The sequence below is a fragment of the Ranitomeya variabilis genome, chromosome 1, assembly GCF_051348905.1.
Source record: "Ranitomeya variabilis isolate aRanVar5 chromosome 1, aRanVar5.hap1, whole genome shotgun sequence".
Classification (NCBI taxonomy): Eukaryota; Metazoa; Chordata; class Amphibia; order Anura; family Dendrobatidae; genus Ranitomeya; species Ranitomeya variabilis.
In genome coordinates, this window is record NC_135232.1 from 790,841,178 (window position 1) to 790,985,356 (window position 144,179).

Genomic DNA, 144,179 nt, shown 5'->3' on the forward strand with positions numbered 1-144,179 from the left:
TCTCGAAATCCTGATGTGATAGCCAAAAACGGAGTTCATATTTGTAATCGGCAGCCAAAATGGACTTAAAATATGTTTTAAAACCTTTTGCCAGAAAAATTGCGTTGACCAGTGTAATAGACCGTACTACAGCTTGTAAGCAGTGCTCTGAAGCTGGCTCGCTAATATTGTGCTCCAGTGATACTGGCCAGCTTCAGAGCACTGCTTACAAGCACCGCCAGGAAGAGCTAGTAAGATCTGCAGATGTATGGCCACCACTGCACTACTCATACTGCAGCGGGCAAAGCAGCCTCTGCCGACAGCATCAGCGTTCAGCAAGTGGCACAAAAATGCGGATGTCAATGAAGCAGGAGCGCACTGCTCCCCAGTAACCAGAAATCTAAGAAGTGATGCACTCCTGGGGAAAATGATGAGACAAACACAAGTGGCAAAAAATATGAAAAAAATTGATTCAGTTTTTTCATTTGGCAAAACAGAAGGTATTATTTTACAATATACAGGTCAAACAAAAATGACAGAGGCAAATTACTTACTGAGAATATACACTGTTAAACCACCATTTAAAATTTCAGGAGACATACATAAATTATACATCACATCAGTAAATATTTTTCAGGAAATGTGGAGTTTACTCTTCGTGAGCAAAATCTTAAATAAGGTGATCAAAGTCAGGTATTTCCTGGCAGTTGGATCTAACCAATATGGTAGTATATTGTAATCTCGCTTAAGGAGAGAATGTTCTTTTATTTCAGTGTCCTTTGCAGAATACAACTCAACTGACTTCGTTTCTGCTTTAACAGGGTAGCCTGTGTGATATCAAAGGATCTGTTCAGAAGCAGATGAAGAAATATCTAAAAGCCTCCAGGCTGCATAAGGGTTAAGTTCATCTTGATCTCGACAAAGAGCCCACACGTAAAGCATTCGTAAAACTTTATCCTATATTAGAAAAAAAGACAAAAACATAAATTTTATGTAAAATTCAAACAAACTTCCTTACAATGTTTGCTCTATTAATAATAGTACCAAAGGTCAGGGTCAAGGCTATTGTAAGGCTTCTGTTACTTTTGTTGGCACTCTTTACTGCTCAAAACAGGGTGGTTGTTTTTTGATTTTTAAAGAAAAATCAGTCAATGGCAGAGATGGTGTTCTTACAGATGCTCTTGCACTTGTTAGTGCAACGTTCCTAAAAATTAAAAAGGTACCGGATTCAAATCAAGTACGGAAACTTGGGGCATCCTTGGCGGGAGCAAAATATAAATATATATATATATATATATATATATATATATATATATATATATATATATATATATATATATATATATATATATATATGTATATATATATATATATATATATATATATATATATATATATATATATATATATATATATATATATGTGCTTGGCTTGTACTTGGCATGAATTCTGTGGCTACAGACACTTTTTAAACAGTATTCCCAAAACATTTGGTAAAATGAAGACGAAAAGACTAACCTCTTTAATGCCCGATTTAAAAATGGCAGCCATCAACAATGTCAACACAGTAATGTATCTGAATCAATACAAAAGTGGAATTTCTTTACACTGGTTTTAAAGAGTTATTCTCAATAGAGGAATAACAAACCATCTGTTAGATAGTTCTCAGTATTCATGACCTCTATATAACCACGCCCCTCCACTGATTGGCACCTTTCTAGGTTTACTGTGCATAGGCAAAAAGCTACCAATCAGTGGTGTGAGCGCGGTTATACAGAGCTCAGTATTCAGAGAACTGGTAGATCAGCAGATGATAAAACAGTGATTTTATCTAAACTCCAGTGACAAATTGCTGGAATCAGGGTATTTGCTCATGTATCATGCTGCTCTCAGATCGGGTAGCAAAAACCTGGGGACAGACTCCCTTTTAGGGCTTGTTCACATGTTTTTTATTTTTCTCCACACTTATTTTTGTGCAGAAAAAAAGCGACATTTTACACTCAGTAAAATTAATGAGATTTCTAAAATCTCATTCAAGTGGTGCATTTTTTTTCCTTTCACTTTTTGACCCGAGTTTGTATTTTCATGCAAACCAAAAGCATTAAAACAGCCATGTGTAAACAGGGCCCTAAAAGATCAGTTTGGATAGCACTGTGTATGTTCACAGAATGGGGGACCCCCAAAGAGGGCTTCCTTTAGTCCGATAATCTAGGCAAAAGGTCAACTTAAGGTGTGTAAACTTTTTAACAAGACTACTTGTTTGTTGTCTGATCATTCATGATTTACTAAAATGGCTTGAGTTTCACAAACTTATAATTTTTATTTTTAATATAGCCATCATGTTCTGCAGCACTTTACAATTTTAGAGGGGACTTTTACAGATAATAAAGACATTACAGAATAAACATAACTCAGATATGAGTGAGGGCCCTGCTAGCAAGCTTACAGCCTATGAGGAAATAGGGGGACACGAAAGGTGAATTGTAAAATGTGCTCATATTGTATGGTACAGCCATAATAAACTAAATACGGAATGCACATTAACACTGCATGAACCAGTCACCAGCTAGTATATATACAGAACAGACACAAAGGGCTATTAAGTGAATGGAGGATGTGAACGGATGCAATGGGAAATATGATTTTGAAGAAAAGTTTGTATGGGAAAAATGAGGATAGTTAGATATATGAGGTGGGGCGATAGGCGAGTCTATAGAAATGTGGATTTTGGGCAATGCTTAAAACTGTGGGTATTGGAAAATAAATTGTCCTGGGTACGGCATTCCAAAGAATTGGCGCAGGACACGCGAAGTCTTGGAGATGGGAATGGAAGATTTGGATTATTAAGGATTTTAGTTTTAAATCATTGGCAGAACGGAGGGCAAGATGGTAGACAGAAGAGGGAGGAGATGTAGTGGTGCTAAACCGTGGAGCGCTTTGTGGGTGAGTGATAACTTTATATTGAACTCTGTATTGGATGGGTATAACCAGTGCAATGACTGGCACAGGGAAGAGGCATCGGTTTAGCCGTTGTAAAGGAATATGATCCTGGCTGTAGCATTCAGGACAGATTGGAGAGGGGAGAGTTTGGCAAGAGGAAGACAGACTAGTAGAGAGTTACAATAGTCCAGAGGAGAATGAATAAGAGCTACAGTAAAGAGTCAAAGGTAAGAACAGATCAAATTCTAGAGAAGATTTTGAGGTGCAGATGACATGAGTGAGCCAGTTATCGGATGTGGGGAGTGAAGGAAAGATCTGAATCAAATAGGATACCAAAACAGCAGGCATGTTGCTGGGGAGTAATGGTAGAACCACACACAGAAATGGCAATATCGGGCATAGGTAGGTCAGTAGAGGGAGGAAACACAAGGAGTTCAGTTTTGGACAGATTCAGTTTTAGATAGGGAGGAAATAATGTTCGAGACAGCGGTAAGACAATCACCGCTATTTTGTAGTAATGCAGCATAGATATCAGGAGACTGTGTATAATTGGGTGTCATCAGTATAAAGATGGTACTGAAAACAAAATCTACTGTTTGCCCAATAGAGGCGGTGGACAAGGAGAAAAAGATGGGGCCTAGGACAGAACCTTGAGAAACCCCGAGAGTAAGGGAAAGGGGAGAGGAAGAGGAGCAAGCAAAAGATACAGGAGCAGTCAGAGAGGTAGGAGGAGAACAGTGTCCTTCAGCACGATAGAGCAGAGCACAGTGAGGAGGAGGTGGTGGTCCACAGTGTCAAATGCTGCAGGGGGATCCAGGAGAATCAGCAGGGAGTAGGGACCATTAGATTTAGCTGTTATTAGCAAAACTGAATGGTGCTTACAAAGGTAAGCTTCAACAAAACTTACATGACGAAACTAAAACCATTATATAACCAAGTATATACTTGCCTGATCTCCTTCGACAACCTCCCCTTTTTGATTTTTAAGAACCATAACTATCTGAGCCTGAAAGGTTATGATAAGTACAGGACCTTGTTCCATCATTTTTCCCATGGCAAGCTGGGACAAAAATGAATAGAATTATTAAAAAAAATATAATGAAATTAACACCATGGTAGTTTTTCAATTACTGTCAATATATGCATAACAAGGAATAATGAAATTGTATAAGCTTACATAAGAAATATGAAAAGAAACACTATATAAAACATTGAAACTATGAGGCCAGAATTCTAATCTCTTGGTAACTTGATTTTGAAATTGTTCTGCATGTTAAACAAAATTAAATGTAAAAGAGAAGCTCCATAGGCTCTCGCTGGGGGCTGAAAGCACAGAACAGACTGTAGCTTAGAGGTTCCTTTCGGAACTACCGTTTAACACAATACAAGTTAAATTGAACACACAAAAAAACAAATGCATGTATTTGGGGCTACAAATCAATATTGCCATGGGGTTTCATTAAAAATGCTGCAACCATTTGTCTTCTATAGCTGGTGTTTGACTTGTTTATGGCTAGCTGCAGAATGAGTTATAGGTGTTGTCCGGCCTTAGCATACAAGTCTGCAGTAACTCTGAGAATGCAGACTTGTGAATCCTTACAGGGTGCAAAGTGCATGATGTTGTGATTCTCCAGTGCCAGGAGTGGGTGAACGCGTGACCACAAGTATACGATTTGCATATTCTCGGCCAGATTCCAACTAGACGTATCAGGCCTCACTCAATTCACTTGCATTGAGAAAGGCTGTGCACGTCTAGGTGGCACGTGACATACATGCAAATCGCATACTTGTGGTCATGCGCCCACCTGCTCCAGGAGAATCCTGACAATTCATAAACCTGCAGTCGCAGAGTGACTGCAGACTAGTCACCTAAGGCTGGACAACCCCTTTAATTGAGAATCTGTCAATTAGTTTGTGTAATGGACAGACAAGAGTTTGTAACACTTTTCTCAGCTCCTCTCAGATAATTTAAGACCACATAAAAGTTGAATGTGCAGAGGATACAGCCTATAAAAACCAAAAAGTGCAATATAGTTAATGAGATCCAAATGCGAAAATTATTTTTAGCTCCATTTTTTGCTGTTAATAAACAGGTCTGTAACATGCCGCATATACTGTAGGTTATATACTTACATCAATATTGTCAATGTCCAGAACCCTTGAATGAAACCGAAGCCCCATTGCTTTGGCTTGCTGAATGGGGTGAGCTAGCTGACTATATGTCTAAAAAAAAAAAAAAAAAAAGTATAATAAATTGTAACAGAACAGTGTGCAGCTGGATTGATGTAATTCTTCTATTTTCAATGAATATTTCTTAAGGCTGTCATGAATATCATATCAACAAGGATCCGACACTCGACAATCCCATCCTCCCAGCTGTTATTTGCTCTTACAGTAATAGATGTAAACTATATACAGTTGTGACCAAAAGTATTGAGACTGACAAATGTTTTTGTTTTGTTTTTTTAACAAGATTTGCTGCTTGTGTTTTTAAAGTAGAAAGCCGGAGTAAGTGGACTTCAAGTGAGCTGCTGATTCAAGAACAAAATCATAAAACAAAAAACGGTAGTTGAAAGTGGGTTATTTGTCAACACGTTTCAGACAGAGTCAAAGCAGACTTCTTTCTCAGGATAACCACACGTCCTGAGGAAGGAGACAGATTAGACTCAAACATGACAAACCACCTTCAATTAATTTGTTTTATGATTCGTTTGTGAATCAGCAGGGCACACTTAAAGTCCACTTACTCTGGCTTTCAATTATATACAATTCTGTGGATGCTGAAGCGGCTGACAACTAATCTAGTGGTTGTGTCACACACAATCCTTACAGATGAGCAGCTTTCAACTAAATCTCTAACCTTAATAACCAGAAGAGACCCTATTGCGCTTGTATCTTTTTTTCAGTTTTTAAAGTGTCAGTTTGGATTAACTCTAGGCTGCTATGAAGTGTGGTCAGATGAATGGCAAAAAACTGCGAAGTCCCATGAAAATTAATTTAACCACAAAATCTCCATTTCCACTGAAGTTCAGCCCTGACACAAAATAGATTTTTTATTTTTTCACCTCAGGAGAAAGCATTAAAGAGGAGTTGGCAGCTGATATAACTCGGGATTATGTTGATTGAATTATAAGGGCAGATTAGTAGCTTTAAAAGGGGTCTTGAAATCAATGTCTTCTGTTAACCATGGTTAAATCAAAGGAAACATGTGCAGTCATCATTGCTTTGCATCAAATGGGTTTTACAGGCAAGGACATTGCTGTGCTGTTCTCCAGATATAATTGCTATTCAGCCGTTCAGTTTCTAAGTTTTGCATTGCTTCATCAGTTAAGTGTATTGCTATTGTTAGACATATTGCTATGTGCCATCTGCTGGCCAATATTCTTTACTCGTGATGTCATTCATTCTAATTTAGTATTCATATGGATGTGTCTTCACTGCAGTTCATGGGTCATTTCCTTTCAGCAGCCATTTTCTTTTCATCATGCTCTGAGAAAAGTCAGTCATTTCCTGGGCTTGTGAAAGCATCAATTTCTGACCAACAGCACACTATAACAACAACAGCAAACTGCAACCTGCACCAGCGACTTCAGAGAAAGCTTCTGCACTGTACCCACAAGTATTGTGCTGTATCCAGGTTGTAAATAAACCCAGATTTGAATTGTACCAACGCTGTGGTTCTACATTCAGGCCTGCGGACACTGAATATGAAATGGTCCTTGTCTGATCCTCATCTAGGTATACGGAGGTAAGAATTCTTGCACGCTCATATCAATCAGCAAAACCTCCATTCGCCTTATGTGGAGACAGAACAATTGCTGCTTGGAAGATTGCCCCTAAATCAAACATTTATTGGATCATCAAAAAAATTCAAAGATAGATTCAATTGCTGTGAAGAAGGCTTCAGTGAATCCACTAAAGTCTAGCAAGTGCCAGGATCTAGTCCTAAGGAGGATTCAACTATGGGATTTCTTCAACACCAGTGCAGACCTTGCTCAGAAATGGCCACAGGCTGGTGTCAGCATCTGCATGCCATAGCCACATCTCTCCAAGAAAAAACATCAAGGACAGACTGACATTCTGCAGGAATCTGGAAGAAGGATTGTCCAGAGAAGAAAAGATTAGAGCTACCATGAGTCCTGCAACATGTAACCAATAAAGCATCCTGAAACCATTCATTTACATTTTGGATACATGGTCAAGAAAACTCCCCAAATTTCAATTGAAAAAGATCACAGAAATTGAGACAAACTTCAAAAACTGATATGTAACATGCAAGAGTGAAGTACAGAAGTCTTGCAAAATAAGGGACAACACTAACGATATTGAGTCTTTGCAAAAACTTGATGCATTTGTCAATAAAAGTGTAAACTTGATTATAACTTGACTTCAGTAACCATAGAAACATCTGAGAAAAAAAAAAAACTAAAAACACTCAAGAAGCCAACTTTTGAAAACCAAAATTAGTGCAATTCTCTAAACTTTTGGCCACAATTGTACAAAGCCGTAAGACCACGGGCTCCGTAGACTATTCGCCGCTCTTGGGTATTGATGAGCAGCTCCTGCGTATTTGAACAGGAAAAGCATATAAGCCCAAAAATGATACATGGCAGAGCGCACGTTCGCTCTGTCGGCACCATTATAGTCTATGGCCACGTGAGTACATCAGAATCTCATTTTGCAAGGGAGCTCAGACATAAGCCCCGACGGAGCCAATGAATGGGTGCTGGAAAGCAACGTGAAAGCACCCTATTTTTCTTTTATTTGACCTCCCCCACCTTAAAAGCTAAAATATTGTCAGACCCCTGTTAAAGGGATAAGTTTTACTTCCCCCTCCGGAACCCTCCAAATTTATTTGTGTTTAAAATCCCATACAGAAGGAGAGGTGATAACCTCACACATGCTCCCTTTTGTATTTGTTCCCCTGTGGATTCTCACCTGTCATTTCTGATCACTTGTTAGCCATCTTAATCCACCCCCCCCCCCAGTCTGACCAGTCATATCAATCCTCAAATAAAAAAAAAATAGTATGATGTCAGCTTTCTGGCATAGATTATGGTAAATTTGTTGGGCAGAGACTGGCCTCTTGTCTTCTCTCTGTGGCTCTGGCGCAGGCGTACTTTATCTGCTCTGTTGATGGCAAAGTACTGCAGTGCGCAGGCCCTGGGCCTCTCTGACCTTTCCCGGTGCCTGCGCACTGCAGTACTTTGCTCTGCCCTCAACAAAACAGACAAAGTACGCCTGCGCCGGAGCGTGAAGACAAGAAGATGGGAGGCCCCGGACCGTGACGCCCATCAGACCGGACCGCAGCGGGACCGCCCCTGGGTGAGTATAATATAACCTCTTTTTCTCATCTTTCAGGATACATCGGGGGCTTATCTACAGCATTACAGAATGCTAAAGTTAAGCCCCTGATGGTGGTGGGCTTAGCTCACTTTCGATTTTGGGGGTGACAGGTTCCCTTTAACATTGCAGGGACGTAATAATCATGTACACACAGGTCTGCAGGGTAGTTGTGGGAACAGGAAAAGGATATTTTTAACCACTAATACTAGATGTGTTTTGGGCCTTAGGAGCCAAACAATTTTCTTAGTCTTTTCATTATCTCTTTCCAAAAGACTTTTTCTTCTAAATTAAAGTTTGCTGGAGCCGCCGTCTACCGTAGTTATCGGCAGCCTAAGGATCTGCGTTGGCACTGCGGGGCGGAAGTAAGCCCTTCCTGGTGCCAACCATCATCAATGCTGCAGTTGCCATCTAGATTGGCATCCGTTAAGGAAAGTAGAAATTAATTTTATTGTACCTCATCAGTGTCCTAATATCAATGTTCTGAAACATCACTATAAAAAAGCGGAAAGTCATAAGAAACATGTTTGCAAGGGGTGTCCTGCACAATGCAGACTAATGCAGGAACGGATTTATGGAACAGAGATCCTCTGGCATGTATACATGCAATTAGGCCAGTATTCACACATTATACATATACACACGGAAAAATAGAGCAAATCTGTGCCAAAAATACTATAATAATGGTAAAAAGCTTTTTGGATATTTACCCTTTTATTCCAATATAATATAGATAGAAAAATAAGCAGCACTCCTAATGAAGTCAAAGACTTATTAGCCCATGTGGCAACATTTCGGTTCCAGCTTTCTCAAAAGAGAGGTTCTGTTATGGAACCGAAACACTGCCACATGGGCTAATAAATCATAATAATGTATGTATCTGCTTTATAAATCTATTACTTATGTAATGCACTGACTAATGCCAGACAACCACACCACAGTAAGTTAGGGAACCTTCTAGAAAACATGAATTGTATGGGAAGTTTACTAAAGAAATGCAAACTCACCGCTTCGTAGCACCAGTCCTTGAGAACATCAAGGTCGCCTCTTACAATTGCCTTGAAAAGAAAAAGTAAATTGATTTACACCCTTAGAACTCGTTTACGCAACCAAATTATCAGTCCGACAAAACATCGGATCGCACTCATTAGTCTATGGGGACTTGTACATGTCTGATTTTTTTCTTTTGACAGACTGTCTGAGGAAAGAATTGCAGCAAGCCTGAGTTTCATCCGATATTCGGATTGAACTTGGCCATTCAAATTAAAGGGAAGCCGTCACCTCATTTTTCACATATAAGCTAAGGCCACCGCCATTAGGCGCTTCTCTACAGCATTCTGTAATGCTGTATATAAGCCCCCGATGTATCCTGAAAGATGAGAAAAAGACGTTAGATTATACTCACCCAGGGGCGGTCCCGGTGCGGTCTAGCACGATGGGTATCACGGTCCGGGTCCAGCGCCTCCCATCTTCATACGAGGACGTCCTCTTCCTTGCTTCTGCCGCGGCTCCGGCGCAGGCGTACCGATTTGCCCTGTTGAGGGCAGCGTAAAGTACTGCAGTGCGCAGGTGCTGGGCCTCTCTGACCTTTCCCGGCGCCTGCGCACTGCAGTACTTTGCTCAGTCCTCAACAAGACAGAGAATTACATCTGCGCAGGAGCCGAGGCAGATGCAAAGAAGAGGACGTCATTGCATGAAGAATGCTGTAGATAAGCCCCTAATGGCGGTGGCCGCAGCTTATATGCGAAAAATTAGGTGACAGATTCCCTTTAATGAGTAGGTGGAAAACATCAGACTGCACTCGGATGACATCTGAGAGTAGTCAGATTTTCAAAGATTGAGAGAATGGAGAAGATGGAGAAATTTTTCTACCATCTTCTCCACATCTGAGAAAACCGAATCCCACTCTGATCAAACAGGAGATGAACTCAAGAGTGCTGAGAAATGAGTAGAGAATAAAGTGAACTGTTACTTACATGCCATGTATGTATACACGTATCTCTTATTACGCCAAGTTTCATTGAAGCCTTTCCCCCAGAAAAGTATATTAATCTGATCAGCTCTTCCTGCTCTATCGCAACCTGCCTGCGTATCAGATACCATTTTCAACCTGACAGACTCTCTAAGATTGGGGTTGGTGAATGTGATAGAGCATGTGCTTTGGGGTTGGGACACGTGTATTAGGGCTATAGCCAGGGCAGCTGCCATAGGCTAGTGAAAAAGGATTAGGTTTGGGGCTTAGACTTCATAATTAGGGTCAGATAATGTGCATAACTGTTGGTAAACATTCAAATTAGAGTTCTTTTGGACAAGGTACATTACAGTTAAGACTGGGAAGAGTGGATAAGAAAAAGGGTTGGAACATGTGTATTAAGGTTTGGGTAAAAATTTCAAAAAACTGACCGTCACATCCAAACATAGACTAAGTGTGAACAAGTGCTAAACCTAGAGTCACCAACTCGTATACAGTCAAATAAATAAGGCAGCACACTGCGGCGCTAACACATGCAAACATGAAAATTGAAAACTGAACTGCATTACTGCACTGGAAATATGAAAAAATTAGAGCATTTAGCGCATAAATTGGCCAATTCATGTGTACCTGATAGCCACATTAAGGCATCTCTCGTATACCAGGTTTCACAGGTACCCATTCAGATGATGACTTTTATTCTCAGCGAGGAAAGGAAAGTTTGGGACCTGGTATACGAGAGATGCCTTAATGTGGCTACCAGGTACACATGAATTGGCCAATTTATGCGCTAAACGCTCTAATTTTTTTCATATTTCTAGTACAGTAATGCAGTTCAATTTTCATGTTTGCATGTTTAAGGCTAAGTGCACACGTTGCAGAATTGCCGCGGAAATTTCCGTGGCAATTCTGCAACTCCTGCCGCGGGTATATCGCATGCGGAATTGGCATGCATATTCCCGCAGAAAACTAGCGTTTTGCAAGCATAATTAGCTTGCAGAATGCTAGCGTTTTCCAAGCGATCTGTAGCATCGCTTGGAAAACTGATTGACTGGTTGGTCACACAGTGTTTGACAAGTGTGACCAACTTTTTACTATTAATGCTGCCTATGCCGCATCAATAGTAAAAGATAGAATGCTAAAAATAATAAAAAAAATTAAAAAAAATGGTTATACTCACCTTCTGCAAACAGCCGATCTCCTCAGCGGCTTCCGTTCCTATAGATGGTGTATGTGCAGGACCTTCGATGACGTCGCGGTCACGTGATCGCGACGTCATCGCGGTCATGTGACCGCGACGTCATCGCAGGTCCTTCACACACACCATCTATAGCAACGAAAGCGGCCGTGTGCACCGCTGAGAGGCGGGAGGACTCCGGGGGCCATCGAAGGTGAGTATATCATGATTTTTTATTTTAATAATTTTTTTTTTTTTTTTTTTAACAATTATATGGTGCCCAGTCCATGGAGGAGAATCTGCGAGAAATCTGCTACGTGTGCACACAGCCTTACCGCCGCAGTGTGATGCCTTATTTATTTGACTGTATACGAGTTGGTGACTCTAGGTTCAGCACCTGTTCACACTTAGTCTATGTTTGGATGTGATGGTCGGTTTTTTGAAATTTGTATTCATTAGCCTTCTGACTGAGCACTCCTCCGCCTCTTAGCCACAGGTGTTTTAATCGCAGCATTACCCCTCCACAGAGATAGAGAAATTTAGTCTAAGAAGAGGATTCACAGGTTCCCATTCAGATGAAGACGTTCATTCTCAGCGAGGAAAGGAAACTTTAGGACCTGGTATACGAGAGATGCCCTAAAGTGGCTACCAGGTACACATGAATTGGCCAATTTATGCGCTAAACGCTCTCATTTTTCATATTTCTAGTGTAGTAATGCAGTTCAATTTTCACGTTTGCATGTTTTAGCGCCGCAGTGTGCTGCCTTATTTATTTGAAGGTTTGGGTAAAGACACGCGCATTATGCATAAGACATGCACTTAGACGAGTACGTGTGCCATACAGTTAGGGTCGTGAACATGCCTTTGGGTTACAAAATCAGTTTTAGTGTTAGGGTTGGGAAATGTCCATTAGGGTTATGTCATAAGCATTAGGGTTAGGTTTGGAAACAGTGGGCTAATGTTGGGAAATATTCAAATTAGTGTTTGGACATGTGAAGTAAGGTTAGACTTGGGAAAAATATATTAATAGAATATTAATGTTTGGTTTACAGTATGTGCCTTAGGGTTACGACTGCATTACAGTTATGGGTGAGAAACGTACGTGGGTACGGAAAGTATTCAGACCCCTTTACATTTTTTCACTCTTTCATTGAAGCCATGTGGTAAATTCAAAAAAGTTCATTTTTTCTCATTAATGTACACTCTGCACCCCATCTTTACTGAACAAAAACAGAAATGTAGACATTTTTGAAAATGTATTAAAAAATAAAAAATAAATATCGCATGGTCATAAGTATTCAGACCCTTTGCTCAGTATTGAGTAGAAGCACCCCTTTGAGCTAGTACAGCCATGAGTCTTCTTGGGAATGATGCAACAAGTTTTTCACACCTGGATTGGGGATCCTCTGCCATTCTTCCTTGCAGATCCTCTCCAGTTCTGTCAGGTTGGATGGTGAACGTTGGTGGACAGCCATTTTCAGGTCTCTCCAGAGATGCTGAATTGGGTTTAAGTCAGGGCTCTGGCTGGGCCAGTCAAGAATGGTCACAGTTCTGAAGCCACTGATTTGTTATTTTAGATGTGTGCTTAGGGTCATTATCTTGTTGGAAGGTGAACCTTCGGCCAAGTCTGAGGTCCAGAGCACTCTGGAAGAGGTTTTCATCCAAGATATTTCTGTACTTAGCCGCATTCATGTTTCCTTCAATGATAACCAGTTGTCCTGTCCCTGCAGCTGAAAACCAGCCCCATAGAATGATGCTGCCACCACCATGTTTCACTTTTGGCATTGTATTGGGCACGTGATCAGCAGTGCCTGGTTTTCTCCACACATACCGCTTAGAATTATCACCAAAAAGGTCTATCTTCTTTCATCAGACCAGAGAATTGTATTTCTCAAAGTCTGGGAGTCCTTCATGTGTTTTTCAGCAAGCTCTATGCAGGCTTTCATATGTCTTGCACTGAGGAGAGGCTTCCGTCGGGCCACTCTGCCATAAAGGCCGGTGGTGGACGGCAGTGATAGTTGACTTTGTGGAACTTTCTCCATCTCCCTACTGCATCTCTGGAGCTCAGCCACAGTGATCTTGGGGTTCTTCTTTACTAGTGATGAGCGAGTATACTCGTAGCTCGGGTGATCTCCGAGTATTTGTTAGTGCTTGTTTGTTTTCCTGGCCTCTGCTGCATGATTTACGGTTGCTGGACAGCCTGAAGTCATGTGGGAATTCCCTAACAAACAGGCATTCCTCACATGTATTCAGCCTGTCTATCAGCCATAAATCATGCAGCTGCGGCAACGAAAACTAAATCTCCGAGCACTAACAAATACTCGGAGATCACCCGAGCAACAAGTATACTCGCTCATCACTATTCTTTACCTCTCTCACCAAGGCTCTTCTCCCACGATTGCTCAGTTTGGCTGGACATCCAGGTCTAGGAAGACTTCTGATGGTCCCAAACTTCTTGCATTTAAGGATTATGGAGGCCACTGTGATCTTAGGAACCTTGAGTACTGCAGAAATTCTGTTGCAGCCTTGCCACAATCCTGTCTCTGAGCTCCTTGGCCAGTTCCTTTGACCTCATGATTCTCATTTGGTCTCACATGCACTGTGAGGTCTTATATAGACAGGTGTGTGCCTTTCCAAATCAAGTCCTATTAGTTTATTTAAACACAGCTGGACTCCAATGAAGGAGTAGAACCATCTCAAGGAGGATCATAAGGAAATGGACAGCATGTGACCTTAAATATGATTGTCTGGGCAAAGGGTCTGAATACTTATGACCATGCAATATTTCAGTTTTTTATTAAATTTGCAAAAATTTCTACATTTCTGTTTTTTTTTTCAAGATGGGGTGCAGAGTGCACATTAATGTGAAAAAATGAACTTTTTTTTAATTTACCAAATGGCTGCAATGAAACAGAGTGAAAAAATGAAAGGGGTCTAAATACTTTCCGTACCCACTGTATATTAGAATTAGAGTTGGGACATGTGTATTATGGTTAGTGTATTACATTTGAGATGTACATTTGAGAACCCGAAATCATCTTGTTAATAGCATGTTTTCATCTCATCTCATGTAATCCAAGAAAAATAAAGTGAGAATGATGTTACCTTATTTTATACTTTGGCTATAATATCCTAGGCTTTCAGCAAAATGCCTAGATTTCACACTTGACCTATAATATGTACAAGAGCTGTCATTTATGATCATGGGCTCTGGCAACATTTACACCACTTTTTGCATGAAAATGACTCAAATCGTACCGAGCTGCTTCTACACATCTGTGCTCTGTAGCACTCAGACAGGGTAGCACAGAACACCTGGCAAAGCTACCTTAAAAGGAACCTATTAGCACAGAATTACTGCTCAAACCAAATACAGGCGCTCGGTGAACCATTGCATAGCCATACCCAGCTACCTGTTCATCTATCACTCGACTTCTGAGGCTCTATAAAGCCAATGCTGTCAATCTAAGAACACAGGATCCAGTACTCATGATCGATAATGTGACAGCTACCTCTCTCTTCGCAATGAACATTACACACGCTCATTACAAGCTTTAGAACAAAAAATGGGGTGTGAGTCAGTCTATTGCTGCTAATGTACATGTTCAGTTTCTGAAACAGGAATAGCCTCAATTGCCAGTAGGAATATTGCAGGAGAATTGCCAAAAATGAAGAAAAAAAAAATACATTTAACACAAAAACCTGATAAGTCATCTTCTGATGACAGATTCCCTGCCTATCCTTGGGGCTGCCCGCTGATTGCCGAAAACACTGCTCTGAAGTGCGTCACATTTGTAAGCCTATGGGTCCGTATACCATTCTCACCAGTGTACAGATCCATAGACTTACTGCGCCTGTCTGCACAATGCTTACAAGAGCAGAGCAGTTTTTTTTAACAAACTGTCAGGGAACCCATACCGCACCAATCGGCAGCCTTTCGCAGCGCCCATTACATGCAGCATAAAAGAGTCTTGTACACCACTAAATCAACTCCTCTTACCTCTAGGATGTTTGGGATTATATCCTTCTCACACATTTTCAGAAAAGCATCCTTATCAAAACTTGGATCAACCTTTACAATTTCTGTTAAAACCTCTGACATTTCAGTTTTGGAAAACATTCCCCCTAAAAAATGGATAATAGAATAAGTATTAAATTATTTTACACTGAATACAAAAAAAATACTTATATATGCCTACATATAATATAGACATTACTAATAGCTATACACAGAGAGATATACAGTGTCACTAAAATCTGATTAGGTCTATCAATGCAAGAAATGGGGACTCATAGTTAGGGCACCTTTTGTACATCTAAGGTTATATTCACATTTTCCAGTGGTCAAAAAGTCTGTTTTCAAGCAGACACTTCAGGAATTGCTACTTTCTCTGGAATTTTGGAAACCTGAAGCTTCTTTTGCAAGTGTCTTTTTGGTACTTTCCAAAGCGCTTATTTCGCCGCATTCTTCTCGATGATTTTTTTTTTTTTTTTTACATCCATGCAGAAATATCAAAGATCGGTAAAAAAAAAAAAAAAGGTCTTAAACCATGTCAAAACTTTTAACGCCTTAGACACAGCCTTTCTTGCATCTACGTATGCAGCAATTTATCTATTCATTTTTTATTTATTTTTGCTGACAAAGCCATACAAGGATGGTTTTATTTACAGGATACCATATTTTGCAGACCATAAGACGCACCCCAAATTTTCAGAAGGAAAATGGCGAAAAAAAAAATGTGTCATATGGGGGGTCCATCTTATAGTCTGAAGCCAGCTTACTGGGGGAGGACGGCGGGGGAATCGGCAACGCTGGTGGAAAATGGTCACAGGGGGTGTTCGGTGGTCAGACGATATGACTCACATGCCAGGCTGGTGCGGCAGGTTCGGTGGTGCTCTGTAGTGAGGGGTCTCCGCCGGCATTTTTTAAAAGCCCGGAAGCCCCCGCACATCCATTGCTGCAATGCGGTGGCCTCCGGGAAAATGGCCACCAGGGGCGGCACATGCTCAGATTGAGATCATCGCCCTGCAGCGTCGGACCGGAACCGCCGCAGAATCAGCCAACTCCTGCTGCCGCCACACTACTTGTAAAAAATTTTGGGGGAATAAAGTGCGTCTTATAGTCCGAAAAAAACGGGAAGTTGTATTTTTCATTGCACGGTTTTAGGATACATCAGTACAAATACAGAAATATTTCTATTGAGCAAGGAAAGCCTTTTGTGGCAACACAGAGTAAAACCAAGAACTGGTTATTTTTTTATATGAGGGCTTGCTTTTGTTCGGTGCTTTTTTTTCCTGGCTGCCTGGTAGAATTTATTGGCACTTTCTGCTTTTTGAGGTGTAGGTTAAACAAAAATAATTCTTGGCCCTTTTAGACATTCTTCTTAATCCCACTATCTGACTGGCTCACGTGATTACTTCCATAATGCACTGCAGTTACTTTTTTTATTGCAATTCATTATTACTGCCATGTGAATTCATTGATGTCCTGCAATCATACTACAGGAGTGTCAATGGGGTAACAGAGGGCGACTACTAGATATTGTAGTTCCTGCAACATCGGAAGAATGTCAGGATAAGAATTATGGTTCGATTTGGCAATTACGGCGGATGTCTGCTCTTGATGGCACAGGCCTAGCTAATACCTGTAATATCCCTGTGCTGTGAAAAGCACTACAAGTTACGGTCCACCCAGCAAAGCCTTACCTTGATGAAATTTCTCAATGTATTGCTACCGGGCCATTCCCCCATACAAACAATATGCCTCACCAATTACATCCATGTAGCAAATTTGGACCGAACAATGATCAGGCGACCATTCACCTATGACACTTGCCATATTAGCAAATGCTTAAAGCCAATTAAAATAAGTCATAGGGTACCGTTACACTAAACGATTTACCAACGATCACGACCAGCGATACGACCTGGCCGTGATCGTTGGTAAGTCGTTGTGTGGTCGCTGGAGAGCTGTCACACAGACCGCTCTCCAGCGACCAACGATGCCGAAGTCCCCGGGTAACCAGGGTAAACATCGGGTTACTAAGCGCAGGGCCACGCTTAGTAACCCGATGTTTACCCTGGTTACCATTGTAAATGTGAAAAAAAAAAACCACTACATACTTACATTCCGCTGTCTGTCACCGTCCCTCGCCGTCAGCTTCCCGCACTGACTGTGAGCGCCGGCTGTAAAGTAAAAGCAGAGCACAGCGGTGACGTCACCGCTGTGCTGTGCTTTACGGCCGGCGCTCACAGTCAGTGCGGGAAGCTGACGGCGAGGGGCGGTGACAGACAGCGGAATGTAAGTATGTAGTGTTTTGGGTTTTTTTTACATTTACAATGGTAACCAGGGTAAACATCGGGTTACTAAGCGTGGCCCTGCGCTTAGTAACCCGATGTTTACCCTGGTTACCAGTGAAGACATCGCTGCATCGGCGTCACACACGCCGATGCAGCGATGACAGCGGGTGATCCAGCGACCAAAAAAAGGTCCTGATCATTCGCAGCGACCAACGATCTCCCAGCAGGGGCCTGATCGTTGGTCGCTGTCACGCATAACGATTTCGTTAACGATTTCGTTGCTACGTCACAAAAAAGCAACGATATCGTTAACGAAATCGTTATGTGTGACGGTACCTATAGGGAAGAGGAGATAACGCTTCTGCTCAACTTTACTCTGCCTACCTTTATGTATTCTGGCCCAACTTTCCCAATGGCAGGAGGGAATTTCTACAGACACTCATCCAGCCAAGTATGATAGTTCCTTCACCTCCTGCTTTAGATGGGCCCTTAAGGGGCCCTCAAAGCCAACATCCATTTCTTCAAGTGCTGTATTCGTGAACCTCATACCATCTGGGTGTGGTGCAGCATCACCCACGCACCACACAGTCACGGAGGAGGGTAGTTGCCTTAGCAACTCATCAAAATCCTGCGATTAAGTCACGGAGGTGGGATTATGCACATAAAAGAGAACCTGTCACCAGGTTTGACTGACACCACCTTTCAGGGCTGATATACATCATTCTATAACGCTGTATATCTGCCCCCAATCCAGACTGCAAGACAAGAAAAACAGGGATTTTTGTGTACTCACCGCAAAATCCTTTTTTTCGAGCCATTCATTGGGGGACACAGGACATGGGTGTTATGCTGCTGCCACTAGTAGGCTGACACTAAGATACAAAAAGATTAGCTCCTGCTCTGCAGTATACTGTACACACACACATTGGCTCCAGGTGAACCACTTCAGTGACAAAGTAGTAGAAGATCATGATCATCATATGAGGGTATAAAATGTCAAACCAAAGAACATACTCAAGCCGTCAGGCTAACAGGATGTGTGCTGTGTCCCCCAATGAATGGCTCAGAGAAAAGGATTTTACAGTGAGTACACAAAAATCCCTGTTTCTCCGTCGCCTCATTGGGGGACAAAGGACCATGGGACGTCCTAAAGCAATACCTGGTGGGGAAAAAACATAACAGAACAAACCCCATGTGCCAGCTGCCTAGCGATGTGCTACCGCCGCCTGCAAGATCCTTCTTCCCAGGCCTGCATCTGCGGAGGCCTAAGTGTGAATGTTGTAATGCTTTGAGAAGGTGTGCAGACTGGACCAGGTTGCAGCCTTGCAAACCTGTTCTGCCGAAGCCAGGTACCGAATGGCCCAGGAGGCACCCACCGACCTAGTGGAGTGTGCCTTTATCCCTGCAGGATAGGCTTGCCTCTGAGACGGTAGGACTCCTGAATAGCCGAGCGTATCCACCTAGCTATTGTGGACTTTGAAGCGGCCAATCCCTTCCTATGACCCTCAAGAACAACGAATAAGGCATCCGTCTTGTGGAAGGACGCCGTCCGGGAGATGTAGCTTCTAAGAGCCCTCACTAGATCCAGAGTGTGGAGAGCCCTTTCAAAATGCAGTATTGGTGCAGGGCAAAACGAGAACCACCTTGTCCTAGTGAAAGATTAGAAAAGGAGCTCGACAGGAAAGAGCGGCTAGCTCCGATACCTGCTTGATCGATGTCACCGCAACCAGGAAGGTGACCTTCCATGAAAGGTGAGCAAGAGAGACGTCCTACAGCAGCTCAAACTGATCCTCCTGTAAGACACCCAGGACCAAGTTAAGGTCCCAGGCATCCAATGGCCTTCTATGGGGGGTACCACATGGGAGACCCCCCGAATTAAAGTTTTCACCTGCAGCTTAGAAGCAATCTGGCGCTGGAACAAAACTGATAAAGCAGAAATCTGGCCTTTGAGGGAACTAAACGCTAGGCCTGAGTCCAGACCGGTCTGAAGGAACTCCAATATAGTCGGGATGGACAAGGGAAGAGGAGAACAACCACATTTCCTGCACCATGAGATAAAAGATATCCAGGTGCGGTGATAAATGCGTACCGATGCAGGCTTCTGGGCGCTAATCATAGTGGAAACCACTTCTTGGGAGAACCCAGCTTGTGTTAGGACCCAGAATTCAACAGCCAGGAAGTTAAACACAAGGCCCCTGAGTTCTGGTGGGAAATCAAGCCCTGGGAGAGTAAATCTGGCTAATCCGGTAGTCGCCAGGGAACGTCAATGACTAGCTGAACCAACTCCGGGTGCCATGCCCTGCAAGGCCAGTCCAGTGCAACTTGGATAACCGGGATCCCTCCCGTCTTGATCTTCCTGATAATCCTTGGAAGTACTGGAAGTGGGGGGGGGGACATGTAAGGAAGATGAAATTGACGCCACGGAAGGACCAGTGCATCCGCCCCAATGGCCTCTGGATCCCGGGACCGGGCTATGAACTGAGGCACCTTGGCGTTTAGCCTTGATGCCATCAGGTCCACATGGAGTCCCCCAGCGATGGCAAATCTGTTGGAAGACCTCCGGATGAAGTGACCACTCCCCCGAGGTGAGACCCTGACGGCTGAGGAAGTCTGCCACCCAGTTTTCCATGCCCGGGACCCACGCACTGGACCAACTGAAATTGCTTCAAAAAGGACTGGAAACACGTCTCTTGACAACGAAAAGGTCTCCTAGTCTTCTGCTTACCTGTGGCGTCCGAGGTAAGCTGATCCAGCTTCTCTCCAAATAAATGACCATTCTGGTAAAGCAGAGACGTCAGGGACTTTTTGAACGCAAAGTCCACTCGCCATTCCCTGAGCCACAGTGCCCGTCAGATGGTGATGGTGTTTGAGACTGCAAGCGCAGCACAGTAAGCCATGTCTAGGGACGCGTGCAACAAATATTCCCCGGTCATGGAGATCTGATAGGCCAGGTCTGCTGCTTTCGGGGGGGAGGTCACTGTCCTTAATGGTCCGGCTCAGGGTATCTGCCCAAGAGACCATAGCTTTAGCTACCCCACACCGAGACAAAAGAGGGAGAGAGTGCCGAGCCCGAGGCTTCGAAAACCGAACGGGCAAGGTTCTCCATCTAACGGTCCGTGAGATCTTTAATTAAGGAACCATCTGGTAAGGACAGGAGGGTATGGGTATCTCGCCTCAATAGGCTTCTGACCTGCAAAGCGTTTGTCTGGTCGCTCTCTGTTGTCAAACGATGTAATGTAACTCGGGGAGGTTGGAGAAAACCCTAATAGGGCAGTTGGTCCTCTTAAAAGGACACCGCTTGAGGCGGGACAGAATTAGGGTCCTAGTCAACTTTTAAAGTCTGGTTGATGGCCTCAATGAGACTGTCCACCATCGTCTGTGAATCCAGTGAGTCTAGGTCCAGGGGCATCTCAAAATCAGACGCAGAGTCCTGGCCACTACAAGCCCCAGGTGAGGGGGAACGGGAGACTGAGCCCACGGATGCCGAGGCACGAGAGGGCCCAGGTGACGGAGTGCTATTGGCCCTTTTTCTAGGTGCCTGTGGAGTTTTTGTCTGAGAATGGCCCCTGCTGGCCAAGTGTTCCCGTGAGGTAGAGGAACTCTCAGAGACAGGCTGGCGAAGACCTTGACCGGTAGAGGATGGATCTTGGAGGGACTTTATTGCTTTGGCCAGTGACCGTGACGAAGCCCACTCAGGGGGACTAGGTACACTGGTTTCGGTAGCGGCGGAGGGCTCCTGAGCGCATTCGGGGTCACAAGCTTTGCAGAGTGGCGTACCATGACTCCATGGTAACTAAGTTTGGCAGCTAGTACATAAGGTGAAATACACCGTATGTGCCTTGTTAACCTTCTTGGATGTCTTAGGGAGTGACATGATGTACCACAGTATGTTTCTGATTCCGCCAATATACTCCAATAGGGAGTGCAGTGCCTTGTAAGCCCCAGTGAATACTGCAGGGAAGGGCCAATGTGGTGATTGTGTCTGCTGGAGGGTCAGAGGTCTTACTCAGGTCCTGTGCCCAGTAAGTTCAGTCCTCCAGGTCCACTGTGCCCCTCTAAAGTGCAGCTGGATTCCGCTGAACGCTGTGCCAGCAGGTGGAAAGAGTTAGCTGGGTGGAGTAAAGATGGCCCTGGGAATTGCTGAGGGGGCGAATATAGTGTGAGAATCACGCTGGAAGTCTCGCAGTGTGCGAGAAGTGCCAGTTCAGGGAACTCAAGTGGGCAGAGCTACGGCTGCGACGTCATCAAGTGGGCGGAGCCTTGAAATTGCACCCATAAATAGGCACAAGCCGAGAATTAAATTTCTGCGGCCGGCAGGAGTGGCACCCGGGGGAGGGGGGACACCACGGGGAATAGCGCTCAAGGGCCTTTCTGCGGGAGCCCTCCACCGTGACTCAGACTCACACTCAGCCCATCTTACCAGCGGTGTGAGTCCCGGCATGGAGCCGCCGCAGATGATCGAGGAAGCACAAAACCAAGGGTGACGCTGCTTCCAGGCCAGCGGCTTCAGAGTGGATGGTGCAGGAACCCCCCATCCACACACTCCGTGGTCAGAGAGGGGCAGTCCTCCTTCCTTCCATCGCCGCTGTTCGTCAGGGGTGATGCAGTGGGGGGCACACAGATGCAGTAAACGCCTCTGGACATCCAAGGGGTTTACTCCCAGAGGATGGGACAGGGCTGTTGGTTCGGCACACAAAAAGGCTGGATGAGCATGTTTGCAGAGGGGGGTACGTGGAAGCGACACTTCACGTTCCCATCTGTTGCCGGTGTGGGGAAAGCGGTGCCCTGAAGGGACTCGTTGCTCCTGGACAATATCACAGGCATACAAGTAAAAAACAATGCAGGAGGGGGTACGGGGAGGCGAGAATCCACATTCCCGCCTGTTGTAGGTTTGGGGAGAGCGGTGCCCTTAAGGGATCCGTAGCCCCTCTGTAATCCTTTGAGAAAACAAAAAAATCTAAAATAAAAAACAGATTAAGCTATAGATGTGGTCTGAAAATCAGAGCACATGTGCCTCCTTCGGACACCAAGCTTCAACTGTTTTGGCTGGAGCCAGTGTGTGGATGTATACAGCAGACGAGCGGCTAATCTTTTTGAATCTACTTAGTGTCAGCCTCCTACTGGCAGCAGCGTAACACCCATGGTCCTGTGTACCCCAATGAGACGATGGAGAAATACCTTTTATTATACTCACGTGTGGGGTGGTCGGGTCTGTACGCCTGTGCAGGAACGCGATGCCAAGGAGATTGTGTGGGTGATGCAGGCACGTGTCATCAACATGAAGCAAGCAGGAGGACCGCCCCGCAGGTGAGTATAATAAAAGTTATTATTCTTGTCTTACAGGTCAGGTTGGGGGCCAATACACAGCATTATTGAATGCTATATAACAGCCCTGGAAGGTGGTGGCCTTACTTCATATCAGCCAAAACTGGTGACAGGTTCCCTTTAAATGCTGCCATTAGTGATTGACAGCAGCAATTAATGGGTTATCAACAGCAATCAGAGCCATGTACAACAAAGCAGCATATTTCCATCATGGGGCATGAAGAGATTAAAGTAGCAATCATGCAAATTTTTGAAGTTACACTGCTCACACCCCAGCAATATTGTAGCAGTGTAATTTCAACTTAGTTGCGTCCGTTTGTTTAGACCTTCTATTATGGGCACTCACGTTATATTATTTGAACACTAGTTTAGAACATGCATTCATTTTAGACAGCAGCTCAGTCTCCAACTTGCTGTTATGTGTACTGAAAATCCTGTGCATTTCTAGAAGATCCAGCTTTAGATTGCTCCCCCTGCCTCCTGCATGAAAAAAAAACTGACAGAGTAACCTATCACAAGCAGAAGGTAGAGGAGATAGGCTGACGCTGTATCATACAAAATACTGAGACTCAGATGAGTCAAGGGACAGTAGTTTTGTCACTTAATTATCACTTGCTCACCTTTAGATAATATTTACAGAAAAGCAAGTGTAAAATGATGAAACTCTACCCCTTCTGCATAGCCAGAGGGATCATGAGAAATGTTATTTGTATTAGGGGAACCATATCAAAAGCAGAAAAAGGATTGAACACAGCAGACAACTCACAATAGCCTTTATATAGTTCCATAATTTTAGCCTATGTTGGCCTTTACAGACAAAAAATGCTGCCGATTTACAGGGAATCAAGTTATAAATGGCCACAAATGAGAGTTTTCTGCCTAAGAACCTACATGAGTAGTAATTGCAGCTAAAGCCTAAACAAGTGATGATGCATATCACTAACAGAAACTTATACAAAAGGTGGAACAAATTAATTTATCTTACCAAAAAGGTCACTGATTTTGTCTGTGAGGGTACGAGATGCTCTGATAAGTGCGTTATCGCTTTCATCGTATTTCATCTTCATTTCAAAAAATCCTATTTAGAAAAAACATAGGATTAGTTTATACTAACCATAATTTCCTAACAAGGTTTTTTCTTCGCTTCTGCTGATACAGTGTGACATACTCTGCCTCTCCCGTTTGTCATTTGGTAACAAGGGCGCAGTGATGAATGGCCTTAGTGGTCATGAGCTGTATACTGCAGTTGGCAGGAGAGGAAAGGTTATGCAACATATATGGGACATTACTGCTGCAGCCAAGCAAACAAAAAAAAAAGGCGAGCAAACCAGAGATGTAGCTCTGAAGCAAGAAACTAAATGATTAACCTTTTGGTATTTCATCATTATTCTAGGCATAATTCGGAAAACTGCTTTTAAGCCATCTGATTACTTCCTCAGATTTTGGAACAGCTTTTTTTTCTGCCCAGAAGTTCCAAAGTTATGCTTTCTGGTAATAAAGATGCATGTTTGCCCCTTGAACCTGCCCTTTTGTGGGGGTATATCATAGAAGTTCCATAGAGGAGAAGAAGTGTATTGCCACAAGGAAGTTCTGTGGTATGCGCCCATTTGGTTGAAGAGAAAATGTTCATCTTTATTACCAGGGGAAATAACTTTGGCATGGAAGGGCAAAAAAAAGGAAAGGAAACAATCTGTTCCAGAGTCAATAGAGCAAAAGATAAAAAATTTAGGTCCTGTTCAACACAAAGTTATTCTGTACAGTTGGATGGCAGCATGGACCTCACCTATACATTATTTGAGGAGGAAAATCTAGACCATAAAGGCATACTGCAATTACACGCCACCAATAGTTGGGTCTGAATTTCTGCTACATAACTGACTCATTGCTATGACCTCTTCAAAGTTTTGTCCTCCACATTGGTGCCACCAGCTGAGAAGGGAACCAAATCACAGTAGTAATAGTTTGGAAAACAGGATTTTTGGTTGCTTACTGTAAAATCTGTTTCTCGAAGCCTTCCTTGGGGGACACAGGAACCATGGGTGTATGCTGCTGCCGCTAGGAGTTTGACACTATGCATAAAAAAAGTTAGCTCCTCCTCTGCAGTGTACACCCCACCAACTGGCATTATGAACCTCAGTGAGAAAGCAGTAGGAAAAGAAAAAACAATAAGGTTGAAATAACCTCATGTTTACAGCTCTCATGTTTGTGAACAGTCATAGAACACAAAACAACAGAAACTGAATAATATGGGAGGGTGCTGTATCCCCCAATGAAGGCTCCGAGAAACAGATTTTACAGTAAGCAACCAAAAATCCGGTTTTCTCTATCGCCTCATTGGGGGACACAGGAACCATGGGACGTACCAAAGCAGTCCCTGGGGCGGGAAAAACAGACTTCCATCAGGTCAGAGGACTCACCACTGCCGCATGCAAGATCCTTCTTCCTAGGCTGGCGGCCGCCGAAGCGTAGGTATGGACCTTGTAAAATTTGGTGAACGTGTGGATAGAAGACAGGGTTGACGCCTTGCAAAGCTGTAGGGCGGAAGCCCTGTGGTGCACCGCCCAGGAGGCGCTGACTACCCGGGTAGAGTGAGCCTTAATCCCAGGAGGGGGCACTCTGTTCCTGACCCGGTAATCCTGCGACCAATAGTCGCCTTGGAAGCCGGCAGGCCTCTGCGCGTGCCATCAGGAATGACGAAAAGAGTCCATCTTCCGGAAAGAGGCCGTTCTAGCCAGGTGGATCCTCACCGCCCTGACGAGGTCCAGCTTGTTCAACAATTGCTCCAGAGGATGAGTCGGAGCTGGACAAAAGGAGGGTAGGACAATGTCCTCATTGAGGTGGAAGGTGGAAACCACCTTAGGAAGGAAAGAAGGCGGAGGCCTCAAGACCACCTTGTCCTGGTGGATAACCAGGAAAGGAGGTCGGCAAAAAAGGGCCGCCAACTCAGAAACGTGCCGGATAGAGGTGATGGCCACAAGAAAGGCCACCTTCCAAGACAAGACTGACAGTGAAACCTCCCTGAGAGGCTCAAAGGGGGAACCCCTCAGCACCTCCAGCACAAGATTGAGATCCCATGAATCCACAGGCGCCCTGTATGGAGGGACAAAATGGGCTACTCCCTGAAGGAAAGTCTTGACCTGTGGCTGAGAAGATAACGTCTTCTGGAAGAGGATGGAGAGCGCACAAACCTGGCCCTTTAGGGAACTAAGGGCAAGGCCCGCATCCAGTCCTGCCTGAAGGAAGGCCAAAATGGAAGGAAGGGAAAAGGACATAGGTGAAACGTGATTGGACTCGCACCAACGGAAATAAGCCTTCCAGGTACGATAGTAGATCCTGGAAGACAAAGGCTTCCTAGCCTGGATCATAGTATGAATCACCCGATCCGAAAGGCCTGACGCCCTTAGAACTGCGGCCGCAACAGCCACACCGTTAAACTGAGCGACCGAGAATTCCGGTGGCAGATCGGACCCTGAGACAGCAGATCGGGTCTGTCTGGAAGCCGCCAGGGGCGTTTGCGAGAAGATTGACGATCTCTGCGAACCAAGATCTCCTGGACCAATCCAGGGCGATCAGAATGACCAGCACCCCTTCCGCTGTGATCATTTTTAAACAGCTTGGGAAGCAAGGGCAGGGGTGGAAACAGATAGGGGAGCACGAACTGCGACCAAGGAATGGCCAGAGCGTCGACACCCACTGCGAGAGGATAGCGGGACCTGGAGACGAACCGAGGGACCTTCCTGTTGATTCGGAAAGCCGCAGGGTCCACATCCGGATCAAATATGATGAAAGGACCATTCCCCTGCCGCGAGGCCCTCGCGGCTGAGGAAATCGGCAGCCCAATTGTCCACGCCGGGAATATGCACCGCAGATATCACCGGGACCGTTGCCTCTGCCCAAAGGAGGATCTTGGATACCTCGGCCAAGGCCAGAGAACTCCAAGTCCCCCCCTGATGGTTGACATATGCCACTAATGTGGCATTGTCCGTCTGGATTCGAATTGGCAGGCCCCTGAGGATCCTTTCCCAGTGAAGAAGGGACAGAAAGATGGCCCGAATCTCGAGGACATTGATCGGCAGGGATGACTCCTGTGCCGACCAACGACCCTGAACCATCAGGTGACGAACCACCGCACCCCAGCCGAGAATGCTGGCGTCCGTCGTCACCACCTGCCAGTGAACTGGAAGAAAGGACCTGCCCTGGGAGATGAGAGGTGACGTCATCCACCAGTTGAGGGACTGTTTGACCTGGGGCGAAAGCCAAATCGGGCGATCCAGGGAAAGGATAGACCTGTCCCACTGTGAGAGAATCGCCTGCTGAAGAGGTCTAAAGTGAAATTGGGCGAAGGGAATCGCTTCCAATGTTGCAACCATCCTCCCCAGAACCTTCATGGCCGATCGGAAGGAGGGAAGCCGAGGACCCTGGAGAAAGCGAACTTCCCGGTGAAGGATCGTTCTCTTCTCTTCGGGAAGGAAGACAATGGACTGACGGGTGTCGAAGAGCATGCCCAGAAATAAGAAGCGCTGAGAGGGAACAAGGCAGTACTTCTTCCGGTTGATGAGCCACCCGAAATGGGATAGGGTGTCGAGGACGATGGACAGACTTTCGTGAGCCTGAGAAAAGGACGGGGCCTTGATGAGTATGTCGTCGAGGTACGGAAAGAGCACCAGGCCTCTGATCCTCAAGATGGCTATCAGTGCTGCCATGATCTTTGTGAAAACCTTGGGAGCGGTTGCGAGACCGAACGCCAGGGCGACAAACTGGAAATGCTCCTGATGTACTGCAAAACGAAGAAATTTGTTATGTCCCGGAAATATAGAGACATGGAGGTAGGCGTCCTGGATGTCTATAGAGCACAGAAATTCCTGAGCCTCCATAGAAGCGATTACCAAACGAAGGGATTCTATCATGAAGTGTCTTAGACGAACCCTCTTGTTCAGCAATTTGAGATCCAGAATGGGCCGAACCTTGCCGTCCCCTTTTGGTACCGCAAACAGGTTTTAATAGAAACCTGTGAACCGTTCTTTTTCTGGAACGGGAACGATTACCCCGGATTTGAGGAGGGAAGCGATGGCTGCAAAGAAACCCGGAACTAGAGTGGGGTCTCTTGGAGGGCGGGATTCGAAGAAAAGATCCAGGGGCCGTGAAATTAACTCTATTTTGTATCCTAAGGATACCACTTCCCTGACCCATGCGTCCTCCACTGAGGTGATCCAGACGTCCCTAAAGAAGAGGAGACGGCCGCCCAGCTTGGGAGGTGCGCTAGGGTCTTGCCGTGAGTCAGGCCGAGGTGGATCTTCCAGTCCTAGACCTGGAAGATCTACCTTGGGAGTAGCGGGAACACCAGGAAGGAGTGGGTCTAAAGGATGCCGTCTTCTTCTCTTGATGTGCCTGTGGCCTCTGTTGCTGCTGGGAAAAGGAGTTTGACGCCGCAAAGCGACGAAAAAGCTGAAAGGGTCGAAATTGCCGCTTAGGAGGAGGCCGGCGAGGTTTGGACTGGGGAAGAAGGGAGCTTCTGCCCACGGTAGCGTCCATAATAATTTGGTCCAGCTTGGAATCGAAGAGACGAGATCCCTTAAAAGGCAGACTTGTAAGGGACTTTTTTGATGACATATCTGCCTGCCAAATGGTAAGACGGATGGCAACAACATTACTAGACGCCTGAGCGGCACAAGACGCGGCGTCCAGGGAAGCAGAGACCAAGTATTCCCCAGAGTGAGAAATCTGGGTGGCAAGTTCCGCCAGCTGTTCTGGTGGAGCTCGGCCAGAAGGCTCCGATGGAGTTGTTTGGCCCATTCAGATATAGACTTCGAAACCCAGGTGGAAGCAAAAGCCGTTGGAATCTTTCAGAGACGCTCCGCCAGCCAGCGGGAGGACTGTGTTGGTGGAAAGTCTAGAAACTGGCGGATCCACAGAGGGAGAAGAAGTCCAAGTTGGCGATGAGATCCAGAGAAAAAGGATATAAGACGCCAAGGCGCTTTCCTCTTTGAAAGCGTCTGGTCGGATTCTCCCTTTCTCTGGTCAGAAGCTGATCGGACTCAGGATGAGGAGCGAAAACCTTGGAAGGTGTTTTAGACCATCTAAACGAAACCGCCTGATCTGCGGGTTCCGTAGAGGAATCTTTGATGCCACAGGTCTGATTGATTGCTCCAATGAGACTCTGAACCATATCCCTCATGCTAGCGACTTGGTTCGAATCCAGCTCAAAGTTATCCTCTGAAGGCGCATCAGAGAAAGCTTCGCCTGACTCAGGTGAAGAGGATCGGGGTGAAGCTGATCTCAGAGAAGGACCGTGGGGGCAAGATGGAATGGGAAGAGGACTCAGACCGGCGTTCCTGTCTGGATCTTTTGCGGCCTATAATGGGAGGCTCGGACGGAGGTTCCTGCGACCCGCTGGCTACTGCGGGAGTCTGTAGGGGCAACCTATCAAGCACAGACACAAGGGTCTGGGACACCAGTGTTAGATCCGCTACAGATTGTGACAGAGCGGAAGCCCAACCTGGGGTGAAGGCCTCACTCAAGCGGAGCAGCAGGGGGATCCTGGGCGGTAGGCATAATGGGGTTGCTGCAGGCCTGACAGAGGAGAGAGGACTGACCTGAGGGAAGCTTGCAGTTGCAAGACGAACACACAAAGTGTTTGACTAAGGCAGAGGAAGTAGAGGAAGAAGTAGGAGGACGAGAGCGACCTCCCTTAGAATTAGACATGACGAACGGGCCTCTGAGAAAAAATGTCAGAAGGTTAGGGGACAGGAGGGCAGAGCTACTCACGGCAGGCGTCCTGTAGCTTTCCGGTTGTAGGCTGCGAAAATAGAGCAGGTCCTGCAAAGCAATCAGAGCAGAATCCCACGCCGAAAATGGTGACCGCCAAGGGGGTGCAGGGTCACACTGTGGGTGTGGGGTAGCAAAAAGCCTGCTCTCCAAGGCCGGAAGAGGGGGCGGAGCCAACCGTGCAGTAAGGAACCGAAATCGCTGACTCTGGAGTCTTGCGCTGGGGTCTTGCGGAGGAGCGGGCAGAGCCGGTCATCAGACCGTCGGGGGACCAAGAAGGTGCCGAGCGCAGCAGGTGAGCCCGCTACTATGTCGGGAGGAGTGGGCAGGGCTAGACGCGCAGTCCGGGAGGACAAAGATGGCGCCGGTGGGCGGAGCTCGCCGGAGAAACAGGAAAAGGAGGTGAAAGACGGGCGGGAGAAAAGCCCGCCCGAAGGAGAGGGGAAGGGGCGGAGTCGTGGCGGTGGACTAGGTTCGAACAGAAGCCGGGGCCTAAATTAGTAAGCGGCGACCGCCTGTGAGGTGGAAGAGAGCGGCTGCCAGCCGCCGAGGGGAAAAAAGCAGGGCCGCCTGCAAAAGGCCTTCCCCAGACACAGCGGCAACCCCCTGGGAGAGCTGTAGGGCGGAAACCCTGTGGCACAAGACGCGGCGTTAAAGGAAAACGCCGGGTATGATGAAGCACCTGGAGGAAAGAGCCTCCAGGTAACCCTGAACGAGCCCTGCGCCCCCCACCCAGAACAGTCCCTATCTGAGGAGGGGGCTAATGAATACACACCTCATTCATCCCACGTCGCGTGGATCACTCATGAAGGTAATGTCCTGGAAGAGAAAGAGAGAGGTACCTCATTGCAGGGAATAAGATCAGACGTCCAGATGCCGATGGACGTCCTCGTCTCCACCAACCGACAGGCTCTGCAGGGCGAGTGGGTGGGAGACGGAGCAAGGACTGGCCTGAATTTCCTCAACACTCTTCTGTGTTAGGGGTCTTGGTCCTGCTGTGGGATCTATGAGGATAAGGGGTGGCAGTACACGCCGTACTCATAGTCCACATTGTGGGATTACAGTTGTGACAATTCACGCTGTATCCCTCCGGAAACCTGACAGGGAATGACGCACATTTGAGGTAGATAAGGGTCTAATAAAAGATCCGTATCCACCTCCTACTGACACTAAGCTAAACTGGGGTTCATAATGCCAGTTGATGGGGTGTACACTGCAGAGGAGGAGCTAACTTTTATGCATAGTGTCAGCCTCCTAGTGGCAGCAGCATACACCCATGGTTCCTGTGTCCCCCAATGAGGCGATAGAGAAAACAGGATTGGAGACAAATGCCCTGGGAGGGGTATATTGTCTATACAGAAAAAACTATGGGAAACAGCAATAGAAAAACTCCTGTCTAACAGGACATTATAACTTAGCTTAAACTGTGACCTATAAAATAAATCTCTATTGGGGTGATAGATAAAATAAGTCCGTTATCTGCCTTATGGTATCATCTAATATATAATTGCCTAGAATACTACTTCCTGCAATTTGTGCCAACTTCCGTGGCTTTGTCCGGAGCTAATGTCCGGAGCTAATGTCCGGAGCTAATGTCCGGAGATAAGTGACGTCACCAGTGTCCTACACCCAGGCAGAGCACAGGGGCCCCAGGCAGCATATGGGGCCCCAGGCAGAGCACAGTGGCCCCAGGCAGAGCACAGGGGCCCCAGGCAGCATATGGGGCCCCAGGCAGAGCCCAGGGGCCCCAGGCAGCATATGGGGCCCCAGGCAGAGCACAGTGGCCCCAGGCAGAGCACAGGGGCCCCAGGCAGAACATGGGGCCCCAGGCAGAGCACAGGGGCCCCAGGCAGAGCACAGGGGCCCCAGGCAGCATATGGGGCCCCAGGCAGAGCACAGGGGCCCCAGGCAGCATATGGGGCCCCAGGCAGAGCACAGCGATATTTTGGACCACTATGCGGTGTTTCAGACCCCCTGTGTGATGTCTGGGGCCCTGTTCTTAAGTATATTAAAGATTAAAGTAACGTATATTAAAGTATATTATAGATCAAATTTGACACGTTTATGAGCACCATTGAGTGGTATACTCAAGAATGACATAATTTTTCAACATTTTATGGTTTCAAACTGTAAACACTCAAGAGTTTTTTTTACTTCAACCAGAAAACCTTAACGGTTCATAAAAAACTTGACTGTTCAGGATATGATAAAAGTCATAGTATTCTGAATCTTTAACTTATAAAGATACCTTTACATGGGGTGATTATTGGTTCCAGAGAGGCTTTCGGCCGATAATTGTACACATGGCTGGTGACAGGACAATACAATATAAACGTTCAAAGGTAAACACTGATAACATTAAAATCTAATATATAATTGCCTAGAATACTACTTCCGGCAATTTGTGCCAACTTCCGTGGCTTTGTCCGGAGATAATGTCCGGAGATAAGTGACGTCACCAGCGTCCTACACCCGCTCAGGGTGGACACAGATATATGCCTTCGTGGTGCGCGGCACTTTTCTGATTGGTTGCCGCCTGCCGCGAGCGACCAATCAGAAATGTGCCGTACTGTCAAGAATTGTCAAGAGCTGGTGAGTACAGCCATTTTTTGTTCTTTCTTACTATTATTTATTAATTGTATTATTCTTACATTTGAATAAATAAAGTATATATGGATTCTAGACTCCCGATTCTTTAGAATCGGGCTGCCATCTAGTCTAATATATAATTGCCTAGAATACTACTTCCGGCAATTTGTGCCAACTTCCGTGGCTTTGTCCGGAGATAATGTCCGGAGATAAGTGACGTCACCAGCGTCCTACACCCGCTCAGGGTGGACAAAGATATATGCCTTCGTGGTGCGCGGCACTTTTCTGATTGGTTGCCGCCTGCCGCGAGCGACCAATCAGAAATGTGCCGTACTGTGACACACTCCGCCCGCCATTTTGGTGTGATTTTTGAATTTTTACCTCACAGCAAGTTTCTACTGCGTGGAGGCGGTCCCAGTGACGTCGCTCTTCAAGCTCCTGCCGAATTTCGTCAAAAAAATGATAATACCATTTACCAAAACTATATATATTTAGTTGTGAAGTGGTTCAGTGACATTTTCACACCAATTTTGAACTTTTGTTTGGTGTTTTCTCCATATACTGCCTATTATTCACTGACTGTTATACTGAGAGACTGCCGTTTATTAACCTCTTCTTTGCCACACTGGGTATATTGCTCTATTTGCCACATAAGGACATTGTCCATTATTGCCCAGCAATTTCTCTGCAATATAAACTGCCTATTTATTAATATCTGTATTCCTGCAAAGAACTATTGCCTATTATTAACTGGCTATTTTCCTACTACCTGACACTGCCTCTTATTAACCTGTTGTTTGCCACCACCACGCTTAAAGCTGTTTAGCTTAGCCAACATGAGCTCTAATAGTAAGGATACTAATGACACAGAGCCCAAAGCTGCTGATGGCGCACGTAAGATTAGGTCTGATATAAAGTATACTAATAATGCAGAGCAAAAAGACGCCGATGCCGCACGTAAGCGTAAACAGCGTGCTAACAAGAGTACAGAGGATAGATGCAAGCGCCTGGACACTATTAAGTATAGTAATGACACAGAGTCCAAAGCTGCTGATGGCGCACGTAAGATCAGGTCTGATATAAAGTATGGTAATGATGCAGAGCGAAAAGCCGCCGATGCCGCACGTAAGCGTAAACAGCGTGTTAACAAGAGTACAGAGGATAGATGGAAGCGCCTGGATACTGTTAAGTATACTAATGACACAGAGTGTAAAGCTGCTGATGGTGCACGTAAGATTAGGTCTGATATAAAGTATGGTAATGATGCAGAGCGAAAAGCCGCCGATGCCACACGTAAGCGCAAACAGCGTGTTAACAAGAGTACAGAGGATAGATGCAAGCGCCTGGATACTGTTAAGTATACTAATGACACAGAGTCCAAAGCTGCTGATGGCGCACGTAAGATCAGGTGTGATATAAAGTATGGTAATGATGCAGAGCGAAAAGCCGCCGATGCTGCCTGTAAGCGCAAACAGCGTGCTTACAAGAGTACAGAGGAGAGATGCAAGCGCCTGGACACTGTTAAGTATACTAATGACACAGAGCCCAAAGCTGCTGATGGCGCACGTAACATCAGGTCTGATAATAAGTATACCAATGACGCAGAGCGAAAAGCCGCCGATGCTGCACGTAAGCGTAAACAGCATGCTAACAAGAGTACAGAGGATAGATGCAAGCGCCTGGACACTGTTAAGTATACTAATGACACAGAGCCCAAAGCTGCTGATGGCGCACGTAACATCAGGTCTGATAATAAGTATACCAATGACGCAGAGCGAAAAGCCGCCGATGCCGCACGTAAGCGGAAACAGCGTGCTAACGAGACTACAGAGGACAGACAGAAGCGCCTGGACACTGTTAATGCTGCTTGCAATAAACGCATTACTAATGAGTCTTTTGAGGACAAAACTAATCGATTAAGTAATAAAGCTGCTGCTGCACGCTCTCAACGTTGCAAACATAATATTTCCACGTCCTCAGTCATAGATTCTGCCCACAATACAGCTTCTTTGTCTCCATTCATAGAATGTGTGCAGCCTGAAGCTCCTTTAACCGTTGGTAAATCTGCACGTAAGCGCAAACACTGTCCTACTTACACTCCAAATGATAAACGCCGTCGCCTGTACACCGTTAAGTCTGCTTATAAGACATGCTTCACACCTGACTCTTCTAAGGCAACAAACAAACCATTACCAAATGCAGCTGGTGCACGCCGTGAACGGCGCAAAAAAACCGCTTGCACCTCCATATTAATAAACCCTGACCACGATACACCTTCAAACTCCTCAGTGATTGAATCTGTGGACAGTGAAGATCCTCTACCAGGTCCACGCTTTATATATGTTGGCTTAAAGAAACATTCCAATGCTCCGTTACCACAACCTGTACCTCAACATCCTACAGGTTTTACTAATGATGACAGTACCATAGTAGAACACTCCTGTGGTCCTATGAACTATTTATGTGAACATTGTCAAGCATTACATTTTAATGCTGAGATACCAGCAGATAAAAATTTTACTCTGTGTTGTCACAAGAGTAAAGTGCATATACCTATACCCCAATATCCCGAGGTCTTTAAACGATTGCTGACAGGGGAGAGAGTGAGTTCAGTAAGAATCTCATGGAAAATATTCGTAGTATTAACAGCTCATTTGCTTTCGCCTCCATGGGTGCCAATATATCCCCTCCACCTGGACATGGCCCTTACTGTTTCCGTATACATGGACAAATATATCATCGTACTGGAACCCTACATCCCAGTGATGATCAAGTTCCAGCTTATGCCCAACTGTATATTTTGGATACCGCTACCGCGAATGAACAACGTTTAAACTGTGAACAAAATCAAAAATGTCATCCCACTTTGATGAGTATAATTGCTCTTCAGTTAGACAATGTGAATCCCTTTGTTGCTGCCTACAAAATGTTACGAGATGTGGAACATGAAGAACATCTTAAAGCTGAAGCTAATGGCACTCTCATGCCAAATATCATCATGGCCCTTAAACAAGATCGGAATCAAGACCCTCGCCGATATAATAATCCAACTGTCAATGAAGTTGCTGTCGTATTTGAAAATGACAATGGAGAGCCACCATTTAATCGTGATATTTTAATACATTTACAACCGGACCCCAAAAATCCTTTGGCGCCAAGAACACAACAGGTCAGCATTCTACACAGTAATTTAGATGCTTTACTCTATCCTTTATTTTTCCCTTACGGAGACCAGGGCTGGCATGATGGCCTCAAGCAACAAGGGCAAAGTCCACGCAGAGTTACACAACTGCAATATTACTGCTATGTGCTGTCTGTCCGTAATCAGTTTAATCCACTCCTGAATGGTGGCAAACTCACTCAGCAGTACTTAGTGGATGCTTATGTGAAAATCGAGGCAAATCGCCTAAATTATATCCGTCAACACCAAAAGGATTTGAAAGTAGAGGATTATTGTGTACTCCAGGAACATCTCCAGAAAAAATCCATTGAGAAGGGCATCCCCATTGGAAAAACGGTCATTTTACCATCTTCGTTTGAAGGCAGTCCCAGGAATATGCAGCAGCGGTACCAGGATGCCATGGCTATTGTGACTAAATATGGTCGTCCTGATCTATTCATCACCATGACCTGTAATCCGAAATGGAATGAGATTACTGAGAATTTGGAACCTTGGCAGCGTGTGGAACATAGACCTGATTTGGTGGCACGTGTTTTCAAAATAAAACTGGAAGCACTCTTAAAAGACATTAACAACGGATTATTTGGGAAAGTTTGCGCTATGGTTCATGTAATTGAATTTCAAAAACGTGGCCTTCCACACGCTCACATTTTGATTATTCTGGACAGCAACTCCAAATTAAGGACTGAGGAGGACATAGACAATACAGTGTGGGCTGAAATTCCCAATCCTACCCACTACCCTCAGCTCCATAAAATTGTTCTCCAACATATGATTCATGGTCCGTGTGGAAAACACAACCCAAATTCTCCCTGTATGGATCTGGGGAAGTGTACAAAAGGTTTCCCTAAAGATTTGCAACCAAGAACCATCATAGCTAAGGACGCCTATCCTACTTATCGCAGACACTTTGGCCCATCTTTTCAACACCATTCTAACATGATTGACAATTCGTGGGTGGTTCCATATAATCCGTTCCTGCTATTAAAATACAAGTGCCATATAAATGTCGAAGTTTGTGGTTCCATTCAGGCTGTGAAATATTTATTTAAATACGTCTACAAAGGACATGATAAAGCCAATCTTGAAATCTGCCAGACTAACATCCAACATGATGAAACACACCAAATCATGGATTCAAGATATGTCAGTGCACCAGAGGCAGCTTGGCGAATATTCTCATATCCAATGCATAAACAATCTCATAGCATCATTCGCCTTGCTGTACATCTACCGCATTCTCAGCCACTCTATTTTCATGAGGATGACTCTATTGGAAACATCAAACAAAAGCTACATCGAAATTCTACACTTATGGCCTACTTCAAGCTTAATCAGAACGACCATCATGCTCATATTTATTTATACCGTGAAATTCCCGAAAACTATGTTTGGAAAGAAGGTTCTTGGGAAGTTAGAAAGCGAGCAGGTGGTTCTGTGATTGGACGAATGTATACTGTCAGTGTGAAAGACCAAGAACGCTACTATTTAAGATTGTTATTGTTACATGTCAAAGGTGCAACCAGTTTTGACAGCATAAAAACTGTACACGGAGTCACACATGAAACCTTCAAAGATGCGGCATTAGCTCTTGGCTTACTATTTGATGATAGTCTGTGGAGAAATACATTACTTGATGCCAGTATTCTCAACATGCCAGCACAGCTACGTGACATGTTTGCCTACATTTGTATTTTTGGTCCTCCAGCTAAACCTCGGGACTTATGGGATGAATTTAAGGAACACTTTGTAGAAGACTACTGCTATGCATACCACTCCGACACTCTGGAGTGTGTCAATTGTGAAGACTATGCTATGACAGATGTCCAACATGTTCTTAAAGCTCATGGCAAAACTTATACTGATTTTAATTTGCCACGTCCAGTCAAGAAACAACACCTCCTCCCACAGTATGATAAAGATTATGAGTTAACAGCAGCTGCTGAAATGAAAGCTACTCTAAATGAGGACCAACTTATTGCTTTTGATGCTATCACTCAAGCTTTAGAAGACACTAATTCTACAGCAAAGTGTTTTTTCCTTGATGGTCCTGGTGGCAGCGGAAAAACGTACCTATATCATCTACTCCTACATCAGCTAAGAGGACAAGGAGACATTGTGTCACCTGCTGCCACTACTGGAATTGCCGCCAACTTGCTACAAGGTGGACGAACCATTCATTCTCTTTATGGGATTCCAATTCCTGTGAATGAAACATCTGTTTCCAGGATTAAGAATGATACCGATGCAGCAAAAGATTTGCACAGCACTAAACTTTTTATTATTGATGAGTGCACAATGCTATCCAAATATGCATTGCATGTCATTGATAGAGTTTTACGTGATGTCATGACAACAAATGTAGCTCACAAAGAAAAAACACCGTTTGGAGGTAAAGTGATTGTTTTTGCAGGCGACTTTAGACAATGTCTTCCTGTCATCCCTCATGGGACAAGAACTGATGTTGTAGAGAGCTGTATAAAATATTCACAACACTGGCAACATTTTACTCGCCTGCCACTTATTAACAACATGCGCTCCATTGATCCTCACTACAGCAGTTGGTTGCTTCAACTGGGAAATGGTGAACTATCTAATGAACATAACCTTGGAGATGATGTAATTGAAATTCCTCCAGACATGGTATGCACTGGCTCTTTAATAATTGAAATTTTTGGAGATAATCTTTGTATTGATGTGAATGACACCGAAAGCATAAATACAGCTGCATCTCATGCAATTTTATGTCCAAAAAATGAGGACGTTGAGAAAGTCAATTCCCAAGTCATGGATTTATTGATAGGTGACTATACTGAATATATCAGTGATGATTCAATCGATCCTGATGAAGCTGATGACCTCGATCAATACCCACTTGAGTTTTTGAATTCACTAACACCAACTGGAATGCCTTCACATCGGCTGAAACTTAAAATTGGCACCATTGTCATGTTATTACATAATCTGAACACGAACAAAGGTCTCTGCAATGGTACGTGGCTCATTGTCACTGCCTTACATGCCAATATCATACTGGCTAAAGTAATTAGTGGGTCAGCAGCAGGAAATGTGGTATTCATTCCACGAATTGATTTGTGTCCATCAGAGACTGGATTACCTTTTAAATTAAGACGGAGACAATTTCCCATCAAGCCCGCATTTGCAATGACCATAAATAAATCTCAAGGCCAGACCCTCACTGATTACCTTTTAAATTAAGACGGAGACAATTTCCCATCAAGCCCGCATTTGCAATGACCATAAATAAATCTCAAGGCCAGACCCTCCATCGAGTTGGCATTTATCTACCAGAACCTGCTTTTGCCCATGGTCAATTGTATGTTGCTTTTTCCAGGGTGAAGCAATGTTGCAATGTGAGGGTTAAAGTGGTTAATACACCACTTCAAGGACAATTATTGGCTGATAGTACTAAAGTCTTCACACGTAATATTATCTACAAAAATATTTTAGTTTAAAGTTACTTTTCTTTTTTTTCATTATTCAGTTTTTCTAATAACATAGACAGCAATAGGCAAATTCTATGTATAGAGATAAGGAAAAAAAACAAAAACAAAAAAATTAGTGTAGCCATAGACATATCGATTTTAAGTACTTATGTAGGAAACTAGACTGTGGCCCGATTCTAACGCATCGGGTATTCTAGAATATGCATGTCCCCGTAGTATATGGACAATGATGATTCCAGAATTCACGGCAGACTGTGCCCGTCGCTGATTGGTCGAGGCAACCTTTATGACATCATCGTCGCCATGGCAACCATTATGACATCTACGTCGATACTGTGCCCGTCGCTGATTGGTCGAGGCGAATTCACGGCAGATTGTGCCCGTCACTAATTGGTCGAGGCAACCTTTATGACATCATCGTCGCCATGCTGTGCCCGTCTCTGATTGGTCGAGGCCTGGCGGCCTCGACCAATCAGAGACGCGGGATTTCCAGGACGGACAGACAGACGGAAAAACCCTTAGACAATTATATATATAGATACGTATATAACATACGTACTCATTAGCATATAGGGTTAATAACTCTATATCATATCTACAAAAATTTAGAAATATGATATATCAATACATATTTTTGTAGGTAAGTAGAACACACATTAAGTACAAGATGTAAGATGTGTATCATCCAAATGCCTGTATTTGGTGATAGGAACCTGTATTTGAAGCTCCAGCAGTATAGCTGCTGAGAGATTTCATTTTGTTTTTAAAAAGGGTGAGGTTTTTGTGAACAGGTAAGAGACGGGTGGGATGGCTGTTCACACACATCTCTATCTCCAGGTGTGTTCTGTACATAGAAATAGATATATAGATAGGTACATATTTAGATAGATAGGGAAAGAATAGAGATTTTGCTTTCACATCAACATTTTTCTGCTATTTGGAGAATTTATGGTGGAAAAAAGGCTATTTCTGCACTTCCTGCCTAAGGGCTGACCCACGCCACTCTTGCTGTAAGTTGCATGCAATGTATACGGAATTTGTACTTCACTTGCGGCAGGTGCGGCACATGTGGTTTCTGCAGTTTTCGCCACAAAATCTCCACTTACCAGTGTTTTTGTTGTGGCTGCATTTAATGCAATTGTCGAAGCCGCGTTTGCCGCATTTACTGCAAGTTAACTCCAAGCTTCATCTACATTGCATGGCACTTGCTGAAAGTGTGTTGTAGGTCAGTTCTTTGGTGCCAAGTGTGGAAGTTGTATTGTTTTTAACATTACTTCTGCAAATATCAGAAACATGCAGATGTGAAAGAGGTTTGAGTATTAAGAAATAGGAATCAGTTAGTTAGGACCCATCAGTTCAAAGGCTACCGTGACGTGGTTGATGGGCATGCTTATATTAGCCCATCGGTGTACTATGAACGTTGATTTCTTAAATTTTACACTTCTGTAAAAATAAACACAAAAAATTTGGATACACAAAAAGGCTTTTATTTCTGTTGTACTTATTAGAATTATTTAAAATGAAGGCTTAGCTAAGCCCAAGAGATGATTAAAAACGTTTCATACCAACCCATCAGATGTAAAATTACTGTGAAAATACCTGATGGGCACACAAGTATGCGCCAGTATGGGTACTAAGAGCTTTTCCACATAATAATGAAATATTTTAAAATGTCATAGAACATACCAATATACATAGTTATTGATACATATTATTTATTATTTACATTATTGTTCTTAAGCAAAGAACCGTTGTTGTGGCATTTGCCACAACACGCAAAGTTGTTGTCTGATGTCTTTCATCACTCCCCTCATAAGCATGTTCATGGATCCTGTGTAACTGTACCTTAAATAACAAGAATTGTCAAGAGCTGGTGAGTGCAGCCATTTTTTGTTCTTTCTTACTATTATTTATTAATTGTATTATTCTTACATTTGAATAAATAAAGTATATATGGATTCTAGACTCCCGATTCTTTAGAATCGGGCTGCCATCTAGTTAATATATAAGAGAATTCATGTCCATCTCTGAGAACTTGGATTGATCTGGTAAATTCGGTTATTCCATATGAACGTACGCTGTACCAGAACAGAGGGTGTCCGGGCAAACTTGAAAAAATCTGGGGAAGATGGAATTCTTCCCATCTTACTCTATAGATATGTCATAATCGGCTTTGGTGCTGGTTCTGGGGGCATAGCATAAGGGACAGACACAATGCTTATAATGCGGCAACATATGGTGCAGATGACCTGACATACACAATTTATTGTTAAAAGATAACACTTGTTACAATAAAATGCGTATTTTTATTTATATGTTTAACAATGCATAAAATTATATGTACTTTATATTATGTTCATTAACCCCTTCACCCCCGGAGCTTTTTCCGTTTTTCCGTTTTCGTTTTTCGCTCCCCTCCTTCCCAGAGCCATAACTTTTTTATTTTTCCGTCAATTTGGCCATGTGAGGGCTTATTTTTTGCAGGACGAGTTGTACTTTTGAACGACATCATTGGTTTTAGCATGTTGTGTACTAGAAAACGGGAAAAAAATTCCAAGTGCAGTGAAATTGCAAAAAAAGTGCAATCCCACACTTGTTTTTTGCTTGCCTATTTTGCTAGGTTCACTAAATGCTAAAACTGACCTGCCATTATGATTCTCCAGGTCAGTACGAGTTCATAGACACCTAACATGACTAGGTTATTTTTCACCTAAGTGGTGAAAAAAAATTCCAAACTTTGCAAAAAACAAAACAAAACAAAATTGCGCCATTTTCCGATACTCGTAGCGTCTCCATTTTTCGTGATCTGGGGTCAGGTGAGGGCTTATTTTTTGTGTGCCGAGCTGGCGTTTTTAATGATAGCATTTTGGTGTAGATACGTTCTTTTGATCGCCCCTTATTGCATTTTAATGCAATGTCGTGGCGACCAAAAAAACGTAAATCTGGCGTTTCGAATTTTTTTCTCATTACGCCATTTAGCGATCATTATTTAGCATAATGCTTTTTTTTATTGATAGATCGGGCGATTCTGAACGCGGCGATACCAAATATGTGTAGGTTGGGGGTTTTTTTTATTGATTTATTTTGATTGGGGCGAAAGGGGGGTGATTTAAACTTTTATATTTTTTTTATTTTTTTCACATTTTTAAAAACTTTTTTTTTTTACTTTTGCCATGCTTCTATAGCCTCCATGGGAGGCTAGAAGCAAGCACAGCCCGATCGGCTCTGCTACATAACAGCGATCATCAGATCGCTGTTATGTAGCTAAAATGCAGGTGTGCTGTGAGCGCCGACCACAGGGGGGCGCTCACAGCCACCGGCAATCAGTAACCATAGAGGTCTCAAGGACCTCTATGGTTACAATGGAGGAGCATCGCCGACCCCCGATCATGTGACGGGGGTCGGCGATGCGCTCATATCCGGCCGCACGGCCGGATGCGGTAGTTAAATGCCGCTGTCTGCGTTTGACAGCGGCATTTAACTAGTTAATAGCGGCGGGTGATCGCGATTTCACCCGCCGCTATTGCGCGCACATGTCAGCTGTAAAAAACAGCTGACATGTCGCGACTTTGATGTGCGCTCGCCGCCGGAGCGCACATCAAAGCGGGGGTCCCGACATGTGACGTACTATTCCGTCACATGTCGGGAAGGGGTTAATAATGGATACAAATGTGTATGTTTATTTTGTTGTTAATAAACGAATTTAAAAAAAAATATATACAAGAGAATGCTTGAATGAATGTCTAGATGATGGCAACCCCGGGAACCAGCTTTATTAGGCAAAATAGGACATACAAAAGTTAGAGCACATATACCCCCCAAGGTGTCATCAAGGAATGGGACAGTGGCATGTGTTCCAGTGACAGCATCATATACAGGTGCTTCTCACAAAATTAGATCAAAAAGTTAACTTCAGTTCTTCAATACAAAAAGTGAAATTCATATATTATATAAAGTCATTACAAACAGAGTGATCTATTTCAAGTGTTTATTTCTGTTAATTTTGATGATTATGGCTTACAGCCAATGAAAACCCAAAAGTCACTCTCAGTAAATTGCAAAAAAATTTAAAAAAAAAAAACACCTGCAAAGACTTCCTAAGCGTTTAAAAAGGTCCCTTAGTCTGTTTCAGTAGGCTCCACAATCATGGGGAAGACTGCTGACTTGACAAATGTCCAGAAGGCAGTCATTGACACACTCTACAAGGAAAGTAAATTTTGCATTTCATTTGGAAATCAAGGTCTCAGAGTCTGGAGGAAGAGTGGAAAGGTACACAATTCAAGCTACTTAAGGTCTAGTGTGAAGTTTCCACATCAGTGATGGTGTGGGGAGACATGTCATCTGCCGATGTTGGTGCACTGTGTTTTATCAAGACCAAAGTGAGCGCAGCAGTCTACCAGGAAATTTTAGACCACTTCATGCTTCCCTCTGCTGACAAGCTTTATGGAGATGGAAATTTCATTCTCTAGCAGGACTTGGCACCTGTCCACACTGCCAAAAGAACCAATACCTGGTTTAAAAACAACAGTATCACTGTGCTTGATTGGCCAGTAAATTCGAATGACCTTAACCCTATAGAGAATCTGTGGGGTATTGTCAAGAGGAAGATGGGAGACCAGACCCAACAATGCAGATGAGCTGAAGGCTGCTATCAAAGCAACCTGGGCTTCCATAACATCTCAGCAGTGCCACATGCTGATCGCTTCCATGCCACGCCGCATTGATGCAGTAACTGATGCAAAAGGAGCCCCAACCAAGTATTGAGTAAATTTACTGAACATACATTTCAGTAGGCCAACATGTTGGATTTTAAAATCATTTTTTCAAGCTGAAGTTATAAAGTATTCTAATTTACGGAGACAATGATGTTTGTGTTTTCATGTGCTGTAATACATAATCATCAACATTAACAGAAATAATTTTGTGAGAAGCACCTGTACTGATTCTGAGTGATAGTCATTGATAGCTGACTATATGAGTTTGCATACAAGGGAAGCTTTCAGTCGCTATGTGTGGGATTTGGGGAAGCAGGAGTTTTCCACCAGTAACCTGCTTTGCTGCCACCTATAGCACAGCTTAATTTATGCAAACACTACTGTGATTTTCGACAGAAAAAACTAGGGGAAACCCCACAAGCTTATGTCACGTGAGCCCTGTGCCCAATCAGTACTGGCATCACTGTCTCTGCCTTCGGACAAATAGAACAGGAAGTAAGAGAATAGCCGCAGCCCTGGCTTCCTGTTGTTCAATAAGTCCAAAGGTGGGGCCAGTGACGCTGAAAAGCAGCAACACAAGCACAGAAACTGGTCAACATGTTTTCCCCATCTTGTTCAAACAGTATTGATGCCAAAGTGGGGTTGTGACACCCAGTAAAATGGGATGTACTTTTTATGAAACAGAAGCATTTTTCTCTGTATACTTACTGTTAAATACTACATTGTTATCTTTAAAGTCTTTCCATTGCTGATGCCATTTAGAATCTTTATGCAGAACAACACCAGTCGTCTCCCTAAAATGTGAAAGTAAATTAAAATCAGCAAGATATAAAAATACATGAGAAAAATGAAAGAACAAAAGCCTAATATTTTAGCAAAACTATCATGATTAAAGCACTTGTTGTACCCTCAAAAACAAAGTGAGGCATAAACTAGTTCAGCAGATGCCTCAAATTCCTGAAAAGACATTCACAGTCTTGGGACACATGACGCACGCAACAATGTTATTATATATAACTAGTAGATAGCGCCTACCAGGACGGTTACATTAATACGAACTGCATCCACATAAAGGGAACCTGACCCAAGAAAAAACGCTACTAACATGTAGACATGGGGTTAATCTGCAGGTTAATAGTGTTACTAACCTGCCCGGTGTATTATTTTGCAGCCAGGTGAGTACCAATATTAAATCATAACTTTTAATTAGGTTAATTTAAAGGGAAGGTGCCGCAATTTTGTTTTTGTATTAAAAATGATTGTTTATATAAACAATTATTTTTAAGACAAAATTAATTTTTTTAACTTTAATATCTTTTTTATTATTATTTTTGCAGCCACTGGGTGCCGCCATTTTGCTTTGCAGGAGTGTAAGAGTCCCAGCACGACACTTACACTCTGCAAATACGGCTGCCCTGGGCATAGGAGTCAGCGGTCGAATGCCGACCCCATACCTATCATTGTGCTGCTCCCTGCTGTGATCTGGCCACGCCTCCTGGGCTGTCCACATCACAGCAGAGGGGTCATTCCATGTCAAGTGAACCAATGATTTTTACCACTATATTTTTAATTCTTTTGAGATTTTGTTATTTGGTAATAGTGTGTCAGAGAATGCAAAATGTGAAGAAAAAAAAAATTCTAGATTTTTTTTTTATTATTTTTTATTGATTTTTAAAGTTCGGAAAAAGTGCGAATTTCGGTGTTGCCTGCCTTTACATTTCTCCCCATAACTCAGGCTAGAAAAGAGATAGAGAAACAAAATCAACACCATTCTACTCAGAACTGTACAGGCTTTCACCAGATATGTCACAAGAGTATCTTTGATAATATTTTACCTATGCGAACGCAAGCGCAAAACTTTAAAACGCATTTCCGAAAAAAACATTTAATTTAAAAATTTCAAAAACTGCACATGTGCCTGTTATGCTCCTAGCCACTTCTGCACCAAAATACAAGCTGGGATCGTGATGGGATCATATTTTAAAAAATAAAACTATTACAGTGTCAGTTCAAAAATCTTGATTTCAGATCTGCTCAGCTTGTGGTCTAACAGTGTGAGGTCTATATTTACCAAATAATCAATGATTGCTAGATATTACGGTATTATTTATTATGTTACAGAGTATTAGAAGTAGGAGAGGACAGAGGAGAAGCTTTGTTAGGGCTGAGAATGACCAGGGGTAGACAGTGACTACAGAGCAGATGACCGGCCGGCAGCTTGGGTCTCCACAGACCGTATTCACACCAAATCTGAACACCCAGGAAACGCCTCAAATGGAGGGAGAAAAATATTCCTAGCATCCAGTTCATGTATTGTACAATCCAGGACTACGAAGAGGAGGAGGAGAGTTTGTTATAACATCGGTTACAGGAAGCAGAACCCATCACAGGGACTCAGCAATACCGGACTGTCATTCCATGTAGTGGAAATAAAGACAGTGACGTCCATGACGTGGTAGAAGGCGGCACAAGATCGGCAATGGATGACACAACTGGCTATGTGACCTGTGAATATGATTAGCGCTGACGGCTACTGGACTCTCCAAAGATTGTGAAAATGAAGACGTAGAAGTGACTGTTCTGCACCGTCTGGCCCAGCGCCGTCCTTTGTGTATCCAAGAAAATCAGACATTGTAAAAGTGAACAAAAATCAGATATAACTCAGGTGGAGCCGAGCACCATGACAGGCCGCACATACTCTGACACAGAAGGAAACGGCCTTTGCTAGTGAGCGCTTATGGACAAGATGACATTTCACCCACTAGAAGGGACACATTGATGAGGCCAGTGTAAAAACCTACTAATTGTTTGATTAGTTCATATTTTATAGAACGAGGATTTAACTACTGGACTATTCTTCTTAAACACTTCAGAAATGACATGTTTAGTGATATAGTAGAAAAAAAATCGTTCCATGTATAAATAGGTGGTAGAAATATTGGTTCTTTTAATCTTGTTTTTAACATATAATTAGGACGAGACTGTATTTAGAAAATCACACTTGAGGATGTGATCACGTTTTATCTTTTGGCTTGTTCAATGAATTCAGGTTGAAAATGCTGAGCAAGTTGTTATGATGATTAAGATGTATTTATTCTGGCACTTCAGTAGTTTTTTGTGTTTCTTTATTGTTACATATAAATGCTGAATGCAATAAGTTGTAATTTGAAAAGAAAAAAGGAAGAAACTCACACAAACATAAAATCAGATGATTCAAGGCTTAAAAAAAAAATACAAATGTGATAGATCCCAAGTTGAATCCCTGTACAAATATAAACAAGGACACAAGTAACACACATGCATGTTTTCACAATTTTAAAACATACGTTTTTTTCAGAATTGCGCCTCAAAATTTTTAATTTGATTTCTCCAAAACAAAATATAAAGAAACATAGTCTTGTGACATATCAAATGAAAGCCAGTACCGTTCTGAGAAAAATGATGCCTCTCCCACCTCTATATCTTAATTCTAGCCCGATATGATAAAAAATGTAAAGCCATACCAGGCCAAAATCCATGCCTTTTCAAAACTTTAAAAATCTGTAAAAAATTAACTGATGAAGAAAAAAATTCTAAACTTTTAATTTGTAATTAACTAAAGTTGTACTTCATAAAAACAAAAAATAAAAAAAATCTAAAGACGTAAGGTAAAAAAAATATTCATATTTGGATCACTTGATATGGAATGACCCACAGGCAGAAGGTCGGCGCCATCTTTCTGGAGCCCACACTGTATCTGTGAGCTCCACTATGACTTGAGACCTGCGCTGTTATAGGAGGGGCAGCTCGATCTGTCACCCCCTTTACACTGTCAGCAGTCGGCCGTTCCCTGTCCTCTTCTGTGCTGCCTGGTGCCCTGGCTCTAATCTCTAGAATCGCTAGAGAGGATGAAGTGCTGCAGTCTGATGTCCTCTTATCAGGAGCTGCAGAGAGATAATAGAGGGGGATGGGGGAGGCTCTGTGCTGCTCTGACACTGCAGCTCCTCATCAGGACATCAGACCGTGTATCTAATCCTATACTGTGTGATACTGACTGCTGAGCCTTGTATCTAAGGGTACCGTCACACAGTGCAATTTTGATCGCTACGACGGCACGATTCGTGACGTCGTAGCATCGTATGATTATCGCTCCAGCGTCGTAGACTGCGGTCACACGTTGCAATCACGGCGCTGGAGCGATGCCGAAGTCCCCGGGTAACCAGGGTAAACATCGGGTTACTAAGCGCAGGGCCGCGCTTAGTAACCCGATGTTTACCCTGGTTACCAGCGTAAACGTAAAAAAACCAAACAGTACATACTCACATTCCGGTGTCTGTCCCCGGCGTTCTGCTTCTCTCCACTGTGTAAGCAGCAGAGCCGGAAAGCACAGCGGTGACGTCACCGCGTCACCGCTGTGCTCGCTTTCCGGCCGGCAGGCGCTCACAGTGCAGAGAAGCTGAGACGCCGGAGGACAGACACCGGAATGTGAGTATGTACGGTTTGGTTTTTTTACGTTTACGCTGGTAACCAGGGTAAACATCGGGTTACTAAGCGCAGCCCTGCGCTTAGTTACCCGATGTTTACCCTGGTTACAAGCGAACACATCGCTGGACCGGTGTCACACACAACGATCCAGCGATGTCAGCGGGTGATCAAGCGACGAAAGAAAGTTCCATACGATCTGCTACGACGTACGATTCTCAGCAGGGTCCCTGATCGCTGCTGTGTGTCAGACACTGCGATATCGTATGGATATCGCTAGAACGTCACGAATCGTACCGTCGTAGCGATCAAAATGGCACTGTGTGACAGTACCCTAATCCTCTCGTGTGTGATACTGACTGCTGAGCCGTGTATCTAATCCTATCCTGTGTGATACTGACTGCTGAGCCGTGTATCTAATCCTCTCCTGTGTGATACTGACTGCTGACCCGTGTATCTAATCCTCTCCTGTGTGATACTGACTGCTGACCCGTGTATCCAATCCTTTACTGTGTGATACTGCCTGCTGAGCCTTGTAGCTAATCCTCTCGTGTGATATTGACTGCTGAGCGATGTATCTAATCCTCTCCTGTGTGATACTGACTGCTGACCCGTGTATCTAATCCTATACTGTGTGATACTGACCCGTGTATCTAATCCTCTCCTGTGTGATACGGACTGCTGAGCTGTGTATCTAATCCGCTCCTGTGTGATACTGACTGCTGAGCCGTGTATCTAATCCTCTCCTGTGTGATACTGTGCTGAGCCATGTATCTAATCCTCTCCTGTGTGATACTGTCTGCTGAGCCTTGTATCTAATCCTATCCTGTGTGATACTGACTGCTGAGCCTTGTATCTAATCCTCTCCTGTGTGATACTGTCTGTTGAGCTGTGTATCTAATCCTCTCCTATGCACTCCTCTCCCCCCTACATGTCTTTCCCCATTGCACACACAACTCAATGTGTGCGATAACAGGAGCTGCGGGGGTCATGCTGTATTATGGCATTATGTGTGATCTATATGACGGTATTATATGTGATTTGTAAGGTGGTATTATGCTTGATCAGTATTGTGAGAATTATATGGTGGTATTGTGTGTGATCTATATGGCGGTATTATGTGAGATCTATGTGGCGGCATTATGTGAGAAGTATATGGCGGTATTATGTGAGAACTATTTGACGGTATGTGACATCTATATGGCGGTATTATGTGAGAACACTGGCAGCATTATGTGTGATCTATATGGTGGTATTATGTGAGAACACTGGCAGCATTATGTGTGATCTACACTCACCGGCCACTTTATTAGGTACACCTGTCCAACTTCTTGTTAACACTTAATTTCTAATCAGCCAATCACATGGCGGCAACTCAGTGCATTTAGGCATGTAGACATGGTCAAGACAATCTCCTGCAGTTCAAACCGAGCATCAGTATGGGGAAGAAAGGTGATTTGAGTGCCTTTGAACGTGGCATGGTTGTTGGTGCCAGAAGGGCTGGTCTGAGTATTTCAGAAACTGCTGATCTACTGGGATTTTCACGCACAACCATCTCTAGGGTTTACAGAGAATGGTCCGAAAAAGAAAAAAAATCCAGTGAGCGGCAGTTCTGTGGGCGGAAATGCCTTGTTGATGCCAGAGGTCAGAGGAGAATGGGCAGACTGGTTCGAGCTGATAGAAAGGCAACAGTGACTCAAATCGCCACCCGTTACAACCAAGGTAGGCCTAAGAGCATCTCTGAACGCACAGTGCGTCGAACTTTGAGGCAGATGGGCTACAGCAGCAGAAGACCACACCGGGTACCACTCCTTTCAGCTAAGAACAGGAAACTGAGGCTACAATTTGCACAAGCTCATCGAAATTGGACAGTAGAAGATTGGAAAAACGTTGCTTGGTCTGATGAGTCTCGATTTCTGCTGCGACATTCGGATGGTAGGGTCAGAATTTGGCGTAAACAACATGAAAGCATGGATCCATCCTGCCTTGTATGGAGCATCTTTGGGATGTGCAGCCGACAAATCTGCGGCAACTGTGTGATGCCATCATGTCAATATGGACCAAAATCTCTGAGGAATGCTTCCAGCACCTTGTTGAATCTATGCCACGAAGAATTGAGGCAGTTCTGAAGGCAAAAGGGGGTCCAACCCGTTACTAGCATGGTGTACCTAATAAAGTGGCCGGTGAGTGTATATGGTGGTATGTGTGATCTATATGGTGGTATGTGAGAACTGTGTGACAGTATTGTGTGATCTATTTGATAGTATTGTGTGTGATCTATATGGCGGTATTATGTGTGATCTATATGGCGGTATTATGTGAGAACACTATGGTGGTATTATGAGAGAACACTATGGCGGTATTATGTGTGATCTATATGGCTGTATTATGTGTGATCTATATGGCGGTATTATGTGAGAACTGTGTGACAGTATTGTGTGATCTATTTGATAGTATTGTGTGTGATCTATATGGCGGTATTATGTGTGATCTATATGATGGTATTATGTGAGAACTATAGGACAGTATTATGTGTGATCTGTATGGCGTTATTATGTGAGAACACAATGGCAGTATTATCTTCAGAAAGGGGACCCATTCTAGGGTGGTTCTGGCTGAGCACCTGCACACGGGTTTGGTGTAATAGAGGGGGCAGCATGACCTCCAGTTAGGTGCAGTCAGGGGAGGGCTGGGGAGGCAGCTGAATAGAAGGGCCTTATTTTTATGGCTACATTTCTCTCCAGCATCACCCCGGACTGCGCCTGTCGCCTCACTTTCACACATCGCCAGGACAGGATGGAGAAGACAGGATCTGAGGAGGGGAATGGGGTCTTTGCATGCAAAGTCTGGATCAGAACAGGCCATCAATCCGCAGAAATGTTTCCTGGATTTGTGTGATGCAGACGGTCCATCCATGTGTATAATAGACAGCGCTCTATGTACAATCCCTGGCTGCTCCGCGCACTGAACATGGTGCCTCCATACACCAGCACACTGCTCTCCTGAAATACTCTGTGCTGCTGTCACACTGCTCCCTCCACCATATATCTCCCAGAATCCTTGCTGCCTGCCATCCTTTGTGACTGTCTACTTGTCAGCATAACTTTGCAATCACCAACAAAATGGCTGCTCACTGGGTTCCTGAATATCATCCTCTCTTATCCCTTAGCAAACACCGAGAAGGGGAGGAGAGGAGACATCACACCCGTCAGCAGACTCCGCCCATAATTACTGCAGTGCAGTAATGTCAGCAAGTTGTACACTAGGTTTTTGTCAAATTTCAGTAGCTGCTCCCCCTAGTGTTTAAGAGTGGAAATGCTAAACCTTTTCAAATTATTTTTCATATTTTACTGAATTATAAACAAATGATAATATTTAAGAAAATGTAAACATTAATTCTTTACGTTTTTTCAATTGCTGTAAAAAAAATTTTTTTATTATGGCACCTTCCCTTTAAAACCATATACCGAACACACAAAGATTCGTAAAAAAAACACACCAAGAGTTCCTAGTCATAGTATTTGATTCCATCTAAACCACAGTGGTGGGAGAGAAAAAAAATCAAATAAGAATCATGGTCACATACCCAGTTGGCTATCATGACAGTGGTCATCAAATCACAGGCATTTTTATATGTCAATAGTCAAATCCCTTTCAATGCCTCTAAATAACTGCCGGATGGACAGTAAGATAAATAAATAAAGATGGAACGGTCTAACCAAAATCTTGTAAGAGGCAATCTGCTTCAGTCGAATATCCAACCAGCGACTCACTTCTGGTATGGGTAGGAACGGGAATCCGGGCCTGGCATTATTATGTCCCATTCAGCAGTAATAAACGCTAGGCTGTGCCTTTATAGTGAAAAAATGCCATATAAAGTCCTACGTGCCTCTCGATGCGTTTCTCCTTCAGGGAAGGTCAAATGTACACAGTAAAAAAACAAATGGGATCACATTCCCCTGCCCATCACTAGCTATGGACCAGATGTTAATGGCACAGGGTTGCATCAATCACGTTCTTAAAAACCTGTACCTGCCCAGCACCCGCACATAGCTGAACGGTGGGAGGAGAAAATGAAACTTTATTAGCCTGGCAGCATTCGTGTTCGGGCACAGGGGCGGCGCGGCTTCGGTCACCGCTGTGAGAATACAGAGCATTGGCTGTGACTGCACCCCCGGCCCTGACAAGCTGGCCTCAATGAGAGTCAGTGTCGGTCAGGGGCGGAGACGATGACAAACTGGACCGCTGCGGGGGAATAAAGTCCATTTTTTCCCCTGCAGCTTTCGGCTACGTGCAGGCGCTCGGTAGCTTAATACCCATTTTATCCTGCATAATAACCGCATATCTGAAGGTTATTAGCGCTTTTTCTGGTGACAGGTTCCAAGGGCAGAGATTTTAGCACAATGACTGCAATCTAGAGATATAAATATCCATGCGCACTAGAGAGGAGCAAATCAATCTGAGCAGACTTGAATTCTACTCAAATTTTACAAAAATCCACATTCACCAAAAAGCTGAATTTTGTTTTGCAATTAGCTTCAACACGGATTCAGCAAAACGGAGGTCGCTGACCACCAATTTTCTAAATCATAAAAGGCCATTAAAACGCAAAAAAAAAAATTTAAATAAATTCATATACTCCCCAATCCCCTTTCCGTCCGCTGCGCTAATCATCATCACCAGTCTTGTCCTTGTTGCATCTTCTGATCGCTGTCACGAGCGCCAAAATCTATGGGAGGGTTCTGCGCATGCGTTCGCCAAGTCACGGTGTACAGCGTGACATCATGACCTTTTTCACACTCGCGCAGAACACTCTCAGGAATTTCAGCACAAGCAGCGGCGATCTAAATATGTGGAAAGGACCACTGCTGTGTGCACGGCACAGTGGAGTGAGTTTGGATGAGACTGCTTCCAACCCACCCCTCTCCCAATCTCCCTGTGCCACTCACATCTTGCTGTATTGGGATGCACCGTCAGTCTTTTTATTTCCTTTAACCCCTTCACCCCAAAGCCTGTTTTCACCTAAGTGACACGGCCAATTTTTACAATTCTGACCACTGTCACTTTATGAGGTCATAACTCTGAAACGCTTCAACGGATCCTGGTGATTCTGAGATTGTTTTCTCGTGACATATTGTACTTTATGATAGTGGTAAAACTTCTTCGATATGACTTGCATTTATTTGTGAAAAAAACAGAAATTTGTCGAAAATTATGAAAATTTAGCAATTTTCAAATTTTTCGTTTTTATGCCCTTAAATTAGAGAGTTATATCACATAATATAGTTAATAAACAACATTTCCCACATGTCTGCTTTACATCAGCACAATTTTGGAAACATAATTTTTTTTTGTTAGGGAGTTATAAGGGTTAAAAGTTGACCAGCGATTTCTCATTTTTGCAACAAAATTTGCAAAACCATTTTTTTTACGGACCACCTCACACTTGAAGTGACTTTGAGGGGTCTATATGACAGAAAATGTCCAAAAGTGACACCATTCTAAAAACTGCACCCCTCAAGGTACTCAAAACCACATTCAAAAAGTTTATTAACCCTTCAGGTGCTTCACAGGAATTTTTGGAATGTTTAAAAAAAATTGAACATTTAACTTTTTTTTCACAAAATTTTTACTTCAGATCCAATTTGTTTTATTTTACCAAGGGTAACAGGAGAAATTGGACCAAAAAAGTTGTTGTACAATTTGTCCTGAGTACGCCGATACCCCACATGTTGGGGTAAACCATTGATTGGGCACATGGCAGAGCTCGGAAGGGAAGGAGCGCCATTTGACTTTTCAATGCAAAATTGGCTGGAATTGAGATCGGAACCCATGTCGTGTTTGGAGAGCCCCTGACGTGCCTAAACAGTGGAAACCCCCAGAAGTGACACCATTTTGGAAAGTAGACCCTCTAAGGAACTAATCTAGATGTGTGGTGAGCACTTTGAACCTCCAAGTGCTTCACAGAAGTTTATAATGTGGAGCCGTAAAAAAAATTAATATTAATTTTCACAAAAAATGATATTTTTGCCCCAAATTTTTTATTTTCCCAAGGGTAGCAGGATAAATTGGACCCCAAAAGTTGTTGTGCAATTTGTCCCGAGTACGCTGATACTTCATATATGGGGATAAACCACTGTTTGGGCGCATGGCAGAGCTCGGAAGGGAAGGAGCGCCATTTGACTTTTCAATGCAAAATTGGCTGGAATTGAGATCGGAACCCATGTCGTGTTTGGAGAGCCCCTGACGTGCCTAAACAGTGGAAACCCCCAGAAGTGACACCATTTTGGAAAGTAGACCCTCTAAGGAACTAATCTAGATGTGTGGTGAGCACTTTGAACCTCCAAGTGCTTCACAGAAGTTTATAATGTGGAGCCGTAAAAAAAATTAATATTAATTTTCACAAAAAATGATATTTTTGCCCCAAATTTTTTATTTTCCCAAGGGTAGCAGGATAAATTGGACCCCAAAAGTTGTTGTGCAATTTGTCCTGAGTACGCTGATACTTCATATATGGGGATAAACCACTGTTTGGGCGCATGGCAGAGCTCGGAAGGGAAGGAGCGCCATTTGACTTTTCAATGCAAAATTGGCTGGAATTGAGATCGGAACCCATGTCGTGTTTGGAGAGCCCCTGACGTGCCTAAACAGTGGAAACCCCCACAAGTGACACCATTTTGGAAAGAAGACCCCCTAAGGAACTTATTTAGATGTGTGGTGAGCACTTTTAACCCCCAGTTGTTTCACTAAAGTTTAGAATGTAGCGCTGTGAAAATCAAAAAAACATTTTTTCTTTCCACAAAATGATGTTTTAGCCCGCAATTTTTTTTCCCCCAAGGGTAACAGGAGAAATTGGACCACAAAAGTTATTGTCCAATTTGTCCTGAGTACGCTGATACCCCATACATTGGGGGGAACCACTGTTTGGGCGCACGGCAGAGCTCGGAAGGGAAGGAGCGCCGTTTGAAATGCAGACTTAGATGGATTGGTCTGCAGGTGTCATGTTGCATTTGCAGAGCCCCTGATGTACCTAAACAGTAGAAACCCCCCACAAGTGACCCCATATTGGAAACTAGACCCCCCACGGAACTTATCTAGATGTGTTGTGAGAACTTTGAACCAACAAGTGTTTCACTACAGTTTATCACGCAGAGCCGTGAAAATAAAAAATATTTTTTTTTCCACAAAAATTATATTTTAGCCCCCACATTTTTATTTTCCCAAGGGTAACAGGAGAAATTGGACAAAAAAAGTTGTTGTCCAATTTGTCCTGAGTACGCTGATACTTAATATATGGGGATAAACCACTGTTTGGGCGCACGGCAGAGCTCGGAAGGGAAGGAGCGCCGTTTGAAATGCAGACTTAGATGGATTGGTCTGCAGGTGTCATGTTGCATTTGCAGAGCCCCTGATGTACCTAAACAGTAGAAACCCCCCACAAGTGACCCCATATTGGAAACTAGACCCCCCACGGAACTTATCTAGATGTGTTGTGAGAACTTTGAACCCCCAAGTGCTTCACTACAGTTTATAACGCAGAGCCGCGAAAATAAAAAATATATTTTTTTCCACGAAAATTATATTTTAGCCCCCATGTTTTTATTTTCCCAAGGGTAAGGCTGGTTTCACACTTGCGTTTTTTAAAAAAACGCATGTGTGAAAAAACGCATGTAATCGCGGTAAAACGCATGCGTTTTTTTTAGACGCATGCGTTTTTATAGAAAAACACAAGAAAACAAGAAAAAACCAAAAAACCCTAACCCTAACCCTACCCCTACCCCTAACCTGAAATACGTGGCACTGAAATACGTGGCACTGAAATACGTTTATATACGTATATACGTATATAAGTGCCACGATATTTCAGTGGCCACGTATATAAGTGCCACGTATATAAGTGCCACGTATATAAGTGCCACGTATATAAGTGCCACGTATATAAGTGCCACGTATATAAGTGCCACGTATATAAGTGCCACGCATATAAGTGCCACGCATATAAGTGCCACGTATATAAGTGCCACGTATATAAGTGCCACGTATTTCACGTAAATGCCATGATATTTCACTGAAATACCGTGGCACTGAAATACGTGGCACTGAAATACGTGGCACTGAAATACGTGGCACTGAAATACGTGGCACTGAAATACGTGGCACTGAAATACGTGGCACTGAAATACGTGGCACTGAAATATCGTGGCACTGAAATATCGTGGCACTGAAATATCGTGGCACTGAAATATCGTGGCACTGAAATACGTGGCACTGAAATACGTGGCACTGAAATACGTGGCACTGAAATACGTGGCACTATGACTGTCAGAAAATGTTCATTAAACGGTTAGGGATGAGTTTAGGGTTAGGGTTTGGATCCCTTTATCACCTTGATGGTGGTGGGTGACTTTTCAGTGTGTGTTCTGTTTTTTTTCTATAAAAACGCATGCGTTTTTAACGCAAACAAACGCGTTGAGATCGGACGCCATGTCGCGTTTGGAGAGCCCCTGATGTGCCTAAACAGTGAAAACTCCCCAATTCTAACTGAAACCCTAACCCCAACCCTAACCCTAGTCCTAACCCTAGCGCTACTTTCACACTAGCGTTTTTTTGCATACGTCGCAATGCGTCGTTTTGGCGAAAAAACGCATCCTGCAAAGTCATCTGCAGGATGCGTTTTTTCCCCATAGACTAACATTAGCGACGTATTGACACACGTCGCAAGCGTCGTGCGACGGTTGCGTCGTGTTGTGGCGGACCGCCGGCAGCAAAAAACGTTACATGTAACTTTTTTTGTGCTGACGGTCCACCATTTCCGACCGCGCATGCGCGGCTGGAACTCCGCCCCCACCTCCCCGCACCTCACAATGGGGCAGCGGATGCGTGGAAAAACAGCATCCGCTGCCCCCGTTGTGCGGCGCTTGCACAGTATGCGTCGGTATGTCGGGCCGACGCAGCGCGACGGCCCCGTACCGACGCTAGTGTGAAAGTAGCCTAACGGGAAAATGGAAATAAATATATTTTTTAAAATTTTATTATTTTTCCTAACTAAGGGGGTGATGAAGGTTGATTTGATATACTCTTATAGCGTTTTTTGGGCGGATTTTTATGGTTGGCAGCCGTCACACACTAAAAGACGCTTTTTATTGCAAACAATAGTTTTTGCATCACCACATTTTGAGAGCTATAATTTTTCCATATTTTGGTCCACAGAGTCATGTGAGATCTTGTTTTTTGCGGGACGAGTTGACGTTTTTATTGGTACCATTTTCGGGTACATGACATTTTTTGATCGCTTTTTATTCCGATTTTTGGGAGGCGGAATGAACAAAAACCAGCAATTCCTGAAATTCTTTTAGGGGGTGCGTTTATACCGTTCCGCGTTTGGTAAAAAGGATAAAGCAGTTTTATTCTTCGGGTCAGTACGATTACAGCGATAACTCATTTATATAATTTTTTTATGTTTTGGCGCTTTTACACAATAAAAACTATTTTATATAAAAAATAATTGTTTTTGCATCGCTTTATTCTGAGAGCTATAACTTTTTTATTTTTCTGCTGATGATGCTGTATGGCGGCTTTTTTTTTGCGGGACAAGATGACGTTTTCAGCGGTACCATGGTTATTTATATCCGTCTTTTTGATCGCGTGTTATTCCACTTTTTGTTTGGCGGTATGAGAATAAAGCGTTGTTTTTTGCCTCGTTTTTTTTTTTTTTTTTTTACGGTGTTCACTGAAGGGGTTAACTAGTGATATAGTTTTATAGGTGGGGTTGTTACGGACGCGGCGATACTAAATATGTGTACTTTTATTGTGTGGTGTTTTTTTTATTTAGATAAAGAAATGTATTTATGGGAATATATTTTTTTTTTTTTCTTTATTTAGGAATTTTTTTTTATTTTTTTTTTTACACATGTGGAAAAAAATTTTTTTAACTTTTTTACTTTGTCCCAGGAGGGGACATCACAGATCGGTGATCAGACCGTGTGCATAGCACTCGGTCTGATCACCGATGTGACAGGCACGTTCCACAGGCTTGCCGGCGCCTGCTATGAGGATTCTCAGCAGACGCCGGCAAGCAGGGTCATCTTATGACCCGGAAGGAGTCCCGCGGCCATCTTGGATCCGGGGACTCCTTCCAGGTCACCGGAGCAGCGCGATCTCATCGCGCTGCTCCGGTGGGAGAGCGCAGGGAGCCCCCGTCCCTGCGCGATCCCCCTCTATGCCGCTGTCACTATTGACAGCGGCATCAGAGGGGTTAAATGCCCGCGATCGGCGACAGCGCCGATCGTGGGCGTTGCTGCGGGGTGTCAGCTGTCATATACAGCTGACACCCGCACCCGATCACCGCGGCGCTCAGCGCGAGACCGCGGTGATCGGGGCGCCGTACTAGTACTGCGGCTGGCACTAATGCAGTGCCGGCAGCGCCGTACTAGTACGGCGCATGTCACGAAGGGGTTAAGGGAACCGGTCATGCAAGAAAATGCTATTGACCTGCAGATAATACCGTTTTGAAGCTGCCTGCACTGAGAGCCTCGCTGCCAGGAGGAAAATAACTTTATTCCTCCCGGCAGGCTCGGGCTTTCAGTCTTAGGGGTGGGGCCGGGGGTAACTGTGCTTTCAGCTGCCGCTCACTGTACACTGAGCAATGACTGAAACATCCACCTACAGCTGACAGCCCGAACCTGCCGGGAAAAATAACGTCCATATCCTCTCGGCAGTGAGCATCTCAGGCAGCTTCAAAACGCTATTAAGCTGAAGATTAACCCCACATCTGCAGCCTAATAGCATTTTTTTTTTTACATGACAGGTTCCCTTTAAGGGGTGTTCTCAAGTGGTCTCCTGAGAAGTTCAGAGCCTTACGTCCTGGTTTCTAGCAGGGTGGGCTCTCCTCCTTGAGCGACAGCTACTGAATAGTCAGACATGTTGCAACAAGTGTTATTACTTAATGTAAATGCAGTGGATTCTCAGGTGTAGGTTCACTTGCAGAAAAATCTCTGCTTATTTCGGACCTAGTAATGTGAATAGGGTGCACCGTAACTAAACATTCTCATTCTGCAGAAAAATGCTTTTCAGAAATTTACCTGCATAGTGGGTATAAAACCCACAGCATATCAATTTCTGCTGCAAATGTCAGTGTTTGCAACGTGTAGTGTGAATTAAGCCGAAAACCTACACATTTTCTGCACCCAAATCCACACTCGTAATTACTGCTGTGGATTTCATTGCAGGGTTTGTTTGTTTTTTTAACATTTTCTTTATTTTTAGCTAAAGAGTAACCTGTTAATACGGACAGTTCGATAATAATTCTGCAGTTTTTATGTAGGAACATACCCTAAAAGAACTAATTGCTGAGATACCTGCAGATATACGCTACATTACTCACTCGTTAGGTTCAAATATCTTTTCTTCACTCATTTTCTCTCCTGAAAATTCACTCCGCTTCCTCAACCTAGATGGTGGCCGATATGGCCCAGTTTGGGCTAAGATACTTTCATCAATCTCCTTCTTCACAGTTTCTACACCCTATAAAAAATGGAGCCAAGCAATTCAGAAGGAGTACAAGCAAGAACTTTCCAGGTATCAACCTGCTTATATTTGTTGGGGTTTTTTCCCAGTCACGTTAGACTGATTTTTTTGCATTTATTTAACCATTTATTTTTTTTAAAGCAATAACTGAAAAATACATTTTATGTCCCATTTACAAAATTTCATTTAAACCACCGCTACAGAGTTCATTATTTATTTTGAATCCCTTTGTTAGGGATCATGTTTCCACCCGCCTCCAGTACCACGTGACCTGCCAAATCACACATTGGTTGTTGTTTTTTTTTTTAAATCGTCTCAAGGCAAGTCTATGGGAATTCAAAACGAAACTCTGTAGTGACCTAGTTCGGAGTTCCCTAGGCTTTGTATTGAGAAAAGTGACTTCTGGAACACACGGCGATCCGTTGGCTTACAAAAGCCGTTACATGGTGCTAAAGCAGGGCTGAAAAAGTATGAAGATGCTGACTGGTGAGTAACTACATTCAATCCAATCACATACATGATCCCTAACAAAGGGATAAAAAAGGGCTGCAGTGGGAATTAAAGGAGCTTGATTGCTCATAAATATTACACAGTGTATTATGCCTGGGTCTAAAAGAAGAACCAAGATGGCAGCTGCCACTGTGCATGAAATCATTAAAGCGAGTGAAAAAATTCTCTTTCAATCTTTGAAAACTGTGTTATGTAAATTGAGATTATTAGTTTGTTCAATGAGTTGGCCAAAAAACGAGGAGGGGAAATTCAATCCCTAAATGGGGTTGCAAGGCGATCGTTCACAACCAGTTGGAATACAGCCAGAGATTTAGTGTAATTAGCGGGAAAACAATTTGCTTTGTTTTAACTTTAATATTCTTTCTACAGTATCAATGGAAAGTGTTTGTACAATACGTCATGAGTTCACGTAGTCAAAGTAACTAACATTACACATGTCAGAATTGCATTTTACTTGCAATTTCAGCTTACTTGGAATTTTGGAATTCATATGGCTGTGTCAATGGAAAAATTACAATATTATGGCTTGTGGTATCAGAGGTAAAGCAAAAGCGCAAATATTAAAGATTAAACTACGAATTCAGGCAGATCATTATATTTTGGGTCAGAGTAAGTTTGGGTGATTGGGGTGGAAAGTCACAAGACTTTTATAAAATGTTAATAAAATGACTTTTATAAAAATGAAAAGATTATAAATGCGCTTTCTTTAAAAAAAAACAAAACCCTTCTATACACATTAATAATTGTGTGGCTATTAGCTTTGCAGTTTCTGACATGTGCTACAGCTCACGGAGGTAGTATCGTGATGTGGCAAGATATGAGCCATTAGGAATGGGTCTTTTATAACTCCAAAATATATCACTACAGTAATATACCAAAGGGACCTGATGTATTGCAACGTTACCTGAGTGATGACCTTGAAAGCCGCTGTTTTGCCCAGCTTCTCACCTCCTTTGCTCACTGACTCGGCTGAATGTTTGGCTGTTTTTGCTGCCTCTTCAACTCCCTCACGGATTTTACGGCCAAGATCACTTTTGCCAACTTCATCAATGCTCTGCCAAAATAAGACAGGTTGAATTGTTTGCAAAAAAAAACAGCAGAGAGCTAATACATTTAATGATATATACGCATTCTGACCAAAGACCAAACTATTGTACACTGGTCAATGCTCATTAGTTACAGTCTTTTGAGATAAATAGCTCCAAACATATGTTATCCAGTGGAGATTTATACGGTAGCATGCCCAGCACCATATGGCACCGTATTACAAAGAATAATTAGCACAAGCTGCAAACAGAAATATAGTCAATGTATTGTGAGAGCAAGATTTATTTAACCCCTTCATGACCCAGCCTATTTTGACCTTAATGACCTGGCCATTTTTTGCAATTCTGACCAGTGTCCCTTTATGAGGTAATAACTCCGGAACGCTTCAACGGATCCTAGCGATTCTGAGATTGTTTTTTCGTGACATATTGGGCTTCATGTTAGTGGTAAATTTAGGTCGATAATTTCTGAGTTTATTTGTGAAAAAAACGGAAATTTGGCGAAAATTTTGAAAATTTCGCAATTTTCACATTTTGAATTTTTATTCTGTTAAACCAGAGAGTTATGTGACACAAAATAGTTAATAAATAACATTTCCCACATGTCTACTTTACATCAGCACAATTTTGGAAACAAATTTTTTTTTTGCTAGGAAGTTATAAGGGTTAAAATTTGACCAGTGATTTCTCATTTTTACAACAAAATTTACAAAACCATTTTTTTTAGGGACCACCTCACATTTGAAGTCAGTTTGAGGGTTCTATATGGCTGAAAATACCCAAACGTGACACCATTCTAAAAACTGCACCCCTCAAGGTGCTCAAAACCACATTCAAGAAGTTTATTAACCCTTCAGGTGTTTCACAGCAGCAGAAGCAACATGGAAGTAAAAAATGAACATTTAACTTTTTAGTCACAAAAATGATCTTTTAGCAACAATTTTTTTATTTTCCCAAGGGTAAAAGGAGAAACTGGACCATGGACGTTGTTGTCCAACTTGTCCTGAGTACGCTGATACCTCATATGTGGGGGTAAACCACTGTTTGGGCGCACGGCAGGGCTCGGAAGGGAAGGAGCGCCATTTGACTTTTTGAATGAAAAATTGGCTCCAATCTTTAGCGGACACCATGTCGCGTTTGGAGAGCCCCCGTGTGCCTAAACATTGGAGCTCCCCCACAAGTGACCCCATTTTGGAAACTAGACCCCCCAAGGAACTTATCTAGAAGCATAGTGAGCACTTTAAACCCCCAGGTGCTTCACAAATTGTTCCGTAAAAATGAAAAAGTACTTTTTTTTCACAAAAAAATTATTTTAGCCTCAATTTTTTCATTTTCACATGGGCAACAGGATAAAATGGATCCTAAAATTTGTTGGACAATTTCTCCTGAGTACACCAATACCTCACATGTGGGGGTAAACCACTGTTTGGGCACATGGTAAGGCTCGGAAGGGAAGGAGCGCCATTTGACTTTTTGAATGAAAAATTATCTCCATCGTTAGCGGACACCATGTCGCGTTTGGAAAGCCCCCGTGTGCCTAAACATTGGAGCTCCTCCACAAGTGACCCCATTTTGGAAACTAGACCCCCCCAAGGAACTTATCTAGAGGCATAGTGAGCACTTTAAACCCCCAGGTACTTCACAAATTGATCCGCAAAAATGAAAAAGTACTTTTTTTTCACACAAAATTTCTTTTAGCCTCAATTCTTTCATTTCCACATGGGCAACAGGATAAAATGGATCCTAAAATTTGTTGGGCAATTTCTCCTGAGTACGCTGATACCTCATATGTGGGGGTAAACCACTGTTTGGGTGCACGGCAAGGCTCGGAAGGGGAGGCATGCCATTTGACTTCTTGAATGGAAAATTAGCTCCAATCGTTAGCGGACACCATGTCGCGTTTGGAGAGCCCCTGTGTGCCTAAACATTGGAGCTCCCCTACAAGTGACCCCATTTTGGAAACTAGACCCCCCAAGGAACTTATCTAGATGCATAGTGAGCACTTATAACCCCCCGGTGCTTCACAGAAGTTTATAACGCAGAGCCGTGAAAATAAAAAATAATTTTTCTTTCCTCAAAAATGATTTTTAGCCCAGAATTTTTTATTTTCCCAAGGGTAATAGGAGAAATTGGACCCCAAATGTTGTTGTCCAGTTTGTCCTGAGTACGATGGATACCCCATATGTGGGGGTAAACCACTGTTTGGGCGCACGGCAGGGCTCGGAAGGGAAGGCACGCCATTTGGCTTTTTGAATGGAAAATTAGCTCCAATCATTAGCGGACACCATGTCGCGTTTGGAGAGCCCCTGTGTGCCTAAACATTGGAGCTCCCGCACAAGTGACCCCATTTTGGAAACTAGACCTCCCAAGGAACTAATCTAGATGTGTGGTGAGCACTTTGAACCCCCAAGTGCTTCACAGAAGTTTATAACGCAGAGCCATGAAAATAAAAAATAATTTTTCTTTTCTCAAAAATGATTTTTTTAGCCCACAATTTTTTATTTTCCCAAGGGTAACAGGAGAAATTGGACCCCAAAAGTTGTTGTCCAGTTTCTCCTGAGTATGCTGATACCCCATATGTGGGGGTAAACCACTGTTTTGGCACACGTCGGGGTTCGGAAGGGAAGTAGTGACGTTTTGAAATGCAGACTTTGATGGAATGCTCTGCGGGCGTCAGGTTGCGTTTGCAGAGCCCCTGATGTGCCTAAACAGTAGGAACTCCCCACAAGTGACTCCACTTTGGCAACTAGACCCCCACGGGAACTTATCTAGATGTGTGGTGAGCACTTTGAACCCCCAAGTGCTTCACAGAAGTTTATAACGCAGAGCCATGAAAATAATAAATGTGTTTCCTTTCCTCAAAAATATTTTTTAGCCCAGAATTTTTTATTTTTGCAAGAGTAACAGGAGAAATTGGACCCCAAAAGTTGTTGTCCAGTTTCTCCTGAGTACGCTGATACCCCATATGTGGGGGTAAACCACTGTTTGGGCATATGCCGGGGCTCAGAATGGAAGTAGTGACGTTTTGGAATGCAGACTTTGATGGAATGGTCTGCGGGCATCATGTTACGTGTGCAGAGCCCCTGATATGCCTAAACAGTAGAAACCCCCCACAATTGACCCCATTTTGGAAACTAGACCCCCCAAGGAACTTATCTAGATGTGTGGTGAGCACGTTCAACCCCCAAGTGCTTCACAGAAGTTTACAACGCAGAGCCGTGAAAATAAAAAATCATTTTTCTTTCCTCAAAAAAGATGTTTTAGCAAGCAATTTTTTATTTTCACAAGGGTAACAGGAGAAATTGGACCCCAATATGTGTTGCCCAGTTTGTTGTGAGTATGCTGATACCCCATATGTGGGGGTAGACCACTGTTTGGGCATATGCCGGGGCTCGGAAGGGAAGTAGTGGCATTTGAAATGCAGACTTTGATGGAATGGTCTGCAGGCGTCACATTGCATTTGCAGAGCCCCTGATGTGCCTAAACAGTAGAAACACCCCACAAGTGACCCCATTTTGGAAACTAGACCCCCCAAGGAACTTATCTAGATGTGTGGTGAGCACTTTCAACCCCCAAGTGCTTCACAGAAGTTTATAACGCAGAGCCGTGAAAATAAAAAATAATTGTTCTTTCCTCAAAAATTATGATAAGTAATTTTTTATTTTTGCAAGGGTAACAGGAGAAATTGGACCCCAACAGTTGTTGCCCAGTTTGTCCTGAGTACGCTGGTACCCCAAATGTGGGGGTAAACCACTGTTTGGGTGCACGTTGGGGCTTGGAAGGGAGGGAGCACCATTTGACTTTTTGAACGCAAGATTGGCTGGAATCAATGGTGGCGCCATGTTGCGTTTGGAGACCCCTGATGTGCCTAAACAGTGGAAACCCCTCAATTCTAACTTCAACACTAACCCCAACACACCCCTAATCCTAATCCCAACTGTAGCCATAACCCTAATCACAACCCTAACCCCAACACACCCCTAACCACAACGCTAACCGCAACACACCCGTAACCCTAATTCCAACCCTAACCCTAATCCCAACCCTAACCACAACTGCAACCCCAACACACCCCTAACCCTATCCGTAACCCTAACCACAAGCCTAATCTTAACCCTATTTCCAACCCTAGCCCTATTTCCAACCCTAACTCTAATTCCAACCCTAACCCTAAGGCTATGTGCCCACGTTGCGGATTCGTGTGAGATTTTTCCGCACGATTTTTGAAAAATCTGCAGATAAAAGGCACTGCGTTTTACCTGCAGATTTACAGCAGATTTCCAGTGTTTTTTTGTGCGGATTTCACCTGCGGATTCCTATTGAGGAACAGGTGTAAAACGCTGCGGAATCCGCACAAAGAATTGACATGCTGCGGAAAATACAACGCAGCGTTTCTGCACGGAATTTTCCGCACCATTGGCACAGTGGATTTGGTTTTCCATAGGTGTACATGGTACTGTAAACCTGATGGAAAACTGCTACGAATTCGCAGCGGCCAATCCGCTGCGGATCCGCGGCCAATCCGCTGCGGATCCGCGGCCAATCCGCTGCGGATCCGCGGCAATCCGCTGCAGATCCGCAGCCAAATCCGCACTGTGTGCACATGCCATAACCCTAACCCTACCCCTAACCCTAACCCTACCCGTAACCCTAACCCTACCCCTAACCCTAACCCTAGTGGAAAACGAAAAAAAAAAAATATATATATATATATTTTCTTTATTTTATTATTGTCCCTACCTATGGGGGTAATAAAGGGGGGGTTTATTTATTATTTTTTTTATTTTGATCGCTGTGATAGAACCTACCACAGCGATCAAAATGTACTTGTAAGGAATCTGCCGGCTGGCAGATTCGGCGGGCGCACTGAGCATGCGCCCGCCATTTTGGAAGATGGCGGCGCCCAGCGAGGAGACGTACGGACACCGGGAGGATCGGCAAGTATAAAGGGGTGGTGGGGGGGTGGATCGGAGCACAGGGGGGGGTAATCGGACCACAGGGGGGGGGAATCCAAACAAGGAGGGAGCGGACAGGAGGACGGGGGAGCCGGCAGGCGGACGGAGGGGACCAGACCCCATAACGGAGGACTGGGGGGGCGATCGGTGGGTGTGGGGGGGGGGGGTCACTTCAGTATTTCCAGCCATGGCCGATGATATTGCAGCATCGGCCATGGCTGGATTGTAATATTTCACCAGTTTTTTAGGTGAAATATTACAAATCGCTCTGATTGGCAGTTTCACTTTCAACAGCCAATCAGAGCGATCGTAGCCACGGGGGGGTGAAGCCACCCCCCCTGGGCTGAAGCACCACTCCCCCTGTCTCTGCAGATCGGGTGAGATTGGAGTTAACCCTTTCACCCGATCTGCAGGGACGCGATCATTCCATGACGCATACGCTGCGTCATAGGTCGGATTGGCACAGACTTTCATGACGCAGCGTATGCGTCAAAGGTCAGGAAGGGGTTAACTATCTTGATTAGTGATGAGCGAATGTGCTCGTTACTTGAGATTTCCGAGCATGCTCGGGTGGTTCTCCGAGTATCTTGGGCGTGATCAGAGATTATGTTTGTGTCCCCACAGCTGCATAATTTGCGGCTGCTAGACAGCCTGAATACATGTGGGGATTCCCTAACAAACAGGCAATGCCTGCATGTATTCAGGCTGTCTAGCAGCCACAAATCATGCAGCTGTGGGGACTCATATAATCTACGACACGCCCAAGATACTCGGGGAACACTTGAGCATGCTCGGAAATCTCGAGTAACGAGCATACTCGCTCATCACTAATCTTGACTCCAGTTTGGTCATTCTACGTGCATCTCCTGCTTTGCAGGATAGAGTCTGATTGTATATGTTTAGATTAAGAGTCCCGTGCATGCCTTTGTCTAACGGGACTTAGAAATAACGCATAGGAAAGTAAAGAGGCGAGTACCACTCCTAGACCCTTAAAAGGTAGGTGTTGATATTAACTTTAGCCAATGAGTAGTATATATGCTAATGCCAGCACGTATGTAGAGCTGAGCCAATGATATTGCTACAATGCATGTCCAGTAAATGCCTATATAAAGAGTGACCAATGATGCTATAATAAACAGAGTTCTGCTCTGATATTTAAGAGTGTCAGCCTGGCTATCTCTCCTTGTGCGTGCTTGGACTTTACAATGTAATCTGGAGCAGGCACAACATCTCAATGTCTCATTGCATGGTGACCACAGTATGCACAAGTGTCAATACAAGCTTTGATTAATAAACCTAACAAAAGCATGGTGCATTCAATGTAGGTAAATCAAGGTTATACATTAGTACCGTATATCAATCATGTTAATGTAAACAGACTCAGATTGACAACTCGTCATGGGATACAAATCGACGATTCATAGTCCAGCGTGATAGCAAAAGCAGTACATTTTATTAACGGAAATTACACTTGCAGGGCAGGGCTCGGAAGGGAATGAGCACCATTTTAATTTTGGAACACAAATTTGGCTGAAATAGATTGTGGGCATCATGTCACATTTACAAGGCCCCTAAAGTGCATAAACAGCAGAAATCCCCCACAAGTGACCCCATTTTGGAAACTACACCCCTCAATGATTGTATCCACAGGTGTAGTGAGCATTTTAAAGCCACAGGTATTACGCAGAATTTGATACCATTAGGTCAACATATTGATATTTTTCATGAAAATGTTTCTTTCACCCCAAATGTTTCATTTTTGCAAGAGGATAAACTAAAAAGTGGACCTCAGAGTTAGTTACCCACTTTCTTCTGAGTGCAACGATTCCCCAAATCTAAAAGTTCTGTTTAGACATACGGCAGGGCTCGGAAGGGAAGAAGCGATATTTGGTATTTAGAATGAAAATTTGGCAGGGATAGACTGCACACACAATGTCATTAGCAGAACTCCTGGTTCCCAAAACAGCAGAAACCCCCCACAAGGGACCCCATTTTGGAAACTAGACCAGCAAGGAATAAATCTAGGGATGTTAAGCATGTTGAACCCAAAAGGTGCTTCATAGAACTTTTTAAAATGTAGACGTGAAAACAAAATTAAATTTTTTCCACTAAAATACTGTTTTACAAAAAGTAATATGAGAAAATGGACCCCATAATTTGTTATCCAAGTTTACTGAACTTGGCAGTACCCCATATGTGGTTGTACACTAACGTTTGAGCACATGGCAGGGATCAGATGGGAAGGAGCGCTGCTTGACTTTTAGAATGCAGATTGTGGGTGCCATTAGCTAAGCATGTGAGGTGCCAGATCAGCAGAACCCCACAAGTGACCCCATATTGGAAACTTCACTACTTAAGGATTTCATCTGGAGAGTAGTGATTATTTTGAACACATAGGTGCCTTGCAGAATTTTATAACATTGGGTCACGGAAATATAACATTTTAGTGGAAAAATAATAATTTTTTTTTGTTTGCTGCAAAGTTTGTCAGTTACACAAGGGTTAATTGGTGAAACTAGACCCCACACTTTTATTGCACAATTTCTCTTAAATGTGGTGATGTCCCATATTTCGTTCCTAAACTACTGTTTGGTCACACGTTAGGGTTGAGAAGGAAGGAGCGCTATTTTGCTTTTGGAACATAGATGTTGCTATAATAATTTGCGGGTGACATTTCCGGAGCCTCGAAGGTGCCAGAACAGCAGAAAAGTGACCACAATATAGGAATTGCACCTCTCAATGAATTCATCTACAGTTGCAGAGACTATTTTGTAACATCCGCGCGTGGTTTTTTTTTTTTCTGGAGAATTGCAAATATGCCAGTTTAGCGCCCATACATTGTGCCCCCCATAAAGTGTATAGCCCCCTTTCACTGTCCCCAGCTTGTGCTTCTGGCTACATGCAGCCCGTAAAATTGTTAATTGGGCTCTCCCCACTACACCGTGTGCCTGCTTACTGTGGTTTAGGCCCAGTGGGGCTCAGAGAGAGGGAGACATTTGGATTTAGGAGACTAGAATTTACTGGATTTTATTTGCTGGGGCGGGAGCCATGTCACTTTTCCATTTTCCATAGTCTTTGTACACCGGTAATGTGGGAGCCCCTATATTTCCAGTGACAGATGATGAACCTGAGTGAGCGATGGTTTTGTGTGTGATGAGTTAGCGTTTTTATTGGTAGCATTTTGAGGTACATAACATTTTTCGATCGCTTCCAGAATAAGGCTGCTCACATTCTTGTGTTCTACGCTGAGCATTTGCGTCAGGATTTCTCTGTAAATCCCTCAAAAATGCGATTCAGACAAAATTCCCCGACAGAACCACCCACCATGAGGCAGATGGAGGCACTTCGTACTCAGTTTGGCATGTTCTCCGGTGGTATCCATCTTTTTAGGATGCGCCCTGCCTGTGAATACCAACCCCGCAGTGTGAATAAATCAGAAGACACTGCGGGGCTGGGAATCACAGGCAGGGCGGCCGCACAGGCGCAGTCAGCTGGACTGCATATGAGGACGGGCAGCGCTCACTGCGCCTGCACCAGGCAGGAGAAAAGAGCGCAGGCGCCGGCTCATTTCAAAACAGCAGCGAGGAGGCGGCGTCCGGCGCCAAGAAGATGTGAGTGATGGCTGTGTGGCGTCTGCAGCAGGGGGGAAAGGCCGGCATCCAGGACTGAAGAAAGGTATTTAGGACAAATTACAAAACTGATTATTTCGGCAGTTACAGCACCAATAACTGAAAGAGCCACCTTGTCAGAATGCAGCATTACTGCTGCACAAGGTGGCTCTTTTAGTTAAAAACGCCTGGGGGGGTATGAGATAAGGAATCGTATGAGATAAGGCCACTGGCATCAGGGGCTTATCTACAGCATTCTGTAATGCTGTAGATAAGCCCCCCCCCGATGTAACCTGAAAGGTAAGAAAAACAGGTTATATTATACTCACCCCGGGGGCGGTCCCGCTGCGGTCCCGGTACTATGGGCGTCGTGGTCAGGTCCGGCCCCACCCATCTTCATACGATCACGTCCTCTTCTTGTCTTCTTTCCGCGGCTCCTGCACAGGTGTACTTTGTCTTCCCTGTTGAGGGCAGAGCAAAGTACTGCAGTGAGCAGGTGCTGGGCCTCTCTGACCTTCCCCGGCGCCTGCGCACTGCAGTACTTTGCTCAACAGGGCAGACAAAGTACGCCTGCACCAGAGCCACGGCAGGAAGACAAGAAGAGGACGTCATCGTATGAAGATAGGAGGCGTCGGACCCGAACCGCGACGCCCATCGGACCGGACCGCCCCTGGGTGGGTAATATAACTTGATTTTCTTACCTTTGAGGTTACATCGGGGGCTTATCTACAGCATTACAGAATGCTGTAGATAAGCCCCTGATGCCAGTGGCCTTAGCTCATATATGACTTTTGGGGTAACAGATTCCCTTTAACATGTTAAGCTATCCTCTTCCTGCCTAGGTTAATGTATTCAGTACAGAAGTCAAATCTTACCTCTTTGACAGTGTCTGTTATTTCTTCAAACCTTTTCTTGAACACCCCAGAAGTTTTCATAGTTTCAGATTCAATTGTTTTCTGTAGTTTAAAAAAAAAAAAAAAAAAGCATTGGAGGAGATTTATTTTCTTTGCATTACTGCCAGAGCTGTGGAGTCGGTATAAAATGGACCAACTCAGAAAATATATAATAAATTGGGTACAGTAATGCAATGCATGATTTGCTCTAAATTTTCTTTTCTTTTCTCATAAGAATTTGTGAAAGTTATACTATGTCCTATAAATGTCTGTTCTGTTCCTGATCTAAGGGTCTCGGCTTTTAGTGCAGATAAATCTGTGCTGCACTTTATGTACAGGCTCAATAGTGACCAGTGCTGTGGAGTCGGAGTCAGGGAAATTGGAGTCTGAGGTTTGTCTTACCGACTCCACCGCCCTGATCATTGCATTTTTTTATTAGTATTCACTGCCATTACCTAGCTACAGTATATTTAATCTAGATTAATTTTAAATAAAGAACCAAAAACCTGAATACTTTCAGACTTGTAGGCTTTTTTTAAAGCCAAGTATAAATTAAAGGAAAAAAAAAATTTGAAATAACTACAATGTAAGAGTGCTCCCTATTAATAGACCAAGGCCTCTTGTACAGTGGTGCCTGAAAGTCTGCGAACCCTTCAGAATTTTCCTGATTTCTGCAGAATGTTAACCTAAAACTTATGCAGATCAAAAAAAAAAAAAAATGGCTCAAAATTAGTAGATTTTGTCATTTTTCATTGAGGGAGCACCTGAAGAGCCTTGATCAAGACTTACACAGAGAGTAACCGCCGCATCACACAGCGATCTGGCAGTACAGAGATGCGGTCACGTGGTGCTGGAGTGCACTAGAGAGCCACTGAAACTGGGAAAAGATGCAAACCGGTGAGTATGTTGCTGCCTTTATAACACTTACACACACGATAGTTAACAAACGGGCAAATAGTATTTCACTTAAGTGGGGTTGATCGTCACAACACATTTGAGGAAGTGTATCATGGCATGAAAAAAAGAGAATTCTGAGACTGTAGGCAATGAGTTAATGATGCTCTTTAGGCTGGAAAAGGTTACCAAACCATCTCTAAAGAGTTTAGACTACACCAATCCACAGTGTATAATTTCAAGACAATAGTTATCCTTGCCAGGAACGGTCGACCGGCAAAGATCACGCATATAATAGCCAGAGAGGTCACAAAGAAACCAATGGTAACATCTAAGCAACTAAAGGCCTCTCTCACATTAGCTAATGTTAATGAGTCTATAATCAGGAGGACACTGAACAACATTGGTAAGTATGGCAGAATTGCAAGAAAGCCACTCACCCCCTGCCAACACTCCTCAAAAGAACATTGCTGCCCATATGCAGTTTGCTAAAGATCACTAGGACAAGCCAGAAACCTATTGAAACAATGCTTTATTGATGCAAATGCCCAAAATAGAGCTTTTTGGTTTAGATGAGAAACGTTGTGCTTGGGGATAGAAGAACATTGCAATGGAGTATGAAAATCTCAAACCATCTGTGAAACAAGGTGGTCGTATTATCGTTGTTTTGGCTTGCTTTGCTGTATTCGTGCTAGGGTGGATTACCACCATTGATGGAACAATGAATTATGAATTTTATGAGCAAATTCTAAAAGAAAATATCAGGACATTCCACAATGAGCTAAATTTCAAGAGAAAATGGAGAACGCAGCAAGACAACAACCCAAAGTACAGAAGTTAAGACTTCAAAATTATGGTTAAAAAAAAGAATTAAAGTTTTAGAATGACCAAGTCAAAGTTCTGACCTTAATCATAATAGAAATGTTATGGAAGGACCTGAAGTGAGCAGATGGGGGAAAACTAATGAACGCAACAGAGTTGAAGCTGTTTTGTAGGGAGTAAAGAGCTAAAATTCCTCAAAGCCAATGTGTAGGACAAATCAACAATTTAAAAGTCTAGATGCAACTAAGTAAAGTCTAGAAGCAGTTTTTGCTTCACAAGGGTTAATGCCAAAATACTGCAACCAAAGATTCACGTACTTTTGTCCACTCACAGACATGATAGTGGATCATTTTCCTCAATAAAAAATGACAATGGCCAACATTTTTGACTCATTTGTTTGACTTGTTTCTCCATTTACCGTACTTTTTTTTACTTTTGTGAAAATCGGATGTACTTTTAAGGCAAATTTATGCAGAAATATGAAAAACTAACGGGTTCACAAATTTTCAGGAACCAATGCAAGTAATTTTTAAATTACCTTTAGGATGATAAAAATGATTAAACACAGTGACTGACAATGCTAAAGTAAAAGTCTATTTCATATCTTTAATAACTGGTTATTGGCTAACAAAATAGAGTATTTTAATAAATGTGGATAAGAAGAATCAGGAGTAAATATTATGATGAAAAAAAAGAGAAAAAAAAAAAATTGAAAACATTTTAACCCCTTTCTGCCAGCTGACGGAATAGTACGTTAGCTGGCAGATCCTCTGCTTTGAGGTGGGCTCCGGCGGTGATCTATTTTATCTATCAATAAAAACAAAGGATTAACCTGACCGCTAAATGGCGTAGCAAGAAAAAAAATCAAAACACCAAAATTACGTTTTTTTTGTCGCCGCGACATTGCATTAAAATGTAATTACGGGGGCGATCAAAAGAACGTATCTACACCAAAATGGTTGTAGAAAAGCCGCAGAGACACCATCACGTGTTTCTCAACGCAAGCAATGAATAGCCAGGTCTTTCACCGGGAAGGAACAACCACGGGAAGGGCAGCATCCAATAAAGGAAAACCACCTATGCCAAAACATGGTATCCATCCACAGACAGCTGTTTCGGGGTATTTGCCCCTCATCAGTGTGGAGTGGGAAACTGGCTATTAGGAGCAGTGCCTAGTTAAAAGGACTATAAACATAAGGATGAATGACCTCGGGGAGATCAAAACATCCAACACCGCGGAGACACCATCACGTGTTTCTCAACGCAGTGATCCAGAACACTGCCCCCATCCCTTATGGGAAATATGCAAATGCATGCTTTTTCCGAGGTCATTCATCCTTATGTTTATAGTCCTTTTCACTAGGCACTGCTCCCTGCTCCTAGTAGCCAGTTTCCTACTCCACACTGATGAGGGGCAAATACCCCAAAACAGCTGTCTGTGGATGGATACCATGTTTTGGCATAGGTGGTTTTCCTTTATTGGATGCTGCCCTTCCTGTGGTTGTTCCTTCCCGGTGAAAAACCTGGCTATTCATTGCTTGCGTTGAGAAACACGTGATGGTGTCTCTGCGGCTTTTCTACATGCATTTGCATATTTCCCATAAGGGATGGGGGCAGTGTTCTGGATCACTGCGTTGAGAAACACGTGATGGTGTCTCCGCGGTGTTGGGTGTTTTGATCTTCCCGAGGTCATTCAGCCTTATGTTTATACACCAAAATGGTATCATTAAAAACACCAGCTCGGCACGCAAAAAATAAGCCCTCACCTGACCCCAGATCACGAAAATTGGAGATGCTACGGGTATCGGAAAATCGCGCAATTTATTTATTTTTTTTTAAGCAAACTTTGGAATTTTTTTTCACCACTTAGATAAAAAATAACCTAGACATGATAGGTGTCTATGAACTCGTAATGACCTGGAGAATCATAATGGCAGGTTAGTTTTAGTATTTGGTGAACCCAGCAAAAAAGCCAAACAAAAGACAAGTGTGAGATTGCACTTTTTTGCAATTTCATCACACTTGGATTTTTTTCCCGTTTTGCTGTTACACGGCATGGTAAAACCAATGGTATCGTTCAAAAGTACATCTCGTCCCGCAAAAAATAAGCCCTCACATGGCCATATTGACGGAAAAATAAAAAAAGTTATGGCTCTGGGAAGGAGGGGAGCGAAAAACGAAAACACGGAAAAAGCTCCGGGGGTGAAGGGGTTAATGCTTTCTTGTATCTTTTATATTATGAGGATTGCCTGTCCAGGACAACACATACTCAGAAGCATTACAATGGCTTATGGGTAGCAGAGGGAAGAGAAAAAATAAATAAAAACTCGAGGGAAAAGAAAGAAATTCCTAAGAACCCTACTTTTATAAATCAAGAACATTTCAACGTGATATAGTGTATTGTGGGTTCATGTCTAAAATATAGGGAATGCTCGATAAACCCTAGAAAACGTGCAAGAAGAGAAGCATTAAGGAATAGAAGCAACTGGGCAGCATACACGGAAAACATACAAATTTCCTGCGAGCTTGTTGTAGAGCATCAGACTCCTCAAATTTCTTAGCTTCTTCTCTAAACTTCTTTATATTTTCTTTCATTTCTTTGTTTTTTGAAAGCTCCTGCTTGATGTCATTAAGAAGGCTTGCGAGGAATCCTCGTCTTCCTTGAGATGAATAACAGCGCAACTAACAGTTAAAACAAAAGTTAGATATTAATAAAAGGCTAAAGAGTCATCTTATAAAATACTATGCAGTGCATAACCAAGAACTGTAGACAGAATATGCTACTACGTTTATTACGATAAAGGGACTCTTGACACAGAACGACTGTTCAAACCCAGTACCGGCGCTCGGTGAACCATGGCGTGGCCAAACATTTCAGAGCATCTTCCTATCTACTGGTTTTCCATCTATGTTGGCCTTCCTCTGGCACACTTAAATGTTTGGCCAAGCCAAGGGTGCACCGAGTACCTGTACTTGGTTTGAACAGTCATTCTGTGCTGACTGAGTCCATTTAAAGGGATTCTCTCAGCACAGAATGACTGTTGAAACCAAGTACAGGCGCTCTGTGCCAATAATTTATCTGCACCGTCCCACCTGTTGGCTTCCATCCATCTGCACCCTTTGCTGGCTCTATGAAGCCAGAGCTGTCAATCAAAGAAGGGGTGGCAATAAATGAACAAGCAGCAGGCGGGAAGGTGTATTTAAACGATTGGCCACCATGAAGCACCAGCGGCGGGCTTAGTTTGAACATAAGAATGATAAAGTTGCACCCTGAAATTCTAAGAATGGTAACTTTACAGTATTGGAACTGCATTGCTGCCACAGAAGAAGGGAAAATGCTACATTATGTACATATGGAATATTGAAAAATAAAACTGCAATATTACTATGAAAAATTAAAGTAAAAAGGAAGGTACTTCGTGCATAGATGGGCCAATATATATGCGCCCAACAGCCAACGTCACGGCGTCCTTCATTGTTGGGACCCTGTCCTGATAAGACACCTCTCCTGGACAAGAAACCTACAATTTATGGGGCAGGAAGGAACCAGCTAGTTACTTAAAACCACCTGAGGCTGATGGGAGTAGGAGTGCATGTCCAAAAGTTTTGCTACTGATAGAAAAAAATGATCAGCACACCCAGACTAGGGTGTACAGGTGCCAACAAAATATAACTATTTTTCCAATATTCCAGAATTACATAATGTAGTGTTTTTTTATTTTCTATGGCAGTAATGCTATTTCAATATTCTTACGTTGTTATTCTTAGCAATTCAGGGTGCAAGTCTATGTTTTCTTGTAGTTACATTTTTTTAGTTGGCACCTGTACACACTAGTGTGGATGTGCTGGTCATTTCTTTTCCTACCACTTAGTTTGAACAGTCATTTTGTGCTAAGGAAAAACATACCATCTGCCACATACACACACACACAATATGGCCAAAAGTTACTGGAAACACTTCTAAATTTTGAGTTTGGATGTGAGGATTCAAACACACCTAACATATAAACTGAAGAATAAAATTATGAATCTCCATAGCCATACATTAGTAGTAGTATAGATCCCACTGACTAAGAATGGCAGTGTCGCATGACGCCATCTTTGCCAAATAAGTTAGTGACGTTTCTAATCTGCTAGGTCATTTTGGTCAAATGTGCTACCATTGTGAAGTGACAACAGGTCATCAAACCCTACAACTCCAGTATAAGGATTAGGGCCACTCTGGAAACTGCTGTAGGGAAGCTGTCCTCCATAGCTGGGGGAATTCTGTACTACAACTGATTAACTACATGGAAACTGTGAGAAGTCTTTTACTCTTAAGATCTAACACATGCAGGCTATTTTGAGGATGTGGACACTTGTGAAACAGTAAAAATATATATATTTTTACTCATGTTAATTGCCTCTGGTAATGTGATTGGATACATTAGCCTAGAGCAGAGTTTCCTAAATTCCAGTGCTTGTGGCCAACAGATCTTGTTTTCAGGCTTTCCTTAGTATTGCAGTTTCCGATGTCTTGATAATTCCATACTGAGGAAATCCTGATGTGTTGGGGCTGTAGAGACTGGAGATCGGGAAATTCAGATGTGGGGGTCACGTCACCATTTATTGTTGCGGCCAGTGCAGAACATCTTTTATACAATAAGGTTAAGAATCGGCATTTTGCTGCAAGGTTGTGGTTCACGATAGGTGCAGAAAAAAGGGCAACATGGTTGTTACATCTGAATAAACACACAGGCTACAGTGAAACTTTTTATAGTGCTACAGATTGATTTGTGTTGCTACATTTCCCGCCCCACCTGACATCAGGCACAGATACACACTTCTGTATGCTGGAGATGTGCAGTTGCCTCAGCACCCATGCCATGCCAGCATAGTATTGTCTATGGGCTTAAAGGCAATCTGCCACTAGGATCAACCCTCCTCAACTGTCTATATGGGCATGTACTGTAGGTCATATACATTCATTACATGTCTCACACTGATAACTCCTCCTTTCATTTATAATGATCTCTGGAGGCAGATTCTAGGGAAGATCTTGTCCTGCCCATAGATCTTAACAGCTCATTTACATATTAAGAAAATGTGGATTTCTCTGGAATAAGACAGCGGATCGCTGATATCAAGTTATCGTCGTATTCAATTTTTAATGACCTGTTTGCCCATATAGACGACTTCGAAGGGTTGATTTTACTTACAGATTCCCTTTCATTTTAATGTATTGGACTCGTACACTATACTCTCTGGGCTTGGTACAGAAGTGATGGCAACCATACTATCCAACATGCACTGCAGGTGCATCTCTCCAAGTGGTGTGCCAATGGTAGTCCTGCCAATTCTGCTGCTGGCAAATGCTAATCAAAATATTGTGCTGGGCTGTGAGCACTGGTCCCACTCTAGGACATGCCTCATGCTATCCTTGTGGAGTCTGGTTTCTGAAAGTTTGGTAGTTTGGTCAGATATATGCACACCAGAAGACTGCTGGAGGTCATATTGCATGGCTCTGGCAACATTCCTTCTGTTTTTGCAGACATAAAGGAGAAGGGACTGATCCTGATGCCCTTCTATGGTCCTGTACAGCTCTACTGGTATTAAAGCCCATGTCCTGGTATCTGCTCCATGCTCTTGAGACTCTGTTGGGAGACACAGAGAAGAAAATCTTCTTGCGATGGTAGGCATGGAGGTGCCATCTTTGAGGAGTTGGACTACCTTAGCAGTTTAACCCCTTCCCGACCTGTGACACAGCGTATACATCATGAAAGTCGGTGCCAATCCGACCTGTGACACATGCTGTGTCACAGAATGATCGCGTTCCTGCAGATCAGGTGAAAGGGTTAACTGAAATTTCACCCGCACTGCAGAACAGGAGGAGCTGTACTTGAGCCCAGGGGGGAAGTGGGGAAGCCCCCATCAATCCCCCCCCCTCGTGGCTACGATTGGCTGTTGAAAGTGACTTTCACTTTCAATCAGAGCAATAGTAATATTTCACCAATGAAACTTGGTGAAATATTACAATCCAGCCATGGCTGATGTTGCAATATCATCGGCCATGGCTGGAGACCGAGATCTGCCCCCGCCACCGACTGACGGCGGCGATCTCCCGCCACCGTCAGTCTTTCCTCCCCTCCGTCCTGTCCTCCGCTGCCCTCCTCTCCCCTGCCGTCCGATCTCAACGCCCCCTGTACCTCCCGAGTACCGGTGTCCCTCCCGGTGTCCTTCCGTCTTCCTCCATGGGCGCCGCCATCCAAAATCTGCCGGCCAGCAGATTTCATTCATTCATTCATTCATTCATTCATTCCAGGTACATTTTGATCACTGTGATAGAACCTATCACAGTGATCAAAATAATAAAAATAGTAAATAACCCCCCCCCTTTATCACCCCCATAGGTAGGGAAAATAATGAAATAAAGAAAATATTTTTATTTTTCCACTAGGGTTAGGGTTGGAATCAGGGTTAGAATTAGGGCTAGGGTTGGAATTAGGCTATGTGCACACGGTGCGAGTTTGGCTGCGGTTTGGCCGCTGCGGATTCGTAGCAGTTTTCTATCACGTTTACAGTACCATGTAAACCTATGGAAAACCAAATCCGCTGTGCCCATGGTGCGGAAAATACCGCGCGGAAACGCTGCGCTGTATTTTCCGCAGCATGTCAATTCTTTGAGCGGAATCCACAGCGTTTTACACCTGTTCCTCAATACGAATCCGCAGGTGAAATCCGGACAAAAAACATTGGAAATCTGCGGTAAGTCTGCAGTGCGTTTTACCTGCGGATTTTTCAAAAACGGTGCGGAAAAATCCGCACACGAATCCGCAACATAGGCTCATAGCCTTAGGGTTAGGGTTGGAATTAGGGTTAAGATTAGGGTTAGGGGTGTGTTGGGGTTAGGGTTAGGCTTGTGGTTATGGTTGGGATTAGGTTTAGGGGTCTGTTGGGGTTAGGGTTGTGGTTAGGATTAGGGGTGTGTTGGGGTTAGGGTTGTGATTAGGGTTATGGTTAGAGTTGGGATTAGGGTTAGGGGTGTGTTGGGGTTAGTGTTGGAACTGAGGGCTTTCCACTGTTTAGGCACATCAGGGGGTGACATGGCCAAACGTGACATGGCGCCACCATTGATTCCAGCCAATCTTGCATTCAAAAAGTCAAATGGTGCTCCCTCTCTGTGGTTTACCCCCACATATGGGTTAGCAGTGTACTCAGGACAAACTGGACAACAACTATTGGGGACCAATTTCTCCTGTTACCCTTGGGAAAATTTAAAATTGCGGGCTAAAAAAAATCATTTTTTTTGATGATTTTTTATTTTCACAGCTCTGCGTGATAAACTTCTGAGAAGCACTTGGGGGTTCAAAGTGCTCACCACACATCTAGATAAGTTCCTTGGGGGGTCTAGTTTCCAAAATGTGGTCACTTGTGGGGGGTTTCTACTGTTTAGGCACATCAGGGGCTCTGCAAATGCAATGTGACGCCTGCAGACCATTCCATCAAAGTCTGCATTCCAAAACGTCACTACTTCCCTTCCGAGCCCTGACGTGTGCCCAAACAGTGGTTTCCCTCCCCCACATACGGGGTATCAGCATACTCAGGACAAACTGGACAACAACTTTTGGGGTCCAATTTCTTCTGTTACCCTTGTGAAAATAAAAAATCATTTTTGAGGAAAAAAATAATGTTTTTTTATTTTCACGGCTCTGCATTTATTAACTCCTGTGAAGCACTTGGGGGTTCAAAGTGCTCACCACACATCTAGATTAGTTCCTTGGGGGGTCTAGTTTCCAAAATGGGGTCACTTGTGGGGGACCTCCAATGTTTAGGCACACAGGGGCTCTCCAAACGCGACATGGTGTCCGCTAAAGATTGGAGCCAATTTTTCATTCAAAAAGTCAAATGGCGCTCCTTCCCCTCCGAGCCCTGTCGTGCGCCCAAACAGTGGTTCCCCCCCTACATATGGGGTATTGGCGTACTCAAGACAAATTGGACAACAACTTTTGGGGTCCAGTTTCTCCTTTTACCCTTGGGAAAATAAAACAATTGTTGCTAAAATATGATTTTTGTGACTAAAAAGTTAAATGTTCATTTTTTCCGTCCATGTTGCTTCTGCTGCTGTGAAGCACCTGAAGAGTTAATAAACTTCTTGAATGTGGTTTTGAGCACCTTGAGGGGTGCAGTTTTTAGAATGGTGTCACTTTTGGGTATTTTCAGCCATATAGAACCCTCAAACTGACTTAAGATGTGAGGTGGTCCCTAAAAAAAAATTGTTTTGTAAATTTTGTTGTAAAAATGAGAAATCGCTGGTCAAATTTTAACCCTTAGAACTTCCTAGCAAAAAAAAAAATTTGGTTCCAAAATTGTGCTGATGTAAAGTAGACATGTGGGTAATGTTATTTATTAACTATTTTGTGTCACATAACTCTCTGGTTTAACAGAATAAAAATTCAAAATTTGAAAATTACAAAATTTTCTAAATTTTCGCCAAATTTCCATTTTTTTCACAAATAAACACAAATATTATTGACTTAAATTTACCACTAACATGAAGCCCAATATGTGACAAAAAACCATCTCAGATCGCTACGATCCGTTGAAGCGTTCCTGAGTTATTACTTCATAAAGGGACACTGGTCAGAATTGCAAAAAAATGGCCAGGTCATTAGGGTCAAAATAGGCTGGGTCATGAAGGGGTTAAACGGGCTGCATGTATCATCTCATGCTGGAAGTAGTGTCAAGGACACATGCAAAAATGCAAAACTTGAGAAGAAACAGTCAAGAAGAATAAAGGTACCTTCACACGAAACGACTTTGTAACGATATCGCTAGCGATCCGTGACGTTGCAGCGTCCTCGCTAGCAATATCGTTTAGTTTGACACGCAGCAGCGATCAGGATCCTGCTGTGATGTCGCTGGTCGCTGAATAAAGTCCAGAACTTTATTTGGTCGTCCGATCGCCATGTATCGTTGTGTTTGAAAGCAAAAGCAACGATACCAGCGATGTTTTACACTGGTAACCAGGGTAAACATCGGGTTGCTAAGCGCAGGGCCGCGCTTAGTAACCCGATGTTTACCCTGGTTACCAGCGTAAAAGTAAAAAAAACAAACAGTACATACTCACCTGCGCGTCCCCCAGCGTCTGCTTCCTGACACTTACTGAGCGCCGGCCCTAAAGTGAAAGTGAAAGCACAGCGGTGACGTCACCGCTGTGCTGTTAGGGCTGGAGCTCAGTCAGTGTCAGGAAGCAGACGCTGGGGGACGCGCAGGTGAGTATGTACGGTTTGTTTTTTTTACTTTTACGCTGGTAACCAGGGTAAACATCGGGTTACTAAGCGCGGCCCTGCGCTTAGCAACCCGATGTTTACCCTGGTTACCCGGGGACCTCGGCATCGTTGGTCGCTGGAGAGCGGTCTGTGTGACAGCTCCCCAGCGATCAAACAGCGACGCTGCAGCGATCGGCATCGTTGTCGCTATCGCTGCAGCGTCGCTTCGTGTGAAGGTACCTTAAGGTGAGAGGAACAGTCTGTGGCGGCCACCACCTGCAAAGCCATCCCCCTCTTTTTGGGTGTCATCTATATTGATATCCTACAGACATTAAATGTACAGTTTACGGTGTTGCCTGGCCACTATAAAAGCTGGTCATTCGTCACTACATAAAAGTTTAAGCTAAACATTAGAACCAGCTCAAAATAGGATTTCCACATCTAGCCAACTGTGCTTAACCCCTTCACCCCCGGAGCTTTTTTCGTTTTTCGCTCCCCTCCTTCCCAGAGCCATAACTTTTTAATTTTTCCGTCAATATGGCCATGTGAGGGCTTATTTTTTGTGGGACGAGATGTACTTTTGAACGATACCATTGGTTTTACCATGCTGTGTAACAGAAAACGGGAAAAAAATTCCAAGTGCGATGAAATTGCAAAAAAAGTGCAATCTCACACTTGTTTTTAGTTTGGCTTTTTTGCTAGGTTCACTAAATGCTAAAACTGACCTGCCATTATGATTCTCCAGGTCATTACGAGTTCATGGACACCAAACATGTCTAGGTTCTCTTTTATCTAAGTGGTAAAAAAAAATCCAAAGTTTGCTTAAAAAAAAAAAAAAAAAAATTGCGCCATTTTCCGATACTTGTAGCGTCTCCAATTTTCGTGATCTGGGGTCGGCCGAGGGCTTATTTTTTGTGTGCCGAGCTGGCGTTTGTAATGATACCATTTTGGTGTAGATACGTTCTTTTGATCGCCTGTTATTGCATTTTAATACAATGTCGCGGTGACCAAAAAAAACATAATTTTGGCGTTGATTTTTTTTCTCGCTACGCCATTTAGTGATCAGGTTAATCCTTTGTTTTTATTGATAGATCGGGCGATTCTGAACGCGGCAATACCAAATATGTGTAGGTTTGATTTTTTTTTTATTGTTTTATTTTGATTGGGTCGAAAGGGGGGTGATTTGAACTTTTATATATTTTTTTATATTTTTAAGCACTTTTTTTTTTTTATTTTGGCATGCTTCAATAGCCTCCCATAGGAGGCTAGAAGCATGCACAACTCGATCGCCTCTGCTACATAGAGGTGAAGCACAGATCACCTCTATGTAGCAGAAATGCAGGGTTGCTTTGAACGCCGACCACAGGGTGGCGCTCAAAGCAATCGGCCATCAACAACCATAGAGGTCTCAAAGAGACCTCTGGTTGTTATGGCATTGCACCGATGACCCTGATCATGTGACGGGGGTCAGCGGTGCGAGAATTTCCGGCCGCGCGGCCGGGAGCGCTAGTTAAATGCCGCTGTCAGCGCTTGACAGCGGCATTTAACTAGTTAATGGGCGCGGGCGGATCGCGATTCCACTCGCGCTCATTGCGCGCACATGTTAGCTGTACAAAACAGCTGACATGTCGCGGCTTTGAGGTGGGCTCACCGCTGGAGCCCACCTCAAAGCAGGGCACTTGCCAGCTAACGTACTATTCCGTCAGCTGGTAGAAAGGGGTTAAACATACATGGCTGAGGGCGCATGCGCGGACTCTAATGGAGCAGGAAGTGCTCGGCTGAGCTCCGCATCCCGAGGCTTGATTTCCCCCCTTTTGGACGCCGGAATCGGGTTCTTTTCACGGCGGTTCGCTTCTCCTCACCTCCGAGAGCGCCGAGGTCCGCAATGCCCAGGAAAGGTGGCGCAGGACAGCCGGCAAGTCGCCCGATATTAGAACTCTTGGCGGGCGGCGGTGCAGGTAAAATGGCCGCCGCGCCTGTCCTCACTCTCTCTCACACCCCGGCGCTGCAGCTCACTGAAGGGGCAGACGATGAGGATCTGAATAATGGAGGGGACGCTGTTATCTCAACTGCAGCACTCACCAAATCACTCCAGGAGACCTTCCGCACAGAACTCTCTGCAGCCATGAATGCAGTCTCCACCCAGCTGCAAGATATTTCCCAGCGCACAGTATGTTTGGAGGAGAAAATGGAGGCCACTGCAGAGGCCCTTAGTGAAGACCAAGAGACCCTCACACTTCATGCTGACCGCATCATGGACCTAGAGCTGAGAAGTGAGGACCTAGAGAACAGGTCTAGAAGAGGTAATATTAGAGTGCGTGGCTTACCAGAATCCTATGTGACATTAAAAGAGACAGTCACTACCCTATTTATTGCGCTCCTGCCGCAGGCAGATCCGTCCTCATTACATGTCACAAGAATCCACAGGGCACTAGGCAGAACACGTTCCGCAGACATTCCCAGAGACGTGATCCTCAAAATGCAATATGAAGAATCTAGAGATTTAATTCTTAATGCTGCGAGATCTTTATCTACACTTCCTGGACTTCCAGACTCTGTGAAATTGTTTGCGGACATAGCGCCAGCCACGTTGTTTCGCAGGAGAGCCCTTAAACCAATCACCATGGCATTACAGTCAGTGCAAGTGAAATACCGCTGGGGATTCCCATTCTCTTTATCTTTTACACATAAGAATGAGCAGCATATTTGTCGTACACTGGATGAAGGCAAAAAGGTGCTAGAGCAAGCTGGAATTCCGCTTCCTGATGTTCTGCCTCCACTTCCGCAAAGAAGACCCAGACCAGCTAAAGAATGGCAGCAGGTTCCTGCGACCAGAAGCCAACGTTCACGAATCACTTGACTGTTTCCTGGATTTTTTGGGTTTAATTCCTAAGACGTGGCTTTACATTGACTCCACCGGTTGACTACATTGAATTATTTACAGTTGTCTGTTAATGATCATTAGACTGATCTATATTTTTCCCGATTTCGAACTTTTCTGAATATGCCCGCACCAGTTTATTCTTTCTATTTCACTTATTTATTATTTTTATACTAGATTTCCCATCCTCCCCCTCCTTCTCCCCCCCCTCCTTCCCCCTCCTTCTCTCCCCCCCCCCCTTCTTCTCTCCCCCTTCCTTCCCCCCCCTCCTTCCTTCCCCCTCCCCCCCCCTCCTTTTCCTTTCCTCTTCCCTCTCTTCCCCTCCCCCCTCTCCTTTCCCCTCCCCCCCCCCCTTTTTTTTTTTTTTTTTTTTTTCCTTCCTCCCTTTTCTCCATCCCCCTCCCCTCCTTGGCTGGGCTTGTAATCATAACGGGTGCGGCCTCGGGTTTACTACATGTTGCCCTATTTTGGTGATCCCCGGTTTACTTTTAATATGGTATTCCGGATCTCCATATTTCGTGAGGCTAGAACTCACACTATTGTTCTATTAATGTTATATGTGTTTGTTTTCCCTTGTTTTGTCTCTCTCCCTTTGTTTTCTTGTAGACTTACCCCATGTCGTTCGCTTCGCAGCTTCCAACGGTGGAGATCTGGCAGGACTAGTCGAGTGTCTGAGTTTGTAAGCATTACTTGTATCTTTACTAATGTGTAGGGTTATTTCTCACAACGTAAAGGGTCTTAACTCTCCCATTAAACGGAGGAGAGCATTCATAGATTACCATAAACACAAGCCAGATATCTTGTGTTTACAAGAAACCCATTTCTCCTCTTCTTCCTCACCTAAATTTTTTGACTCGAGCTATTCCCGCTATTTCCTTGCCTCTTGGGACAGAAAAACCAGAGGCGTTGCTATATTACTAAAAAACTCCTTCCCCTTCCACTTGACTGACTCATACTCAGATCCAGAAGGAAGGTTTCTAATACTACAGGGAACCCTTCAGGGTAAAAAAATCTGTATTATTAATAGTTATCTCCCCGCTACCTCCCAGGTCCGGGTTTTTAAATTAATTCTATCAAAGCTTTCTCAAATCTCATACCACCACCTGATATGGTGTGGAGATTTCAACATGGTCCTTGATCCAACCCAGGACAGTAGTGCAGTACGGAGGTCTGATGTTTCCAAGAGAGATAGGAAACAAATTTTGCATTTGATGAGGGAGAACAGATTGGTGGATGTCTGGCGGGAGATTAACGGGCAGGCAAGGGGCTTCACGTTCTACTCACCGGTACACAAATCGTACTCTCGCATTGACTTACAGTTAACGACTGCAAACACTCTAACATCAGCCTTATACTCACGACATGTCCCATCAGCTTGGTCAGATCATGATTCTGTTCTGTCGGTCTTTAAATTTGATATTACCACGTCTGGCCTTTTTAAGTGGCGCTTAAATGAATCTTTGCTTACAGATCCCACTATATCCTCTCAACTCAAAGAAGATCTTAAACTTTTCTTTCAAACTAATGTAACTAATGACTCCTCCCCTGGTAACATCTGGATGGCCCATAAAAAATTCATAACTGGCTCTATAATCAAGATAGCTTCCACCCGAAAAAAAAACAGATCAGCCCTCCAAAATAGAATGGAAACCAAACTGTTCAAGCTAGAACAGGCTAATCAGCTTTCGACATCTCGCTATCTAATAAAACAAATCTCAGATGTTAAAAAACAGCTGAAATCACTGCTCACTGTTAAAACAGAGAAAGCCCTCGCCTGGACTAGAGCCTCCTTTTACAAGCAGGCAAACAAGCCTTCCAAAATGTTAGCGCGCCAGCTACGCGCAAGAGAGTTTTTAAACTCTATCCCCTCCATCAGGGATAACTCTGGACGCATATCAGCTCATCCAGAGGTTATCTATAAAGTCTTTTATGAATATTATCAAAAATTGTACTCCTCCTCTCAAGACACCCCCTTGAACTCCCTGAACTCCTTTTTACAAGGTGTTTCCCTTCCAAAAATCTCTGAACCTGCTATACAGCAACTCCAGTCAGAAATCCTTCCTGAGGAAATTATTACAATAATCAAAAAATTAAAGTCGGGCAAGGCTCCGGGTCCAGACGGCCTGTCAGTCCTTTATTACAAAAAATTTGGAGATCTCCTTGTGCCCCACATTAAAAATTTCTGCAACGCCCTTCTTTCAGGCTCCCAAATGCCCCCTGAGTTCTACATCGCCCACGTAACTGTCATTCCTAAACCAAAACGAGATCACTTATTAGTTAAAAACTACCGCCCCATTTCTTTATTAAACGTCGACTTAAAAATTTTCACTTCCCTTATCACTGATAGACTGAACAAAATACTTCCCTCGCTTATACATCGGGATCAGGTGGGTTTTATCCCGATGAGACAAGGACCTGACAACATACGTAGAAATCTCAACATTATCCACTCAGCGAACCGTACGCAGAAGCCTTTGATGGTACTGGCTCTAGATATCGAAAAGGCTTTTGATACAGTTCTTTGGCCTTATCTTTTTTCAGTGTTGGACAAATTTAATTTCCCTCAAAAGCTGATTTCCTGCCTTCAACTAATATATGATAACCCATCAGCATACCTCAAACTCCCATCCACTAAACCGTTATCTATAAATATACAAAGAGGTACTCGTCAGGGATGTCCGTTATCCCCAGCATTATTTGCTTTAGCCATGGAGCCATTGGCCGCAGCCATAAGAGAAAATCCAAACATATTAGGACCCACAGGTCTGGGTGAAAAATACAAACTGAGCCTTTTTGCAGATGACCTTTTACTCACATTGTCTAACCCCTACTCTACTCTGCCCAACCTATTTTCGCTTCTACGTACATTTGAAAAAATATCAGGTCTCAAGATAAATGTTGATAAGTCAGAGGCCCTATTCGTCAACACCTCTAAGACTGACCAAGACAATTTGATCTCACAGTTCGGATTTACGAGAAGGGAACATTCCCTATCCTACTTGGGAATTAACCTTACGACTCATAAATCCTCCCTTTTCAAGTGGAACTATTCCCCTTTAATTGCAAAATTTAAGACTGACATAGCAAAATGGTCTCGCTTAAAAATTTCATGGCTTGGCCGGTTACACACTATAAAGATGGTTACTTTGCCGAGATTCCTATACCTATTTAGGTCACTACCTGTTGCGGTCCCTTTGAAATGTCTCCGAGAGATCCAGTCAATTATTTCCAAATTTATATGGAATGGAAAGAGACCCCGTATCAAACAAAACATAATGTGTTTACACAGAAAGTATGGAGGCATGTCATTGCCTAATCTCTTGATATATTTCAAAGCAGCCCAAATAGCTCAATTGTCCAAACTTTCTTCTAACAGTAATACTCCCAGGTGGGTGCAATTAGAATCCTACTTCCTGCAACCATATTCTCTTTGTGGCCTCTTGTGGTCTACGGTAAGACTCCCGCCGGACATTCAGGTCACAGCTCCATTTTCCGCCCTCTCTCTGATCATATGGAGAAAGGAGAGATTTAAGCATAATCTTCAATCTAAGTCTTCACTCCTTACATCATTGTTTCGAAATCCTATGTTTCAACCGGGGTTGGAGCCTGCACTGTTCTCCTGGTGGATCGGGAAGGGGATTACCATGCTAAAACACCTCTGCTCCCCTTTTAATATTTTACTCACTAAGCAGGAATTTATACAATGTCATGGCCCTCCGACTGGGGAGGTTATGCGCATCAATCAAGTTTTTCACTTTGCCAGACAGTATCTGTCACGAGGGGCCCCTTTTAGGCTCACTGGTTTTGAACAAAGGTATTCCGGAAACCCTATGGGTAATGGGATAATCTCGCTAATATATTCCACGATGAATGCTGCTCATACATCAGGGAAACTAAATTATATGCTGCAATGGGAGAATGATCTGGAGCTCGTCTTGCCTCTGGAGACGTGGCATAAATGCAGTGAAACCTTGTCTAGAGGCAGCCATCAAACATCTCTGACTGAAACATCACTTAAGGTGTTACATAGGGCATACTATGTTCCAACCAAATTACATGCCATTTATCCGCACATCTCTAAAGATTGCTTTAGGGGCTGTAATATCCCTGGGGATATGCTCCACATTTGGTGGAAATGTCCGATTGTTGAGAAATTATGGCAAGAAGTTAATTCAATTATTAACCAATTATTTGGTAAACCAATTTTCATGGACCCCACAGTATTCCTATTGGGTAAGATGCCACATGGATTCTCGAAGAACCTTCAGAGATTAGCGAATACATTGTGCATGGCAGCTAAAATCCATATAGCTTCTAAATGGAGAACTCAGACACTGTCCATTTCAATGGTGAGAGATAGAATGAATGAAATTTTAATGTGCGAGAGAATCCAAGCAACTAGGTGTGATGACATGAGTGCCTTTTTTCGAATCTGGAGCCCTTGGCTCGATCTCGACTCCAGCACACCCCTGACGAGGACCCTCCTACTGTCTCCATGAATTTCTTACATCTTATATCTGTAATAGCCCATTAACATAATTAGTATACTACGATTAATCAGCACTCGCCCAATTATCTGCGCCTGATGCCATGACATGTTGGATTTCCCCCCATATTTGGTAAATCGAAGTGATGCTATTCCTCCTGTTGTTTCTATCCCTAGTCTGTCCTGTCTCGTCTTTCTTGTTCGGTTTATATGATTGACCTTTATGGATATGGTTACTTTTACATTTCTGTCAAGATGCTCTGAAAATAACTATGCCTTCTTTACATGGAAGGTCGTTTTTGTCATATATTGTTATGAAAACTTTAAATAAACATATTGAAACAAAAAAAAAAAACATACATGGCTGAAATGACTCAGCCAGTGGCAGATACATGCTGCCTTATATCCACAGGCAGCAGACATCAGCTGTCGCGTTCCCTGTAACAATGTCGAGAGCTGCAATCTATTGGGCCTAGATAATGCTCAGTGCTACATATGTAGTACAGAGTATTTCCAATGCAACCAAGAGTCCTTATGGGATTAAGAAATATTGGTAAAAAAAATATATACAATTTTTCACAATAGCGAGTCATTCAATCTAATAAAAAGCAAACAAAAAAAAAAATAAAATACGTCCTTCAAAGAAAAGTCCTCATACGGCTATGTTGATGTAAAAATAAACTTTGCACTATAGGAAAAACGGAAGCGCAATAATGAAAAATTGGCTGCGGCAGTAAGCGGTTAATGAATTACAACAATATCAAAGTGTACATCAAATGTGAATATAAGATATAGTCACTTACCTGTTGTTCCCAAGGAGAGTGACATATCCAATAAAAACCGCTACTGGCTCTTGGAGGCATACGTTGCCAGACTGGACCAAACCTATTGCCACCGGCCAGCAATAGCTAGAATTAAGAGAGTAAAAGTAGAAATTCATATTGGTTAATGCCTAAACGACAAGTTAGAATACAAAGGAACTAAAAAAAGATATGAAAAAACAGTGCTTCTGTACAGAAATATATAAGGAGGTAGGGATAACAAAGGAAAAACGTGGAACTTAAAGGTACCTTCACATTAAGCGACGCTGCAGCGATAGCGACAACGATGCCGATCGCTGCAGCGTCGCTGTTTGATCGCTGGAGAGCTGTCACACAGACCGCTCTCCAGCGACCAACGATGCCGAGGTCCCCGGGTAACCAGGGTAAACATCGGCTCGTAACCCGATGTTTACCCTGGTTACCAGTGTAAAATGTAAAAAAAACAAACAGTACATACTCACCTTCGCGTCCCCCGGCGTCCGCTTCCTGCACTGACTGAGCGCCGGCCCTAACAGCAGAGCGGTGACGTCACCGCTGTGCTGTACTTTCACTTTCACTTTACGGCGCTCAGTCAGTGTGGGAAGCGGACGCGAAGGTGAGTATGTACTGTTTGTTTTTTTTACATTTTACACTGGTAACCAGGGCCGTATTTAGAGTTTATGCTGCCCTAGGCACTTTTCGTGGTGCCTCCCCCATTGGTGAGTATGACTAATGCAGACCCTCTCGGCAGTGACTAAGGCTACTTTCACACTAGCGCCGTGCACTGCACGTCGCTATGCGTTGTTTTGCAGAAAAAATGCATCCTGCAAAAGTGCTTGCAGGATGCGTTTTTTCTCCATTGACTTGCATTAGCGACGGTTGCGTCGTGTTGCGTCACCACCAAAAAACGTTGCATGTAACGTTTTTTGGTGCATCGAGAACGTCTTTTCCGACCGGCCATGCGTGGCCGGAACTCCGCCCCCGCCTCCCCGCACCTCACAATTGGCCAGCGGATGCGATGAAAAACAGCATCCGCTGCCCCCGTTGTGCGGCGCTTTCAACGCTAGCGTCGGTGCGCTGCAATGACTTATAGCGACGTGCAGTGCACGACGCTAGTGTGAAAGTAGCCTTAGGCTACTTTCACATCCGCGATTTTTGCCATTTGCGGAAGATCTGGCAGTTTTTCTGCATCTGCCACATAGCAGATCACTTACAGCAACACTGTGTTCGGCCTCATTCATTCCCTATGGGACTTGCAGACATGTGCAGCATTTGCGGTTTTGCCGTGATCCAGAAAATGCGGTACTTGCAGCAATGGAAAGAAAAGTTGCTAGCAGTGTTTTTTGTATCACCACAAGTGCCGCATATGTCCGCAAGTAGACATCACTACCTGTCCCTGCACCTTGCTAGCTCATCCCTAGCATCCCTCTCTGACCTAAAACTACACTATAAAGCTTAGAAAAACAATTTATTAACTGACATTCCTACGATAATGAGGGCTCCAGGCTACGGCGTAAGTGCATTGTTTTCCCTGTGGAGGGATTCAGGAAGACGGCCGCCACAGGCGGCGCATGTGCAGACTGAGATCGCATCTGAACCAAGATCCGAATCTCCACCTTCGGTGGCCCACAGCTTCAGAAATATGGCCGGCAGGAAAGCAATGCACTTCACTTAGGCTAGGTTCCCATTGCGTTAATGGGATAGCGCTAACGGACAGCGTTGCACGGCGAAATTAACGCCGTGCACCGCGTCCGTTAGCGCTCCCATTGCCGGCAATGTTAGAGCGCATTGCTAGCGCGTGTCATTTTCGGCACGCGCTAACGATGTGCCGGTCTTTTGTAGCGCGCCTCGAACGCTGCTTGCAGCGTCCACGGCGCGCCAGAGGTCCGTTCCCCGCTCTCGCAGATCGGGGATCTGCGAGAGCGGGGACGTTAACGCGACCCCTGAACGCGGCCCCGAAAAAGACATTGCGTTAGCGCAATCCGCTAGCGCTCGCGCTAAACGGATTGCTCTAACGCAATCTGAACCTAGCCTTAGCTCTTACCGCCAACATTGGGCCCGCAGCATTGCACGGATGTGACACCCCCTCCTCCCATTCAGGGCCCGCTGCATTGTCCCACTTCTGCCACTGCAGACTTCCAGAGGAAGGGACTCTGCCTCCTGTGATCCTGTTTACAAGGCGGGAAACCGCTATTACTGGATCGGGGACGCTATTACAGGGCAGGGACATGTGTATGTATGTGTACACACACACACACACACACACACACACTGCACAGGGGGGCACAGTAGGCACACACAGACTGCACAGGGGGCACAGTAGGCACACATACACGGACTGCACAGGGGGGCACAGTAGGCACACAGACTGCACAGGGGGGCACAGTAGGCACACATACATAGACTGCACAGGGGGGCACAGTAGGCACACATACATAGACTGCACAGGGGGGCACAGTAGGCACACACAGACTGCACAGGGGGCACAGTAGGCACACACAGACTGCACAGGGGGGCACAGTAGGCACACACACAGACTGCACAGGGGGGCACAGTAGGCACACACACAGACTGCACAGGGGGGCACAGTAGGCACACATACATAGACTGCACAGGGGGGCACAGTAGGCACACAGACTGCACAGGGGGCACAGTAGGCACACACAGACTGCACAGGGGGCACAGTAGGCACACATACACAGACTGCACAGGGGGGCACAGTAGGCACACACACAGACTGCACAGGGGGGCACAGTAGGCACACACACAGACTGCACAGGGGGGCACAGTAGGCACACACACAGACTGCACAGGGGGGCACAGTAGGCACACACACAGACTGCACAGGGGGGCACAGTAGGCACACACACACTGCACAGGGGGGCACAGTAGGCACACACACACTGCACAGGGGGGCACAGTAGGCACACACACACTGCACAGGGGGGCACAGTAGGCACACACACACACTGCACAGGGGGGCACAGTAGGCACACACTGCACAGGGGGGCACAGTAGGCACACACACACAGCCAGCACAGGGGGGCACAGTAGGCACACACACACACTGCACAGGGGGGCACAGTAGGCACACACACACACTGCACAGGGGGGCACAGTAGGCACACACACACACACACACACTGCACAGGGGGGCACAGTAGGCACACACACACAGCCAGCACAGGGGGGCACAGTAGGCACACACACACACTGCACAGGGGGGCACAGTAGGCACACACACACTGCACAGGGGGCACAGTAGGCACACACACACAGCCTGCACAGGGGGGCACAGTAGGCACACACACACAGCCTGCACAGGGGGGCACAGTAGGCACACACACACAGCCTGCACAGGGGGGCACAGTAGGCACACACACACTGCACAGGGGGGCACAGTAGGCACACACACACAGCCAGCACAGGGGGGCACAGTAGGCACACACACACACTGCACAGGGGGGCACAGTAGGCACACACACACAGCCAGCACAGGGGGGCACAGTAGGCACACACACACACTGCACAGGGGGGCACAGTAGGCACACACACACTGCACAGGGGGGCACAGTAGGCACACACACACTGCACAGGGGGGCACAGTAGGCACACACACACTGCACAGGGGGGCACAGTAGGCACACACACAGCCAGCACAGGGGGGCACAGTAGGCACACACACACACTGCACAGGGGGGCACAGTAGGCACACACACACAGCCAGCACAGGGGGGCACAGTAGGCACACACACACACTGCACAGGGGGGCACAGTAGGCACACACACACTGCACAGGGGGGCACAGTAGGCACACACACACAGCCAGCACAGGGGGGCACAGTAGGCACACACACACACTGCACAGGGGGGCACAGTAGGCACACACACAGCCTGCACACACCCATCACAAGCCAGTGCCACCAGAGCCCAGCAGTCTCCAGTGAGCAGTAGAGCAGAGCCTCAGCAGGATAACCCCGCAGCAGTGTGCCGGCATGAGTGCCTCACTTCAAGCCGAGGTCTCGCTCTGGCCCAGTGTTCTCTACTTACCTGTCAGATCCCAGGACCGTCCTAACCAGCTGCGATCTGGACTGGGCACGCTGTGCCACTCTGGATCTCCTCCTTCCAGTCAGGTGAGTTCGGCAGACACTGACTGCACACAGAGTGGGCGTGTCTGTAGTGCAGGGATGCAGCTGCCGACACCCAGCCTTTAACCCAGCAAGCAGCCAGAAGCTGGGGGACCGTCCCAGGGGCATCTGAACCCTGCGCCAGCAGCCCAGCCTGCCCCTGGTGGGATCCGATACTCCCACAGCAGCCGGAAGACAGGTGGGTGGGCGGCCCGACACAGGACTATGAGGCAGAAACTGAACTTGGCGCCTCAGCGAGGAGGGGGTAGGGCTTGCACTGTGACTTGTTTCCGGATCCCTGTGCAGTACACATGAGGGCGGCGCGCTGTATCTGACACCCCCGCAGCAGCCATAAGACAAGGGAGGGCGGGCGGACCCGGACTATTTTAAAAAAAAAAAAAAACACCTTGCCTTGCTCAGGTGCCGCCCCCCCGCATCTTACCGCCCTAGGCACGTGCCCTCAAGTGCCTAGTGGCAAATACGGCCCTGCTGGTAACCATCGGGTTACTAAGCGCGGCCCTGCGCTTAGTAACCCGATGTTTACCCTGGTTACCAGTGTAAAACATCGCTGGTATCGTTGCTTTTGGTGTCAAACACGGCGATACACGGCGATCTGACGACCAAATAAAGTTCTGAACTTTAATCAACGACCAGCGATATCACAGCAGGATCCTGATCGCTGCTGCGTGTCAAACTAAACGATATCGCTAGCCAGGATGCTGCAACATCACGGATCGCTAGCGATATCATTTAGTGTGAAGGTACCTTTACACTCTGTGAGTGGCTTGAAAACCACTAAACCACTCAAACACAACCAAGCCTTCAATGATTTATAATCAGCCTGCGTCTGACACCGCAAAGAGACCACCGAACAAACAGGAAAAAAGAAAAAGCGGCAGCCGATAATTCATAAAGCGTGGAAGGTGATAATGCAGATAAGGAAACTCACATGTAGGGGGGAGGCAGGTAGCCCCCAACCCCTGTATCCTTGTGCAATCGAAACCTGCACTTTGTGTACATACTCAGTAGTGACCAGTGCTGTGGGGTTGGGAGTCAGGGAAATTGAGCGGTCAGATGCTTGTCTTACTGACTCCACTGTCTTTAAATTAAAAATTAGATATACCGGTATATATATATATTTTTTTTTTAAAGATTTTTTTTTTCTTTGCAAGGTAACCACATTGGTGGTGGTGGCAACACCCTGCACCAGGAATGGTTAATTGCATGTAGTCTTGTGAGGGTTAATAAGGGTGATGTAGTAGCCACCAACGTAATGATGAGCCTGATCTGGGGGAGAAACAGCGCTGTGACCACGCCCATCCGACCTGACCAACTTGAGTGACAGCAGAAAACGGCCACTTCACAAAGGTATTTCGGCAGCCTAACGGGGGTGTAAAGGCTCCAAAAAGGCACTAATGTAAAGCCCAGCTCTGCCCCTATTTCACACTATTTTTATCTAATCTTTAAAAAACGGGGTGATAGGTTCCCTTTAACAGTATGCAGCTGTGCCGCAACCCTGCTGACACGGCATTCTGAGCACGCATGCAGAGGGGCAGCACGACTGACAGGGTTTGACTGCAATGGGACACAGGGGTTGGGGGCTACTTGCCTTCCCCCTACCATGTGAGTTTCCTTATCTGTATTATCAGGTCATCTTTCCCATAGTAACCCGTGGGGGAATGCGCAAAAGCTGGTAGCCCCAACGCGCATTTCGCAATTTTTGTATAAAAAAATAAAATAAATATAACCAATTCTTCAACTGCTGTTGATTTGTTTCATTCTGCCTCCCAAAGATCGCAATAAGGCTTGGCTCACATTTATCCTGCGCTCTGCCCTGAGCGCTTATATCAGGGTTTCCATGTAAAACTATAAAAAATGTGAATCAGATGGAACCCCCGAAAAAATATTCCCCATAATGAGGCAGATGGAGGTACTGTCGAAGCTGTCTGGCCTACGATCCAGCAGTGTCCAACTTTTAGGCATGCATAAAAAGCGCAGTCGGACAGTTTTGTACACTTCTAATTCAAGCCACACAGACTCCAGAGTAAGGATAGGTTCACATTAGCGTTTTTGTGCGCAGCATATCATTTACATGCGCAAAAGCATGCTTATGCCTGGGCATCATTCCCTGATTGTTGGCTGGCTGACTCATTGGTATTGTCGCACCTGTGCAGTTGCCATCTTTACTTGGGCCCGCTGCACCATGATAGTGCATTTGATTCAAGGCCTAGACAGGTAAGCACCTTTGCCTGTTTTTTGGGTGTTTGTTCTAGAATAGTGGAGTTTTTTTCCTCCTTTTGTGATGTTTGGCACTTCTGTAGCGATGAGAGCCTGCCTAATTTATGGGTGCATATCTCTAGAAGCACAAGTTGGGCAACAAAACATACTGGTCACTACAGCGTACTGGTCATTACAACGGCAGTTTGCAATTTTCACTCAGCAACATCCACTGATGCTTATTTCTGGAAAACACTCAGTCAAAATTGTCACGACACCTATATATAAATTACCAAAGGGGTATAATTTCCAAAACGTGGTCATTTGAGGTTCCGCTCTTCTAGCACTTAGGGGGTCTGTATATAGAGTCCGCAAACTATTCTAGGAAAATCTGCTCTCCAGGAGGCAATCAGCTCTCCGTCCTGTTGTGAATTCTGCTTTTGGGTTCCCTCCGGTGGTGGTAGGTGGTAATGCAGTTGTCCCTGAGTTGCAGTCCTGGTCAGGTGTTTCTGCTGATTGCAGTTCTGACTGGGGTATTTAGGTGTGCAGGATTCATTAGTCCTTGCCAGTTGTCAATTGTTGTTGGGAGGTGTTGGACCTCTGCCTGGTTCCTCCTGCCTTTCTGCCAAATCAGCAAAGATAAGTGTCTGTTTTTTTTTCTGTGGCACACATGCTGTGTGCTTCATGATTCAGTGATATTCTTTTGTGTTTTCTTGTCCAGCTTAGATTGTGTCAGTATTTTCTCAGTCTTGTTGGATTCTCTGGGGTTGCAGATATTCATTCCACGTCTTTAGTTAGATTGTGGAATTTTTTGTATTATCTGCTGTGGATATTTTTTGAAGGGTTTTAATACTGATCAAAAATAAGCTGGACTCTATGTAGTACAAGAACCAAGATATTATCTCAACCAAAGAAGCAAGTTCCTGAATAATAATTCTTAAAACATAACTTTTACTAGGTTTCTAAAAAAGTGCATACATATAGTGCTGACACAAAGTGCTAGGTGCATACAGACAAACACAAACGCATAAAACAAAGAAGCGAGCGAGCGAGATGCTCATTCGGGCCTCTCTGACCTTTCCGGCGCCTGCGCACTGCAGTACTTTGCTCTGCCCTCAACAGGGCAGACAAAGTACGTCTGCGCCGGAGCCGCGGCGTAAAGACCCGAAGAGGACGTCATGGAACGAAGATGGGAGGCGCCGGAGCGGACCGGAGACACCCATCCGACCAGACCGCACCGGGACCGCCCCTGGGTGAGTATAATCTAACGTCTTTTTCTCCTCTTTCAGGTAACATCGGCGGCTTATCTACAGCATTACAGAATGCTGTAGATAAGCCCCTGATGCCGGTGAGCTTACCTCACCAGCGATTTTGGGGGTGACAGGTTCCCTTTAATTAAAATATGAGCTGTTGTAACCATGGATAACTAAGCTACTGCAATGCCCTGCACATGGGCTAAGTGACCTAGCGAATCAGAAGAACTATACTACATTTCTAATTGGAGATATTTGCTAATATTATTATTACACATACTATATATTGGGATAGGATCATGGAGATACCCCTTTAAGGGGTATTTAAGGAAACCCATCACCAGGTTTGCCCCATATGAGATACTGTCACCACCTTTCAGCCCTCATATACACCAGTCTATTATGCTGTGTATATGGACCCGGTACGGCCTGCAACAAAAGAAAAACCCCTTTTATTCTACTCACATGCAGGCCATCCGGTCTGAGGGACGTCACTGGTCTTGGTCCGAGGCCTCCCTTCTTTTGATGCCGTCCTCCTTCTTGCTTCTAGTGGATGACATGTTCCCAAGTCATCCACACAATCTCCCCGGCGCTCCTGCGCAAGCGTACTTCTCTGCCCTGACTGGGGAAGAGTAAAGTACTGCAGTGCGCATGCGCCGGGGCTCTTTGGTCTTTCCTGGCGCCTGAACACTGCAGTACTTTGATCTGCCATAAACAGGGCAGAGAAGTAAGCCTGTGCAGGAGCGCGGTGTCGGGAAGTCTGTGTGGATGATGTAGGATCTAGGGTTGAATGAATAGCTTTGGATAGGTGCTTATCTGAATAGCTATAGCGCTTCCCGACTAGCTTCCTTGGAATCCCGGATACCTGGAGCGCTCCCGATAATCAGGGTGTCCGGTGCCGTAGCTGTGTGACAGTCACAACACATGTATGGAGAGCCTATGTGTTGTGACTGTCACACAGCCACGACACATGCAGTTGTGGAGCCGGACACCTGATTATCGGGAGCACTCCAGGTATCCGGGATTCCAAGGCAGCTAGTCAGGAAGCACTATAGCTATTTGTATAAGCTCTTATCTGAAGCTATTCGCTCATCCCCAGTAGGGACCCGTCATCCACACAAAGCAAGAAGGACGCTGGCATCACAAGATGATAGGAGGCGCCAGAACATGACCAGCGACATCCCTCAGACCGGATGGCCCGCATGCGAGTATAATAAAAGGTGCTTTTCTTTTGTTGCAGGCCGTATCGGGACCATATACACAGCATATTAGAATGCTGTATATGAGGGCTGAAAGGTGGTGGCCATATCTATGGGACAACCCTGGTGACAGGTTCCCTTTAAGCCATCTTCCCACTACGAGTTCTTGGTGCATTATTCTGCTGTGTATTTTCGTAGGTAAAACATTTCCTGTAAAGTGATAAAATTTATGCAAGTCTCATACCCACTGTACTGTTTTTTTAACACTGTAAAATCACACAACTGACTTTCAATAAAGTTTTATCAAAGCTAAGTAAAAGGAAGTGTTCAAAACAATGTGGTTTTATTTAAAACATGACATACCAAAAAGTGACAAAGACCATACCCGAAAAAAAGACCAAAACAGCCAAAATTTTCCAATTTGTTAATGTTTCACGAGTAGGCAGGTTCCACAACTACATGAAACATGGACTGTTCACGCATCAGAAGATCCAGTCCAACTGCCTGGTCTCCTGACCTGAGCGAACGGCTTCATATATTCAGGAAGGGCCTTTCTATACAAGAACAGTCAGTGGTTCTTGGATGTGTGACACCAGTCTTAGACCCTCTTCAGGTGCCATCAATCAGGAACATCTCAGAGCATATGTCAAAATAGCCAAAAGGTTCCATTCACGTGATGGAGGCCAAAGGCAAAAATGTTACTGGCCACCTCTTGGGGGGCATATGCCAATACACATTTGTTTGGATTTTTTAAATGTAACATATGGTAAGATAAATAGGGTGTTGAAAACTACAACTGGTCCCTCAAAATTGAAGCCCTCATACCGCAATATCAGTGTTCCCAATAATGTGCTCAGGATGTCCTTCGTATTGCACGGGTGGAAGAATATTTGATTATTTTCGGATGCGTTGATAATTCCATCACCTGTGCAATGCTGAGGAAATCCTGAAAATATGACCTGCTGGCGGGAGTGAGGACTAAAGTTTGGGAAAAACTAGGTTGTATTAACAGAAAAATAAAAAAGTTATGAGGAAATAAAGGAGTGAAAATTAAATGTAGATGCTTCAGGAACAGGTTGTCCCTCATTGGCTCAAAGCAGGAAACAAGGTAAAATAACGTAATAACTATACTGCAGTTATGACACTGATGACCGCCATACACAGGTGACCAATGCAGCCAATCACTGCCTTAAAACACTGACACCTCAATGTATGGAAAGAGACCACTGGGGACAGTGATCAGTTGCACTGTTCACATACACATATCACTGAAGAGCACTTAAAGGGGTTTTCCAGCTGATGAGAGGTATTCTTAAGAGATCAAACCAACAAACACTAACAAAAGAAATTATACTCCATCACCAATCCCACCATAGGGTCTGGGATTCAGCCACTTCCTACTGGTCTGTGCTCGACACCAAAAAATGGCCAGAAGTCCCAACTCGGAAAAATTGGACACTGTCTGCACAGGCTGACCATGCTTACGAAGCACACAGAATGATCGTTCTCTGCACACACACAGCCATCTATCTTGGCAGACAAATCATCATTTTAAAGCCAGCCTACAAACCAATTTTCCAGACAAAAAAAAAAGCATTTTCCATGTTCGTAAGGTTACCGTCAGTTGACTTACACAGGACAACTATAGAAAAACGGGTGTTTTAATCATGCCCTTTCACAACAGTAGAAACGTATTCTTAAAGGTGTTGTCCACTATTCAGACAACCCATTCTCCATCACTATGTTCCCCCTTAGGGTATGGCTCCACGGTACGGCTTGCCGGCGGGTTCGCCGCAGCGGCGAAGCCGCTCGGCGCTAAGCCCCGCCCCCTTTCTGGGACGCGATGGTGCCGGATGTGTACAGTACACATCCAGGATCATCGCACCCCTCGCCATAGGGCCCTGTGATATGCCTTGCGGGGACGCTGCGTCCCCGCAAGGTGTACGGACATGCTGCGTTCTGAAAAGACGCGCAGCATGTCCGGAGTCGCAGGGCCGCCGCGTGCGGGTTTCCACGCATAGTGGAGACGGGATTTCATAAAATCCCCTCCACTATGCTGGAACATCTGGACGCTGCTTGTTTGACGCTGCAGCGTCAAACAAGCAGCGTTTACGTACCGTGGAAACATACCCTTATACTCACCTCTGGTGCCATTCCAGCAATGTCGGCGCTGGTTGTCCTGGAGCTCGCCTGACATTATGTTATGAGATCCCTGCAGCCACTTCACTCTCCCGTCCATTGGGCCAATCGGACGGCCTGGAAAAAGCAAGAGCGGCGGCTGCTCTCTTGCTACCCATGGATGCCAGATACGTCCAGGAGAGGAGAGTGAAGCCAGGGCGGATTGGCTGCAGGGATCACGACAATAACACCTGTGTGACTTGTCCTAGTGCTGTAGGGTTTTTTCTTTTACAGCACACGGAACCATAACACGTCATTAATGTATACAAACATCAGTTTTCTATAACGGATCTCTGTTTCAAGAGGCTCAGATCACGTCCTCTTCTCATCAGAATGCGGGGCTCAGACTCGGCCATTAAAAGGGGAAACATGAGACAAAACGAAGATGACAGACTTTGTTTTTCAGTTTTTCATCAGAATTTCATCCATTTTTTAACTGTTACATTAAGAATAGAAAATAAAAAAAGTTCAGCCTGCTGCTTCAGTGAGAAGAAGGGACGAGAGAAAAGCTGATGCAACTAGGATGACATCTGAGATGTGGGGAGGAGGGGAATATATATATTTGTTAAAGTCCTTTTCTTTCAGATGGTGGCATGCAAATTGTCTATTCAGAGAGGAAGAAGACTAGAACTCTATCACACTAAGTGTAAGTCTGGCCTCGGGGAGTATTCGCACATCTGTGACGTGTCGGCGAGCTGCTACATTTTACACAGACAGCGAGTACACCCTCCCGGGTCAGAATCGGAGATGCTCCACGTCTCACTCATGGATTTGTCACTTTAACAGATGTCTGACTAGATCCATTTATCTCAATGTGTCCATTACTCCTGACTGCCCGGACATCAGAGGTAACGGTCACCCGCTCTCAGTGCACGTCTGTGACCTCGTTCTGGCCCTCAAACACTTCCAAACACTGGAGGTCACAGACTGCTGAGGACCGACCGGATCTGTGCCGGGAACAGAGGATGATGGCGGGTAGTGAGTGTATTACTACTGCAACCTCCTACTCTCCGGCCTCCCCTCTTCCACTCCAATCCATCCTACACTCTGCTGCCCGACTAATCCACCTGTCCCCCCGCTATTCCCCGGCCTCTCCCATCTGTCATTCCTTGCACTGGCTCCCCATTGCCCAGAGACTGCAGTACAAAACCCTTACCATGACATACAAAGCCATCCACAACCTGTCTCCTCCATACATCTGTGACCTCGTCTCCCGGTACCTACCTACACGCAACCTCCGATCCTCACAAGACCTCCTTCTCTACTCCCCTCTTATCTCCTCTTCCCACAATCATATACAAGACTTCTCCCGTGCTTCCCCCGTACTCTGGAACACTCTACCACAACACATCAGAATCTCGCCTACCACAGAAACCTTCAAAAAGAGCCTGAAGACCTCTCTCTTCCGACAAGCCTACAGCCTGCAGTGATCCTCTGTCTACTGAACCGCCGCACGACCAGCTCTACCCTCTCCTATAGTGTATCCTCACCCATCCCCTGCAGACTGTGGGCCCTCGCGGGCAGGGTCCTCTCTCCTCCTGTACTTGTCTATATTTGCCCCATTCACATGTAAAGCACCATGGAATAAATGGCGCTATAAAAATGTCTAATAATATTATTACTGGGGCAATTTGCATAAAAGTTTTGTAACATTTCAAACAGAATCCTGGAGCAAACGACCCAATGCCTGGGGCTCGGAGTGTCTGGGGCTGCAATCATGGGGGCCGCACTGCTGGACTGACAGGAACACGGAATGTGCCCGGTACACAGAAGTACACAGAGCCGCGGCGGGCACACAGACGCCGGGCACACGGAGCCGCCCCCGGCGCGGGCACTCACCCGGCTACACTGACGCAAGGCATCTGCCATCTTTCTCCAGCGCTCCCCTTCGACCTTCGCGCACGTTGGACGCTATCAGACTTCCGATGAAGTCATTGTCAGGTGACCAGTCACGTGTGCAGAGCGCCCACAGAGGCGCGGACTGATGATGCAGCTACAGGACACATCGGCGGCGCAGGACTGTCGGCTGTGAGTGAGCAGAGGGGCTGCGTGCAGCAGGACCCCAGAAGGACGGCCACGTGACACACCGACATCACCGGACAAGCAGACGCGGGCTCATGTTCAAAAAGAGCTTGCCGGACCGCGGCATCTAGGGGGTTAACACAAGCATGGCGGCGAAACCAGGAGCTGCACAGGGTCTGGGCTTAGTGAGGGGGGATAGCATGGCAGGCATGAAGTGACACACACACATCTGCTATCTCGGTGGATGCGGCCTTCTGTCTGAAGCAGGGATGGCAGCGCCTACACAGTGTGACGTAGGCGTCTTGGCTCGCGCACCGCGTAGGAGTCTGCACTCACGCCTCGCTTAATATTCTTCACTCGTGGCCTCGCCTAAGAGTCTTCGCTCGCGCCTTGCCTAGGAGTCTGCGCTTGCGCTCTCACCTAAGAGTCTGCGCTTGCGCTCTCACCTAAGAGTCTGCGCTCGTGCCTCGCCTAGGAGTTTGCGCTCGTGCCTCGCCTAGGAGCCTTCGCTCACGTAGGAGTCTTCGCTCGCGCACCGTGTAGGAGTCTGCGCTTGCGCCTCGCCTAGGAGTCTTCACTCGTGGCCTCGCCTAAGAGTCTTCACTCGTGGCCTCGCCTAGGAGTTTGCGCTCACGCCTCACCTAGGAGTCTTCACTCGTGGCCTCGCCTAGGAGTTTGCGCTCACGCCTCACCTAGGAGTCTTCACTCGTGGCCTCGCCTAGGAGTTTGCGCTCACTCCTAGCCTAGGAGTCTTCGCTCGCGCACCACGTAGGAGTCTGCGCTTGCGCCTCGTCTAGGAGTCTGCACTCTCGCCTAGGCGTCTCCAATCGCGTAGGAGTCTGCACTTGCGCCTCGCCTAAGAGTCTTTGCTCGCGCCTCGCCTAGGAGTGTTCACTCGCGCACCGCGTAGGAGTCTGCACTCACGCATCACGTAGGAGTCTGCGCAGGGCAGTGCGACATGCATGGGAGTCGGTTTCCAACCATTTGTACAGACACATGCACATTTTTGGCCTGCTGGAGGTCATTTTTCAGGGCTCTCTCAGTGCTCCTCCTGTTCCTCCTTGCACAAAGGCTGACGTAGTGGTCCTGCTGCTGGGTTGTTGCCCTCCTACGGCTCCCTCCACATCTCCTGTTGTACTGGCCTGTCTTCTGGTAGCACCTCCAGCCTCTGAACACTACACTGACAGACACAGCAAACCTTGCCACAGCTCGCATTGATGTGCCATCCTGGATGAGCTGCACTACCTGAGCCACTTGTGTGGGTTGTAGAGTCCGTCTCATGCTACCACGATTGTGAAAGCACAACCAACATTCAAAAGTGACCAAAAGATCAGCCAAAAAGCATTGGTACTGAGATGTAGTCTGTGGTCCCCACCTGCAGAACCACTCCTTTATTGAGTGTGTCTTGATAATTTCCATCTGTTGTCTATTCCATTTGCACAACAGCATGTGAAATTGATTGTCAAACAGTGATGCTTCCTAAGTGGACAGTTTGATTTCACAGAAGTTTGATTTACTCGGAGTTATATTCTGTTTGTGCTCCCTTTATTTATTTTTTTGAGCAGTGTATGTGTGTGTGTGTATATATATATATATATATATATATATATATATATATATATATATATATATATATATATATATTACATAGGAGAAAACCGGCAACTTAAATTCAGCAGCCGCATAGTGTAAAATCACAGAAGGACCCGACAGGATAGAATAGATGGATTACATACAGTAAATACAAATAGAATAGATAGTTATGCAGATGTCAGTGACATATACAATTAATACAGTGTGCAGCTTACTGTACATGTATTTAATTATTAAAAGGTTATTTTTCTGGAAAAAATTGCGTGGGCTCTCGCATAATTTTCTTAACCAGCAGAGGGAAAGCTGGGGACAGATATTTATAGCCCGGGAAGGGGGTAATACCCCTGGAGCTTCACAACCTATTAATATTAGCTCACAGCTGTATACGTAGCCTTTACTGGCTATTAAAATGGGGGACCCCCCAAAAAAATGACGTATAATAATAGCCAGCAAAGGCTATGCAGACAGCTATGGGCTGATATTAATAGCCTAGCAAAGGGCCATGGATTTTGGTCCCCCCAGGCTGAAAACATCAGCTTTCAGCTGCCCCAGAAAAGGCGTATTTCTAAGATGTGCCAATTATGGCACTTTGCCTCGCTCTTCCCACTTGCCCTGTAGCGGTGGCAAAAAGGGTGATAGCTGGGGGGTTGATGTCACTTTTGTATTGTCAGGTGACATCAAAGCCCGAGGTTAGCAATGGAGAGGCGTCTATAAGACACCCCCTTTACTAACCCCATAGTCATATTGTATAAAAACACAGACACCCAGAAAAAGTTCTTTAATTGAAAGAATGACATAGACTCCTTTAATGAATCTAAATTAAACCATAATTACTGTATCGCCCATTCCACTGACACCATTTTCTCATGCAAGAGAATTAAAATAAAAAACAACAATATCCCTCACCTGTCCATCGTTCTGTCCCACGCCATAATCCTTGTCTGGGGGATTAACAGTTTTCAACTTCGACAGTGCCAAGATGCAACCGTTCGGGCTGCAAACCACTGGTGAATGAGCTGCTGCAAGTGCAGCCTCAGTGACTAGCGGTGACGTCACTGAGGCTGGATTCCCAGCCGGGCTGAACTGCAGTGACCTCGGTGAGATCCCCGCTAGCACCTTGAGAAAGTTGCATCGTGCAGAAGCGAGTTCACTGCAGTTCAAATTCACCGCAGTGAAACTCTCCTGGTGAACTGCGGTGAAATCGCCTGTTCATCGTGCGACTTTCTCACTGTGCTAGCGGGGATCTCACCGAGGTCACCACAGTTCATCCCAGCTAGGAACACAGCCTCAGTGACCGAAGGTAACCTTGATGACGCCACCGCTATTCACTGATGCTGCACTCGCAGAAGCTCATTCACCAGTGGTTCTCAGCCTGGACGCCATCCAGGTTGAAAACTTTTTATCCCCAGACATGGATTACGGTGTGGGACAGAATGACAGAGAGGTGAGGGACATTGTTTTTATTTTTGTTTTTTTACAGAAGACGAGGGCTTCAATGGAATTAGGCGTTAGGTGAGTATAACTGTGTTTGCTATTTTTAAATTAAAAAAATTAAAACTGTGCTTTGTTTTATTTCTAATAAAGGACTTTATTCTGGCTGTGTCTATATTTACCATGTAACTATAGGATTAGTAATGGATAGGTGTCATGTAGAGGCTTCTCCATTACTAAGCTGTGGACTTGATGTCACCTGACAATACAAAGGAGACATCAACCCCACAAATATGAACCTCACTTACCACCGCTACAGGGCAACTGGGAATAGCCAGGCAAAGTGCCAGAATTGTCGCATCTAATAGATGCGCCTTTTCTGGGTAGCTGCAGGCTGCTATTTTTAGACTGAGGGGGCCAATATCCTTGACCCTTTACCAGCCTGAGAATACCAGACGTTGGTTGATGGGCAGACATTATTTGGACAAATTTTGTGCAAAGCATCTCATGTATTTTTCATGTATTTTTCTAATACTCAAAAGCCATTTTTCTATTCACATTTCGTATATTTCACATTGACATTCTTTAACACGATTGAGTTCAACCAACTTTGCATATTGTACATGTAGGTAGCTGCTTTTTTGGTATGCACCTGTTCAGACTAGTTTTTGATGTGCCGGTAAGTTTTCTGTTATTTGTATGCTAGCTTTCTGACTGAGCACTCTGCCCTTCACCTTGTGGTGATTTTAATTACATCTGGTTCCTGCCAACCCATTAATGTAGGCTTTACTGAGAGAGGTGTCCACATTCACCCATGCATTCAGACATTAGACTTAGAGAGGTGTTCACACTGGTCAGGGACCCATCAGACTCATGAGGCCACCTTGACGGTGGTTGATGGGTAGACATTATTTGGCCAAAATTTGTGCAAAGCGTCTAATGTATTTTTCAAGTATTTTTTCTAATATTTAAAAGCAATTTTTGCTATTCACATTTCATATATTTCATATTGACATGCTTTAACACTATTGAGTACAACCATCTTCGTATATTGTATATATGAATACCAGCCCCCAGCTGTCTGCTTTAGCAAGACATCCTCTCTGAAGAAGCCGACGCAGTGAAACGCGTGTAAGAGGGATAGTGGTAAATATTTAGCTTTTGTCCTGTGCAGGTTGTTCTTATCTTTGCGGTTTTTACCATGCTTATGATATATATGCATAGCACTAGCATATACTAGATTTTGCCTGATCACTCTTTCATGAATTAGAGGTTTTTGATTACTTACGCACTTGCTCTGTGTCCTCGTAGAAATTATTGTGACTAATTTGTCACATTAGGTTATTAATTTTTGAATGCTGAAGACCTGAAGTTATAATGTACTTTTATATACCTTTATAATTCAATTGCCACTTTACTTGAATATATCTACTTGTAGGGCAGCAAGCTTCTGTTATACCTACCTCTTATATTGCATTTTTTGCACACAACTAACTACTAGATAGAATTATAATGTCACGATTCCTCTGCTCAGAATGTCTGGGACTCTGTGATGGACAGCTCTGTCATCCTGTGCTGGGGTGTGCTGAGCTGTCGGTGCTTTGATTGACAGCTCCGTTGACCTATCTGACTGGAAGGTGCAGAGATTTCCACAGGTGCTCCATGTTCTTGGTAATTGCCCTGCTACTTACATGAGCTGTCTGGCCCAGATCATTGCCAGTCAAAAGCTTGTTCTCTGGTGTGTTCACCTGTACCCTGTGCTGTAAGTTCTGATCTCTTTCTGCTACTGACTTTTGGACTGTGTTCAGACTACCCATTCGTTATTTACCCCCTTTGCATCTGATATTCCGTTGCTGACCTTTGGACCGTGTTCAGACTACCCGTTTGTTATTTGCCCCTTTGCATCTGATATTTTGCTGCTGACCTTTGGACCGTGTTCAGACTACCTATTTGTTATTACCTCTTTGCTTATCTGCTATTTCTCTGGTAGTCTGACCCTGGCATGTGACCTGACTTACGACTTAATATTTTCCATTGGTTTACTATATGATCTTTTGCTATTGACCCTGGAACGTCTGACTGCGCTGATCCACAGCATAGCCGTGGGTTGTGACTGCGTCACATATAATACCTGTACTAAACTTTAATCATGTTCACACACAGAATGTCGATGTAATGTTTAATACAAATACTATCAAAGCTATGTATATTTATTTATTTGTAAAGAGATTGTTTACCACTTTTTGCCTTTACTGGGTTTTCCCGTTTACCTATTTTTTTTTTTTTTTTTTTTAATTGTAATGTTTTAATAATTTGCGTAATAAAGATTAAATTATTTTAATATTTATACTTTGTCTGGGTAGTTCAATTCGTGGTGGTTTTCTTCTGTCTGGTTGTCAAAAATTGGGGGGACCACACGTCGTTTTTTTTAAATTATTAAAAAAACAGCATGGGGACCCCTCTAGTTTTAATAACCAGCCTTGCTAACGCTGAGGGCTAGAAAACACCCACCACCAAAACTATGGAGTAACCATGGAAATCCAGACAATTGCATAATGAAATATATATCTCTTTATTCAATATTAGCAACAGTCGTACAAAAATAAAATAAACAGAATGTGTTTACTAGGGACCGTTCCTGTCAGACAAATCTGATCAATTTCTATGAAGAGGTAAGTTTCGGACTGGAGCAAGGGAACGCAGTGGACGTAGTGTATATGGACTTTTCAAAAGCTTTTGATACGGTGCCACACAAAAGGTTGATACATAAAATGAGAGTAATGGGGATAGGGGAAAAATAAGTGTAAGTGGGTTAAGATCTGGCTCGGATAGGAAACAAAGGGTGGTTATTAATGGAGCACACTCGGACTGGGTCACGGTGAGCAGTGGGGTACCACAGGGGTCAGTATTGGGCCCTCTTCTTTTTAACATATTTATTAATGACCTTGTAGGGGGCATACAGAGCAGAATTTCAATATTTGCAGATGACACTAAACTGCAGGGTAATCAATACAGAGGAGGACAATTTTATATTACAGGATGATTTATGTAAACTAGAAGCTTGGGCTGACAAATGGCAAATGAGCTTTAATGGGGATAAATGTAAGGTCCTGCACTTGGGTAGAAGTAATAAGATGTATGACTATGTGCTTAATTCTAAAACTCTGGGCAAAACCATCAAAGAAAAAGACCTGGGTGGATGACAAACTCATATTCAGTGGCCAGTGTCAGGCAGCTGCTACAAAGGCAAATAAAATAATGGGATGCATTAAAAGAGGCATAGATGCTCATGAGGAGAACAGAATTTTACCTCTATACAAGTCACTAGTGCGACCACACTTAAAATACTGTGTACAGTTCTGGTCTCCGGTGTATAAGAAAGACAGCTGAACTAGAGCGGGTGCAGAGAAGAGCAATCAAGGTTATTAGAGGACTGGGGGGTCTGCAATACCAAGATGGATTATTACACTCCGGGCTATTTAGTTTTGAAAAACGAAGGCTAAGGGGTGATCTTATGTTAATGTATAAATATATGAGGGGACAGTACAAAGACCTTTCTAATCATCTTTTTAATTATAGACCTGAGACAGGGACAAGTGGGCATCCTCTACGTCTGGAGGAAAGAAGGTTTAAGCATAATAACAGTAGTAAAGTATATCGTGGCACAGCTGTGTTGGTGCACAAGATAGGTTTCCCACACCAGTAGATAAATAATAAATAAGTAACTTGGCACTCAACTTCAGAGAATGGTGATGATTTTTTTATTCAGATGGCAGTCCAAAATAAACGTTTCGGTCAAACATTAGACCTTCAGTAAACTGCATTGCAAATGCATAACAGAATATAAACAATTGTAAATATACAAGAATACAATAAGTCAAAAAATAAATATAGATAAAGATAAACCTCATAATGTGCAAAATGTGATGGACAGGAGGGTAGGAGAGGTGAGGAATGGGTAAGAAGTATCTTTTTAACATACCCGACTGCTTATGTAACAGGAATGGAGGATGTCTCTAAACGTGGAATGGGTCCCAGATTATGGTTTCGTGTGGACCTGTCTGGGTATGGTAACAGCCCTACAATAGTAACAGAGACTATATAGTACGGTGTACTGTATAATGAAAGAACGTAAAATATGATGTACTAACCGAATAAGATACCAGAGAGGTGGATCGTATATGGGCCTGGTAATCCAGGTATAGAAAAAACACTGCAACTGTGGTAAACAAAGAGTATGAATGTAGCTATTAGAAAATGGCCTAAGGAAAAAAGAGGGATAGACAAGAGATGGATGGAAGAAAACCTACCAAATATAGGTAGCTTGTTGTAGGCTCGGTATATGGTTTTAAATCCACTGTGGTGTCATAGAAAATGTTGATAATAACCAGCTGGAAAACAGGTGTGGCTAATATTAATATGGTACAATGTAGGTGTTAGCCCCTAGCATACTGCAAATAAAAGAAACAATGCACCTCACCATAATAGAGAGCTGAGAACCATGAATTGTGGCCTCAGGTGCCAGAAGATTAGGTTAAATTGTAGGTATCTAAAGAAAAGAGGGGGGAAAAATACCAGGTGGGTATAATAACATGGAAAAGGGAGGAGGGAAGAAAAAACCAAAATAAACATGTTGATAGCAGAGGCTCACCTACTATTTGTAGTACAAAGTAGTCTGGTAAGATAGGCGCGCTTGGAGTAAAAAACCGGCTGCCTGTGATGTGATAATATAAAGTAAATAACAGATCATAGAAGGTATGTATGATGTGCCCTGGTGTAGAGGGGACTTACCCGTATGTGGTGTGTCGCTGGTATGCCTCAACGCGGTATCCGCCGCTAGTTGAATGGCATATGTGTTGTGTGAGGGGTTTAAATGCCTGTGGGGCGGGATGTATGTGTATGTATCGTATGGTGTAGAATATTAACGTACGGATGATAGACATGGACAAAAGGAACTCTTTTATTGGCTGGTGAACGCAGGTTAGTGACGGGATGGATAGCCTCAGTCAGTAGGGTGGGGGGGTAGCCGCGTTCCCTAAATTTAGAATACATCTCATCTGTCCTGACTTTCAGGACATCAGGTTCTGTAACAATTCTCTGTATTCTCTTGAACTGGGACCGAGGAATGGATTTTTTGGTAGCAATAGGATGTTGACTTTGAAAATGTAAGAGACTATTTCTATCAGTGGGTTTGGTGTATAGATCAGTTTTTAGAACTCCCAACTCATCCTTTATGACCAAGGTGTCTAGAAAATTAACCTGTTCTGTGCTACTTGTGATGGTAAAGGATAAACCCGGCCAAGCTGTGTTAAGAGTATGGAAAAAGAGGTCTAAGGTTTGTGGTGTACCAGTCCATAGACAGAACACGTCATCGATGTAACGTTTCCAGAAGGGGCAAAAAGCCTGACATAATGGATCAGGGTACACAATTTCCTCTTCAAATAGGGCCATGTAACTGTTTGCATAGGGCGGGGCTACATTTGAGCCCATAGCGGTACCTTTTGTTTGTAAAAAGAATTGGTCCTCAAACATAAAAAAATTCTTTGTCAGAACTATAGTTAGTAGATCGAGACAGAGATCAATGATACGAGGGTTCAGTTGTGAGGCATTAAGGAGATGTTTTACGCTAAGAATCCCTTGAGAGTGCGGGATTGAGGTATAGAGATCTTTCACGTCTAAAGAGACTAGTAGGAGATCTCCTGGAAGGGACGTCAATCCTTGTAGTTGGTGTAAGAAGTCACCTGTATCCAATAGAAAGGATGGTAATTTTCGTATAAGAGGAGTAAGTATCTTTTCCAAAAAGATAGCGAGTGGAGAGAGTATCGATTCTGTGGAAGCCACGATTGGGCGACCTGGGGGATGCTCAAGGTTCTTATGTATCTTGGGCAGTATATAGAATACCGGTATGATGGGATGGGTTTTGGTCAGGTATTCGCATGTTTTTACATCAATGACACCCTCATCTGTATAGGGTACGAGGGTGTCCCTGATGAGATCCCTAATTGTGGTGGAGGGGTCCGCTAGCAGATGTTTGTAGACACTGCTGTCATTAAGTTGTCGGTAGACCTCCTTGGTATAATCAGACTTATTCATAACTACAATAGCTCCGCCTTTATCGGCTGGCTTGATAATTATCGGTATCGGACACAGACTTTGTCCCGCCCCACAGGCATTTAAACCCCTCACACAACACATATGCCATTCAACTAGCGGCGGATACCGCGTTGAGGCATACCAGCGACACACCACATACGGGTAAGTCCCCTCTACACCAGGGCACATCATACATACCTTCTATGATCTGTTATTTACATTTATATTATCACATCACAGGCAGCCGGTTTTTTACTCCAAGCGCGCCTATCTTACCAGACTACTTTGTACTACAAATAGTAGGTGAGCCTCTGCTATCAACATGTTTATTTTGTTTTTTTCTTCCCTCCTCCCTTTTCCATGTTATTATACCCACCTGGTATTTTTTCCCCCTCTTTTCTTTAGATACCTACAATTTAACCTAATCTTCTGGCACCTGAGGCCACAATTCATGGTTCTCAGCTCTCTATTATGGTGAGGTGCCTTGTTTCTTTTATTTGCAGTATGCTAGGGGCTAACACCTACATTGCACCATATTAATATTAGCCACACCTGTTTTCCAGCTGGTTATTATCAACATTTTCTATGACACCACAGTGGATTTAAAACCATATACCGAGCCTACAACAAGCTACCTATATTTGGTAGGTTTTCTTCCATCCATCTCTTGTCTATCCCCCTTTTTTCCTTAGGCCATTTTCTAATAGCTACATTCATACTCTTTGTTTACCACAGTTGCAGTGTTTTTTCTATACCTGGATCACCAGGCCCATATACGATCCACCTCTCTGGTATCTTATTCGGTTAGTACATCATATTTTACGTTCTTTCATTATACAGTACACCGTACTATATAGTCTCTGTTACTATTGTAGGGCTGTTACCATACCCAGACAGGTCCACACGAAACCATAATCTGGGACCCATTCCACGTTTAGAGACATCCTCCATTCCTGTTACATAAGCAGTCGGGTATGTTAAAAAGATACTTCTTACCCATTCCTCACCTCTCCTACCCTCCTGTCCATCACATTTTGCACATTATGAGGTTTATCTTTATATTTATTTATTGTTTTATTTTTTTACTTATTGTATTCTTGTATATTTACAATTGTTTATGTTCTGTTATGCATTTGCAATGCAGTTTACTGAAGAAGGTCTAATGTTTGACCGAAACGTTTATTTTGGACTGCCATCTGAATAAAAAATCATCACCATTCTCCGAAGTTGAGTGCCAAGTTACTTATTTATTATTTAAGCATAATAACAGACGCGGATTCTTTACTGTAAGAGCAGCGAGACTATGGAACTCTCTGCCGTATGATGTTGTAATGAGTGATTCATTAATTAAATTTAAGAGGGGACTGGATACCTTTCTTGAAAAGTATAATGTTACAGGGTATATACACTCACTGGCCACTTTATTAGGTACACCTGTCCAACTTCTTGTTAACACTTAATTTCTAATCAGCCAATCACATGGCGGCAACTCAGTGCGTTTAGGCATGTAGACATGGTCAAGACAATCTCCTGCAGTTCAAACCGAGCATCAGTATGGGGAAGAAAGGTGATTTGAGTGCCTTTGAACGTGGCATGGTTGTTGGTGCCAGAAGGGCTGGTCTGAGTATTTCAGAAACTGCTGATCTACTGGGATTTTCACGCACAACCATCTCTAGGGTTTACAGAGAATGGTCCGAAAAAGAAAAAAAATCCAGTGAGCGGCAGTTCTGTGGGCGGAAATGCCTTGTTGATGCCAGAGGTCAGAGGAGAATGGTCAGAGTGGTTCGAGCTGATAGAAAGGCAACAGTGACTCAAATCGCCACCCGTTACAACCAAGGTAGGCCTAAGAGCATCTCTGAACGCACAGTGCGTCGAACTTTGAGGCAGATGGGCTACAGCAGCAGAAGACCACACCGGGTACCACTCCTTTCAGCTAAGAACAGGAAACTGAGGCTACAATTTGTACAAGCTCATCGAAATTGGACAGTAGAAGATTGGAAAAACGTTGCTTGGTCTGATGAGTCTCGATTTCTGCTGCGACATTCGGATGGTAGGGTCAGAATTTGGCGTAAACAACATGAAAGCATGGATCCATCCTGCCTTGTATGGAGCATCTTTGGGATGTGCAGCCGACAAATCTGCGGCAACTGTGTGATGCCATCATGTCAATATGGACCAAAATCTCTGAGGAATGCTTCCAGCACCTTGTTGAATCTATGCCACAAAGAATTGAGGCAGTTCTGAAGGCAAAAGGGGGTCCAACCCGTTACTAGCATGGTGTACCTAATAAAGTGGCCGGTGAGTGTACACTAGATTCCTTGATAGGGCGTTGATCCAGGGAACTAGTCTGATTGCCGTATGTGGAGTCGGGAAGGAATTTTTTTCCCCAATGTGGAGCTTACTCTTTGCCACATGGGTTTTTTTTGCCTTCCTCTGGATCAACATGTTAGGGCATGTTAGGTTAGGCTATGGGTTGAACTAGATGGACTTAAAGTCTTCCTTCAACCTTAATAACTATGTTACCATGTGTGCACATATCAGGACAATTAATATGTAAAAGATTTAAAACCTGATTATGATCAATATTATAAATGGTGGACCATACCTATGAATCTACAGTGTGTTAGCTCCAGGGCACTGCTATAGGTGCTTCCTTTGCATCGGCTTATGCCAACCTATTCCTGAGGCTGTGGGAGAGGGAAACTTTTTGTCTGGTCTGGTACAGTCGATGGAGCGCATTCTTTTTTGGGTGCGCTACATCAACGACATATTCCTGATCTGGCAGGGTCAGCTGAAACGTTAAAAGACTTTATGTCACTCTTAAATCACAATACAGATAATATACATTTGACTTATCAATTTGACAGAAATCTGATTGAATTCCTTGATGTGAGTGTTCGTAGGGGAGAGGACAACTGCCTACAAACTGACCTCCTCCGCAAGACATCCTCAGTAAATTGATTACTACACTCGACATCTGCACAGACCCCAGCTATGATACGCTCTATTCCTATAGGCCAATTTTTGCGCCTCCTTAGGATTTGCTCTAATGAGGTTGATTTTAAGAAAAAAGCGGATGATCTAAAAATGAGATTCCTCGATCGAGGATATAGTAAACGATCAATTAAAAAGGCCTATAATTGAGCTAAGCATACAACCCGACATCAAGCTCTATATTCCAGTAAACCCTCTACCTCCAAACAACTAGTTAGGTTTATCACAAAACACCATGGTCAAACTGATTTGATGCGATTCTATATGGCCAAATCTTGCTCAATCTTACAGGCAGACCCAATTTTATCTCAATACATCGGTAAAGAACCAAGCATCACTTATAGGAGATCGAACAATTTGAGGGACCAACTTGTAAAGAGTCATTACACACATAGTATCAGTTCTTCCTTTTTGTCCCATTTTAAACCCTTGACAGGTTGTAAACCATGTGATAAATGTGTGGCCGCCTGTCCCAATATTTTGAGGGCCCAAAACTTCTCTATTATTCTAAAGGAACAACCATGTATAAAATTAAACATACTATAACTTGTACGTCTAAGGCGGGAATTTACTATGCAACCTGCCCATGTTCCCTCATATATGTGGGGCTAACTACCCGCCAACTAAAAATCCGTACCCGCGAACATGTGCTGGGAATACAGGCCGCAAGGGAAATTGAAGATGTCTCTGTATTAAAAACAATTCCGAAACACTTTAAAATCCATCACAGTTGTGATGCCTCACTATTGAAAGTCATTGGCATCGACTTGATTGAGCTAAACGAGAGGGGCGGTAAGATCAGCATACCCTTGGCGAGGATGGGAATTGGATACAGTTTCCCCAAATGGCCTAAATGAAAATTTGAGCTTCGCCCCTTTCTTGTAAACCACTATTATCTTTTATTTATTTTTTAACAATTTATTTTGTGAAATCGGGGTGAATTTTTTCTCACCAACCTTTTCTCACCTTTACCTATTTTATTGTTTTTAGATATATTTTTATTTTCTACTTTCCAGTTTTTATCCATTTTTACTCTTTGTGTGACCTAACTTTTGCTAATTAAATATTTTTTGATTTTAGAATGTACTTTACTTACCTGGGATGGTCGTAATAGGATGGTCTTCTTTTTGAAATAGGAAAAGGAAAAAGATCCAGCTCAACGATGTAGTGAAAAAATCCGTAACTTTATTCACTTCAATTCGTATAATGTGAAGGATAAAACATCAGCAAGCAATAAGAATAAAAACAAGATCCAAGATCAACGCGTTTCTGGTGACAGAGCACCCTTAATCATGATACCTGGTATATGTCATGTCTCGTACTTTTATACTGGTATCCGGTGAACACACCGGTATGACAATTAGTTGGCTTAATTATCCAGCAAGGTAGAAACACATGAGAATGAATACCAAGCAGACATAATTATAAAAACAAGGCAAATATTCTAGCTAGATGGAAATGCAGAGATAACAAAGATACAAATATACAAGATTACATACAAAAATTTAGAAAATTCTTGAAAATTTAAAGATATGCAAAATATGATTCATATAATTCATATAGTTGTGCAGATCTGGAATAATCCAATGTAATAATTTATCTGGTGGAAAAAACTAATTTATCTGATAGGAAAAAATATAATGAATGAAAAAAATTAATAAATGAATAATAGAATCTAAGAAGCAAAAAAATAATAAAGATCAAATAATGATTTGAAAAATAATAATAATGATAATAATACATTGGTTTATACCCGATTTTAACCCCTTCACCCCCAGAGCTTTTTCCGTTTTTCCGTTTTCGTTTTTCGCTCCCCTCCTTCCCAGAGCCATAACTTTTTTATTTTTCCGTCAATTTGGCCATGTGAGGGCTTATTTTTTGCGGGACGAGTTGTACTTTTGAACGACATCATTGGTTTTAGCATGTCGTGTACTAGAAAACGGGAAAAAAATTCCAAGTGCAGTGAAATTGCAAAAAAAGTGCAATCCCACACATGTTTTTTGCTTGCCTATTTTGCTAGGTTCACTAAATGCTAAAACTGACCTGCCATTATGATTCTCCAGGTCACTACGAGTTCATAGACACCTAACATGACTAGGTTATTTTTCACCTAAGTGGTGAAAAAAAATTCCAAACTTTGCAAAAAACAAAACAAAACAAAATTGCGCCATTTTCCGATACTCTTAGCGTCTCCATTTTTCATGATCTGGGGTCAGGTGAGGGCTTATTTTTTGCGTGCTGAGCTGGCGTTTTTAATGATAGCATTTTGGTGCAGATACGTTCTTTTGATCGCCCGTTATTGCATTTTAATGCAATGTCGTGGCGACCAAAAAAACGTAAATCTGGCGTTTCGAATTTTTTTCTCATTACGCCATTTAGCGATCAGGTTAATGCTTTTTTTTTATTGATAGATCGGGCGATTCTGAACGCGGCGATACCAAATATGTGTAGGTTGGGTTTTTTTTTAATTGATTTATTTTGATTGGGGCGAAAGGGGGGTGATTTAAACTTTCATATTTTTTTTATTTTTTTCACATTTTTAAAAACTTTTTTTTTTTACTTTTGCCATGCTTCTATAGCCTCCATGGGAGGCTAGAAGCAGGCACAGCCCGATCGGCTCTGCTATGCAGCAGTGATCATAAGATCGCTGCTACACAGCAGATTTGCAGGTGTGCTGTGAGCGCCGACCACAGGGGGGGCGCTCACAGCCACCGGCAATCAGTAACCATAGAGGTCTGAAGGACCTCTATGGTTACAATGGAGGAGCATCGCCGACCCCCGATCATGTGACGGGGGTCGGCGATGCGCTCATATCCGGCCGCACGGCCGGATGCGGTAGTTAAATGCCGCTGTCTGCGTTTGACAGCGGCATTTAACTAGTTAATAGGCGCGCGCAGATCGCGATTCTGCTCGCGCCTATTGCGGGCACATGTCAGCTGTTCAAAACAGCTGACATGTCCTGGCTTTGATGTGCGCTCACCGCTGGAGCGCACATCAAAGCGGGGGTCCCGACATGTGACGTACTATACCGTCACATGTCGGGAAGGGGTTAACCTATACCTGTTCCATCAAACAAATGATGGCCGGTATGGTATTATATGCCATAATTTTCAATGTAAAAAAGAAGAAACATAAATCATTAAATAAATTAGCATTTTTAAACATTATTATTGGTTTTGTTTTATTTCATTGAATTTAAATAGACAAAAGCAGAAATTCTCCAAGGAAAGCTACCCAAGATTAAACGCAGATTCTTGCAGATAGCGATATGCGCTTACTTTGTTCAGAAATGTTGAATGTGGAACCTCATAAGCGACAAAGCTATAAACTTTTTTTAATTCGGAAACCACCTTTGAGATATCCATGGGCTTGTAAGTGGATATAGGAGGAGGAACAAAATAAACAGCGGCGAATCTTCCACAAATTAGAGGCTGACACATCCAAGGTAAGTTCGAGCGCAACTGCAGGCGCCATCATAATGCCGATACGGCCGGATGGCGGAAGGGGATGAAAGGACAAATGGGTGGGTATGCCATGAATGAGTATATTAATATTAAACTGTTTTTATTTATGGCATCCTACTATCAGGGAAAAACATATCCTTCCCTATAAATAGGGCTACTGGAGTAATAGAAAGAATTAAATAATTGGCTGGAAAACACGACCAATGTAAACTACAAACTAAATAACCAAATTAACGGGAAAAATAGCCCCGGTACCCATATAATGGCAAAAGGCTAGTAGAAAAGCATTATATCCTTCCTTTTATTCAAACCATATGGTGTTCTGGTTCCGAGCTTAAAAATCCACCAAGTTTCTCTGTTTCTAAGGGTTACCTCAATATCTCCTCCTCTAAATGGTCTGTGAGTTTTTTCGATCGCATAAATTCTGAGAGACTCAAGATTAGACTGATGCTGGTTGATGAAATGTTGTGAGACTTGTGATGTGTTTCTATTGATGTTGATATTCTCAACATCATAGATGTGTTCCCGAATTCTTGTTTTTAGGGAACGTATAGTGCTACCAACATATTTAAGATGACAGGCTATACACTCCATAATATAAACCACATTTTTGGTGTTGCAGTTCAGGAATGTCTTGATAGAATACGTATTCTGATTACTGACATCAGTAAAATCACAACATTTCAAAGAAAATTTGCAGGTTTTACATGCTGTAGCACCACATTTATGAAAGCCTTTTGTACTGAGCCAGTGAGAAGGCTGTGCAGAATGAGCAATGAGAGAGCTTGGTGATAGACTAGAGCCTAAAGAAGGCGCTTTTCTGGACACAATTCTGCATCCATTTTTCAATACTTCAGCGATATCAGGATCCTCTTTTAAGATGGTGAGATTATTTCTAATTAATTTTTTAATTGAAGCAAATTGATTACTAAACTGAAAGACCACAGTAATTGGGTTTTGTGGAGATGTACTTTGGTTTTGTTTATTTTGAAAACGTGGTCGTCGTGCGACAATTTTTTCTGCTCTTTGTAAATGCCATTTGCTGTAGCCTCTCTGTATAAGTCTTTCTTTTATGCCCTCAACTTCTTGGGAATAATCTTCCTGTGTGCTGCAATTGCGTTTTGCTCTCACCATCTCACCTACAGGAATACTTTTAATTGTATGTTTGGGATGGTGGCTATTTGCACGCAATATCGTGTTTCCCGCTGTGGTTTTGCGAAAAGTAGAAGTGACAATAGGAATGTTAGGTACGCCCTTTAGTTTCAAATCCAAAAACTCTATGCAAATGTGGTCTTGACGTGAAATAAAACTAAGGTTGAAAGGGTTGCAGTTAAAGTAATCCGTCAAATCTTGCACGGTAGATACATCGGAATTCCAAATTATGATAATATCATCGATGTATCTACCGTACCAACATATATAGTCTTTGAATCGGTTCTCAGAGCTGTAAATATATGATTCTTCCTACCAACTCATTACCAAATTGGCAATGGAGGGCGAGTATTTAGCGCCCATTGAGACACCACTGATTTGCATAAAGTACGTTTGGTTGTCGCACGACGACCACGTTTTCAAAATAAACAAAACCAAAGTACATCTCCACAAAACCCAATTACTGTGGTCTTTCAGTTTAGTAATCAATTTGCTTCAATTAAAAAATTAATTAGAAATAATCTCACCATTCTGCACAGCCTTCTCACTGGCTCAGTACAAAAGGCTTTCATAAATGTGGTGCTACAGCATGTAAAACCTGCAAATTTTCGTTGAAATGTTGTGATTTTACTGATGTCAGTAATCAGAATACGTATTCTATCAAGACATTCCTGAACTGCAACACCAAAAATGTGGTTTATATTATGGAGTGTATAGCCTGTCATCTTAAATATGTTGGTAGCACTATACGTTCCCTAAAAACAAGAATTCGGGAACACATCTATGATGTTGAGAATATCAACATCAATAGAAACACATCACAAGTCTCACAACATTTCATCAACCAGCATCAGTCTAATCTTGAGTCTCTCAGAATTTATGCGATCGAAAAAACTCACAGACCATTTAGAGGAGGAGATATTGAGGTAACCCTTAGAAACAGAGAAACTTGGTGGATTTTTAAGCTCGGAACCAGAACACCATATGGTTTGAATAAAAGGAAGGATATAATGCTTTTCTACTAGCCTTTTGCCATTATATGGGTACCGGGGCTATTTTTCCCGTTAATTTGGTTATTTAGTTTGTAGTTTACATTGGTCGTGTTTTCCAGCCAATTATTTAATTCTTTCTATTACTCCAGTAGCCCTATTTATAGGGAAGGATATGTTTTTCCCTGATAGTAGGATGCCATAAATAAAAACAGTTTAATATTAATATACTCATTCATGGCATACCCACCCATTTGTCCTTTCATCCCCTTCCGCCATCCGGCCGTATCGGCATTATGATGGCGCCTGCAGTTGCGCTCGAACTTACCTTGGATGTGTCAGCCTCTAATTTGTGGAAAATTCGCCGCTGTTTATTTTGTTCCTCCTCCTATATCCACTTACAAGCCCATGGATATCTCAAAGGTGATTTCCGAATTAAAAAAGTTTATAGCTTTGTCGCTTATGAGGTTCCACATTCAACATTTCTGAACAAAGTAAGCGCATATCGCTATCTGCAAGAATCTGCGTTTAATCTTGGGTAGCTTTCCTTGGAGAATTTCTGCTTTTGTCTATTTAAATTCAATGAAATAAAACAAAACCAATAATAATGTTTAAAAATGCTAATTTATTTAATGATTTATGTTTCTTCTTTATTACATTGTAAATTATGGCATATAATACCATACCGGCCATCATTTGTTTGATGGAACAGGTATAGGTTAAAATCGGGTATAAACCAATGTATTATTATCATTATTATTATTTTTCAAATCATTATTTGATCTTTATTATTTTTTTGCTTCTTAGATTCTATTATTCATTTATTAATTTTTTTCATTCATTATATTTTTTCCTATCAGATAAATTAGTTTTTTCCACCAGATAAATTATTACATTGGATTATTCCAGATCTGCACAACTATATGAATTATATGAATCATATTTTGCATATCTTTAAATTTTCAAGAATTTTCTAAATTTTTGTATGTAATCTTGTATATTTGTATCTTTGTTATCTCTGCATTTCCATCTAGCTAGAATATTTGCCTTGTTTTTATAATTATGTCTGCTTGGTATTCATTCTCATGTGTTTCTACCTTGCTGGATAATTAAGCCAACTAATTGTCATACCGGTGTGTTCACCGGATACCAGTATAAAAGTACGAGACATGACATATACCAGTTATCATGATTAAGGGTGCTCTGTCACCAGAAACGCGTTGATCTTGGATCTTGTTTTTATTCTTATTGCTTGCTGATGTTTTTTCCTTCACATTATACAAATTGAAGTGAATAAAGTTACGGATTTTTTCACTACATCGTTGAGCTGGATCTTTTTCCTTTTCCTATTTCAAAAAGAAGACCATCCTATTACGACCATCCCAGGTAAGTAAAGTACATTCTAAAATCAAAAAATATTTAATTAGCAAAAGTTAGGTCACACAAAGAGTAAAAATGGATAAAAATTGGAAAGTAGAAAATAAAAATATCTCTAAAAACAATAAAATAGGTAAAGGTGAGAAAAGGTTGGTGAGAAAAAATTCACCCCAATTTCACAAAATAAATTGTTAAAAAATAAATAAAAGATAATAGTGGTTTACAAGAAAGGGGCGAAGCTCAAATTTTCATTTAGGCCATTTGGGGAAACTGTATCCAATTCCCATCCTCGCCAAGGGTATGCTGATCTTACCGCCCCTCTCGTTTAGCTCAATCAAGTCGATGCCAATGACTTTCAATAGTGAGGCATCACAACTGTGATGGATTTTAAAGTGTTTCGGAATTGTTTTTAATACAGAGACATCTTCAATTTCCTTTGCGGCCTGTATTCCCAGCACATGTTCGCGGGTACGGATTTTTAGTTGGCGGGTAGTTAGCCCCACATATATGAGGGAACATGGGCAGGTTGCATAGTAAATTCCCGCCTTAGACGTACAAGTTATAGTATGTTTAATTTTATACATGGTTGTTCCTTTAGAATAATAGAGAAGTTTTGGGCCCTCAAAATATTGGGACAGGCGGCCACACATTTATCACATGGTTTACAACCTGTCAAGGGTTTAAAATGGGACAAAAAGGAAGAACTGATACTATGTGTGTAATGACTCTTTACAAGTTGGTCCCCCAAATTGTTCGATCTCCTATAAGTGATGCTTGGTTCTTTACCGATGTATTGAGATAAAATTGGGTCTGCCTGTAAGATTGAGCAAGATTTGGCCATATAGAATCGCATCAAATCAGTTTGACCATGGTGTTTTGTGATAAACCTAACTAGTTGTTTGGAGGTAGAGGGTTTACTGGAATATAGAGCTTGATGTCGGGTTGTATGCTTAGCTCAATTATAGGCCTTTTTAATTGATCGTTTACTATATCCTCGATCGAGGAATCTCATTTTTAGATCATCCGCTTTTTTCTTAAAATCAACCTCATTAGAGCAAATCCTAAGGAGGCGCAAAAATTGGCCTATAGGAATAGAGCGTATCATAGCTGGGGTCTGTGCAGATGTCGAGTGTAGTAATCAATTTACTGAGGATGTCTTGCGGAGGAGGTCAGTTTGTAGGCAGTTGTCCTCTCCCCTCCGAACACTCACATCAAGGAATTCAATCAGATTTCTGTCAAATTGATAAGTCAAATGTATATTATATGTATTGTGATTTAAGAGTGACATAAAGTCTTTTAACGTTTCAGCTGACCCTGCCAGATCAGGAATATGTCGTTGATGTAGCGCACCCAAAAAAGAATGCGCTCCATCGACTGTACCAGACCAGACAAAAAGTTTCCCTCTCCCACAGCCTCAGGAATAGGTTGGCATAAGCCGATGCAAAGGAAGCACCTATAGCAGTGCCCTGGAGCTAACACACTGTAGATTCATAGGTATGGTCCACCATTTATAATATTGATCATAATCATGTTTTAAATCTTTTACATATTAATTGTCCTGATATGTGCACACATGGTAACATAGTTATTAAGGTTGAAGGAAGACTTTAAGTCCATCTAGTTCAACCCATAGCCTAACCTAACATGCCCTAACATGTTGATCCAGAGGAAGGCAAAAAAAAACCATGTGGCAAAGAGTAAGCTCCACATTGGGGAAAAAAATTCCTTCCCGACTCCACATACGGCAATCAGACTAGTTCCCTGGATCAACGCCCTATCAAGGAATCTAGTGTATATACCCTGTAACATTATACTTTTCAAGAAAGGTATCCAGTCCCCTCTTAAATTTAATTAATGAATCACTCATTAAAACATCATACGGCAGAGAGTTCCATAGTCTCGCTGCTCTTACAGTAAAGAATCCGCGTCTGTTATTATGCTTAAATAATAAATAAGTAACTTGGCACTCAACTTCGGAGAATGGTGATGATTTTTTATTCAGATGGCAGTCCAAAATAAACGTTTCGGTCAAACATTAGACCTTCTTCAGTAAACTGCATTGCAAATGCATAACAGAACATAAACAATTGTAAATATACAAGAATACAATAAGTAAAAAAATAAAACAATAAATAAATATAAAGATAAACCTCATAATGTGCAAAATGTGATGGACAGGAGGGTAGGAGAGGTGAGGAATGGGTAAGAAGTATCTTTTTAACATACCCGACTGCTTATGTAACAGGAATGGAGGATGTCTCTAAACGTGGAATGGGTCCCAGATTATGGTTTCGTGTGGACCTGTCTGGGTATGGTAACAGCCCTACAATAGTAACAGAGACTATATAGTACGGTGTACTGTATAATGAAAGAACGTAGGACGTTCGACGCTGGACGTAGGACTCTTCCTTTCCCCTCAGCTTGTGGGACATTGGGAGCTTCTATGAACGGATTGATCTTTCGGTAGTTGATATAAAAGAATGTATAATGTCATTGTTACTATTATTATATTGGATGGTTTAATATAATTTTTATATATATGACTTACTTCCCCTCCTCCTTCCTCCCTTCCTCACTATCCCAACTCTTTCCCCTCCCCCCTTTTTTTCCTCCCCCTTTCTCCACACCCCACCGACACACACAACCCTCTCTTTCCCTCCTCCCTATCCTCCCCTCCCCTTTCTCCCTCTTCCCCAATCATTATTTTTATAATTTTTATTACCTTCTATAGACATGTGCAGCGCCCCAGAGTCCTGGTCGTTGCATGCTCCGCCGCTAAGGGGAGTGTTGGTACGTCTGATGGCACTGAAGGAGTTCACCTGACCAGGTATCACAGACACCAATACACTTCACAGTCTGGCCTCCAGGGGGAGCTAAGGGTGCTATGTATTAGGCCACTCCTCACAATCTGGTAAAACTGGGGGTTAGATATGAAGTTAGATAGAAAGCTGACTGGGTTGGAACCAGGCAACATCCTGTGGCAGAGGGTGTTGCAGGGGAAGATTTAGGGGGGTCTGTTGTGGATTCTGTTTGTGGGCTCCCTCTGGTGGTTGCTGCTGGTACTGGGTGACTTTGGTGGGTTGCGGCCTTTGGTTTCCACCTGTCCATCAGAGGCTGGGTGTTTCCTATTTTACCTGGCCTTTCTGTCATTCCCTTGCCGGCTATCAATGTATTCAGATGTGCTCTGTTTGGTTCCTGCCTACCTGCTCCCAGATCTTTCAGGATAAGCTAAGTGCTGATTTTCAGTTGTTGGTTTTTTTGTCCAGTTTGCTTATTATGTCTCTATGCTAGCTGGTAGCTCTAGTGGACTGAGGTTCTCCCCATGTGCCATGAGTTGGCACATGGGTTCTTGTAATCTCAGGATGGTTTTTTGATTAGGGTTTTTTGCTGACCGCTCAGACCCCTTTTGTATCGTTCTGCTTTCTAGTTTACAGCGGGCCTCAATTTGCTGAACCTATATATATCATCTCTATGTGTGTGCCTTCCTCTCATTTCACCGTCAATACATGTGGGGGGCAACTATACCTTTTGGGGTTCATTCCTCTGGAGGCAAGTGAGGTCTTTATTTTCTCTGCAGTACTAGTTAGCTCTTAGGCTGGTGCGTGGCGTCTAGAACCAACGTAGGCACGCTCCCTGGCTATCTCTAGTTGCGTTTGTCAGGCGTAGGGCAGCGGTCAGCCCAGGTTCCATCACCCTAGAGCTCGTCCGTAATATATTTGTACTTTGCTTGTCCTGTGCTATCCCTAGCCATTGGGATTCATGACAGTATAGCCGGCCTACAAAGTGTTAATTGTTTGGGCTGAAGCAGGAGAAAGAGAAGTGTTTAAGGGAAATTTTTTTTTTTTTTTTCCCTTCAGAGTTTTGCTGCCTAGCCCTTAATTGCTGTCTAGCTGCTTCTTACCTCCTCTTAACCCTTGAATGGCTCTGATCTTAGCTGTTTAACATGGATGTCCAGAGTTTGGCTTCCAGCCTGAGTAATCTCGCGGCAAAAGTTCAAAACATACAGGATTTTGTTGTTCACACTCCCATGTCTGAACCTAGAATTCCTATTCCAGAGTTCTTTTCTGGAGATAGATCTACCTTCCTGAATTTCAGGAACAATTGTAAATTGTTTCTTTCTTTAAAATCTCGCTCCTCTGGAGACCCTGCTCAACAGGTCAAGATTGTAATATCTTTCCTGCGGGGCGACCCTCAGAATTGGGCATTTGCATTGGCACCAGGGGATCCTGCATTGCTCAGTGTGGATGCGTTTTTTCTGGCATTGGGATTGCTCTATGAGGAACCTAACCTGGAGATTCAGGCTGAAAAGGTTTTATTAGCCCTCTCTCAGGGGCATGATGAAGCGGAAATATATTGTCAAAAATTTCGGAAATGGTCGGTGCTTACTCAGTGGAATGAGTGCGCCCTGGCTGCAAACTTCAGAAATGGTCTTTCTGAGGCCATTAAGGATATTATGGTGGGGTTCCCTACGCCTACAGGTCTGAATGAGTCTATGGCTATGGCCATTCAGATTGATCGGCGTTTACGGGAGCGCAAACCCGTGCACCAGTTGGCGGTGTCTTCTGAACAGGCACCTGAGACTATGCAATGTGATAGAATTCAGTCCAGAAGTGAACGGCAAAATTATAGGCGGAAAAATGGATTGTGTTTTTATTGTGGTGATTCAGCTCATGTTATATCAGCATGCTCTAAACGCACAAAAATGGTTGATAAATCTTTTGCCATTGGTACTCTGCAGCCTAAGTTCATTTTGTCTGTGACTCTGATTTTTTCACTGTCTTCCATTTCCGTCGATGCCTATGTGGATTCGGGCGCTGCCCTGAGTCTTATGGATTGGTCATTTGCTAAACGCTGCGGTTTTAGTCTGGAGCCTCTGGAAGTTCCTATTCCTCTGAAGGGAATTGACTCTACACCATTGGCTATGAATAAACCGCAGTATTGGACACAAGTGACCATGCGCATGACTCCCGTTCATCAGGAGGTGATTCGCTTCCTTGTACTGTATAATTTACATGATGTACTAGTGCTTGGTCTGCCATGGTTACAAACTCATAATCCTGTCCTGGACTGGAAAACAATGTCTGTGTTAAGCTGGGGATGTCAGGGGGTTCATGATTATGCACCTCCGATTTCAATCGCTTCATCTACTCCTTCTGAGATCCCTGCGTTTTTGTCTGACTATAGGGATGTTTTTGAGGAGCCTAAGCTCAATTCGCTCCCTCCGCATAGAGATTGTGACTGTGCTATAGAATTGATTCCTGGCAGTAAGTTCCCTAAGGGTCGTTTATTTAATCTGTCACTGCCAGAGCATACTGCTATGCGGAATTATATTAAGGAGTCCTTGGAAAAGGGACATATTCGTCCATCTTCGTCCCCTCTGGGAGCAGGTTTTTTTTTCGTGGCAAAAAAAGATGGTTCCCTGAGGCCTTGTATAGATTATCGCCTTCTGAATAAGATTACAGTCAAGTATCAGTATCCATTGCCATTATTGACTGATTTGTTTGCTCGCATTAAGGGGGCTAGGTGGTTCACTAAGATAGATCTTCGCGGTGCGTATAATCTGGTGCGGATAAAACAGGGTGATGAGTGGAAAACCGCATTTAATACGCCTGAGGGCCATTTTGAGTATTTGGTAATGCCTTTTGGACTCTCCAATGCTCCGTCAGTCTTTCAGTCCTTTATGCACAATATTTTCCGTGAATATCTGGATAAGTTTATGATTGTGTATTTGGATGATATTTTGGTGTTTTCTGATGACTGGGAGTCTCATGTTCTACAGGTCAGGAAGGTGTTTCAGGTTCTGCGGGCCAATTCTCTGTTTGTGAAGGGCTCAAAGTGTCTCTTCGGAGTCCAGAAGATTTCTTTTTTGGGGTACATTTTTTCTCCTTCTACTATTGAGATGGATCCCGTCAAGGTTCAGGCGATTTGTGACTGGACACAACCTACATCTGTTAAGAGCCTTCAGAAGTTCTTGGGGTTTGCTAATTTTTATCGTCGGTTCATTGCTAATTTTTCCAGTATTGTTAAACCTTTGACTGATTTGACTAAAAAGGGTGCTGATGTTGCTGATTGGTCTCCTGCGGCCGTGGAGGCCTTTCAGGAACTTAAGTGCCGGTTTTCTTCTGCTCCTGTGTTGTGTCAACCAGATGTTTCACTTCCTTTTCAGGTTGAGGTTGATGCTTCCGAGATTGGAGCGGGGGCGGTTTTGTCACAGAGAAGTTCTAATGGCTCGGTGATGAAGCCATGTGCATTCTTCTCTAGAAAATTCTCGCCCGCCGAGCGCAATTATGATGTGGGTAATCGGGAGCTTTTGGCCATGAAGTGGGCATTTGAGGAGTGGCGTCATTGGCTTGAGGGTGCTAAACATCGTGTGGTGGTCTTGACTGATCACAAGAATCTCATTTACCTTGAGTCTGCCAGGCGTTTGAATCCTAGACAGGCTCGTTGGTCGTTTTTTTCTCGTTTCAATTTCGTGGTTTCATACCTGCCAGGTTCAAAGAATGTGAAGGCAGATGCTCTTTCCAGGAGTTTTGTGCCTGACTCTCCTGGAGACTCTGGGCCTACTGGTATCCTTAGGGATGGGGTAATATTGTCCGCCGTATCCCCAGACTTGCGACGTGCATTGCAGGAGTTTCAGGTGGATAGACCGGATCGTTGTCCACCAGAAAGACTGTTTGTTCCGGATGATTGGACCAGTAGAGTCATCTCCGAGGTCCATTCTTCTGTGTTGGCTGGTCATCCTGGAATATTTGGTACTAGAGACTTGGTGGCCAGGTCTTTTTGGTGGCCTTCCTTGTCTAGGGATGTGCGTACCTTTGTGCAGTCTTGTGAAGTGTGTGCTCGAGCTAAGCCTTGCTGTTCTCGGGCCAGTGGGTTGTTGTTATCCTTGCCCATCCCGAAGAGGCCTTGGACGCACATTTCCATGGATTTTATTTCTGATCTCCCGGTTTCACGGAAAATGTCCGTTATCTGGGTTGTGTGTGACCGCTTTTCTAAGATGGTTCATTTGGTGCCCTTGCCTAAGTTGCCTTCCTCCTCTGAGTTGGTCCCTTTATTTTTTCAGAACGTGGTTCATTTGCATGGGATTCCGGAGAATATCGTTTCTGACAGGAGATCCCAGTTTGTGTCTAGATTTTGGCGGACGTTTTGTGCCAAGATGGGCATTGATTTGTCTTTCTCGTCTACATTCCATCCTCAGACGAATGGCCAGACGGAGCGAACTAATCAGACCTTGGAAACTTATTTGAGGTGTTTTGTTTCTGCTGATCAAGATGACTGGGTTGCTTTTTTGCCACTGGCCGAATTTGCTCTTAATAATCGGGCTAGTTCTGCCACGTTGGTCTCTCCTTTTTTTTGTAATTCGGGGTTTCATCCTCGTTTTTCCTCTGGTCAGGTGGAGTCTTCGGATTGTCCTGGAGTGGACGTGGTGGTGGACAGGCTGCATCAGATTTGGAACCAGGTGGTGGACAATTTGAAGTTATCTCAGGAGAAGACTCAGCAGTTTGCTAATCGCCGTCGCCGCGTGGGTCCCCGACTTCTTGTTGGGGATTTGGTGTGGTTGTCTTCTCGTTTTGTCCCTATGAAGGTCTCTTCTCCTAAGTTCAAGCCTTGGTTCATCGGTCCTTATAGGATCTCGGAGATTCTTAACCCTGTATCTTTTCGTTTGGATCTCCCAGCATCGTTTGCTATTCATAATGTGTTCCATCGGTCGTTGTTGCGGAGGTATGAGGTGCCCGTTGTTCCTTCGGTTGAGCCTCCTGCTCCGGTGCTGGTGGAGGGAGAATTGGAGTATTTTGTTGAGAAGATCTTGGATTCTCGTGTTTCCAGACACAAACTCCAGTATTTGGTTAAGTGGAAGGGTTATGGTCAGGAGGATAATTCCTGGGTGGTCGCCTCCGATGTTCATGCGACTGATTTGGTCCGCGCCTTCCATAGAGCTCACCCTGATCGCCCTGGGGGTTCTCGTGAGGGTTCGGTGACCCCTCCTCAAGGGGGGGGTACTGTTGTGGATTCTGTTTGTGGGCTCCCTCTGGTGGTTGCTGCTGGTACTGGGTGACTTTGGTGGGTTGCGGCCTTTGGTTTCCACCTGTCCATCAGAGGCTGGGTGTTTCCTATTTTACCTGGCCTTTCTGTCATTCCCTTGCCGGCTATCAATGTATTCAGATGTGCTCTGTTTGGTTCCTGCCTACCTGCTCCCAGATCTTTCAGAATAAGCTAAGTGCTGATTTTCAGTTGTTGGTTTTTTTGTCCAGCTTGCTTATTATGTCTCTATGCTAGCTGGTAGCTCTAGTGGACTGAGGTTCTCCCCATGTGCCATGAGTTGGCACATGGGTTCTTGTAATCTCAGGATGGTTTTTTGATTAGGGTTTTTTGCTGACCGCTCAGACCCCTTTTGTATCGTTCTGCTTTCTAGTTTACAGCGGGCCTCAATTTGCTGAACCTATATATATCATCTCTATGTGTGTGCCTTCCTCTCATTTCACCATCAATACATGTGGGGGGCAACTATACCTTTTGGGGTTCATTCCTCTGGAGGCAAGTGAGGTCTTTATTTTCTCTGCAGTACTAGTTAGCTCTTAGGCTGGTGCGTGGCGTCTAGAACCAACGTAGGCACGCTCCCTGGCTATCTCTAGTTGCGTTTGTCAGGCGTAGGGCAGCGGTCAGCCCAGGTTCCATCACCCTAGAGCTCGTCCGATATTTTGTATTACTTTGCTTGTCCCTTGCTATCCCTAGCCATTGGGATTCATGACAGGGGTCGCTGTCAGGGGTGGGATCCTGACAGAGGCCTAGCGAACAGAAAGAACGTTACGGGACCGCACCTGCACTTCATTGCGGCAGTACCTCAAGAAAGGACAAGAAGCGAGGTCTATTGTGAAGAGTGAGAAACGAGATCAACGCAACAAGGAGAAAACACCAGTAGGAGTCGTGCTGTAAGATCGAGGCAACATCCTACTGAGGCGTGTAGCCGGTGGCCGGAAACGCCGAGGAAGTACTGGCTCCAAGCCTTACTTCAAACCAACGGCAGGACAGTCAGTTATAGGCAGGCTGTCTCACCTAAGCAGACATAGGGGGCAACAGTGGGAGAGGGGCGACTCTAGGGTCCCGGAAGAACTCCAGGCCTACCCGTCATACGGGTGTGTCCTAGCCATATCATCTGGGGGACGGAGAAGAACATCAGTTGTGAGGGAACATCAGAAACAGACACAACAGTTGTGAGGACTATCCCGTGGTGCTCAGCAGGGAAGGACTACAACACACAAGCGCTAGAAGGAAGGCACAGATTTCCACCTGCAAAGGGAACTCTGGAGGTGCCATCGGACCGGCCGGTCTCAGCCAGCCCTGTTAGCAGTACTCTGGATTAAGGATCCTGAAGCCTTCAGTAAAGAGGTAAAGAGACTGCAACCCTGTGTCCTCGTTATTCATCGCACCCTGCACCACACTTCATCATTCTCAACTTTTACTGGACGCCCCTTAGCAGGGTCACGGACCGGGTCTAGCCACCGTGACAATCCCAGAACCGAGACAGAGAGGCCCGGTACCGGGTACCCCTCGGCCCTGCGAGAGTGGGGGCGCTCCACATGCGGATATAATATTACAATTATTTTTTTCCATTATGGATTTTTGTTAATATAATATCACTAATCGAGTCTTCTCTTAGTATCATTTACATATATACAATATAATATGTTATCTCTTATGTGTATGTTTTACTATCTACACATCCAGAGTCTTCTGATACACCCAAATGATCTGCTATACTTAGTGGATTTCTTTCTTAAATAATTCATAGGGATTTATTAATTCAACACTTCACACATCTAGTGCTTCTTTTTTGCACTTACATTATTCCACTTGTTATTTGTGTATTCAGTGACTATATATTATCTGTCTTTTTATTGATAGAACATTGATGGAAAATATTCATTATATATTCTACTTTTTTATGTTATTGAAATAAAGAACCTAGGGTATGGAAATCAAGATATATAATAAAACTATATGAGAATATATGAAAAAAATTTATATAATAAAAAATACCCAAAAAAATAAATAAAAAATGTACTAGGGAAAGGTACAATGAATTAAAATGCCTTTATTACATAGTTATATAATTCCATATTATACAGGGCAACAATAGGCAACACAAGTGTGCCTGTAACTGGAGGACAGAATAATAAAATTTAACAGCAAAAATAGCAACAATATTGTAACGGACACAAAGAGGGCTAGGTGTGGTATAACAGGAAATACAAAAAATTATTAAAATACATATATGTATATGCTATGTATATAGATGGCAATTTGGATAAAATATACGTATGTATAAAAATGGCCGTAAAAGAAGGGAGGGGGGAATTTGAACACTGAGCAAGCTAAACACAATTATAAAATGTATATACACAAGAGCGTGTATAATAAAAACACTACGTGTAAGGTGCACGCGATGGGTAATAAGGTGCAAATGAGAGTGCAAAATAAAATAATACAGGCTAGTGTGAACAGAAATATATATATATATATATATATATATATATATATATATATAAGGCCAACTAAGTGATCAAGCATAAATGTGCACACAGAGTGTAAGAATGGTGAGGAATAAACCCAAAATCACAGAAGTTGCAAAAACCATCAAGCGCTACAAAGAAACTAGCTCACATGAGGACCGCCCCAGGAAAGGAAGACCAAGAGTCACTTGATGGTTTTTGCCACTGCACTTGTGGACACTTTCAAAGTTTTCCCAATTTTTCGGACTGACTGACCTTCATTTCTTAAAGTAATGATGGCCACTCGTTTTTCTTTACTTAGCTGCTTTTTTCTTGCCATAATACAAATTCTAACAGTCTATTCAGTAGGACTATCAGCTGTGTATCCACCAGAATTCTGCACAACACAACTGATGGTCCCAACCCCATTTATAAGGACAGAAATCCCACTTATTAAACCTGACAGGGCACACCTGTGAAGTGAAAACCATTCCCGGTGACTACCTCTTGAAGCTCATCAAGAGAATGCCAAGAGTGTGCAAAGCAGTCATCAAAGCAAAAGGTGGCTACTTTGAAGAACCTAGAATAGAAGACATAATTTCAGTTGTTTCACACTTTTTTGTTAAGTATATAATTCCACATGTGTTAATTCATAGTTTTGATGCCTTCCGTGTGAATGTACAATTTTCATAGTCATGAAAATACAGAAAAATCTTTAAATGAGGTGTGTCCAAACTTTTGGTCTGTACTGTATATTGCTACCATACTGTAACTAAATTGCCCATCCTGAGCTTTCTGTTGCACTTATCATAATTTATATTATGACCGTCCCCTCAATTATACTTTTAATTTAATTCATGTTCCTTAATGCTAATGTAAGGTAAGCTCTCTTTTTTACATATCGCTATTGACTCTTTGGCCAGCCCCCTATATATGAACTTGTTGTTACACATCTTGCCCATATCAGATGTACCGGCTTGTGCGCATGCACCGCCTGCGGTCCGTCTTCCTTGCTTCTCGCATCCTTTTGATCTTGGCAACGCCGGGTACTCTGCTCCTGTGCGTCCGGTCACATGGGCCGAGAGCATGGACTTCCGGGTCCTTCTGGTGACGCACGCGCCGCTCCATACCCGGGTCATTGATATCGACCGCACACACATACTATAAAAGCTCCCTGTTTTCATATTATGCCAACCCTTGACGAAAGAAGTTTATTCCGAAACACGCATCAGGGTGTGTGCATTATTAGGACCTGGTGGTACGGAACTCCATTTTTTGCACATTTTTATGCACCATGCACTTTTGATTCCTGCACGGAGGTCTTTTGTTATTGGATTAATTATGCCACTTCAGCACTTTATTTCCACTAAGGATACATATGTATATGTGTACAGCACCATGGAATTAATGGTGCTATATAAATAAATAAAAATAATAATAATATATTTTTAACTTTACTGTGTTGATTGCTTGCTATATATATTAAGTTGTACCCTTTTTTTTCTCACTATAAGTATGGAGATTCCAAATATCTCCACTAGGAGCCTACTCCTATGATCTAACACATTGTAGATTCATAGGTATTATACTTTGGTCCACTATTTATAATATTGATCATAATCATGTTTTAAATCTTTTACATATTAATTGTCCTGATATGTGCACACATTCTGTTTAATTTATTTTATTCTTGTACGACCGTTGCTAATATTGAATAAAGAGATATATATTTCATTATACAATTGTCTGGATTTCCATGGTTACTCCATAGTTTTGGTGGTGGGTGTTTTATATCCCTAATCAAGTGGTCACCACTTTTTTCTTTGGCAACACCAGGCACAATCAATTATTTTGATTAATATATAATTAATATCCTATATTTAAAGGTACACATTTATTGTTTCTTGAGTAGTTGCTATAGTGTAGAACGCTGAGGATTGCAGCCCCCAGCTGTGAGTTTTGCCTGGCTTGTTAGCAAAAATACTGGGGAACCCACACAGGGTGTGTTTTTTATTTTTCTTTTATTATTTACAGCGTGGGCGCTTGCTGAAGAATACTCCCATCAGCAGCTCCTGCTCTCACTGTTAGGGCTCTTTCACACGTCCTGATATTTCCGGTACCGGAAAAAAACGGTACCGGAGATATCCGTGTCCGTATGTCCGTGTGCTCAAGTGGCACATACGTGCGGCATCCGTGTGCCGCCTGAGGACCACACGGACCGTGCAGGAGAGACAGAGCTACACTAAGCGCTGTCCCCCCCGCATGTGGTGCTGAAGGCAGAATTCATCTCTTCTCCCCCAGCGTTCGTTGGAGAGAAGAGATGACAGATCTTTTTTTTTTTTTTTTTTTTTTTGGGGGGGGGGGAAATAAAGTTTGCATGTGCGTCCGCGTGCCCCCCCCCCCCCCTTAGTGCGCCGCCTGGCCCCTTGCCGCAGAAATACTCACCCGGCCAGCTCCTGCGATGTCTCCTCTGTCCTCTCAGCGCCGGCAGCTTCTCCTGTGTGAGCGGTCACGTGGGAGCGCTCATTACAGTCAGTGAATTTTCCCTGACTGTAATGAGCGGTCCCACGTGACCGCTCACACAGGAGAAGCTGCTGGCGCTGAGAGGACAGAGGAGACATCGCGGGAGCTAGGTGAGTATTTCTGCGGCAAGGGGCCAGGCGGTGCACTGAGGGGGGAGGCGGGGGGCACATGAAAACTTTATTTTTCCCAAAAAAAACCAAAAACTTGATCTTTCATCTCTTCTCTCCGGCGGGGGAGAAGAGATGAATTCCGCCTTCAGCACCACAGCGGGGGGACAGCGCTTAGTGTAGCGCTGTCTCTCCTGCGGGCGGTACGTGCACACGGAAGAGAGTGCACACTGTTCTCCGTGTGCACGTGTGCTGTCCGTATTGTGGTCCGTGCTGCCGGTAGAAAACGGAAATGTCGACGTGTTTTCAGCACGGACATACGGTCCATGTGAAAACACGCACATGTGCATAGACCCATTCATTTAAATGGGTCTACGTGTGTCAGTGTCTCCGGTACGTGAGAAAACTGTCACTACACGTACCGGAGACACTGACGTGTGAAAGAGGCCTTATTAGCAGCAGAAGGCATCGGCTGATGGGAGCAGTAGTCCCATCAGCTGACGACAGTTACCAGAGGTAAACCTTATACCTCCGATCACAGCTGAGTGCTCACGCTGTCTTTTGACAGCATGGGAACCGCGGCTCTCTGACTGGCAGGGATGTTTTCACCACTGATCAGAAGCAGTGTTTGCCGCGCTGTCCTGCACATGACAGCATGGTAAACACTATATTGTCGGGTCCCCCATTCAAGTGAATAGGGTTCGGATCTGCTGCTCAGTTTTTCTGCTGGATGACAGTTTGTATGGACGCATCATGCAGTCTGCCATCTAGAGGTAGCAGAGCTGACTGAGGTTGCATCCGGCTGTCCTTGACGTTTCTGCAGCACATACGCTGCGAACGAAGTCAGCCTGTGTATTTGCAGCGTTTTTTCACCATCCATTCAAGTCAATGGGTGAAAAACGTTGAAAAAATGCTGAAAGAAGTGACATGCTCTGTGTCAAAAAAATGCTGCAAAGCACAAATTCCTGATGACAATAGAAACTGTGTGCATGAGATTTCTGAAATCTCATAGGGTTTGCTGGTACTGTGAAAAGCAGCTGAAAATTAGCGTAAAAAAGCTGCAAAATTGCCCAGTGTAAACATACCCTAAGACAGCTCTGACCTGTCTGGTATATTAGTAGACAAGGACACAGTCTGAAACGTGCGTCGGGGTGTGCGACGCTCCGCCTGCCAACCTCCATTCACGTGACATTCATTCCCCTCTATTTAGTGTGCCACTGTGTTTTCGGTTTTATTGCAGCCTCAGCTCCACAGGAATGGTTTAGATCGCCGCCACTATTTTCTACCTTGATCTCAGTTTGGGCTTTATTGACTCACCAGAATTATACCCACCATCAGTTATTCCATTATGATTGTTTCTTTTATATAATCATTTGTTCCTGGTCTTATCTCTGAGCTGTGATCCATTTCTGGGACATAGAACGGGCTGCTGCATATATTCACATATATACACACAGTGACATTTGTGCATATTATTGCACATGGTATTTTATATATCTATTTGATTTACTGGAGATTACATACAATATACTTGATACCCTGTATTTGGCTTTTAATAACATTTTACTATACTTATATGTGTTTTAATTTTTCAGGGTGGGGGCACCTCTTGTATGAGGTGCTATTCTTTATGACTTGTTGTCAATAAAGGTATTTTATTGCTACATATTTTCTTGTCCTGCGTTGTCTTTTGATTATATTCGGCTTTTTCTTTTCTTGGGCTTTCTGTCTGGTATATGTGAATTTTTTTGGTGACTTTTATATAGAAATGCATTTATACACTTGTTATATTATACAGCAGTAAAACAATGTTCTAGTCATGAGCCACATTGCTTTATATTTGGTGCTACAGCGACTTGTGCCTGGTCCTGTTTGCTATAGAACCTTGATGGCTATGTGAGGTATCAGGACCATAGTCATAGCTGACATATATTGCTCAATTATGCCCTCGTTCCCCGTCACATGAATACAATATCCTCTTTTCAGCATACATTCTGCTTCTGCACTATCAGGGTCCAATAGGGGCTGCTGAAGTTCTGCTGCTGGCGCTGTTACGCATAAAGAGACAGAGTCCAAGTTCAAATTTAAAAAAAAGGAAGCTTTACTGGTTTCTTCTTTCAGCACATCCATGCCTATTGCAGCATCAACATAGGGTTCCACACAGTTTACATCCTTCGCTGAGCTCTACCTCATGACCTTCAGCACATTCCCGGATTGTACCGTCTTGTCCGGTATCGCAGCGTCCTCCCTGTCCAGCTTCACTACTCTTAGGAGTTCCCCTGTTCCCTTTTCACCAGACAAAAGGGCATCTGCCTATGTAGTAAGCTGCCACGTGATAGAGCCACATGCGTTGCTGTGCTGCTGCAATTCCTGATCTCCTGGCCTTGGATGTCTGGGCTTCTAACTTCCAACGTTACGGGGCCCACTGTGTTGCCCCAGGCTCTAGGGCCCTCGGGCACTGCCTGGGTTCTCTGGCTCTTCTGGGCTGCCTGTCTGAGCTCCCTGGCCCACTGAACTCCAACAAGGAAATACTCCTATCTTATCCACAGCAGGCCCCTCCTATGTTAACTATTTACTACTAATATGTCCCCATCTTGTGAACTTACTTATCTATTGCACTCTCCCTATATTCACAACATACTCGTATACATAGCGGCATGAAGTACATTACAATATATACAGATTAGAACCTTAGTTAACGGGGATATGTTTGGGGTCAAGGCAGTCTCTGTGACCCCCTTACAGCTACATCATCACTTCCTTTTTATAAGTTCCTCCTGAAGGTTGCACATATTTGAAGTAGTGTTGAGCATTCCGATACCGCAAGTATCGGGTATCGGCCGATACTTGCGGGTATCGGAATTCCGATACCGAGATCCGATACTTTTGTGGTATCGGGTATCGGTATCGAAACAACATTAATGTAAAAATGTGTAAAAGAGAGAATTAAAATAAAAAAATATTGCTATACTCACCTCTCTGACGCAGCCTGGACCTCAGCGAGGGAACCGGCAGCGTTGTTTGCTTAAAATTTGCGCGTTTACTTCCTTACGTGAAGTCCCGGCTTGTGATTGGTCGCGTGCCGCCCATGTGGCCGCGACGCGACCAATCACAGCAAGCCGTGACGTAATTTTAGGTCCTTCAGGATTTTAAAATTACGTTCTGGCTTGTGATTGGTCGCGTCGCGGTCACATGGGCGACGCGACCAATCACAAGCCGTGACGTCACGGGAGGCAGGACACGCGCGCATTTTAAAATTTTAAAATAAGTATCGGACGGTATCGCTCAACACTAATTTGAAGTAGTCATTCTTGTAGCCAAATATACTTCATGCTCTCTTAGGCCACAGTAATTAGCTCTGATTTTGTTATCCAACCGTCTCCATACAAACGTCTCACCACTGTCTCCTGCGATATTCGCTCAATAGCGGCCTTCAGTATATGACAAGTCCTTCTGTCACATCGCCTACTGCTGTCATAAAGTGGTGAAATACCAGAATACGTTAGAAATGTAATCATGTTTTACATTTATCAAACATATGCCAGTATATTCTATCACCTCTTTTGTCTTTGTATGACAGGGTGATACGTTCTCTGCAGATCCATTCATCTTTTTGACAGATGCATTCTCTGTTTCCAATGCTTGCCTTTAGTCTCTCCTTTCCATGCACCTACAGCACGGATATGGTAGGTACTGTACAGTGTGCGACAAAACAATGATGTACGGAAACACCTCCAAGGTATTTGTAGTAAATGTCACCTTTTAAAAAATGTATGTTTCTTCATTATCATAAAAGAATTGGTGACAGCATGTAGGAACAGTTTTATCTCTCTGCTGTAGCAAACAAAATACTTTATAGGACCTTTCTTGTTCAATTTTACTATCTGGCACAAAGGAAAATAGTAACAATTGTTAAAGGGGTTGTCTGGTTTCAGCAGTCTTTATTCGTTAGGTTGAGTTAGGCTTTAAAAAAAACAAACTAATTTATCCTCGCCGGGTCCAGCGCTGTGTCTTCTCATTAGAGCTCCTTCTCACTTGCGTGAAATACGTCCGAGTCTCGCATGGTAACACCCGGCTCTGCCGCCGGCACTTGGGAGCGGAGCGTGCAGCTCCATGTATTGCTGTGCGGCCGCACGCTCCGCTCTGGAGCGCCGGCGGCAGAGCCGGGTTTTAACCTGGGAGACTCAAACGTATTTTACACAAGTAAGGCCGGTTTCACACGTCAGTGGCTCCGGTACGTGAGGTGACAGTTTCCTCACGTACCGGAGACACTGACACACGTAGACCCATAAAAATCAATGCATCTGTGCAGATGTCATTGATTTTTTGCGGACCGTGTCTCCGTGTGCCAAACACGGAGACATGTCAGTGTTCGTGGGAGCGCACGTTTTACACGGACCCAATAGAGTCAATGGGTCCGCGTAAAACACGGACCTCACACGGACATTCTCCGTCTGGGGTCCGTGTGCGTGCAGGAGACAGCGCTACAGTAAGCGCTGTCCCCCCCACATGGTGCTGAAGCCGCGATTCATATCTTCCCTGTAGCAGCGTTTGCTATAGAGAAAATATGAAGAATAGTGTTAAAAATAAAGATCCATGTGTCCGCCGCCCCCCCACCCCCTGTGCGCCCCCCCGCTGGTCAGAAAATACTTACCCGCTCCCTCGCTCCTTCCTGGTCTGGCCGCGCCTCCTACTGTATGCGGTCACGTGGGGCCGATCATTTACAATCATGAATAGTCGGCTCCGCCCCTATGGGAGGTGGAGCCACATATTCATGACTGTAAATGATCGGGCCCACGTGACCGCATGCAGGAGAAGCCGCGGCCAGACCAGGAAGGAGCGACAGCCGACGGGGGACCCGGGTAAGTATTTTCTGACCAGCGGGGGGGCGCACAGGGGGTGGGGGGGCGGCGGACACATAGATCTTTATTTTAAACACTATTCTTCATATTTTCTCTACAGCAAACGTTGCTGCAGGGAAGATATGAATCGCAGCTTCAGCACCATGCAGAGTGGGTACCACACGCTCCGTGTGGTACCCACTCGCCATACGGGCGGCACACGTGTGCCGCACGTATGGCCTCCGTGAGTTCCCAGGCACACGGACACGGATAACTCCGGTACCGATTTATTCCGGTACCGGAATTATCTGGACGTGTGGGACAGCCCTAAGAAGGAGCCCTTACCCCGGATTCTGCTGTTTGGCTGCAGCTGTGACAGCACTGCAGCTAATCACTGAGCTTAGTGTTTCTGAGGACATGAGCTGTTTTGCTCTGTGGTTGGCTGCAGCGCTGTCAACTTGACATCATTGCTGCAATTAAACAACACAAACAGGGGTAGCAGAATAATGTTTGCTGACAACTCCTTTAAAGGGAACCTGTTGCCAGGTTTTCAAAATATAAAGTATGGCTACTACCTTTAAGGCCTCTTTACAGTATTCTAGTAATCTGTATGTAAGTACCTAATCTTGTCTGCAAAGCACAAAAATTACATTTTATTATACCCCCATCCAGTGCGGTCTGGTCCAATGGGCGTCTCTGCTATTAATTCAACGCCTTCCCACTATCACCATTCTCCTTCATGTGCAGGCTCGGACTGGCCTACCGGAGAACCAGAGGATTCTCCGGTGGGCCTAGGCACTGACACCTGCTGGCATACTAGCCATCAGCTGCCTAGGGCCCCCACTGCTCCAGGGCCCCCCCGCCCGCCCGCCTACCACCCGCCTCCCTCCCACCCTCCTTGAAGACGATACTCACCCTGCTCCAGCAATGCCTGTCTCGGCGTCTGCAGCTCGTCCTGAATGAGCGGTCACGTGGTACCGCTCATTAAGGTCATGAATATGCGCATATTCATGACCTTAACCCCTTTCTGCCAGCTGACGGAATAGTACGTCAGCTGGCAGATCCCCTGCTTTAAGGTGGGCTCCGGCGGTGAGCCCACCTTAAAGCCGCGACATGTCAGCTGTTTTGTACAGCTGACATGTGCGCGCAATGAGCGCGAGCGGAATCGCGATCCGCCCGCGCCCATTAACTAGTTAAATGCCGCCGTCAAGCGCTGACAGCGGCATTTAACTAGCGCTCCCGGCCGCGCGGCTGGAAGTGCTCGCACCGCTGACCCCGTCACATGATCGGGGGTCAGCGGTGCATTGCCATAACAACCAGAGGTCTCCTTGAGACCTCTATGGTTGTTGATGGCCGATTGCTTTGAGCGCCACCCTGTGGTCGGCGCTCAAAGTACACCTGCCTTTCTGCTACATAGAGGTGATCTGTATTTCACCTCTATGTAGCAGAGCCGATCGAGTTGTGCATGCTTCTAGCCTCCTATGGAGGCTATTGAAGCATGCCAAAATTAAGAAAAAAAAGTGTTTAAAAATATAAAAAAATATATAAAAGTTCAAATCACCCCCCTTTCGCCCCAATCAAAATAAAACCATTAAAAAAAAATTAAACATACACATATTTGGTATCGCCGCATTCAGAATCGCCCGATCTATCAATAAAAACAAAGGATTAATGTGACCGCTAAATGGCGTAGCGAGAAAAAAATCAAAACGCCAAAATTACATTTTTTTGGTCACCGCGACATTGCATTAAAATGCAATAACGGGCGATCAAAAGAATGTATCTGCACCAAAATGGTATCATTAAAAACGCCAGCTCGGCACGCAAAAAATAAGCCCTCACCCGACCCCAGATCATGAAAATTGGAGCCGCTACGGGTATCGGAAAATAGCGCAATTTTTTTTTCCACCACTTAGATAAAAAATAACCTAGACATGTTAGGTGTCTATGAACTCGTAATGACCTGGAGAATCATAATGGCAGGTTAGTTTTAGCATTTGGTGGACCTAGCAAAAAAGCCAAACAAAAAACAAGTGTGAGATTGCACTTTTTTTGCAATTTCATCACACAAAATAAGCCCTCACATGGCCATATTGACGGAAAAATAAAAAAGTTATGGCTCTGGGAAGGAGGGGAGCGAAAAACGAAAACGGAAAAAGCTCCGGGGGTGAAGGGGTTAATGAGCGGTATCACATGACCGCTCACGCAGGAAGACGGTGCTGTCCCGGGAGTCGGGACAGAGCCGGAGGGATGTCGCCACGGCCGCGCAGTGAGGGACGGGGGGATGAAGGGGGACATAAGCCGGCGCGCCATGCAAGATGGGAGTGGGGGGGGGTGGAGAGATAAGCCATGCATACGGAGGATATGAGCCATGCATACGGGGGGGATATGAGCCATGCATACAGGGGGAATATGAGCCATGCATACAGGGGGGGAATATGAGCCATGCATGCGGGGGGGGAATATGAGCCATGCATACAGGGGGGGGGAATATGAGCCATGCATACAGGGGGGGAATATGAGCCATGCATACAGGGGGGGATATGAGCCATGCATACAGGGGGGGAATATGAGCCATGCATACGGGGGGGATATGAGCCATGCATACAGGAGGGGGAATATGAGCCATGCATACGGGGGGGATATGAGCCATGCATACAGGGGAGGAATATGAGCCATGCATACAGGAGGGGGAATATGAGCCATGCATACAGGGGGAGATATGAGCCATGCATTCAGGGGGGGAAATATGAGCCATGCATTCAGGGGGGAAATATGAGCCATGCATACAGGAGGGGAAATATGAGCCATGCATACAGGAGGGGGAATATGAGCCATGCATACAGGGGGGGGATATGAGCCATGCATACAGGGGGGGAAATATGAGCCATGCATACAGGGGGGGAATATGAGCCATGCATACAGGGGGGGATATGAGCCATGCATACTGGAGGGGGAATATGAGCCATGCATACAGGGGGGAAGATGAGCCATGCATACAGGAGGGGGGGTCATTATACAGTATTGAGCATCATTTGGGATCATTATACAGTATGGAGAACTGTGTGTGGTCATTATACAGTATTGAGCATCATGTGTGGCCGTTATACAGTATGGAGCATCATGTGTGGCCAATAGACATTATACAGTATGGAGCATCATTTGTGGCCATTATACAGTATTGAGCATCATGTGGGATCATTATACAGTATGGAGAACTGTGTGTGGCCGTTATACAGTATGGAGCACTATGTGTAGCCATTATACAGTATGGAGCACTGTGTGGCCATTATACAGTATGGAGCACTGTGTGGCCATTATACATTATGGAGCTTCATGTGTGGCCATTATACACAATGGAGCATCATGTGTGGCCATTATACAGTATTGAGCATCATGTGTGGCCATTATACAGTATGGAGAACTGTGTGTGGCCATTATACAGTATGGAGCATCATGTGTGGTGGCCGTTATACAGTATTGAGCACCATGTGTGGCCATTATACAGTATGGAGCACTGTGGCTATATTTTTTTCTATTTATAATTATTGTATATAAAACAGTGTGATCAGCAGTGCTAAATAGCTGTGGTTGGGACGTGGATATGGCTGTGACTAGTTGTGAAATGGGTGTGGTCAGAGGCGTGGCCTAAAATTTGGCGCGGCGCACTATGCGCGCCGCAAACTTTATACCTCCTTCCCTTCTTCAAAAGTTGGGAGGTATGGTACCGCATTTGCCAGATCATGGCAAGTGCCGCAAATCCCATAGGGAATGAATGAGGCCGAACGCAGTGTTGCCGTAAGTGATCCGTTACGCGGCAGATGCAGAAAAACTGCCGGATCTTCTGCAAAAGGCGACTTTCACATCAGCGATTCTTGCCAAAGTCACTGCCGATAGTGTCATACTCACCAAAGTTCAGGCAGCACTAAACGTGCCTAGGGCAGCAGAAACTCTAAATACGGCCCTGGGTGGGCTACATTATATTCTGTGGGGGGACTGCATTATACTCAGGGTACTACATTATATTATGGGGGGCTGCATCATACTATATGAGGGGTTACAGTATACTCTATGGGGGGCTGCATTATATTCTGTGATGGGGCTGCATTATTCTCTCAGGGAACTACATTATATTATGGGGGGCTACATCATACTATATGAGGGGGCTACAGTATGCTCTATGGGGGGGCTGCATTATATTCTGTGGTGGAACTGCATTCTCAAGGGACTACATTATATTCTATGG

General features: G+C 44.1%; 1 protein-coding gene across 1 annotated transcript; it reads right to left on the bottom strand.

The window, feature by feature from the left end:
• Positions 1 to 437: 437 nt before the first annotated feature.
• On the bottom strand, positions 438 to 102,878 carry TIMM44 (translocase of inner mitochondrial membrane 44). The gene is made up of 13 exons (XM_077273093.1): positions 102,697 to 102,878; positions 89,887 to 89,991; positions 74,980 to 75,150; positions 70,735 to 70,815; positions 61,155 to 61,304; positions 59,598 to 59,737; positions 44,462 to 44,547; positions 24,022 to 24,114; positions 15,412 to 15,536; positions 9,270 to 9,320; positions 5,053 to 5,142; positions 3,869 to 3,979; positions 438 to 936 (listed from the first exon to the last, which is right to left on the bottom strand). Exons 1-13 carry the CDS (start codon positions 102,724 to 102,726, stop codon positions 817 to 819), a joined length of 1,353 nt encoding a protein of 450 aa, XP_077129208.1. The 5' UTR covers positions 102,727 to 102,878; the 3' UTR covers positions 438 to 816.
• Positions 102,879 to 144,179: the final 41,301 nt, after the last annotated feature.

Coding starts and splice junctions, on each gene's coding strand:
- TIMM44 (XM_077273093.1), bottom strand. CDS start 102,726: ATGGCAGATGCCTTGCGTCAGTGTAGCCGG. Junction 59,738..61,154: donor CTTTCAAGGTCATCACTCAG/GTAACGTTGCAA, acceptor CATTTTTTATAG/GGTGTAGAAACTGTGAAGAA. Junction 44,548..59,597: donor AAGATATTTGAACCTAACGA/GTGAGTAATGTA, acceptor TTCACATTTTAG/GGAGACGACTGGTGTTGTTC.